Here is a 144,179-nt window from a genome sequence, read left to right on the forward strand (position 1 = left end):
ATTTTGGTTGCACCCAGAAAGGAAGGGACACGACAGCTTTAAGGGGCTGCATTTGCAGGCACATCCTCCTCAGGTCTCTCTGCTCCACCTCAGTGCACCCTTGGGACCCCAGGCTGCTGAGGTTGCAGGGATGTGACACCAGCGCACATCACCGAGGCCGGAGGCGAAAAGCAAACCCATTTCTTTCCTTTTACTTTCTTTTTCAGCTTAATTCTGATGGTATGTTGCACTAGAGTTGATTTCCAAAGTGGGGTTTGGTATAGGTGTACAGCAAGCTGATTCAACTACACATAGAATACATCTAGTGGTTTTCGGATTCCTTTTCCATATAGGTTATTTGCGAACGTTGAGTAGAAGTCCTGGTGTTGTACAGTAGTCCTTGTCGAGTGCGTGTTTTGTATATATGTTTATAGGTATTTTACTGTGTATGTGTTCATGTGAACCGCTTAACTTATGTCTCATCGCCACCTATGTTTTCTAGTAACCCTAGGTTTATTTTGAAAGTCGGTGAGTCTGTTTCTGTTTTGTAAACTAGTTCAGTGGTATGTGTGTTTCCATTCCTCCTATACGTGATATCATATGCTATGGGTCCTCCTCTGTCTGACTGAGTTCACTCAGTGTTTGGGCATCCCAGGTCCACCCACGTTGCTTCTAATGGCATTATTTCATTCTTTTTCCTGGCTGAGTAACAGCCCCTCCTATACACATAGGGCCTCCTCTTTATGTATTCATCACTCGCTGGACTCTTTGTTTCTGTGTCTTGGCGATTGTAAATAGTGCCGCAATGAACGTTGGGTGCTTGTGTCTTTTTGAATTATGCATTTTCCCGAATAACGCCCGGAAGTTGGACTGCCGAAGTATAGGTTCACTCTCTCTTTAGTTTTTCAGGAATTGGGATACAGTGCTTTTTTCTAGTGGCAGTTACCAGTGTACAGTTCCACTCACCGAGTGGGAAGGTTCCCTTTTCTCCACTATCAGTCCCCATCGATTGTTTGTAGAGTTTTTGATGCTGGCCATACCGCCTGCTGCGAGATGATACCACTTTATACTCTTGATATGCATTTCTAGAATAATCAGCGATATTCCACTTCCTGTCGTGGTCGGGTTTTTTTTTTTTTTTAAAACAGTGTGAGTAAGCTTTCCCTTTTGAAATTTGGCTTCCTGAAAGTCTGTGTGTTTCGAATTTTTTTCGGTTACCTATCCCAGGTCATTTCTGAGGACTCGTGTCATTAAAATCCCCACAGGCTTTGTGAATATTAGGTGCCCTGAAGCACCGGTTGTAAAGTTGTTGTTACGTTAAACGTCCACAAGGCGGCAGCATTTCTTCGTGCCCAACTCTGCTTCCTGGGCAACTAAAAGCTATAGGAAGAGTCATCTTACTGGGCTGTGAATTAGAGGGCAAGGTGCCAGGGGCAACACCCAAGGGCTTGTGTGTCACTACTTCTTCCCCCGTTCAGATTCAGGCCCCCGAATATTCCGAACCCTTGCCAAACCAACCTGCTGGTGGTGCTGGGATGTGTAGGTGGGGTGACTGCTGGCAAGGAGGCTGGATGTGGGGACCCCACCAACCAGCAGCCGTGGAGGCTCGGTCACTTTTTGAAGCTCCTGCAGCCCAGACGGTCCACCAGGGTTTGGGTGCACTTGGCTTCCTTTTAGCTGTATGAAGGCCCACCTAGATTCTGAAATTTTGGTTGCACCCAGAAAGGAAGGGACACGACAGCTTTAAGGGGCTGCATTTGCAGGCACACCCTCCTCAGGTGTCTCCGCTCCACCTCAGTGCACCCTTGGGACCCCAGGCTGCTGAGGCTGCGGGGATGTGACACCAGGGCATATCACCGAGGCAGGAGGCGAAAAGTGTACTCACTTCTGTCCTTCGGCGTTCATTTTTAGTTTAATTCTTATGGTATGTTGCGTTAGGGGTAAATTACAGTGTGGTGTTTGGTGTAGGTGTACAGCAAGCTGATTCAGTTACACATGTAATATAGCTGCTCTTTTCCAGATTCCTTTTCCGTATAGGTTATTGCAGAACGTTGAGTAGAGGTCCTGGTGTTGTACAGTAGTCCTTGTCGAGTGCGTGTTTTATATATATGTTTATAGGAATTTTACTGTGTATGTGTTCATGTGAACCGCCTAACTTATATCTCCTACCCCACTTTCTTTTTGGTAACCCTAGGTTTATTTTGAAAGTCGGTGAGTCTGTTTCTCTTTTGTAAACTAGTTCAGTTGTATGTACATTTCCATTCCTCCTATAAGTGATATTATATACTATGGGTCCTCCTCTATCTGGCTGGCTTCACTCAGTGTTTGGGCATCCCAGGTCAACCCATGTCCCTTCTAATGGCATTATTTCATTCGTTTTCCTGGCTGAGTAACAGTGCCTTGTATACACGTAGGACCTCCTGTTTATGTATTCATCACTCGCTGGACTATTTTGTAGTTTTTGTGCCTTTGCGATTGCAAATACTGCGGCAGTGAACGTTGGGGTGCATGTGTCTTGTTGAATTCAGGATTTTCCCGGGTAACGCACAGGAGTGGGACAGCAGAAGTATATGGTTGTATTCTCCTTTGTTTTCTAGCAACTGGGATACAGTGCTTTCTAGTGGCGGTTATCAATGTACGTTTCCACTCAACGAGTGGGAAGGTTCCCTTTTCTCCACACTCACTCCCCCATCGCTTGTTTGGAGACTTTTTCGTGCTGGCCATTTTGCATGCCGCGAGGCGATGCCTCGCTATACGGTGGGTTTGCATTTCTTCAATATTGAGCGATGTTCTGCATCGTGTCGTGGTGTGAATTTCTTTTTTAAACAGTGTGAGTAAACTTTCCCTCTTGAAATTCGGCTTCCTGAAAGTCTGTGTTTTTGGAATTATTTTTCGGTTACCTAAATCAGCTCACTTTTGAGAACACGTGTCATTAAAAGCCCCACAGGCTTTGTGAATATGAGGTGCCCTGAAGCACCGGGTGTAAAGTTGTTGTTACGGAAAACGTCCACAAGGCGGCAGCATTTCTTCGTGCCCAACTCTTTTTCCTGGGCAACCGAAAGCTTTAGGTAGAGTCATCTTACTGGGTGTGAATTAGAGGGAGAGGTGCCAGGGGGAACACCCAAGGGCTAGTGTGTCACTACCTCTTCCCCGTTAAGATTCTCGGCCTGGAAAATTCCGAACCCTGGCTAAACAACCCTGCTGGGGGTGAGCGGTGTGTAGGTGGGGTGACTCCTGGCAAGGAGGCTGGATGCGGGAACCTCACCACCAGCAGCCGTGGAGGCTCGGTCACTTTTTGAATCTCCTGCAGCCCAGATGATCCCCCATGGTTCTGGTGCACTTGGCTTTTTTTTATCTGTATGAAGGTGCACCTAGATTCTGAAATTTTGGTTGCACCCAGAAAGGAAGGGACACGACAGCTTTAAGGGGCTGCATTTGCAGGCACATCCTCCTCAGGTCTCTCCGCTCCACCTCAGTGCACCCTTGGGACCCCAGGCTGCTCAGGCTGCTGGGATGTGACACCAGTGCATATCACCGAGACAAGATGCGAAAAGTGTATCCATTCTTTTCCTTTTACTTTCTTTTTCAGCTTAATTCTTATGGTATGTTGCATTAGCCGTAATTTACGGTGTGGTGTTTGGTGTAGGTGTACAGCAAGCTGATTCACTTACACATGTAATATAGCTACTGTTTTTCGGAATCCTTTTCCATATAAGTTATTGCAGAACATTGAATAGAGGTCCTGGTGTTGTACAGTTAGTCCTTACGAGTGCTTGTTTTATATATATGATTATAGGTATTTTACTGTGTATGTGTTCATGTGAACCGCCTAACTTATATGTCCTCGCCACCTACGTTTTTAAGTAACTCTAGGTTTATTTTGAAAGTCGGTGAGTCACTTTCTGTTTTGTAAACTAGTTCAGTTGTATGTATGTTTCCATTCCTCCTATAAGTGATAGTATATGCTATGGGTCCTCCTCTGTCTGACTGACTTCACTCAGTGTTTGGGCATCCCAGGCCCATCCATGTTGCTTCTAATGGCATTGTTTCATTCCTTTCCTGGCAGAGTAACAGTTCCTTCTATACACGTAGAACCTCCTCTTTATGTATTCATCAGTTGCTGGACTATTGGTTTCTGTGTCTTGGCGAGTGTACATTTTCAGCAATGAACGCTGGGGTGCATGTGTCTTGTTGAATTATGGATTATGCCGAATAACGCCCGGAATTGGGACTGCAGAAGTATAGGTTCACTGTCTCTTTAGTTTTCTAGGAACTCGGATACGGTGCTTTCGGGTGGCGATTATCAATGTACATTTCCACTCACCGAATGGGAAGGTACGCTTTTCTCCACACTCACTCCCCCATCGATTGTGTGGAGACTTTTTCGTGCTGGCCATTTTGCATGCCGTGAGGCAATGCCTCGCTATACGTTGGGTTTGCATTGCTCCAATATTGAGCGATGTTCTGCATCGTGTCGTGGTGTGAATTTTTTTTTTAAACAGTGTTAGTAAACTTTCCCTCTTGACATTTGGCTTCTTGATAGTCTGTGTTTTGGGAAATATTTTTCGGTTACCTACGTCAGATCACTTTTGAGAACACGTGTCATTAAAAGCCCCTCAGGCTTTGTGAATATGAGGTGCCCTGAAGCACAAGTTGTAAAGTTGTTGTTACGGAAAACGTCCACAAGGCGGCAGCATTTCTTCGTGCCCAACACTTTTTCCTCTGCAAACAAAAGCTTTAGGTAGTGTCATCTTACTCGGTGTGAATTAGAGGGGAAGGTGCCAGAGGGAACACCCAAGGGCTAGTGTGTCACTACCTCTTCCCCGTTAATCTCGCCCCGGAAAATTCCGAAGCCTGGCTAAACCACCCTGCTGCCGTGTGTAGGTGGGGTGACTCCTGGCAAGGAGGCTGGATGTGGGAACCCCACCACCAGCAGCCTTGGAGGCTCGGTCACTTTTTGAATCTCCTGCAGCCCAGATGATCCCCCATGGTTCGGGTGCACTTGGCTTCCTTTTAGGTCTAGGAAGGCCCACCCAGCTTCTGAAGTTTTGGTTCCACCCATAAAGGAAGAGACACGACAGCTCTAAGGGGCTGCATTTGCAGGCACATGGTTCTCAGGTCTCTCTGCTCCACCTCAGTGCACCCTTGGGACCGCAGGCTGCTCAGGCTGCGGGGATGTGACACCAGCGCATATCACCGAGGCCGGAGGTGAAAAGCGTGCCCATTTCTGGCCTTTTGTATTCATTTTTAGTTTAATTCTTATGCTATGTTGCGTTAGGGGTAATTTACAGTGTGGTGATTGGTGTAGGTGTACTGCAATCTGATTCATTTAAACATATAATATATCTAGTGTTTTTTGGATTCCTTTTCCATATAGGTTATTGCAGAACGTTGAGTAGAGGTCCTGGTGTTGTACAGTAGTCCTTGTCGAGTGTGTGTTTTATGCATATGTTTATAGGTATTTTACTGTGTATGTGTTCATGGGAAACGCCTAACTTATATCTCCTCGCCACCTATGTTTTTTGGTAACCCTAGGTTTATTTTGAAAGTCGGTGAGTCTGTTTCTGTTTTGTAAACTAGTTCAGTTGTATGTATGTTTCCATTCCTCCTATAAGTGATATATATGCTATGGGTCCTCCTCTGTCTGACTGTGTTCACTCAGTGTTTTGGAATCCCAGGTCCATCCATGTTCTTTCCAGTGGCATTATTTCTTTCTTTTTCCTGGCTGAGTAACAGTCCCTTGTATACACGTAGGACCTCCCCTTTCTCTATTCATCACTCGCTGGACTATTTGTTTTTGTGTCTTGGCGATTGTAAATAGTGCCGCAATGAAAGTTGGGGTGCTTGTGTCTTTTTGAATTATGGATTTTCCCGAGTAACGCCCGGAATTGGGACTGCAGAAGGATAGGTTCACTCTCTCTTTAGTTTTCTAGGAACTCGGATACGGTGCTTTCTAGTGGCGGTTATCAATGTACGTTTCCACTCAACGAGTGGGAAGGTTCCCTTTTCTCCACACTCACTCCCCCATCGATTGTTTGGAGACTTTTTCGTGCTGGCCATTTTGCATGCCGTGAGGCGATGCCGCGCTCTACGTTGGGTTTGCATTTCTCCAATACGGAGCGATGTTCTCCATCGTGTCGTGGTGTGAATTTTTTTTTTAAACAGTGTGAGTAAACTTTCCCTCTTGAAATTTGGCTTCTTGATAGTCTGTGTTTTGGGAAATATTTTTCGGTTACCTAAATCAGCTCACTTTTGAGAACACGTGTCATTAAAAGCCCCACAGGCTTTGTGAATATGAGGTGCCCTGAAGCACCGGGTGTAAAGTTGTTGTTACGGAAAACGTCCACCAGGCGGTAGCATTTCTTCGTGCCCAACTCTTTTCCCTGGGCAACCGAAAGCTTTAGGTAGAGTCATCTTACTGGGTGTGAATTAGAGGGAGAGGTGCCCGGGGGAACACCCAAGGGCTAGTGTGTCACTACCTCTTCCCCGTTAAGATTCTCGGCCTGGAAAATTCCGAACCCTGGCTAAACAACCCTGCTGGGGGTGCTGCGGTGAGTAGGTGGGGTGACTCCTGGCAAGGAGGCTGGATGCGGGAACCTCACCACCAGCAGCCGTGGAGGCTCGGTCACTGTTTGAATCTCCTGCAGCCCAGATGATCCTCCATGGTTCTGGTGCACTTGGCTTCTTTTTATCTGTATGAAGGCGCACCTAGATTCTGAAATTTTGGTTGCACCCAGAAAGGAAGGGACACGACAGCTTTAAGGGGCTGCATTTGCAGGCACATCCTCCTCAGGTCTCTCTGCTCCACCTCAGTGCACCCTTGGGACCCCAGGCTGCTGAGGTTGCAGGGATGTGACACCAGCGCACATCACCGAGGCCGGAGGCGAAAAGCAAACCCATTTCTTTCCTTTTACTTTCTTTTTCAGCTTAATTCTGATGGTATGTTGCACTAGAGTTGATTTCCAAAGTGGGGTTTGGTATAGGTGTACAGCAAGCTGATTCAACTACACATAGAATACATCTAGTGGTTTTCGGATTCCTTTTCCATATAGGTTATTTGCGAACGTTGAGTAGAAGTCCTGGTGTTGTACAGTAGTCCTTGTCGAGTGCGTGTTTTGTATATATGTTTATAGGTATTTTACTGTGTATGTGTTCATGTGAACCGCTTAACTTATGTCTCATCGCCACCTATGTTTTCTAGTAACCCTAGGTTTATTTTGAAAGTCGGTGAGTCTGTTTCTGTTTTGTAAACTAGTTCAGTGGTATGTGTGTTTCCATTCCTCCTATACGTGATATCATATGCTATGGGTCCTCCTCTGTCTGACTGAGTTCACTCAGTGTTTGGGCATCCCAGGTCCACCCACGTTGCTTCTAATGGCATTATTTCATTCTTTTTCCTGGCTGAGTAACAGCCCCTCCTATACACATAGGGCCTCCTCTTTATGTATTCATCACTCGCTGGACTCTTTGTTTCTGTGTCTTGGCGATTGTAAATAGTGCCGCAATGAACGTTGGGTGCTTGTGTCTTTTTGAATTATGCATTTTCCCGAATAACGCCCGGAAGTTGGACTGCCGAAGTATAGGTTCACTCTCTCTTTAGTTTTTCAGGAATTGGGATACAGTGCTTTTTTCTAGTGGCAGTTACCAGTGTACAGTTCCACTCACCGAGTGGGAAGGTTCCCTTTTCTCCACTATCAGTCCCCATCGATTGTTTGTAGAGTTTTTGATGCTGGCCATACCGCCTGCTGCGAGATGATACCACTTTATACTCTTGATATGCATTTCTAGAATAATCAGCGATATTCCACTTCCTGTCGTGGTCGGGTTTTTTTTTTTTTTTAAAACAGTGTGAGTAAGCTTTCCCTTTTGAAATTTGGCTTCCTGAAAGTCTGTGTGTTTCGAATTTTTTTCGGTTACCTATCCCAGGTCATTTCTGAGGACTCGTGTCATTAAAATCCCCACAGGCTTTGTGAATATTAGGTGCCCTGAAGCACCGGTTGTAAAGTTGTTGTTACGTTAAACGTCCACAAGGCGGCAGCATTTCTTCGTGCCCAACTCTGCTTCCTGGGCAACTAAAAGCTATAGGAAGAGTCATCTTACTGGGCTGTGAATTAGAGGGCAAGGTGCCAGGGGCAACACCCAAGGGCTTGTGTGTCACTACTTCTTCCCCCGTTCAGATTCAGGCCCCCGAATATTCCGAACCCTTGCCAAACCAACCTGCTGGTGGTGCTGGGATGTGTAGGTGGGGTGACTGCTGGCAAGGAGGCTGGATGTGGGGACCCCACCAACCAGCATCCGTGGAGGCTCGGTCACTTTTTGAAGCTCCTGCAGCCCAGACGGTCCACCAGGGTTTGGGTGCACTTGGCTTCCTTTTAGCTGTATGAAGGCCCACCTAGATTCTGAAATTTTGGTTGCACCCAGAAAGGAAGGGACACGACAGCTTTAAGGGGCTGCATTTGCAGGCACACCCTCCTCAGGTGTCTCCGCTCCACCTCAGTGCACCCTTGGGACCCCAGGCTGCTGAGGCTGCGGGGATGTGACACCAGGGCATATCACCGAGGCAGGAGGCGAAAAGTGTACTCACTTCTGTCCTTCGGCGTTCATTTTTAGTTTAATTCTTATGGTATGTTGCGTTAGGGGTAAATTACAGTGTGGTGTTTGGTGTAGGTGTACAGCAAGCTGATTCAGTTACACATGTAATATAGCTGCTCTTTTCCAGATTCCTTTTCCGTATAGGTTATTGCAGAACGTTGAGTAGAGGTCCTGGTGTTGTACAGTAGTCCTTGTCGAGTGCGTGTTTTATATATATGTTTATAGGAATTTTACTGTGTATGTGTTCATGTGAACCGCCTAACTTATATCTCCTACCCCACTTTCTTTTTGGTAACCCTAGGTTTATTTTGAAAGTCGGTGAGTCTGTTTCTCTTTTGTAAACTAGTTCAGTTGTATGTACATTTCCATTCCTCCTATAAGTGATATTATATACTATGGGTCCTCCTCTATCTGGCTGGCTTCACTCAGTGTTTGGGCATCCCAGGTCAACCCATGTCCCTTCTAATGGCATTATTTCATTCGTTTTCCTGGCTGAGTAACAGTGCCTTGTATACACGTAGGACCTCCTGTTTATGTATTCATCACTCGCTGGACTATTTTGTAGTTTTTGTGCCTTTGCGATTGCAAATACTGCGGCAGTGAACGTTGGGGTGCATGTGTCTTGTTGAATTCAGGATTTTCCCGGGTAACGCACAGGAGTGGGACAGCAGAAGTATATGGTTGTATTCTCCTTTGTTTTCTAGCAACTGGGATACAGTGCTTTCTAGTGGCGGTTATCAATGTACGTTTCCACTCAACGAGTGGGAAGGTTCCCTTTTCTCCACACTCACTCCCCCATCGCTTGTTTGGAGACTTTTTCGTGCTGGCCATTTTGCATGCCGCGAGGCGATGCCTCGCTATACGGTGGGTTTGCATTTCTTCAATATTGAGCGATGTTCTGCATCGTGTCGTGGTGTGAATTTCTTTTTTAAACAGTGTGAGTAAACTTTCCCTCTTGAAATTTGGCTTCCTGAAAGTCTGTGTTTTTGGAATTATTTTTCGGTTACCTAAATCAGCTCACTTTTGAGAACACGTGTCATTAAAAGCCCCACAGGCTTTGTGAATATGAGGTGCCCTGAAGCACCGGGTGTAAAGTTGTTGTTACGGAAAACGTCCACAAGGCGGCAGCATTTCCTCGTGCCCAACTCTTTCCTCGGCAACCAACAGCTTCAGGTAGAGTAAACTTCCTGGGTGTGAATTAGAGGGGAAGGTGCCAGAGGGAACACCCAAGGACGTGTGTGTCACTACCTCTTCCCCCGTTGAGCTTCACGCCCCGGAAAATTCCGAAGCCTGGCTATAGCACCCTGCTGGGGCTGCTGCGCTGTGTAGGTGGGGTGACTCCTGGCAAGGAGGCTGGATGTGGGAACCCCACCACCAGCAGCCTTGGAGGCTCGGTCACTTTTTGAATCTCCTGCAGCCCAGATGATCCCCCGTGGTTCGGGTGCACTTGGCTTCCTTTTAGGTCTAGGAAGGCCCACCCAGCTTCTGAAGTTTTGGTTCCACCCATAAAGGAAGAGACACGACAGCTCTAAGGGGCTGCATTTGCAGGCACATGGTTCTCAGGTCTCTCTGCTCCACCTCAGTGCACCCTTGGGACCGCAGGCTGCTCAGGCTGCGGGGATGTGACACCAGCGCATATCACCGAGGCCGGAGGTGAAAAGCGTGCCCATTTCTGGCCTTTTGTATTCATTTTTAGTTTAATTCTTATGCTATGTTGCGTTAGGGGTAATTTACAGTGTGGTGATTGGTGTAGGTGTACTGCAATCTGATTCATTTAAACATATAATATATCTAGTGTTTTTTGGATTCCTTTTCCATATAGGTTATTGCAGAACGTTGAGTAGAGGTCCTGGTGTTGTACAGTAGTCCTTGTCGAGTGCGTGTTTTATGCATATGTTTATAGGTATTTTACTGTGTGTGTGTTCATGTGAACCGCCTAACTTATATCTCCTCGCCACCTATGTTTTTTGGTAACCCTAGGCTTATTTTGAAAGTCGGTGATTCTGTTTCTGTTTTGTAAACTAGTTCAGTTGTATGTGTGTTTCCATTCCTCCTATACGTGATATTATATGCTATGGGTCCTCCTCTGTCTGACTGTGTTCACTCAGTGTTTGGGCATCCCAGGTCCATCCATGTTCTTTCCAATGGCATTATTTCATTCTTTTTCCTGGCTGAGTAACAGCCCCTTCTATACCCGTAGGGCCTCCCCTGTCTCTATTCATCACTCGCTGGACTATTTGTTTTTGTGTCTTGGCGATTCTAAATAGTGCCACAAATGAAAGTTGGGGTGGTTGTGTCTTTTTGAATTATGGATTTTCCCGAGTAGTGCCCAGGAGTGGGCCTGCAGTAGTATAGGGTCGCTCTCTCCTTAGTTTTCTAGGAACTGGGATACAGTGCTTTCTAGTGGTGGTTACCAATGTACATTTTGACTCACCGAGTGGGAAGGTGCCTTTTACTCCACACTCATTCCCCATCGAATGTTTGTACACGTTTTGATGCTGGCCATACTGTCTGCTGCGGGGTGATGCCTCTTTATACTTCTGATTTGTATTTCTAGAATAATCAGCGATTTTCCACTTCCAGTCGTTGTCGGGGTTTTTTTTTTTTTAAACAGTGTGAGTAAACTTTCCCTTTTGAAATTTGGCTTTTTGAATGTCTGAGTGTTCCGAATTTTTTTTCGGTTACCTAACCCAGGTCATTTCTGAGGACACGTGTTTTTAGAAGCCCCACAGGCTTTGTGAGTATTAGGTGGCCTGCAGCACCGGTTGTAAGGTTGTTGCTACGGGACAAGTCCACAAGGCGGCAGCATTTCTAAGTGCCCACAACTGGTTCCTCGGCAACCAAAAGCTTTAGGAAGAGTCATCTTACTGGGCTGTGAATTAGAGGGGAAGGTGCCAGAGGGAACGCCCAAGGGCGTGTGTGTCACTACCTCTTCCCTGTTAAGCTTCACGCCCCGGAAAATTCCGAACCCTGGCTAAACCACCCTGCTGGGGGTGCTGCGGTGCATAGGTGGGGTGACTCCTGGCAAGGAGGATGGATATGGGAATCCCATCACCAGCAGCCGTGGAGTCTCGGTCGCTTTTTGAACCTCCTGCGGCCCAGACAGGCCACCAGGGTTTGGGAGCACGTGGCTTCCTTTTAGCTTTAGGAAGGCCCACCTAGATTCTGAAATTTTCGTTGCACCTAGAGAGGAAGGGACACGACAGCTTTAAGGGGCTGCATTTGCAGGCACATCCTCCTCAGGTGTCTCCGCTCCACCTCAGTGCACCCTTGGGACCCCAGGCTGCTGAGGCCGCGGGGATGTGACACCAGCGCATATCACCGAGGCCGGAGGTGAAAAGTGTACCCATTTCTGGCCTTTTGTATTCATTTTTAGTTTAATTCTTGTGCTATGTTGCATTAGGGGTAATTTACAGTGTGGTGATTGCTGTAGGTGTACTGCAATCTGATTCATTTAAACATATAATATATCTAGGGTTTTTTGGATTCCTTTTCCATATAGGTTATTGCAGAACGTTGAGTAGAGGTCCTGGTGTTGTACAGTAGTCCTTGTCGAGTGCGTGTTTTATGCATATGTTTATAGGTATTTTACTGTGTGTGTGTTCATGTGAACCGCCTAACTTATATCTCCTCGCCACCTATGTTTTTTGGTAACCCTAGGTTTATTTTGAAAGTCGGTGAGTCTGTTTCTGTTTTGTAAACTAGTTCAGTTGTATGTATGTTTCCATTCCTCCTATAAGTGATATATATGCTATGGGTCCTCCTCTGTCTGACTGTGTTCACTCAGTGTTTTGGAATCCCAGGTCCATCCATGTTCTTTCCAGTGGCATTATTTCTTTCTTTTTCCTGGCTGAGTAACAGTCCCTTGTATACACGTAGGACCTCCCCTTTCTCTATTCATCACTCGCTGGACTATTTGTTTTTGTGTCTTGGCGATTGTAAATAGTGCCGCAATGAAAGTTGGGGTGCTTGTGTCTTTTTGAATTATGGATTTTCCCGAGTAACGCCCGGAATTGGGACTGCAGAAGGATAGGTTCACTCTCTCTTTAGTTTTCTAGGAACTCGGATACGGTGCTTTCTAGTGGCGGTTACCAATGTACATTTCCACTCACTGAGTGGGAAGGTTCCCTCTTCTCCACACTCACAGCCCCATCGATTGTAGACTTTTTGATACTGGCAATTTTGCCTGCTGGGAGGCGATGCGTCGTTATACTTTGGATTTTTATTTCTCCAATAATGAGCGATGTTCTGCATCTTGTTGTGGTGTGTATTTTTTTTAAGTGTGAGTAAACTTTCCCTCTTGAAATTTGGGTTCGTGAAAGTCTGTGTATTTCGAATCCTTTTTCGGTTACCTACCCCAGGTCATTTTTGAGGACACGCGTCATTAAAAGCCTCATAGGCTTCGTGAATATGAGGTGCCCTGAAGCACAGGTTGTAAAGTTGTTGTTCCGGGAATCGTCCACAAGGTGGCAGCATTTCTTCGTGGCCAACTCTAGTTCGTTGGCAACCAAAAGCTTTAGGAAGAGTCATCTTACTGGGCTATGAATTAGAGGGGAAGGTGCCAGAGGCAACACCCAAGGACTTGTGTGTCTCTACCTCTTCTCCGTTAAGCTTCACGCCCCCGAAAATTCCGAACCCTGGCTAAACCACCCTGCTGCGGGTGCTGCGGTGTGTAGGTGGGGTGACTCCTGGCAAGGAGGCTGGATGTGGGAACCCCACCACCAGCAGCCGTGGAGGCTCGGTCACTTTTTGAAGCTCCTGCATCCCCGATGGTCCCCCATGGTTTGGCTTCACTCAGCTTCGTTTACCTGTCGGAGGGCCCACCTGCAGCTGGTGATTGTGGTTCCATGGAGAAGTGACAGAAAGTACAGCTCTTTGGGATTCTCCTTTGTGGGCACATCCTCTCCTGCTCTCCCACCTCCACTTCAGTCCAGCTTTGGGTCCGAAGGCTCCTCATGCTTAGGGTATATGATACCAGCCTAGATCACCCTGGCCGGAGGGGAATGTAGTAGGCATTTCTTTTCTTTTCTTTTTTAATTTAATATTTATGGTATATTGGTATACAGTTGATTTATAATGTGGTGTTTGTTGTAGGTGTACAGTAACCTGATTCATTTATATGTATAGTTATATCCTTTTTTGTTTTGTTTTCCATATAGGTTTTTGCAGAACGTTGAATAGACTTCCTTTTGCTGTACAGTAAGTCCTTGTTCATTATTTTTTGTATATTATTGTGTATATATTAATCTAAATGTCCTTATTTATTTCTGCCCCTGAGCTTTCCTGTTTGGGAATCCTAAGTTTGTTTTCTAAATCTGTGAGTCTGTTGTGTAAATAAGTTCATTTGTATCATTTTTTTAGGTTCCAGCTATAAGTGATATCATATGCTATTTGTCTTTCTCTGACTGACTTCACTTAGTCTATGATCATCCTTGTTCCATCCATGTTTCTTCCTTTGGCATTATTTAGTTCTTGTTTATGGCTAAGAGTCCATTGTACACAGGTACCATATCTTCTTTATCCATTCATCTATATGTAGGTATTTTGGTTGTTTTTGTGTCTGGGCTATTGTAAATAGTGCTGCAATCAACAGTGGGGTACATGTGTCTTCTTCAATCATGGATTTCTCCAGAAATACACCCCCATGTGGGACTGCTGGAACGTAGGGTAGCTCTCTTTTTAGTTTTATAGTAATTTCGATACTGCCCTTTATAGTGGCTGTTACCAATGTACATCCCCACGAACAGTTTAGGAGGATTCTCATTTCTCCACACCGTCTGCAGCATTTAGTATTTGTGGACTCTTTGATGATGGCCATTGTGACTGCAGTGAAGTGGTAGTTCCTTGTAGTTTTGACTTGCATTTCTCTAATAACTAGTGATGTTGAGCATCTTTTCTCGTGTCTGTGCACCATCTGTACGTGTTCTTTATGAAATGTTTATTCTTCCTATTTTTTATTGGTTTTTTTGGTTGTTGTTTTTTATAAGCTGTTTGTGTATTTTGGAAATTAAGCCTTTGTCATGAGATCACTTCCAAATATTTTCTCCCCATCTCAGGTTGTCTTTTCGTTTTGTGTATGTTTTCCTTTGCTGCACAAATGCTTTCAAGTTTTGTTTAGGTCCTATTTCTTTGCTCCTCCTTTTATTTCTATTGCTTTGGGAGACTGGCCTATGAAAACATTGTTATGTTGTATGTCAGACAATATTTTGCCTATGTTCTCTTCTAGGAGTTCCGTAGTGTCGTGTCTCATATTTAAGCCAATCTGAGTTTATTTTTGTGCATGGCATAAGGGAGTGTTCTAATGTCATTGATCGATCGATTTACATGCAGCTGTCCGACTTTCCCAGTACCACTTGCTGAATAGACTGTCTTTCTCCATCGTATATTCTTACCTCCTCTGTCGAAAATTAATTGACCATAAGTGAGTGGGTTTTTTTCTGAGTTTTCTATTTCTGTTCCATTGATCCATATGTCCATTTTGTGCCAATACCATGCTGCTTTGATTACTGTAACTTTGTAGTATTGTGTAAAGTTTGGGAGGATTACTCCTCCAGCTTTGTTCTTTTTCCTCAGAATTACTTTGGCAATTCTGGGTCTTTTGTGGTTCGATAGAAATTTTAGGATTATTTGTCCTAGTTTTGTGAAAACTGTCATGGGTAATTAGATAGGTATCACCAGCCTATGTTTTTTTGTTTTAAAAAGAAGACACACTAATCCAAGTGCTTTTAAATAATTTTATTTAAAAAGATCATCCCAACAGCACCCCCCGCCCCCCACTCCCACGTCACTGCAAGTCGGTAGGGCAAATGTACACGTGGGCCCCAAGGAGACTCCAAGTGGCCTTTACAGTGCCACCCCTTGGCATGTTGTGCTTCCCGAGAGCCCTAAGAAAACCCCATATAGAAAAATACAAGGAATATGCTCCAATCTCAGCCAGAGAAAAATACAGCTTTTAGGGGGTGGAAGGGGCATGTCCCAGGGGCTGTACCCAAAATGCATAGGCAGGCAGGACGCTCACTGGGGGACAGGTGTCAGGAGGTGTCAATTCTGGGGGGTGAACAATCCCCATGAGAAGACAGAGGAATATTGCATATGAGAAGGCCGGCGTGGCCAGGAGATCCACCCGCCGGGCCTGGTTGCATACGTCTGGGGGAACCGCAGAGGCCTCAGCCCGAGGAGGGCAGAAAACTGTTCAGGGTCGCTGCATCGTCCTCGGCTGCTGTCGAGCGTAGCTTTCCCAAGCGCAGCGGGCAGACATGGTTCTGCCCTGACAGGCAGGCCAGTACCTACTCAGAGACTGTCAACCCCTTAATTGTCCAGAGGGGGTCAGACCAGAGGGGTTCAGACAGCAACGAGAAGGGACCCAGGGTGAAAGGAAGAGATGTCTTGACTCCCTATCGAGTCCCTTGAGTGGAAGAGCCTTTTTCAGGCCTCCAGGGGATTCAGGGGTAGAGGAGGATGAAGGTGGGAGTGGGCACCCCGTTTTCCTGAGACACTGTTAAGAGCTGGGCAGGGGCAGAACAGGTCCCAAGACCTGGCTGAATCCTTTCTGCCCACCTCCATCTCAGGGGCCACAGCCCAGACCACCAGGTGGAGACCCCGGGCCCTTCTCAAAACCAGAAGGGTTTCTGGACTGCAGAAAATGAGGAAAGCGATGTTAAGGGATACTGGTGCTTCCAGATTTCAAGTGAGAATCAACTTCCTTGAATGACCACTTTGGACACTGTCACTGCTGGGTGTGAGAAAGGATGGCCTGTCTCCCCTGCCTGTCTGTCTGTCTGGCTCTGCTTCTCTCTCCTCCTTCACTGATTTATTAGGCTAGGAGCTCTATCATCTTACATATCCTACTTATTTCCATGGTTTTCCCATCTTCACTGTAATAGCAGCTGAATGGAACCCCCTGGGTCTTTTGTCCTGAAATGACTCCCACCCACCCTGAGGGGCCTGGGCTAAGACGGGTGTATTCATATGGTCCAGTGGCCACACGTCCTACTAAAGCAGCAGGAGGGGCTGACAGCCCAAAGCCTGACACCAAGCTCGCCCAATGGGCCCAGAACTGAGGTCTCAAACTACAGAGGCTTCGACCAGAGTCTCAGAAATGAAAGAACCCCTCAAAGGGCCAGTGCTTCCTGGGAATCCAGACACCCCAGTTCAGAGTCTCCTAAGTGGGGATGCTGGTGAGCCCTGAACACCAGACTCTGGAGAAGGGAAGTGGCTGGACTCTTCCGCTGAGCAGCCTCCTTCCTGGTGGGAGGCTGTCCAGATGAAGTAGCCCCCACCCTCCCACGACCGCACAGGTGGGATCAGGTCCCGCCTTGCTCACCTCCTGAGACAGGGCGCTCACTCCTCCCTCACAGCACTCAGGCTCCATGGCTCTTCTGGGAGAACACTCCTTACGTGGAGCTGAGCTGTCCCCACACTAGACGCTCTTCCCAGGGGTTCTGGAGGTACCTGGGGCAGCCCCTGTACGCCCAGCTGAGCAGCCTGCCTTGACCCCTACTGGGCAGGCCCCACACTGGGCATCTTGGAGGTCCAACTGGAGAAAGACCTCGATATCACCGCAACTGGGTGCCGCAGACATGGAGAAGAGTCTGGTCAGAGCCTGCCAGATGACAGATGGACGAGTGGGTGGCCACTTCTTCAGCCTGGCTGCATGTGTGGGCGCCAGGATCTTCCAACGTGTCCAGACCATGTGCTGACTTCAAAGCATCCGTGGGCCTCTGGGGCCTGGTGCTCGTGGGGCCCGGCTGCTCTGGGCCAGCGGGTTGCGGCTGATGACCAGCTCCACGACATCGCCCGCCTCGGCCAGGAGCGGCACCGTCAGGCAGCAGTCAAGGTCCCGCGTGTGAACGTGGTTGACCTGCACATGCACAGCCATGGGGCAGATGGCGTCAGCTCAGCATGCACTGAAGTAGGTGAGAATTTCCTCAAATACAGACCCTGCCCAGCCCAGACACAGGGTGAATCTTAACACTCACACAGAGGAAGGCACTCTCATTTCAAGTCTTTCAACCCTTCCATGCATCCTTCACCCTCCAGCACCTGCATGTCTCCATTTTTTTTTCTCATCTGAAAAATCTTATTTATTTTTTGTGGTACACGGGCCTCTCACTGTTGTGGCCTCTCCCGTTGCGGAGCACAGGCTCCGGATGCGCAGGCTCAGCAGCCATGGCTCACGGGCCCAGCCGCTCCGCGGCATGTGGGATCTTCCGGGACCGAGGCACGAACCCGTGTCCCCTGCATTGGCAGGCGGACTCTCAACCACTGCGCCGCCAGGGAAGCCCCTTATTTATTTATTTTTTAAATGTTTCTTTATTGTGGTAAAAGTCACATAAAACACTATTTTAACCATATTTAACTGTACAGTTCAGTGGCACTAAGTGCATTCACATTGTTATGCAACTCTCACCATCATCCATCTCCTGAATTTTTCACCTTCCTAAACTGAAACTCTGTCCCCATTAAATACTAACTCTGAAATCCGCCCCCAACCACTGGCCCCTGGCATCTACCAGTGTACTTTCTGACTATATGAATTTGGCTATTCTAGGTACCTCATATAAGTGGAGTCAAACAGTATTTGTCGGGGACTTCCGGGAAGATGGCGGAAGAGTAAGACGCGGAGATCACCTTCCTCCCCACAGATAGATACACCAGAAATACATCTATGCGTGGAACAACTCCTACGGTGCACCTACTGAACGCTGGCAGAAGACCTCAGACCTCCCAAAAGGCAAGGAACCCCCCACGTACCTGGTTAGGGCAAAAGAAAAAACTAAACAGAGACAAAAGGATAGGGACGGGTCCTGCACCAGCGGGAGAGAGCTGTGACGGAGGAAAAGTGTCCACACACTAGGCAGCCCCTTCGCGGGCGGAGACTTCGGGTGGCGGAGTGGGGGAGCTTGGGAGCCGCGGAGGAGAGCACAGCAACAGGGGTGTGGAGGGCAAAGCGGAGAGATTCCAGCGCAGAGGATCGGGCTGACCGGCACTCACCAGCCGAGAGGCTTGTCTGCTCGCCCCGCTGGGGCGGGCGGGGCTGGGAGCTGAGGCTCCGGCTTCGGTCGGAGCGCCGGGAGAGGACTGAGGTTGGCGGCGTGAACACAGCCTGCAGGGCGTTAGTGCACCGCGGCTAGCCGGGAGGGAGTCTGGGGAAAAGTCTGGACCTGCCGAAGAGGCAAGAGACTTTTTCTTCCCTCTTTGTTTCCTGGTGCACGAGGAGAGGGGATTAAGAACGCTGCTTAAGAGAGCTCCAGAGACGGGCGCGAGCCACGGCTAAAAGTGCGGAGCCCAGAGACAGACATGAGACGCTAAGGCCGCTGCTGCCGCCACCAAGAAGCCTGTGTGCGAACACAGGTCACTATCCACACCCCCTTCCGGGGAGCCTGTGCAGCCCGCCACCGCCACTGCCAGGGTCCCGGGATCCAGGGACAACTCCCCCGGGAGAACGCAGGGCGCGCCTCAGGCTAGCAATGTCATGCTGGCCTCTGCCACCGCAGGCCCGCCCCACACTCCGTGACCCTCCCTACCCCCCCCCCCCCGGCCTGAGTGAGCCAGAGCCTCCGAATCAGCGGCTCCTTTAACCCCGTCCTGTCTGAGCAAACAACAGACGCCCTCCGGTGACCTACACGCACAGGCGGGGCCAAATCCAAAGCTGAGCCCCTGGGAGCTGTGAGAACAAAGAAGAGAAAGGGAAATCTCTCCCAGCAGCCTCAGAAGCAGCGGATTAAAGCTCCACAGTCAACTTGATGTACCCTGCATCTGTGGAATACATGAATAGACAACGAATCATCCCAAATTAAGGAGCCCTGTGGATGAAAGGCTCTTGGTGCTGCAGCCAGGAGTCAGTGCTGTGCCTCTGAGGTGGGAGAGCCAACTTCAGGACACTGGTCCACAAGAGGCCTCCCAGCTGCACATAATATCAAACAGCGAAAATCTCCCAGAGATCTCCATCTCAACGCCAGCACCCAGCTTCACTCAACGACCAGCAAGCTACAGTGCTGGACATCCTATGCCAAACTAGCAACACAGGAACACAACCCCACCCATTAGCAGAGAGGCTGCCCAAAATCATAATAAGTCTACAGACACCCCAAAACACACCACCAGAAGTGGACCTGCCCACCAGAAAGACAAGATCCAGCCTCATCCACCAGAACACAGGCACTAGTACCTCCACCAGGAAGCCTACACAACCCACTGAACCAACCTTAGCCACTGGGGACAGACACAAAAAACAACAGGAACTACGAACCTTCAGCCTGCAAAAAGGAGACCCCAAACACAGTAAGATAAGCAAAATGAAAAGACAGAAAAACACACAGCAGATGAAGGAGCAAGATAAAAACCCACCAGACCTAACAAATGAAGAGGAAATAGGCAGTCTACCTGAAAAAGAATTCAGAATAATGATAGTAAAGATGATCCAAAATCTTGGAAATAGAATAGACAAAATACAAGAATCAGTTAACAAGGACCTAGAAGAACTAAAGATGAAACAAACAATGATGAACAACACAATAAATGAAATGAAAAATACTCTAGATGGGATCAATAGCAGAATAACTGAGGCAGAAGAACGGATAAGTGACCTGGAAGATAAAATAGTAGAAATAACTACTGCAGAGCAGGATAAAGAAAAAAGAATGAAAAGAACTGAGGACAGTCTCAGAGACCTCTGGGACAACATTAAACGCACCAACATTCGAATTATAGGGGTTCCAGAAGAAGAAGAGAAAAAGAAAGGGACTGAGAAAATATTTGAAGAGATTATAGTTGAAAACTTCCCTAATATGGGAAAGGAAATAGTTAATCAAGTCCAGGAAGCACAGAGAGTCCCATACAGGATAAATCCAAGGAGAAATACACCAAGACACATATTAATCAAACTTTCAAAAATTAAATACAAAGAAAATATATTAAAAGCGCAAGGGAAAAACAACAAATAACACACAAGGGAATCCCCATAAGGTTAACAGCTGATCTTTCAGCAGAAACTCTGCAAGCCAGAAGGGAGTGGCAGGACATATTGAAAGTGTTGAAGGAGAAAAACCTGCAACCAAGATTACTCTACCCAGCAAGGATCTCTTTCAGATATGATGGAGAAATTAAAACCTTTACAGACAAGCGAAAGCTGAGAGAGTTCAGCACCACCAAACCAGCTCTACAACAACTGCTAAAGGAACTTCTCTAGGCAAGAAACACAAAAGAAGGAAAAGACCTACAATCAATAATGAACCCAAAACAATTAAGAAAATGGGAATGGGAACACACATATCGATAATTACCTTAAATGTAAATGGACTAAATGCTCCCACCAAAAGACACAGATTGGCTGAATGGATACAAAAACAAGACGCATATATTTGCTGTCTACAAGAGACCCACTTCAGACCTAGAGACACATACAGACTGAAAGTAAGGGGATGGAGAAAGGTATTTCATACAAATGGAAACCAAAAGAAAGCTGGAGTAGCAATTCTCATATCAGACAAAATAGACTTTAAAACAAAGACTATTAGAAGAGACAAAGAAGGACACTACATAATGATCAAGGGATCGATCCAAGAAGAAGATATAACAATTGTAAATATTTATGCACCCAACATAGGAGCACCTCAATACATAAGGCAAATACTGACAGCCATAAAAGGGGAAATCGACAGTAACACATTCATAGTAGGGGACTTTAACACCCCACTTTCACCAATGGACAGATCATCCAAAATGAAAATAAATAAGGAAACACAAGCTTTAAATGATACATTAAACGAGATGGACTTAATTGATATTTATAGGACATTCCATCCAAAAACAACAGAATACACATTTTTCTCAAGTGCTCATGGAACATTCTCCAGGATAAATCATATCTTGGGTCACAAATCAAGCCTTGGTAAATTTAAGAAAATTGAAATTGTATCAAGTATCTTTTCCGACCACAACACTATGAGACTAGATATCAATTACAGGAAAAGATCTGTAAAAAATGCAAACACATGGAGGCTAAACAATACACTACTTAATAACAAAGTGATCACTGAAGAAATCAAAGAGGAAATCAAAAAATACCTAGAAATAAATGACAATGGAGACACGACGACTCAAAATCTATGGGATGCAGCAAAAGCAGTTCTAAGAGGGAAGTTTATAGCAATACAATCCTACCTTAAGAAACAGGAAACATCTCGAATAAACAACCTAACCTTGCACCTAAAGCAATTAGAGAAAGAAGAACAAAAAACCCCCAAAGTTAGCAGAAGGAAAGAAATCATAAAAATCAGATCAGAAATAAATGAAAAAGAAAGGAAGGAAACGATAGCAAAGATCAATAAAACTAAAAGCTGGTTCTTTGAAAGGATAAACAAAATTGATAAACCATTAGCCAGACTCATCAAGAAAAAAAGGGAGAAGACTCAAATTAATAGAATTAGAAATGAAAAAGGAGAAGTAACAACTGACACTGCAGAAATACAAAAGATCATGAGAGATTACTACAAGCAGCTCTATGCCAATAAAATGGACAACCTGGAAGAAATGGACAAATTCTTAGAAAGGCACAACCTGACAAGACTGAATCAGGAAGAAATAGAAAATATGAACAGACCAATCACAAGCACTGAAATTGAAACTGTGATTAAAAATCTTCCAACAAGCAAAAGCCCAGGACCAGATGGCTTCACAGGCGAATTCTATCAAACATTTAGAGAAGAGCTATCACCTATCCTTCTCAAACTCTTCCAAAATATAGCAGAGGGAGGAACACTCCCCAACTCATTCTACGAGGCCACCATCACCCTGATACCAAAACCAGACAAGGATGTCACAAAGAAAGAAAACTACAGGCCAATATCACTGATGAACATAGATGCAAAAATCCTCAACAAAATACTAGCAAACAGAATCCAACAGCACATTAAATGGATCATACACCGTGATCAAGTGGGGTTTATTCCAGGAATGCAAGGATTCTTCAATATACGCAAATCAATCAACGTGATACACCATATTAACAAATTGAAGGAGAAAAACCATATGATCATCTCAATAGATGCAGAGAAAGCTTTTGACCAAATTCAACACCCATTTATGATAAAAACCCTGCAAAAAGTAGGCATAGAGGGAACTTTCCTCAACATAATAAAGGCCATATATGACAAACCCACAGCCAACATCGTCCTCAATGGTGAAAAACTGAAAGCATTTCCACTAAGATCAGGAACAAGACAAGGTTGCCCACTCTCACCACTCTTATTCAACATAGTTTTGGAAGTTTTAGCCACGGCAATCAGAGAAGAAAAGGAAATAAAAGGAATCCAAATCGGAAAAGAAGAAGTAAAGCTGTCACTCTTTGCAGATGACATGATACTCTACATAGAGAATCCTAAAGATGCTACCAGAAAACTCCTAGAGCTAATCAATGAATTTGGTAAAGTAGCAGGATACAAAATTAATGCACAGAAATCTCTGGCATTCCTATACACTAAGGACGAAAAATCTGAAAGTGAAATCAAGAAAACACTCCCATTTACCATTGCAACAAAAAGAATAAAATATCTAGGAATAAACCTACCTAAGGAGACAAAAGACATGTATGCAGAAAATTATAAGACACTGATGAAAGAAATTAAACATGATACAAATAGATGGAGAGATATACCATGTTCTCGGATTGGAAGAATCAACATTGTGAAAATGATTCTACTACCCAAAGCAATCTACAGATTCAATGCAATCCCTATCAAACTACCACTGGCATTTTTCACAGAACTAGAACAAAAAATTTCACAGTTTGTATGGAAACACAAAAGACCCCGAATAGCCAAAGCAATCTTGAGAACGAAAAACGGAGCTGGAGGAATGAGGCTTCCTGACTTCAGACTGTACTACAAAGCTACAGTAATCAAGACAGTATGGTACTGGCACAAAAACAGAAATATAGATCAATGGAACAGGATAGAAAGCCCAGAGATAAATCCACGCACCTATGGTCACCTTACCTTTGATAAAGGAGGCAGGAATGTACAGTGGAGAAAGGACAGCCTATTCAATAAGTGGTGCTGGGAAAACTGGACAGGTACATGTAAAAGTATGAGATTAGATCACTCCCTGACACCATACACAAAAATAAGCTCAAAATGGATTAAAGACCTAAATATAAGGCCAGAAACTATCAAACTCTTAGAGGAAAACATAGGCAGGACACTCTATGACATAAATCACAGCAAGGTCCTTTTTGACCCACCTCCTAGAGAAATGGAAATAAAAACAAAAGTAAACAAATGGGACCTAATGAAACTTAAAAGCTTTTGCACAGCAAAGAAAACCATAAAGAAGACCAAAAGACAACCCTCAGTATGGGAGAAAATATTTGCAAATGAAGCAACTGACAAAGGATTAATCTCCAAAATTTATAAGCAGCTCATGCAGCTTAATAACAAAAAAACAAACAACCCAATCCAAAAATGGGCAGAAGACCTAAATAGACATTTCTCCAAAGAAGATATACAGAGTGCCAACAAACACATGAAAGAATGCTCAACATCACTAATCATTAGAGAAATGCAAATCAAAACTACAATGAGATATCATCTCACACCAGTCAGAATGGCCATCATCAAAAAATCTAGAAACAATAAATGCTGGAGAGGGTGTGGAGAAAAGGGAACCCTCTTGCACTGTTGGTGGGAATGTAAATTGATACAGCCACTGTGGAGAACAGTATGGAGGTTCCTTAAAAAACTACAAACAGAACTACCATATGACCCAGCAATCCCACTACTGGGCATATACCCTGAGAAAACCATAATTCAAAAAGAGTCATGTACCAAAATGTTCATTGCAGCTCTATTTACAATAGCCAGGAGATGGAAACAACCTAAGTGTCCATCATCGGATGAATGGATAAAGAAGATGTGGCACATATATACAATGGAATATTACTCAGCCATAAAAAGAAACGAAATTGAGCTATTTGTAATGAGGTGGATAGACCTAGAGTCTGTCATACAGAGCGAAGTAAGTCAGAAAGAGAGAGACAAATACCGTATGCTAACACATATATATGGAATTTAAGAAAAAAAATGTCATGAAAAACCTAGGAGTGAAACAGGAATAAAGACACAGACTTACTAGAGAATGGACTTGAGGCTATGGGGAGGGGGAAGGATAAACGGTGACAAAGCAAGAGAGAGGCATGGACATATATACACTACCAAACGTAAGGTAGATAGCTAGTGGGAAGCAGCCGCATAGCACAGGGAGATCAGCTCGGTGCTTTGTGACCGCCTGGAGGGGTGGGATAGGGAGGGTGGGAGGGAGGGAGACGCAAGCGGGAAGAGATATGGGAACATATGTATATATATAACTGATTCATTTTGTTGTGAAGCTGAAACTAACATACCATTGTAAAGTAATTATACTCCAATAAAGATGTTAAAATGAAAAAAAAACAACCCATCTTCCACATCCTTCAAGGACTAGAAGTGAATACAGACCAAAAAAAAACAAAACAAAACAAAAAAAAAAACGATATTTGTCTGCACATCATGTATATTGGAATGCATTTTTAAGGTTAACTTAATATATGTCCTGCAAACAGACTGGACCTTTTTTTCCCCCCGTGCTATACAGTAGGCCCTCACCAGCCATCTACTTCATATATAGTAGTGTACACACATCAATCCCAATCTCCCAATCCATCCCACCACCACCCCCACTTGGTGTCCATATGTTTGTTTTGTACATCTGTGTCTCTATTTCTGTTTTGCAAACAGGTTCATCTCTACCTTTTTTTCTAAATTCCACATATATGTGTTAATATATGATATTTGTTTTTTCCTTTCTGACTTACTTCACTCTATATGACAGTCTCTAGGAATAAACCTACTAAGGAGGCAAAAGACCTGTACTCACAAAACTATAAGACACTGATGAAAGAAAACAAAGACAACACAAACAGATGGAGAGATATACCATGTTTTGGATTGAAAGAATATTGTGAAAATGACTATACTACCCAAAGCAATCTACAGATTCAATGCAATTCCTGTCAAATTACCAATAGCATTTTTCACAGAATTAGAACAAAAAATTTTACAACTTGTATGGAAACACAAAAGACCACAAATAGCCAAAGCAATCTTGAGAAAGAAAATGGAGCTGAAGGAATCAGGCTCCCTGACTATACTACAAAGCTACAATAATCAAGACAGTCTGGTACTGGCACCAAAACAGAAATATAGACCAATGGAACAGGATAGAAAGCCCAGAGATAAACCCATGCACCTATGGTCAACTAATCTATGACAAAGGGGGCAAGAATATACAATGGAGAAAAGACAGCCTCTCCAGTAAGTGGTGCTGGGAAAACTGGACAGCTCCATGTAAAAGAATGAAATTAGAACACTCCCTAACACCATACACAAAAATAAACTCCAAATGGATTAAGGACCCAAATGTAAGGCTGGACACTATAAAACTCTTAGACGAAAGCATAGGCAGCACACTCTTTGACATAAATCACAGGAAGATCTTTTTTGATTCACCTCCTAGAGTAATGAAAATAAAAACAAAAATAAACAAATGGGACCTAATGAAACTTAAAAGCTTTTGCACAGCAAAGGAAACCATAAACAAGACGAAAAGACAACCCTCAGATTGGGAGAAAATATTTTCAAACGAATCAACAAAGGATTAATCTCCAAAATATATAAACAGCTCATGCAGCTCAGTATTAGAAAAACAAACAACCCAATCCAAAAATGGGCAGAACACCTAAATTGACATTTCTCCAAAGACAACATACAGATGGCCAAGAAGCACATGAAAAGCTGCTCAACATCACTAATTATTAGAGAAATGCAAATCAAAACTACAATGAGGTATCACCTCACCAGTTAGAATGGGCATCATCAGAAAATCTACAAACAACAAATGCTGGAGAGGGTGTGGAGAAAAGGGAACCCTCTTGCACTGTTGGTGGGAATGTAAATTGATACAGCTACTATGGAGAACAGTATGGAGGTTCCTTAAAAAACTACAAATAGAACTACCATATGACCCAGCAATTCCACTACTGAGCATATACCCAGAGAAAACCGTAATTCAAAAAGACACATGCACCCCAATGTTTATTGCAGCACTATTTACAATAGCCAGGTCATGGAAGCAACCTAAATGCCCATTGACAGACGAATGGATAAAGAAGATGTGGTACATATATACAATGGAATATTACTCAGCCAGAAAAGGAACGAAACTGGGTCATTTGTTGAGATGTGGATGAACCTAGAGACTGTCATACAGAGTGAAGTAAGTCAGAAAGAGAAAAATAAATATCTTATATTAACACATATATGTGGAACCTAGAAAAATGGTACAGATGAACTGGTTTGCAGGACAGAAATTGAGACAGAGACGTAGAGAACAAACATATGGACACCAAGGGGGGGAAAGCAGCAGGAGGGTGGTGGTGGTGGTGGGATGAATTGTGTGATTGGGATTGACACATATTCAGTGATGTGTGTAAAATTCATGACTAATAAGAACCTGCTCTATATATATATAAAAAAAAAACTACAATGAGGTACCACCTCACACCAGTCGGAATGGGCATCATCAGAAAATCTACAAACAACAAATGCTGGAGAGGGTGTGGAGAAAAGGGAACCCTCTTACACTGTTGGTTGGAATGTAAATTGATACAGCCAATATGGAGAACAGTACGGAGGTTCCTTAAAGAACTAAAAATAGAGTTACCATATGACCCAGCAATCCCACTCTTGCGCATATACCCAGAGAAGACCATGATTCCGAAAGACACATGCACCCCAATGTTCACTGCAGCACTGTTTACAATAGGCAGGTCATGGAAGCAACCTAAATGTCCACCAACAGAGGAATGGATAAAGAAGATGTAGTACATATATACAATGGAATATTACTCAGCCATAAAAAGGAAAGAAATTGTGCCATTTGCAGAGACGTGGATGGACCTAGAGACTGTCTCCATTTTTTAACATCACAAGCAGACCACACGCTGAGCCTCCTGCCTAGAATGTGGGGCATGGGAAAGGGTGTGCCAGGGATGCCCCACAGCTTCTATCTGCCCACTCACATTTCCCAGGCTCCCTTGCTGTTAGTGAGATCACATGACTTAGTTGCCATGAAGTCCGAGGCATTTACTAGAGGGTGGAGCCTCCACCAATCCAGGTGGAGCAAGGCCCACACTGGCCCACAGTGGACATATCATATAAGTGATAAATAAATGTTCATGTGTATTAAACCACTGAGATTTGGGATTGTTTGTTCCTGCAGCATAATTTAGCCTAACCTCACCAATACAACTGTGTTGTCATTCCCTTTTTTCAGATAAGAAACCTGGGGCTCAGAGCTTCCCTGGTGGTGCAGTGGTTAAGAATCTGCCTGCCAATGCAGGGGACACGGGTTTGAGCCCTGGTCCAGGAAGATCCCACATGCCATGGAGCAGCTAAGCCCGTGCGCCACAACTACTGAGCCTGCACTCTAGAGCCCGTGAGCCACAACTACTGAAGCCCACGCACCACAACGAAGAGTAGCCCCAGCTCACCACAACGGGAGAAGGCCCGTGCACAGCAACGAAGACTCAACACAGCCAAAAACAAACAAACTAATTAATTAATTAATTAAATCTATAAAAAATACAGGATTATTTTTTTTTAAAAAAAAGAAACCTGGGGCTCAGAGAGAGGAGGCAACCTGCTCAAGGCCACTCAGCCAACGTAGAAGTCAGGCTTTCTCCCCACTATGGGGCTAGGAACGGCCACTCCATCGATAGTGCCACCACCCAGCATTACCTGGAGGACCCTGTCAAAGGGCCGGAGACCCCCACGTTGAGCTGGCCCATCAGGGCGCACAGTGTGGACATAGACGCCCTTCTCCAGGAGGCCATCTGAGACACTAAAACCGAAGTCACTCCGTACAGGGTCCTTGTGCAGTGTCACCTGGGAACAGGAGGAGGAGACCTCTGGAGCCCCGATCTTTCCCCCTAGCCTCCCACAGCTGCCTAAGCCCCTTGGTCTGGCATCTGATGCCTCCGGGACCCAGCCCTAGCCCACCTGGCTGCTCTTCCACGTGTGTTACTGCCTCGGCATCGTGCCCAAGCCTTGGCTTCTGGAGCACCCCCTCCCCTCCACCTCCACTGACCCTCCATCTACAGCACTCAGTCACAGTGGAAGCTGTAGGAAAAGGAGTTCCTTTCAGTTCTTTTTCAATCTTCCTGCTTCCATTCCAGGAGAAAGTCTCAGTGGGGTGGACGTGTGTTTTCACCACCCTTTGACACGTCCCATCTCCCCGTCCACCAAAGAGCTGGCTTCAGGCTCAGAGCCTTCTGAAGGTTATTATGGGCTGAGAGGGCTTTTTTCTCTTCTGTGTTTTGTTTTCCTAGACAGTAGCCTATAGATGGCAAAAACACTGGCCTCTCATTTAAGGTACTGATATGCACGCACACACACATATATATATACACACACACACACATATATATATATACACACACATATAGAAGCCTTTATATTATACATGCACACGATAACTTAAGTGGGGAAAAAGTGAGTCTACTTAAAGTATCACAAGTGAGTGTGAGTGTGAGTGTGTGTGTGTGTGTGTGTGTGTGTGTGTGTGTGTGTATCGCCCAAATGGCAGGAGTTTTGGAAAACTCTACCTTCTATAAAATCTGTGTTTTATTGGTGGAGGAGAATGAAGCCCAGAGAGGGGCGGGGCCCATCTGGAGCTATGCGAATACCCACGGCATCAGGACATGCATCCAGGCCTCCTGTGCTCCCCCAGCACCCACCTTGTGCATCTCCAAGGGTGTCGGCAGCAGCACCTCCTGCATTTCTTCTGGGGAAGCTCGTATCTCCTGGTTCCTCCTCCAGGGCCGGTGGCCAGGCCTGCCCTCGAGGGCCACGTTCTGCACGGTGCCTGTCATGATGGATGCCTGTAGGGACACAGCTCTTCACTCAGATGCTTCCTGCTCTGTGTGCGGTCAACATCTATGGACACCTACTGTGTGCCAGCCTTCAAGGTCACAATGGTGAACAGAATAGATGAGGTCCCTGCCCTCCTAGGGCTCTCAGCCCAATGATGAGCAATCAGAATAATAATCATTGGCATTGAATTATTAGCACTTATACTGCGTTGGACTCAGTTCCAAGCACTTGACACACAGAACTCATTTTATGCTCTACAATATTATGAGCCAGGCAAATAACATCCCCCCCCCGCCCATTTTACAGAAGAGGAAACTGAGGCTTAGAAAGATTAACATTTGAACTCAGAGTCTGGCTCCAGGGTCGAGGGTCTTGACCACTCTGCTAACTTGCTAGTCACAAAAATAAAGAAGATGAAATTACACATGGCAGTAAATGTCACAGAGGCCAAGGTACACAGAATGTGAGAGGCTGGAACAGTGAAACTGGTCAGTATGAGGGATCGGGAAAGCTTCTAGAGCCGAGATCTGAACGATGAGCAAGAAATTGGGAGGAAGGAGAGTCCCCGGCAGGAAGAGTAAACAGCATGTGCAAAACCCCAGCAATGGACAGATGTGGACGGAGGCCCTGCATTTGAGAGAGTGCACAGGATGGGGCTGGGAGGGCAGAAGCTTAACCCTGCAGCACGTCCTCAGTGGCAGTGCTGGGGCCCCAGGGCAGTGGCTGGTGCCACGGAATGGGGGGAAGACGCAGTTAGGGGCAAGCGGGACTGTCAGTGGCCAGCTAGAACAGGGGCAGATGACATGGGGTGGAGAGTGGTGACACAGGACGCCTGGGAAGAGAGACAGATGGAGAGACAGGCGGGGGGGGGGGGGCGGGGGGGAGATCCATGGTGCAGCCCCAGAGGACAGTGTTAGGAATTGCATAGACCATAAAAGTACAACTTAATCCCTGTGGGAGGCAGGTAAGTGCTTACAGGTAAATTTCCTATCTTTAAATGCACGATGTTAGGGAGCAAGAAAGACTGAAGACTAAGGAGTTAAGAAACCAGGAAAAGTATCAAGATTTAAAGACAAAGTCGAAGGAAGGGACTCTCGAAGCTAGACATACAAAAGAGTAAGATAGGAAACAATGAAATATGAGACATAGTTAACAAAAACAAAACTTGGTTCCTTGATGAGCCTAGTAATTGGCAAGGCTGATAGAGGAAAAAAAAGGCTCAATCAATAATTTTAGGAACAAAAATAGGGCAAAAGCACAGATAAACAGAGTGTAGATTACTGCTCTCAGAATATGAAGGAGCTTCAGAATTGACCCAATGAGATCCTCCCTAGGTCTCCCCAGGCAGCCTTTTCCATCGTGGGCAAGGCTGACCTCACAGAAAGCCGCACGCACCTCTCGGCCTCTCACGTCCCATGCTGTTACTGATGTTGACATCCACAAGCTTCCACTGGGCATGCTAACGACATGCACACACAGACCCCAAAACTGCCCTTATGCATCCAAATGTGCACACTGACATACGTGTTCTGACAATACTCAGCACTGTGCATGCGTGAGCGTGCTCACCTGCATGCACACACACATGCTCCCAGTGCGCACACACACGTTTTATGCCAAACGTGCTCACATGTGCACACATCCCAATTAATGTGCCACACCACGGTGCTCAGTCACACTTGCACACGGGTCCATCCACAGTCTGTATGCACGTGAAGGCACCTTTACACAGAGGGTGCCAGGAGAGTACCCTTGTACGTGTTACACAAGAGCACAATGCCATCGACGTGCCACCTCCCACGGGGGCCTGGGGGGGGGCAGGGCGTACCTCCAGCTCCCTCAGCAGCTCCGACTGACCGCATGACTCCAGGTCTTCAAGGGCTTCCCCGAACATGCGCCAGAAGCCCTCCTCGCAGGTGGGGCCAGGGGCGGGGCTGTAACGTAGGAACCAGAGAGCGTCAGCTCCTGGCGGGTGGGCTGGGGCCTGAGGAGTCTTCCGGGCCCTGGGGCCCTGCGTTGGGCTCAAGGGGCCATTGGGTGGGCGGGCAGGAAGGCAGGCGTCCTCGGTGGCAGTGCCGGGGGCCCGGGGTGGTGGTTGGTGACACGGAATGGGGGGAAGACGCAGTTAGGGGCAACCAGGACTGTCGATGGCCAGCTAGAACAGGGGCAGATGAGACGGGGTGGAGAGCGGTGACACAGGACGCCTGGGAAGAGAGACAGACGGACAGACAGACAGACAGGAGATCCATGGTGCAGCCCCAGAGGACAACCCCAGGCCCCACCCAGACACAAGGCATTGCAGGACAGTGACAGGGACAGAGCTGGAGCTGGCAAGGACACAGATGGATGGAGACGATGGAGTATTAGGGCTGGGGAAAGGGCTGTGCCACCCTATAACTTCCATCACGGGAGGTATGGCCTGTTACCAGCTCTAAAATCGGGTCTCATCAGAATGGTAACAAGCCACGTTTTCACGTTCACCGTTTACAAAGCCCTTTGCCGTCTACAAAGCCCTGGACGTTATCAAGTGTGCTTTGGTGTGCAAAGCACTCTCTCTCACGAAGGCATGCAGGCTTTCCTCTCAAAGGGAGCGGCCAGGACAGTGACGCAAATTAGGTGCCTCCTTCCCTTCCCGTTTCAGAGATGAGAAGACAGACTGAAGGCCATCTGCTCCATTCAAGTCAGTTCTACAAACGTTTTGAGCCAGGCCCTCTCCTGGGCACAGGGCTATGGAGGGGAATAAGGTGAAGGCCCTGTTCTTAAGGATCTGAGGGTCCCTCATGGAGCGTGTGTGAGCAGCTACTGGATGCCTGGCTGAGCTCGGGATGCCAAGTAGAAGACACGACAGCCAGGTGATTAACAGGTAGACCACCAGTGCCACCAGGAGGCTCACGTGAGCAGCTGTGGGTACCAGCAGAGGGAGGGAGGATCAGGGAAGCCTCCCAGAGGCAGGTCTAAAGGATGAGTAGGCATCGGCCAGGAGAGGGGAGGGGACAGCATTCTAGGCAGAAGGAACTGCCCGACCAAAGCAGAGCCGTGGGAAGCTGGTGGCTGGGGCCGCACGAGGACCAGCATTTCTCCACCGGGTGTGCTCCCCGCAGGAGCATCGAATTCACCACAGAAACCACCACGTCCCCAGCCCAGGGCTGGCGCTCATAACCATGACCCGAGGGCCACTGCAGGAGGCCATGACCATCTGGGCCGAGTCGGGAGGGTGTGGGTCCGAGCCCTCAGTGTCTCTGGGAACAGCTGAACACCAGGTGTGGGGAGGGCCGGCCAGGCTGCCTCTCCAGCCTCACACCTTTGCCCCTGCTGTGCCCTCCGGCCAGCGTGCCCTTCCCCCGCCTCAGCCTTCTGAGATGGCTCTGCTCCACACTTCCTCTCCTCTCCCAGGAGGTGCCCTCCTGAGGCCAGACAAGACTTGCCCATCGCCCCCATCGCCTTGGCACAGGGACTGGCTCCCCGCGCCCGTCCTGGCCAAGAGGGTGAGCCGGTGTCCCCCGTGGAGTCCCCACCACAGACCTAGCTGGTGGCCCCCAGTCGTCTTCCTCTTCCTCCTCGGGGAAGCTCTCGTTGGCAGGGGCTGGTGTGTAGCTCGTCCTCCGGGGCTCGGTGGGTGGGGGACTGCTTCTCAGCCGGCTGCACCGCCACTCATGGGGGGTCACGCCCCGGGCTGCCGCCTGTGGAGTGTAGGAACCTGGCAGGTGGACAGAGCGGGCGCCTATATCCTCTCTGTGCCCTTAGCTTGCCCTCCTTCCTGCCCCATCTCTAGCTGTGCTGGGTGGCCCAGGAGAGGTCTTTGCCTTCTCTGGGCCTGCCTGACTACCCAGAGTCCCCTGAGGACCCCTGCCACCCGGACTCCTACCCCAGAACCCCCTTGATCTCCTGATCAACAGCAGACTTAATGCTGGGGCTCCAGGATCCTGTCCCAGCTCCACGGGGCTCGGCCTGGCCGATCCCTGCCTGAGAGGGAGGTCCACTGTGTTAACCATCCCCTTCTCCCTGCCAGCTCTGAAGGTCTTGCCCCAGGGGGTGATGCTGAGAGATGCTCACCCACTTCTGGAGATGGAGAAGCTGAGACTGAGATCGGGCAGATATCCAGTGAGTGAGGACCAGGGCCGAGGGCCACCTGAGGCTACCTAGAGGCCTTACTTCACTACTCCCTGAGCTGGGCCTTGGGGAGTCCCTGTGGTTCTGGGTCCCAGAGGCCAGAAGGCCAGCCACCAGATTCAGATGCCCCCCAAGGGCACCCATGGGTCTCAACACGCATGGGCAGGGGAGCTCCCCCAGGGGGAGCCCTGGGGGTGTCCACCCAAGAGGGTCTCATAGGATGGGGTGCGAGGGGCTTTCTGCCTTCCCGCCTTCAACGGGATGCAATCAACACTGAGCACTTGCTGTGTGCTGGCCATCGGGCTGGGAACGAAGGAGGCAGAAGTAAGACCACTTGGTCCCAGGCCTCGTGGGGGGATCTGAATGGGCAGCTGCAGTGCTGTGGCTGCCGATCAAAGCCCAGGAAGGCCTGCAGTCCACACTCTCAGGAGTGAGCGGCCCTCAGAATGGCTAATGGGGCCCAATCAGGTCTGCCTTCAGGAAGTGTCCCTAAAGGATGAGGCCAGCAGAAGGGGAGCAAGAAGGGTTAGGCGGAGGGAACAGCCCCTACAAGGGCCCACGGAGAACACGGTGCTTGTCCAGGGGCCCGAGGTGTTACCTGGGCCCCCAAAGCCACCCTCAGTGGCCAAGCTGCCCCAGGACTCCACTGCGCTGTCCACACTGGGCACAGTGGACGAGGATCGGGCTGCCAGCAGGCCGCCTTTCAGCGCCTCTGGCGGGTCCTCATCCGCATCGCTGGCTTCGCTGAGGCTGCCCGATTTGCGGGGTAGGAGGGGGCCTGGGAGGAAAAGCGGGTGTCACTGCCACTGGCTTCTGACCTTGGAGACAAAGGTGCTCAACCAGCCTCAGTTTCCCCACTTCGCCCTGGTTTGGGAACTCACAGGCCCTGGGCTCCCTGAGCCTCCTGCTGGGCAAGCTGACAGGTGAGATGGGAGGCACGCCAATAGGCAAACCCGTTTCAGAGATGTGAAAACTGAGGCTCAGAAAGGCTGCACAGCATGCCCAAGGTCACACGGTGAGCAACAGTGGAGCCCAGATTAGAAGGAAGGCTTTAAAGCTCAGGCTCCATCCACTCCCTACCAAAGCATGGGAGACAGATTCAGGGGAACCTGAGGAATGTATGAGTGATGGCCACAGGCAAAACAAGCAGGCACCTCAAGAGGCAGGAGGTGATGAAGAGCATGGTTCAGGCCCAGAGGGCCCCGCACTGGCTGGATGACCCCAGGCCCATTGCTCCCATCACTCTGAGCCTTGTCTCCTCTGTCTCCACTGCCCCAGGTACCCTCCCACCTCCACGGGGTGAGCAACAATTCAGTGAGGTTGGGCCTCACAAAGCTTGGCACAGAGGCTGAGGGATCTCTCTTCCTAAATGGGCTGGACGGCGCCCAGGTGTGGGGTGAGGCTCACGGTCTAGCTGCTTCTTGATCTTCAGGGTGACGGTCTCACCGGCCACCTGCAAGAGGTGGATGGCCTCACTCAGTGGCCGGCCCTTGAGGCTAACACTGTTGATGGCCAGGATACGGTCCCCAACGTGGATAGCGCCAGTCCTGGAGAGGGGGCACAGGGTAGAGGATGGGAGTTAGACAGGGCCTTGAAGTGGGGGTCTGCCCTGGGGGAACTCAGGAACCCCAAAGCACAAGCCTGGCTGACCCCAGTTAAACCCACCCTGGGTGGGGGGGAAAGCAAGTGTGATTGTATTAACAGAAGTATGAAGTCTAGCATCTGGGAGGGGATTTTCCTGCTCAAGTGTAAAAGTTAGGTTCTGGAACCAGTGTCCAGCATGAGTTTTGAGGATGGTTTGAATGCCACATACTAGCTGACAACTACTATGTGGTCTTAGGCCAGTTCTTTAACTTCCCTGAGTCTCAGTTCTTTCATCTGTAAAGTAAGGGTGATAATACGTATTTTATCAAATTATAATTGAAGGATGGATGGGTGGAATGAATTCACGTTTCCCTCCAGCTGAAATCCATGTGTAGCCTTTCCCTCTCCTTGGGTCTGTTTCCCCACCTAGAGAATAAGCCTAAGCCCCAGGGTCCAGCTGACTTCAGAGAGGGCTATGGGCGGGGGGATGAAAAGGCCAAGCAGTAGCAGTGTACTAGCCCAATGGTTTTCTACCTGGATACTATTAGAATTACCTAAGGAGCTTTTTAAAAAGTGCAGATGCCTGGCCCCTCCCCCTGACCAATGAAATCGTAACTCTGGGAGCAGGGCCAGGGAAGATAATTCTGAGAAGCAGCCAGGGCTGAGGGTGGGGAGGGGTGGTTGCAGCAGGTGCTGAGAATGCACCTGACCTGGGTGGGGGAGAAGGAAGCAGTGGACTGGAGTGGGGGGTCTTAAACTCTAAATGTAGATTTTGCCCCCAGGTGGGAGCTCACGGAGGGTCAAGCCCCTCCACGTCCAGCATTGCCCAGCAAGCTCCCTGAGGGCCTAGGGGAGTGACTGAGTCAGAATATGGTGGATTTGGGGGGAAGGCCAGAGCTGTGCCATCCAGTACGATGGCCACCAGCCACATGTGGCTATTGGGCTTCTGAATTGTGGCTGGCCTGAACGGAGACATGCTGGACGTGTAAAATACACACCAGATTCTGAAGACATAATATGAAAGAAGAATGTAAAATACTTTGTTAATTATTTTTATATTGATTACATGTTGAAATAAGTACATATTTAAGATCTAAAAAATTTCTTTTTACTTTTCTAATGTGGCTGCTAAAAAGTTTATAAATAAATTTGTGGCTCACATTATACTTCAGTTAGACAGCGCTGACCTGGATCGGCCAGGCAAAGGCAGACAGGTTGTCTACTGTGCCCTGTAGGGCTGGCGCACAGTAGGTACTCAGAAAATGCCAGAGTGGATGAAGACATTTGAGGTCAGAACCGGTCCCACTGGCCTCTGCAGTCTGCTGGACACCCAGCAGGGGGCGATCCAGGAGCACAGACGCCAACAGGTTGACGCCTCAGCCCCAGAATCCCTCCCATCCTCCTGCACCACCCCACCATGGTTTCGCCCCTTGTGCTGTGTCCTCCTCCAAGGGGCCATTCTGCCTGCCAGGCTGGGCGAGGCTTCCCTTTTACAGAAAGCTCTTCTCAGTGCCTGGAGCTCACTGCAAAGCTGTCCAGAGAAAGGCTGTCTCACCCACACTGGGGTTGCCTCCCTGTGACCCTCGTGGGGACCAGTTCCACTTCTGGGCCCAGATCCACCTGCTTCCCCCTCCAAACTGGACAGCCTGGACACCCCTCTTCTCACATCTCTCCCTTCTGCCACAATTTCAGGGAAACTTTGTAGGGGAGAGGATAGCAGGGACCCCTGCCCCAATGCCTCAAGAGAGGTGCCAGGCTGCGCTGGGACCCAGGTACCAGGGACATGGCCCCTGTACTATGAAGGCACATAGCAGGTGCTCCAGAAAGACTCACATGCTGACTTTCCAGAAATGGGGTGATCTCCAGGTTTGGGGGAGCAGAGGGATGAGCATACATTTATCCAGCAGTTACCTGAAGTCAGGAGGTCTGCCAGGGGCTGGCCCGCATCTGAGGAACTGAGGCGCAGAGAGGGATGGGACAGGCCCCAGGTCACCCAGGCCATCGATGTTGGAACAAAGGTAAGATCCAGTTTGGCTGATCCCAAAGCCCAGCTCCTGCCCCATGGGGTCCCTGGGCTCACCTGTGTGTCCCCACAGAGCCCCGGCTCACCTCTCAGCCAAGCCACGCTTGGTGAGTCCTGAGATGACAATGGGATCGAAAGGCTCCTCTGTGCCTGAGATGGTGATGCCCAGGGGGCCCCCGTAGCGTTTCAACTCCACCGTGTAGCTGATGGCACCTGTGGTCTCCTGTTCATCTGCAGGGGGGGTAAGCATCAGGGCTGGGGGACACCCATCAGGGGTAGGCCGTAGGAATGGGCACTCCCAGAGCCCCGCCAAGCTTTAATGCACTTACACTCATCATACTCATCCATTAATTCACCCACTCCCTCAGACATTAATTCACTGATTTACGCAGCCACTAATACACCGATTCCCTAGGCCACTAATACACCCATTCCCTCAGCCGTTAGTTCAACCATTCTCTCAGATTTAATTCAGCCATTCCCTCAGCCATTAATTCACCTATATCCCTCTGCCAGTAATACACCCATTGCCTGAGCTATTAGTTCACCCATTCCATTATGCCAATAATACACCCATTCCGTCACCCATTAATTCATTCATTTCCTAAGCCACTAACAAATCCATTCCCTCAGCCAATAGTTCACTCTTTCCTTCATGCCATTAACACACCCATTCCCTTAGCCTTAATACACACATTTTCTCAGCCATTACTTCACCTATTTCTTCACCATTAAGCCTCCATTTCCTCTTACATTAAATCACTGATTCCCTCATCCAACAATATGTGTTGGATACCCACATTCCCTCAGCCATTAATATACCCATTCCCTCATGCCATGAATACACCCATTCCCTTAGCCATTAATTCACCCATTCCCTCAGCCAATAATTCACCCATTTTATTAGCCATTAATACACCCATTCCCTCAGGCATTAATTTACCCATTCCCTCATCCAGTAATTGACCCATTCCCGCATGCCATTAATACATGCACTCCCTCAGCCATTAAATCACCTAATCCCTCAGCTATTAACACACTCATTCCCTCATGCCATTGATTCACTCATTCACTCACCTATTAATACACACATTTCCACATCCATTACTTCACACACTCTCTCCCATTAATTCACCTATTTCCTCAGCCATTAATACACCCAATTCCTCATACTGTTAATTCACCCATTTCCCTCAGCTCTAATACACATACTGCATAGCCATTAATTCACCCCTTCCCTCAGCCATTAATTCATCCATTCCTACAGGCATCAATACACCCATTCCATCAGGCCATTAATACAACCATTCCCTCGGCAACTAATACACCTGTTCCCTAAGCCATTAATTCACCCATTCCCTCAATCATTAGTTCACCCATTCACTCATGGTAGTAACGCATCCAATCCCAAAGGCACTGTCATACCCATTACCACAGCCATTAATTCACCCATTCCTTCATGGATTTAATACACCAATTCCCTCAGCCATTAATTCATCCATTCCCTCAGTTATTGATTCTCCATTCTCTCAGCCGTCAATTCACCCATTCCATCACCCATTAATTCCCCCATTCCCCCAGCCATTAATTTACTCATTTCGTCAGCCATTAATTCACCCATCAACCAGGCATAATACACTAATTCCCTCATGGCATTAATACACCCATTCCCTCAGCGGATTAGTTCACACATTCATTCATGCCATTAATAGTCCCATTCCCTCAGTCATAGTTCATCCATTCCCTCAGCCATTCATTCAGTCATTCACTCTGCAATTAATTCACCTCTTCCCTCAGCCACTAATTCCCTCAGCCATTAATACAACTCCCTCACGACATTAACACCCATTCCCTCACCAATTAGTTGACCCATTCATTCATTCATGCCATTAACAGACCATTCCCTCTGCCATTAACATACCCATTCCCTCAGCCGTAATTAATCCACTCCATTATTTCACCAGTTACTTCAGCCATTAATTCACCCATTTAATCAGGCATTAATTCACCTACTCCTGCAGCCATTAACACACCCATTCCCTTTTCCTTTAATATATCCATTCCCTCATGCCGTTAATACATCCATTTCCTCATGCCATTAATTCACACCTCTCCTAGCCATTAATTCACCTCTTCCCTCAGCCATTAATTCACCCATTCCCCAGCCATTAATTCACCCATTCCCTCAGTCATTAATACACACATTGCCTCATGCCATCATTTCACCCATTCCCTCGGCCTTTATTCAGCCATTCCCCCAGCCAACAATTCACCTATTTCCTCAGCCATTAATTCACCATTCCCTCAGCCTTTAGTTCACCCTTTCCTTCATGCCATTAATACACCCATTCACTCAGCATTTTTAATTCATCGATTCCCTCAGCTATTAATTCACCCTTTCCCCCAGCCATTAATTCACTCATTCCCTCAGCCAGTATTTCAAACATTCTGTCAGCCATTATTTCAGGCTTTCCCTCAGCCATTAAGTCACATTCCCTCAGCCACTAAAACACCCATTCTCTCAATGATTTTTTTCCAAAGCACTTTACTTTTATTAAACTCACATAACTCTCATAACAACTTTAGATACAGGTGTTATTTTAACCTTCATTTTGCAGATGAAGAAACTGAAACACTGAGGTAAGTTGTTCACAGTGACAACTTAGTAAATGGTGCAGTTACAAGCAATCTGGCTCTAGATTCTGTGCTCTGAAATAGAAGACTCTTGCCTTTCTAGAATATATGTAATCTGGGAGCTCTTACATTAGGTGAAAATGTCAAGTTATGTCATTATTGGGGTAAAATTGAGTTTTTTTGTTTTTAAAGTTTGTAAGGATCAGATTTATCAAAGCTGCATTGAATATCTACTGATATCCATTGTTCCTGCTCTTACAGAGACAAAAAAGCAACTGTCCCCTGGGATACAGAGCCAGGAACAGCAGTGAGAAGACACCTAACCAAACAAACACAAATCAGCAGAGTAACACAAGAAAACTGCTGGGTCCAGCCCTGCCTAACAGCCTCATTAGTGCCCCTACCTAAATATGTCTTATTTTCACTAATAACTTAGAAAATATCTGGTCAGACAGAATGGCTTGCCTTTCAGAGCAGTAAATAGGTATATCTACCAATTACATATACTGGGAGAAACAAGAACATTTCCAAACACATCACTTTTGAAAATCTCAACAGTAATATTCCCTTGTCAAATAGAAATAATCTAATATTCACTTCTATTTTTTTTCATGGAAAGGCACTTTTTAAAAATTTATTTAATTTATTTTTGGCTGCATTGGGTCTTCACTGCTGCGTGTGGGCTTTTTCTAGTTGTGGTGAGCGGGGGCTACTCTTTGTTGCAGTGCACGGGCTTCTCACTGCAGCGGCTTCTCTTGTTGCAGACCACAGACTCTAGGCGTGTGGGCTACAGTAGTTGTGGCACGCAGACTCAGTAGTTGTGGCTCGTGGGCTCTAGAGCTCAGGCTCAGTAGTTGTGGCACACAGGCTTAGTTGCTCTGCAGCATGTGGGATCTTCCCGGACCAGGGCTCGAACCCGTGTCCCCTGAATTGGCAGGCGGATTCTTAGCCACTGTGCCACCAGGGAAGCCAGGAAAGGCACTTTATTTTAAATATAGCAGTGTGTACATGTCAATCCCAAACTCCCAATCTATCCCTTCCTGCCCACCATCCCCCTTGGTAACCATAATTTCGTTCTCTTAAGTCTGTCAGTCCATTTCTGTTTTGTAAATAAGTTTATTTGTATCTTTTTTTGTATTCTGCATATAAGCAATATCATATGATATTTGTTTTTCTCTGCCTGACTTACTTCACTTAGTATAATACTCTCCAGGTCCATCCATGTTGCTGCAAGTGGCTTTATGTCATTCTTTTTAATAGCTGAGAAATATTCCATTGTATATATGTACATCTTCTTTAACCATTCTTCTGCTGATGGACATTTAGGTTGCTTCCATGTCTTGGCTATTGTAAACAGTGCTACAATGAACACTGGGGTGTATGTATCCTTTCGAACCATGTTTTTCACTGGATGTATGCCAAAGAGTGGAATTGCTGGATCAGATGGTAGCTCTATTTTTAGGGTTTTTTTTTTTTTTTTTTTTTTTTTTTGCGGTACGCGGGCCTCTCACTGTTGTGGCCTCTCCCGTTGCGGAGCACAGGCTCCGGACGCGCAGGCTCAGTGGCCATGGCTCACAGGCCTAGCCGCTCCGCGGCATGTGGGATCTTCCCTGACCGGGGCGCGAACCCATATCCCCTACATCGTCAGGCGTACTCTCAACCACTGCGCCACCAGGGAAGCCCTATTTTTAGTTTTTTTAAGGAACCTCCATACTGTTCTCCATAGTGGCTGCACCAATTTACATTCCCACCAACAGTGTAGCAGTGTTCCCTTTTCTCCACACCCTCTCCACCATTTACTGTTTGCAGATATTTTGGTGATGGCCATTCTGACTGGTCTGAGGTGATACCTCATTGTAGTTTTGATTTGCATTTCTCTAATAATTAGCGACCTCGAGCATCTTTTCATGTGCCTGTTGGCCATCTGTATGTCTTCTTTGGAGAAATGTCTCTTTAGGTCTTCCGCCCATTTTTTGATTGGGTTGCTTGTTTTTTTGATATTGAGCTACATGAGCTGTTTGTAAATTTTAGAGATTAATCCTTTGTCAGTCGCATCGTTAGCAAATATTTTCTCCCATTCTCTGGGTTGTCTTTTTGTTCTGTTTATGGTTTCCTTTGCTGTGCAAAAGCTTTTCAGTTTAAGTAGTCCCATTTGTTTTTGTTTTTACTTCCATTACTCTGGGAGATGGATCGAAAAAGATCTTGCTGCAATTTATGTCAGTGTTCCACCTATGTTTTCCTCGAAGAGTTTTATGGTATCTGGTCTTACATTTAGGTCTTTAATCCATTTTGAGTTATTCTTGTGTGTGGTGTTAAAGAATGTTCTAATTCCATTTTTGCACATGTAGCAGTCCAGTGTTTCCAGCACCATTTATTGAAGAGATTGTCTTTCCTCCATTTTATAGTCTTGCCTCTTTTGTTGTAGATAATTGACCATAGGTGCGTGGGTTTATTTCTGAGCTTTTTAACCTGTTCCCTAAACGATTAATTCACCTATTCCCTCAGCCATTAATACACCAAGTTCCTCATCCCAATACATCCATTGCCTCAGCCATTAGTTCACCCATTCTCTCGTGCCATTAATGAACCATTCCCTAATGGGTCACCAATTCCCCCATGCTATTAATGATTCCCTAAGCCATCAATTCATCTATTCCCTCAGCCATTAATACACCCATTAATTCACCCCTTCCCTCAGCCATTAATTCACTCATTCCCACAGCCACCAATATACCCATTTCCCCAGCCATTAATGATTCCATTTACTCCACCACTAAAACACCATTACCTCAGCCATTAATTCAGCCATTCCGCCAGCCATTAATTCAGCCATTCCCTCAGCCATTAACTCACCTATTCCCTCAGCCATTAACTCACCTATTCCCTCATGAAATTGTTATATCCAGCTGTCAGCCATTAGTTCACCCATTCATTCATGCCATTAATAGACCCATTCCCTCTGCCATTAATGCACCCATTCCCTTAGGCATTAATTCACCCATTCCCTCAGCCATATTTAAAACATTGGCTCAGGCATTAATATAGCCATTCCCTCTTCCTTTAATATATCCATTAGCTCATGCCATTAATACATCCATTTCCTCATGCCATTAATTCACCCATTATTACACACATTCCCTCAGCCATTAATTCACCCATGTCACCAACATTGAGTCACTATATCCCTAAGCCATTAATTCACCCATTCCCTTAGTCATTAATTCACCTATTCCGTCAGCCATTGGTTAACCTTTCCTTTGTTATTAAAACACCCGTTCCCTCAGCCATTAATTCAGCCATTCCAACAGCCATTGATTCACCTTTTCCCTAAGCTACTGATTGAGCCATTCCCTCAGTCATTATTTCAAACATTCCCTCAGGCATTAATTCAGCCATTCCCTCAAGTATTAACACACCTATTCCCTCAGTCATTAGTTCACCCATTCATTCAGGAAATTAAACCCATTCCCTCAGCCATAGTTCACCCATTCCCTTTGCCATTAGTTCACCCATTCCCTTAGCCATGAAAAACCCATCCCCTCAGCCATGAAAAACCCATTCCCTCAGCCATAGTTCACCCATTCCCTTTGCCATTAGTTCACCCATTCCCTTAGCCATGAAAAACCCATCCCCTCAGCCATGAAAAACCCATTCCCTCAGCCATAGTTCATCCATTCCCTTTGCCATTAGTTCACCCATTCCCTTAGCCAGGTAAACCCATCCCTTCAGCCATTAATACACCCATTCCTTCATCCATTAGTTCACCCTTTCCTTCATGGCATTAATACACCCACATCGTCAACCTTTAAGTCATCCAGTCAGGCATTAATTCACCCATTCCTTCAGCCATTATGCCATTAATTCACCCATTCCGTCAGCCATTAATTCACCCATTCCCTCATGACATTGATACACCTATTGCTCGGCCATCGTTCATTTATTCCCTCAAAAACTAATGCATGCATTTCCTCAGCCATTAATTCACCCATTGCCTCAGCCGTTAAACCGCACATTCCCTCAGCCCTTAATACACCCATTCTTCAGCCATTAATTCATCCTTTCCTTCAGCTAATACACCCATTCCCTCAGTGACTAATGTACCCATTTCTTCATGCCACTAATTTACCCATTCCCTCAGCCCTAATACACACATTCCCTCAGCCTTTAAATCATCCATTCCCTGTCCATTAATTCACCACACCTCTAAGCCATTAATTCATCCATTCCTTCACCCATTAATATATCCATTGCCTCATGCCATTGAAATACCCATTGCCTCAGCCATTAATTCATCTATTCCCTCACCCATTAATATACCCATTCCGCCATCCATTAATTCACCCATCCCAAAGCCATTAATTCAGGCAATCCCTCAGCCATGAATTCACCCACTCCTCTGTCATTAACTCACGCATTCCCACGGCCATTAAAACACCCATTCCCTCATGCCATTATAGTTCACCCGTTCATTCAGCGATTTTTTCACACATTCCCTCAGCTATTACTTCAACCATTCCCTCAGCCATTAATTCAGCCATTCCCTCATCCATTAATACACCCATTCCTTACGCATTTAAATCACCAATTCCCTCAGCCACTGATTGTCCCATTCTTTTAGCCATTACTCAACCATTCCCTCAGCCATTAATTCTGCCATTCCCTGAGGCTTTTTTTTTTTTTTTTTTTTTTTGCGGTTCGCGGGCCTCTCACTGTTGTGGCCTCTCCCGCTGCACAGGCTCCGGACGCGCAGGCTCAGCGGCCATGGCTCACGGGCCCAGCCGCTCCGCGGCATGTGGGATCTTCCTGGACCGGGGCACGAACCCGTGTCCCCTGCATTGGCAGGCGGACTCTCAACCACTGCGCCACCAGGGAAGCCCTCCCTGAGCCTTTGAAACACCAGTTGCTGCAACCATTAATACATACATTCCCCCTTGCATTAATTTACCCATTCCCTCAGCCATAATTCACTTATACCCTCAAACATTGATACACCTATACCTTCAGCCATTTTTACACTAATTTCCTCTATGCCTAATACACCCACCTCCTCAGCGATTTGTTCACCCACTCCCTCAACCACTAATTCACCACTCCTCTCAGCCATTAATTCACCCATTCCCTCATCATCAGTTTACACATTCTCTCAGCCATTACACACCCATTCTCTCTCTCATTAGTACACCTATTCCCTCCTCCATTAATTAACCCATTCTTTCCACCATTAGTTCACTCATTCTCTAATCTACTAATTCACCTAGTCCTTCAGGTATTAATTCATCCATTCCCTCAGCCATTAGTCACCCATTCCCTCAACCACCATAGAACCATTTACTAGGCCTCTAATGCACCCATCTCTCAGCCATTAATTCAACCATATTCTCAGCCATTAACTCAGTCATTCCTTCAGCCTGCCATACACCAATTCCCTCAGCCATTAATACACACATTTCTCCATCTGGTTTAATTCGCGCACTCCCGTATCTATTAATTCACCCATTCCCTCAGCTGTTAATTCAGGCATTCCCTCACACACGAATTCATCCAGTCCCTCCGCCATTAATTCACCCATTTCTTGAGTCATTAATTCACCTAAACCCACAGCCATTAATATACTAATTTGCCCGTGCCTAATACACCCATCCTGTTAGTGATTAGTTCACCCATTCCCTCAGCCATTAATTCAAGCACTTTCTCAGCCACTAATACCTCCATTCCCATAGCCATTAAATCACCCATTCCCTCAACATTAATTGATCCCTTCCCACAGCCATTAATTCAGCCATTCCCTCAGCCATTAATACACCCATTCCCTCATGACATTGATACACCCATGCCATTGATCAGTGATGATCAATGGCATGGGTGTATCATTGATCAATCAGCCATTGATCACTTAATCCCTCAACCACTGATACATGCATTCCCTCAGTAATTAATTCAACTATTCAGTCGACCACTAATTCACCCATTCCCTCATCCACTAACTTACCCATGCCTTCAGCCATTACTTCAACTATTCCCTCAGCCCCTAATTCAGCTTTCCCTCAGCCTTTGATACACCAATTCCCTCAGCTATTAATACACACATTCCCACATCCATTAATTCACCCATGCCTGGATTCACTAATTCACCCTTTCACTCAGCCATTAATTCAGCCAACCCCTCAGCCATTAATTCACCATTCCCTCACCTATTTCCTCAGCCATTATATACTCATTCCCTCCGCCATTAGTTAATACATTACTTCATCCATTACTTCACATATTCCCTCAGCCAATAATTCACCCATTTCCTAAGCCATTAACTCACCTATACCTTCAGCCATTAATAAACCAATTCCCACAGGTCTAATACATCCATTCCCTCAGCCATTAATTCACCCCTTCCCACAGCCATTAATACACCCATTCCCTCATGCCATTACTTCACCTGTTAATTCAGTGATTATTTCACCCATTTCTTCAGCTATTTATTCAACCATTCCCTCAGCCATTAATACACCCATTCCATCCGAATTTAAATCACCAATTCCTTTAGCTATCATTATACTCATTCCCTCAGCCACTGATTCTCCCTTCCCTTTAACCATTACTCAACCATTCCCTCAGCCTTTGAAACACCAGTTCCCACAACTGTTAATACACATATCCCCTCCAACCATTAATTTACCCATTCCCTCAGATATTAATTCAGACACTCCCAGAAGCCAATAATTCAGCCAGTCCTGAATCCATTAATTCAGCCATTCCCACAGCCACTAATCCACTTATACCCTCAATCATTAATTCACCTATACCCTCAGCTATTTTTCCACCGATTTCTCATGCCTAATACACACATCCCCTCATGATTATTTCACACATTCTCTCAGCCATTAATACACCCTTTCCTTCATCCATTAATATACCCATTCCCTCATGCCATTAATACACTCATTCCCTCAGTCATTAATTCATCTATTCCTCAGCCATTACACATTTCCTCATGCCATTAATTCGCCAGTCCTCTCAGCCATTAATTCACCCATTCCCTCAGCCACTAATACACCTATTCCCTCAGCAATTCCCCCATTCCATCAGCCATTGATACACCCATTCCTTCATCAATTAATACACCTATCCCTCATGCCATTAATACACCCATACCCTCAGGCATTAAATCGTCTATTCCCTCAGTCATTAATACACACATTTCCTCATGCCATTAATTTACCTATTCCCTCAGCCCTATACACACATTCCCTCACCCTTTAATTCACTCATTCCCTCTCCATTAATTCATCCATTCCATCACACATTAATATACCCATTGCCTCATGCCATTAATACACCCATCCTCTCAGCCATTAATTCACCCATCCTCTCAGCCATTAATTCACCCTTTCCCTTAGCCATTAATTCAGCCAGTCCCTCAGCCATTGATTCACTCTTTCCCTGCATCATTAACTCACCTATTACCTCAGCCATTAATACACTCATTCCCTTAGCCATTAATTCACCTATTCCATCAGCCATTAATACACCAATTCCCTCAGGCCTAATAAACCCATTCCTTTAGTGATTAGTTCACCCATTCCCTCATGACATTAATACTCCCATTCCCTCATGTCATTAATAAACCCAATCCTTAAGCCATTTGTTCACCATTCCCTCAATCATTAATTCACAGATTCCCTGAGCCATTAGTTTATCCATTGCCTCAGCCCTTACTACACACATTCCTTCACCATTAATTCATCCATTCCCTCACCTACAAATACACCCATTTCTTCAGGCCATTAATTTACCCATTTCTTCAGCCATAATACCCACATTCCCTTAGCCTTTAATTCATCCATTCAGTCCTTATTTCACTCATTCCCTCAGCCATTAATTCACCCATTCCCTAAGCCACTAATTCACCCATTCCATAAGTCATTAATTTACCCATTTTCGGCTGTTATTCAACTATTTCCTCAGCCACTTATTCAACCATTCCTTCAGACTTTGATACACCAGTACCTTCAGGCATTAATACACACAATGCCCACATCCATTAATTCACTCTTACCCTCAGCCATTAATTGTGGTATTCTCTCAGCCATTTATTCAGCCAACGCTTAAGCCATTAATTCACCCATTCCCTCAGTCATTAACTCACCTATTCCCTCAGTCATTAATACACTCATTCCCTCAGCCATTACTTCACACATTCCCTCAGCCATGAATTCACCCATTCTCTCAGCCATTAATATACCCATTTCCTCATGTCATTAATTCACACAAGCTGTCAATCCTAATACAAACTTTTCGTCAGCTATTAATACATCCATTCTCCCAGCCATTAGTTCTCCCATTCTCTCAGCCATCAATACACCATTTCCTGAAGTCATTAATTCACCCATTACTTCTGCCATTAATTCACCCATTCTTTCTGCCATTAGTTTACTTATTGTCCAAACCACTAATGCACCCAGTTCCTCAGGCATTAATTCATCTATTCCCTCAGCCATTAGTTCACCCATTCTGACAGCCATATTCACCCATTTCCTAAGGCATTAGTTCACCCATCCCTTAACCACTAATACACCAATTTTTCAGCCACTATGCAGCCATTCTCTCAGCCATTTATTCACCCATTCCCTCAGCCATCAATTCATCCATTCCCTAAGCGATTAATACATTCATTTCCTCAGCCATTACTTCACACATCCCCTCAGTCATGAAATCACTCATTTCTCAGCCATTAATATACCCATTTCCTCATGCCATTAATTCATGCAATCCATCAGTCCTAATGCCTTTTCGTCAGCTATTAATACATACAATCTCTCAGCCATTAGTTTACCCGGTTCTCTCAGCCACCAATATACCATTTGAGGAAGTCATTAATTCACCCATTACCCCTGACATTAATTCACACATTCTTTCTGCCATTAGTTCACTCACTGTCTAAGCCACTAATGCACCTAGTTCCTCAGGGATTGATTCACCCATTCTCTCAGCCATTAGTGCACCCATTCTGACAGCCATATTCACCCATTTCCTGACATTAGTTCACCCATTCCCTCAACCACTAATATACCAAATTTTCAGCCACTATTGCAACCGTTCTCTCAGTCACTTATTCACCCATTCCCTCAGTCATTAATTCAGCCAATCCCTCTGCCATTATTACACCCATTCCCTCAGTCATTAATACACCAATACTTTTATGCCTCATATACCTACCCATTCGGTCACTGATTAGTTCACCCATATCCTCAGCTATTAATTCAGCTAATCCCTCAGCCATTAATACACCCATTCCGTCTGCATTTACATCACCAATTCCTTCAGCTGTTAATTCACTCATTCCATCAGCCACTGATTCTCCCTTCCCTTTAACCATTACTCAACCACTCCCTCAGCCTTTGAAACACCAGTTCCCACAACCACTAATACACACATCCTCCATCCCTTAATTTACCCATTCCCTCAGACATTAATTCAGACATTCCCTCAGCCAATAATTTATCCAATCCCGAATTCATTAATTCAGCCATTCTCTCAGCCATTAATTCACTTAGAACCTCAGCCATTTTTACACCAATTTCCTTATGCCTAATACACCCATCCCCTCAGGAATTGATTCACACATTCTCTCAACCATTGATACACCCATTTCTTCATCCATTAATATACCCATCCCCTCATACCATTAATACAGCAATTCCCTCTGTCATTAATGCATCTATTGCCTCGGCCATTAATACACACATTTCCTCATGCCCTAATTCACCACTCCTCTCAGCCATTAATTCACCCATTCCTTAGTCATTAATACACCTATTCCCTCAGTGATTTGTTCACCCATTCCCTCATTAATAGTCATTAGCTCGGCCATTAATTCACCCATTTCCTCAGCCATTAATACACCCATTTCTGCATGCTATTAATTTACCCATTCCCTCAGCCCTATACACACATTCCCTCTGCCTTTAATTCACCCTTTCCCGTAGACATTAATTCAGCCCACCCCTCAGCCATTAATTCACCCATTACCTGAGTCATTAAATCACCTATTCCTTTAGCCATTAATACATATATCCCATCCATTATTTTACTCATTCTCTCAGACATTAATTTACTCGTTCCTTCAGACATTAATTCAGACATTCCCTCAGCCAATAATTCAGCCATACTCATCACCATTAAGTAAGCCATCTTCTCTTCCATTATTTCACCCATTCTTTCAGCCACTAATACACTTATTCTGCAGCTATTCATTTATCCATTCCTTCAGCCATTAATTCACTAATTCTGTTAGGAGTAGTTCACCCACTCCCTCAGCCAAAATTCACCCATTCCCTCAGCCTTTAGTTCATCCATTTCCTCAGCCATTAATTCTCCCATACCCTCAGGCAATAATTCACCCATTAACTCAACTATTAATTCACTTTATCCCTCAGCCATTAATACACCTATTGCCTTACCTATAATACACCCATTCCTTCAGTCATTATTCATCAATTCCCTCAGCCGTTAATACACCCATTTCCTCATGGAATTAATTAACAAATACCCTCAGCCCTAATACCAACTTTCTATCAGGCTATTTTTAAAAACTAATTAATTAATTAGTTTTATTTTTGGCTGCTTTGTGTCTTTGTTGCTGCACACAGGCTTTCTGTAGTTGCGGCGAGTGGGGGCCACTCTTCGCTGTGGTGAGTGGGCTTCTTATCGCCGTGGTTCCTCTTGTTGGGGAGCTCGGGCTCCAGGCGCACGGGCCTCAGTAGGTGTGGCGCTTAGGCCTCAGTAGTTGTGGCGTTTGGGCTCTAGAGTGCAGGCTCAGCAGCTGTGGTGCACGGGCATCGTAGCTCTGCGGCATGTGGGATCTTCCCGGACCAGGGCTCGAACCCACGTGTCCCACACTGGCAGGCGGATTCTTAACCACTGCGCCACCAGCGAAGTCCTAATTCACCCATTCTTTCTGCCGTTAGTTCAGTCATTCTCTAAGCCACTAATGCACCCAGTCCTTCTGGCATTAATTCACCTATTACCTCAGCCATTAGTTCACCCAGTCCATCAGCCACATTCACCCACTTCCTAAAAAATTAGTTCACCCATCCCCTCAAATTGTAATACACCCATTTTCTAGGCGACTAGTGCACCCATTCTCTCAATTGTTAATTCACCCATTCTGTCACCCACTAATTCAGCCAATGTCTGAGACATTCTCTTGGCCATTAATTATACTATTTCTTCAGCCTTTCCCCCATTCTCTCAGCCATTAATACACCCATCCCTTCAGCGATTAGTTCACTCATTAGCTCAGCCATTATTTTACCCCAACCTAATGCCGTGAGTTCACCCATTCCTTCAGTTATTATTTCAACCATTCCTTCAGCCATTCTTTCAGCCATTAATTGAGCCAATCCCTCGGCATTATTTCGGTCATTCACAAAGCATTTGATATACCAATTCCCTCAACCATTAATACCACACTCCCCCATCCATTACTTATCCATTTCCTTAGCCATTAATTCAGGCAATCCCTCAGCCATTAATTCACCCATTCCATCAGCCAATAATACACCAATTCTTTCTTTCCTAATACACCCATTCCCTCAGCAATTACTTCACCCAACCTCAGCCATTACTTCAGCCATTCCCCCCAACCTTCAATACACCAATTCCCTCAACCATTAAAACACACATTATTTCATCTGTTAATTCACCCATCCCTCAGCCATGAATTCAGGCAATCCCTTAGCTTTTCATTCACCCTTCCCTTCAGCCATGAATTCACCAAGTCTCTTTCCGCCATTAATTCACCTATACCTTCAGCCATTTATACACCAATTCCCACAGGTCTAATACATCCATCCCCTCAGCGATTAGTTCACCCATTCCTTCAGCCATTAACACATCCATTCCCTCATGCCATTACTTCATCTGTTAATTCAGCGATTATTTCACCCTTTGCCTCAGCTATTATTCAATCATTCCCTCAGCCATTAATACACCCATTCCATCCACATTTAAATCACCAATTCCTTCAGCTGTCATTACACTCATTGCCTCAGCCAGATTGCCCCTTTCCTTTAGCCATTACTCAACCATTCCCTCAGCCTTTGAAACACCAGTTACCGCAACCATTAATACACACATCCTCCCATCCATTAATTTACCCATTTCCTCAGTCATTAACTCACCTATTCCCTCAGGCATTATTTCACCCATTCCCTCAGTCATTTATACACCAATACTTTTAAGCCTAATATACCCATTCAGTCACTGATTAGTTCACCCATATCCTCAGCCAGTAATTCAGCTAATCCCTCAGTCATTAATACACCCATTCCATCTGCATTTAAATCACCAATCCCTTCAGTTGTCAAGTCACTCATTCCCTTAGCCACTGATTCTCCCTTCCCTTTAGCCAGTATTCAACCATTTCCTCAGCCTTTGAAACACCTGTTCCCGCAATCATTAATACACACATGCCCAACATCCATTAATTTACCCATTCCCTCAGCCATTATTTCACCCATTCCCTCAGCCATTAATACACCCATTTCCTCATGCCATTAATTCATGCAATCCTTCAGTCCTAATACAACCTTTCTGTCAGCTATCAATACTTCCATTCTCTCAGCCATTAGTTCACCATTCTCTCCATTATTACTTCACAGATTCCCTCAGACATTAGTTTATGGATACCCTCAGTGTTTAAAACACGCATTCCCCCAGCCATTAATTCATCCATATCCTCAGCTATTAATACACCCATTACCCCAGGGACTAATATACCCACTTCCTCAGTCATTATTTCTCCCTTTCCCTCAGCCATAGTTCACCTATTCCCTCAGCCATTAAGTCACCCAACCTCTTCACCATAAATTCACCTACTATCTCAGCTATTCCCTGAGCCATTAAAACACCCTTTCCCTCAGCCATGATTCCCCCATTTCTCAGCCATTAATATACCCATTTCATGCCATTAATTCACACAATCTGTCAGCCCTAATACAAATTTTCTGTCAGCTATTAATACATCCATCCACTCAGCCATTAGTTCACCCGTTCTCTCAGCCACCAATACACCATTTCTGGAAGTCATTAATTCACCCATTCTTTCCGTCATTAGTTTACTCATTGTCCAAGGCATTAATGCAACCAGATCCTTAGGCATTAATTCAGACATTCCCTCAGCCCATAATTCAGCCAATCCTGAAATCATTAATCCAGTCATTCTCTCAGCCATTAATTCACTTATACCCTCACCATTAATTCATCTATACCCTCAGCCATTTTTACACCAATTTCTCATGCCTAATACACCCCTCCCCTCACCGATGAGTTCACACATTCTATCAGCCATTGATACACCCTCTCCTTCATCCATTAATATACCCATTCCCACATGCCATTAATACACCCATTCCCTCAGTCGTTAATTCATCTATTGTCTCAGCCATTAATATACACATTTCCTCATGCCCTAATTCATCCCTCCTCTCAGCCATTAATTCACCCATTCCCACAGCCATTATATATCCATTCCCTCACGACAATAATACACCCATTCCTTCAACCATTAGTTTACCCCTTCCCTCATCCATTAGTACACCCATTCTCTCAGGCATTAATTCACCCACTCCCTCAGTCATTAATACACACATTGCCTCCTGCCATCCTTTCACCCATTCCCTCAACCATTAATACACCCTTGCACTCAGACGTTAATTCACCCATTCCTTAGCCACTAATACACCTATTCCCTCAGCAATTTGTTCTTCCATTCCCTCATGCCATTAATAGAGTCATTAGCTTGGCCATTAGTTTACCCATTTCCTATGTCATTATTTCACTCATTCCCTCAGCCACTAATTCACCCATTCCCTCAGCCAATAATTCACCCATTCCTTTAGTTGTTACTCAGTTATTCCCTCAGTCATTCCTTCAGCCTTGGATACACCAATTCCATCAGCCATTAACACACAACCCCCACATCCATTTATTCGCCCATTCCTGCATCCATTAATTCACTCTTTCCATCAGCCATTAATTCTGGTATTCTCTCAGACATTAAATCAGCCAATCTCTCAGCCATTAATTTGCCCATTCCCTCAGTCATTAACTCACCTATTCCCTCAGCCATTAATACACTCATTCCCTCAGCCATTACTTCACACATTCCCTCAGCCATTAATATACCCATTTCCTCATGTCATTAATTCACACAAGCCATCAGTCCTAATACAAACTTTTTGTCAGCTATTAATACATCCATTCTCTCAGCCATTAGTTCTCCCATTCTCTCAGCCATCAATACACCATTTCCTGAAGTCATTAATTCACCCATTACTTCTGCCATTAATTCACCCATTCTTTCTGCCATTAGTTTACTTATTGTCCAAACCACTAATGCACCCAGTTCCTCAGGCATTAATTCATCTATTCCCTCAGCCATTAGTTCACCCATTCTGACGGCCACATTCACCCATTTCCCAAGACATTAGTTCACCCATCCCTCAACCACTAATACACCAATTTTTCAGCCACTAATGCAACCATTCTCTCAGCCATTTATTCACCCATTCCCTAAGCCATCAATTCATCCATTCCCTCAGCCATTAATACACCATTCCCTCGTGATAATGATACACCCAACACTCAGCCATTGTTTATTTATTTCCTAAAAAAATAATACATGCCTTCACACAGCCATAAATTCACACGTTGCCTCAGCCATTAATTTATCTATTCCCACAGGCATTAAAACAGCCATTTCCTATTGCCGTTAATTCACCCATTCTCGAGTCCCTCCCATCAGGAAGGTTGCACGAGCTTCTTAGATAGCCTCATCCACCAGAGGGCAGACAGGAGAAGCAAGAACTACAATTCTGCAGCCTGTGGAACGAAAACCACATTCACAGAAAGATAGACATAAGGAAAAGGCAGAGGACTTTGTACCAGATGAAGGAACAAGATAAAACCCGCAGAAAAACAACTAAATGAAGTGGAGATAGGCAACCTTCCAGGAAAAGAATTCAGAATGATGATAGTGAAGATGATCCAGGACCTCAGAAAAGGAATGGAGCAAAGATTCAGAAGATGCAAGAAATGTTTAACAAAGACCTAGAAGAATTAAAGAACAAACACCTAGAAGAATTAAAGAACAAACAAACAGAGATGAACAATACAATAACTGAAATGAAAAATACACTAGAAGGAATCAATAACAGAATAATTGAGGCAGAACAGATAAGTGACCTGGAAGACAGAATGGTGAAATTCACTGCTGTGGAACAGAATAAAGAAAAAAGAATGAAAAGAAATGAAGACAGCCTAAGAGACTTCCGGGACAACATTAAACGCAACAACGTTCGCATTATAAGTGTCCCAGAAGGAGAAGAGAGAGAGAAAGGACCCGAGAAAACATTTGAAGAGATTATAGTTGAAAACTTCCCTAACATGGGAAAGGAAATAGCCACCCAAGTCCAGGAAATGCAGAGAATCCCAGGCAGGATAAACCCAAGGAGAAACATGCTGAGACACATAGTAATCAAATTGACAAAAATTAAAGACAAAGAAAAATTATTGAAAGAAACAAGGGAAAAATGACAAATAACATACAAGGGAACTCCCATAAGGTTAACAGCTGATTTCTCAGCAGAAACTCTAGAAGCCAGAAGGGAGTGGCATGATATATTTAAAGTGATGAAAGGGAAGAACCTACAACCAAGATTACTCTACCTGGCAAGGATTTCATTCAGATTCGATGGAGAAATCAAAAGTTTTACAGACAAGAAAAGCTAAGAGAATTCAGCACCATCAAACCACCTCTACAACAAATGCTAAAGGAACTTCTCTAAGTGGGAAACACAAGATAAGAAAAGGACCTACAAAAACAAACCCATAACAATTAAGAAAATGGTAATAGGAACATACATATCAATAATTACCTTAAACGTGAATGGATTAAATGCTCCAACCAAAAGACAAAGACTCGCTGAATGGATACAAAAACAAGACCCATATATATGCTGTCTACAAGAGACCCACTTCAGACCTAGGGACACATACAGACTGAAAGTGAGGGGATGGCAAAAGATACTCCATGCAAATGGAAGGCAAAAGAAAGCTGGAGTAGCAATACTCATTATCAGATAAAATAGACTTTAAAATAAAGAATGTTACAAGAGACAAGGAAAGACACTACATAATGATCAAGGGATCAATCCAAGAAGAAGATATAACAATTATAAATATATATGCACCCAACACAGGAGCACCTCAATACATAAGGCAACTGTTAACAGTTATAAAAGAGGAACGACAGTAACACAATAATAGTGGGAGACATTAACACCTCTCTTACACGAACGGACAGATCATCCAGACAAAAAATTAATAGGAAACACAAGCTTTAAATGACACAATAGACCAGATACATTTAACTGATATTTATAGAACATTCCATTCAAAAACAGCAGATTACACTTTCTTCTCAAGTGCACACAGAACATTCTCCAGGATAGATCACATCCTGGATCACAAATCAAACCTCAGTAAATTTAAGAAAATTGAAATCATATCAAGCATCTTTTCTGACCACAATGCTATGAGATTAGAAATCAATTACAGGGGAAAAAAGGTAAAAAACACAAACACAAGGAGGCTAAACAATACATTACTAAATAACCAAGAGATCACTGAAGAAATCAAAAAGGAAATCAAAAAATACCTAGAGACAAATTACAACGAAAACATGACAATCCAAAACCTATGGGATGCAGCAAAAGCAGTTCTAAGAGGGACGTTTAGAGCGATACAAGCCTACCTCAAGAAACAAGAAAAATCTCAAATAAACAATCTAACCTTACACCTAAAGGAACTAGAGAAAGAACAACAAACAAAACCCAAAGTTAGCAGAAGGAAAGAAATCATAAAGATCAGAGCAGAAATAAATGAAATAAAAACAAAGAAAACAATAGCAAAAATCAATAAAACTAAAAGCTGGATCTTTGAGAAGATAAACAAGATTGATAAACCATTAGCCAGACTCATCAAGAAAAAGAGGGAGAGGACTCATATCAATAAAAATAGAAAAGAAAAAGGAGAAGTTACAACAGACACTGCAGAAATACAAAGCATCCTAAGAGATTACTACAAGCAACTCTATGCCAATAAAATGGACAACCTGGAAGAAACGGACAAATTCTTAGAAAGGTATAACCTTCCAAGACTGAATCAGGAAGAAATAGAAAATATGAACAGACCAATCACAAGTTATGAAATTGAAACTGTGATTAAAAATCTTCCAACAAACAGAAGTCTAGGACCAGATGGCTTCACAGGTGAATTCTATCAAACATTTAGAGAAGAGCTAACACCCATCCTTCTCAAACTGTTCCAAAAAAGTGCAGAGGAAGGAACATTCCCAAACTCATTCCACAAGGCCACCATCACTCTGATACCAAAATCAGACAAAGGTACTGCAAAAAAGGAAAATTACAAACCAATATCACTAATGGATATAGATGCAAAAATCCTCAACAAAATACTAGCAAACAGAATCCAACAACACATTAAAAGGATCATACACCACGATCAAGTGGGATTTATCCCAGGGATGCAAGGATTCTTCAATATACACAAATCAATCAATGTGATACACCTTATTAACAAATTGAAGAATAAAATCCATATGATCATCTCAATACATGCAGAAAAAGTTTTGACAAAATTCAACACCCGTTTATGATAAAAACTCTCCAGAAACTGGGCATAGAAAGGCCATATACGACATAATAAAGGCCATATATGACAAACCCGTAGCAAACATCATTCTCAATGGTGAAAAACTGAAAGCATTTCCTCTAAGATCAGGAATAAGACAAGGATGTCCATTCTCACCACTATTATTCAACATAGTTTTGGAAGTCCTAGCCACGGCAATCAGAGAAGAAAAAGAAATAAAAGGAATACAAAGTGGAAAAGAAGAAGTAAAACTGTCACTGTTTTCAGATGACATGACATGATACTATACACAGAGAATCCTAAAGATGCCACCAGAAAACTACTAGAGCTAATCAATGAATTTGGTAAAGTTGCAGGATACAAAGTTAATGCACAGAAATCTCTTGCATTGCTATACACTAACAACGAAAGATCAGAAAGAGAAATTAAGGAAACACTCCCATTCACCACTGCAACAAAAAGAATAAAACACCTAGGCATAAACCTACCTAAGGAGGTAAAAGACCTGTTCTCAGAAAACTATAAGATACTAATGAAAGAAATCAAAGATGACACAAACAGATGGAGAGATATACCATGTTCTTGGATTGGAAGAATCAATATTATGGAAATGACTATACTACCCAAAGCAATCTACAGATTCAGTGCAACCCCTATCAAATTACCAACCTCATTTTTCACAGAAGAAGAACAAAAAATTTTACAACTTGTATGGAAACAAAAAAGACCCTGAATACCCAAAGCAATCTTGCAAAAGAAAAATAGAGCTGGAGGAATCAGGCTCCCTGACTTCAGACTATACTATAAAGCTACAGTAATCAAGACAATATAGTACTGGCACAAAAACAGAAATATAGATCAATGGAACAGGACAGAAAGCCCAGAGATAAACCCACACACCTAGGGTCAGCTAATCTATGACAAAGGAGGCAAGGATATACAATGGAGAAAAGACAGTCTCTTCAATAAGTGGTGCTGGGAAAACTGGACAGCTCCATATAAAAGAATGAAATTAGAACACTCCCTAACACCATACACAAAAATAAACTCAAAATGGATTCGAGACCTAAATGTAAGACCGGACACTATAAAACTCTTAGAGGAAAACATAGGAAGAACACTCTTTGACATAGATCACAGCAAGATCTTTTTTTTCCCCCAGTTTTAGCTGCTTTAATTGTTTAAACTCATTGTTTGGCATTCTTCCATGCTTTTTTTTTTTAACATCTTTATTGGAGTATAATTGCTTTACAATAGTGTGTTAGTTTCTGCTTTATAACAAAGTGAATCAGTTATATATATACATATGTTCCCATATCTCTTCCCTCTTGTGTCTCCCTCCCTCCCACCCTCCCTACCCCACCCTTCTAGGTGGTCACAAAGCACCGAGCTGATCTCCCTGTGCTATGCGGCTGCTTCCCACTAGCTATCTATTTTACATTTGGTAGTGTATATATGTCCATGCCTCTCTCTCACTTTATCACAGCTTACCCTTCCCCCTCCCCATATCCTCAAGTCCATTCTCTAGTAGGTCTGTGTCTTTATTCCTGTCTTACCTCTAGGTTCTTCATGACATTTTTTCCCCCTTAGATTCCATATATATGTGTTAGCATACGGTATTTGTCTTTCTCTTTCTGACTTACTTCACTCTGTATGACAGATTCTAGGTCCATCCACCTCACTACAAATAACTCAATTTCGTTTCTTTTTATGGCTGAGTAATATTCCATTGTATATATGTGCCACATCTTCTTTATCCATTCATCCGATGATGGACACTTAGGTTGTTTCCATCTCTTGGCTATTGTAAATAGAGCTGCAATGAACATTGGGATGCATATGTCTTTTTGAATTATGGTTTTCTCAGGGTATATGCCCAGTAGTGGGATTGCTGGGTCATATGGTAGCTCTATTTGTAGTTTTTTAAGGAACCTCCATACTGTTCTCCATAGTGGCTGTACCAATTCACATTCCCACCAGCAGTGCAAGAGGGTTCCCTTTTCTCCAACCCTCTCCAGCATTTATTGTTTCTAGATTTTTTGATGATGGCCATTCTGACTGGTGTGAGATGATACCTCATTATAGTTTTGATTTGCATTTCTCTAATGATTAATGATGTTGAGCATTCTTTCATGTGTTTGTTGGCAATCTGTATATCTTCTTTGGAGAAATGTCTATTTAGTTCTTCTGCCCATTTTTGGATTGGGTTGTTTGTTTTTTTGATACTGAGCTGCATGAGCTCCTTGTAAATTTTGGAGATTAGTCCTTTGTCAGTTTCTTCATTTGCAAATATTTTCTCCCATTCTGAGGTGAGGGTTGTCTTTTAGTCTTGTTTATGGTTTCCTTTGCTGTGCAAAAGCTTTGAAGTTTCATTAGGTCCCATTTGTTTATTTTTGTTTTTATTTCCATTTCTCTAGAAGGTGAGTCAAAAAGGATCTTGCTGTGATTTATGTCATAGAGTGTTCTGCCTATGTTTTCCTCTAAGAGTTTGATAGTTTCTGGCCTTACATTTAGGTCTTTAATCCATTTTGAGCTTATTTTTGTGTATGGTATTAGGGAGTGCTCTAATCTCATACTTTTACATGTACCTGTCCAGTTTTCCCAGCACCACTTATTGAAGAGGCTGTCCTTTCTCCACTGTACATTCCTGCCTCCTTTATCAAAGATAAGGTAACCATATGTGCATGGGTTTATCTCTGGGCTCTCTATCCTGTTCCATTGATCTATATTTCTGTTTTTGTGCCAGTACCATACCGTCTTGATTACTGTAGCTTTGTAGTATAGTCTGAAGTCAGGAAGCCTGATTCCTCCAGCTCCGTTTTTCGTTCTCAAGATCAGCAAGAACTTTTTTGATCCACCTCCTAGAGTAATGGAAATAGAAACAAAAATAAACAAATGGGACCTAATGAAACTTCAAAGCTTTTGCACAGCAAAGGAAACCATAAACAAGACCAAAAGACAACCCTCAGAATGGGAGAAAATATTTGCAAACGAATCAACAAAGGATTAATCTCCAAAATATATAAACAGCTCATGCAGCTCAATATTAGAAAAACAAACAACCCAATCCAAAAATGGGCCAGAAATCCTAACCAGACATTTCTCCAAAGAAGACATACAGATGGCCAAGAAGCACATGAAAAGCTGCTCAGCCTCACTAATTATTAGAGAAATGCAAATCAAAACTACAATGAGGTATCACCTCACACCAGTTAGAATAGGCATCATCAGAAAATCTACAAACAACAAATGCTGGAGAGGGTGTGGAGAAAAGGGAACCCTCTTGCACTGTTGGTGGGAATGTAAATTGATACAGCCACTATGGAGAACAGTATGGAGGTTCCTTAAAAAACTAAAAATAGAATTACCTTATGACCCAGCAAACCCACTACTGGGCATATACCCTGAGAAAACCATAATTCAAAAAGACACATGCATCCCAATGTTCACTGCAGCTCTATTTACAACAGCCAGGTCATGGAAGCAACATAAATGCCCATCGATATTTAGGATATTTAGACGAATGGATAAGGAAGATGTGGCACATATACACAATGGGATATTACTCAGCCATAAAACGGAACGAAACTGGGTCATTTGTAGAGATGTGGGTGGATCTAGAGACTGTCATACAGAGTGAAGTAAGTCAGAAAGAGAAAAACAAATATCGTATATTAACTCATATATGTGGAACCTAGAAAAATGGTACAGATGAACCGGTTTGCAAGGCAGAAATACAGACACAGATGTAGGGAACAAACGTATGGACACCAAGCAGGGGAAAGTGGCGGGTGGCGGTGGTATGAATTGGGAGATTGGGATTGACATATATACACTAATATGTATAAAATAGATAACTAATAAGAACCTGCTGTATAAAAAATTAAATTCGGAAATTCCAAGAAACAAATTCACCCATTCCCTAAACATTAATTGACCTCTTCCCACAGCCATTAATTCATCCATTCCCTCAGCCATTAATACACCTTTCCCTCATGATACTGATACACCCATCCCTCGGCCATTGTTCATTTATTTCCTCAAGAACGAATACATGCATTCACGTAGCCATAAATTCAACCATTGCCTCAGCTATTCATTTATCTATTCCCACAGGCATTAATATAGCCATTTCCTTATGCCATCATCCACCCATTCCCTTGCCATTAACTCACCGATTACTTCAGCCATTAATTTACCTATACCCTCAGCCAAAGTTCACCCAATCCCTAAGCCATTAATTCACCTATTCCTTCCACCATTAATACACCGATTCCCTCAGTCTAATACACCCATTCCCTTAGTCATTAGGTCACTCATTCCCTCATGACATTTACCCCTTCCTTCAGCTCTTATACACACATTCCCTCAGCCCTTAATTCATCCATTGCCTCTCCATTAATTCACCACTCCTCTCAGCCATTAATTCATCCATTCCATCTCCCATTAATATACCCGTGCTTCATGCCATTAATACACTCATTCTCCCAGCCATTAATTCATCTATTTCCTCAGCATTAATACAACCATTGTTTCCTGCCATTAATTTACCCGTTCCCTCAACCATTAATACACCCTTTCCTTCAGTCGTTATTACTCATTCCCTTAGCCACTAATACACCCATTCCATAGCCACTAATTCACTCATTCCCTTGGCCATTAATTCACCCATTTCCTCATGCCACTGATACATCCATTCCCTCATGACATTGATACACCCATCGCTCAGCCATTGTTCATTTATTCCCTCAAAAACTAATACATGCATTTCCTCAGCCTTTAATTCACCCACCACCTCAGCCCTTAATTCACTTATTCCTTCAGCCATTACTTGAACTATTCCCTCAGCCATTAATTCAGCCATCCTCTCAGCCTTTGATACACCAATTCCATCAGCCTTTAATACACACATTCCCACACCCATTAATTCACCCATTCTCTCAGCTATTAATTCAGCCAATCCCTCAGCCATTACTTCACACATTCCCTCAGCAATAATTCACCCATTCCTTCAGCTATTAATTCACCCATTCCCTCTGCTGTTGATAAACCTCAGCCACTGACATACCTATTCCTTCATGCCATTATTCACCATTCCCTTGTCCCTAATAATGATTCCCTCAGCCAGTAATTCACCCATTCCCTCAGCCCTAATATTGACTCCCTCAGCTATCCAGCCATTTCCTCAGCCATTAATATATCCACTCCCTCAGCCATTAATATACCCATTCTCTCAGCCATTAACTCACCCATTCCCTCGGCCCTCAAGCAAGCTTTCCGCTACCTATTAATTCATCCGTTCTCTCAGCCGTTACTTCACTCACGCCCTCAGCCACAAATACACGATTTCCGTAAATCATTAATTCACCTATTCCCTCTGCCATATTTCACTCATTCTATCCACCGTTTGTCTTTCCACTCATTCTCTAAGGCACTAATGCACCCAGTCCCTCAGGCATTAATTCACCTATTCCCCAGCCGTTAGTTCACCCATTCCATCAGCTACATTCACCCATTTCCTAAGACATTAATTCACCCATTCCCTCAGCCACTAATATACCCATTTCCTAGCCCACTAATACATCCATTCTCTCAGTCGTTAATTCAGTACTCCCTCAGGCTTTAATTAACCTATACCCTCAGGTGTTAATTCAACCATTCCCTCAGGCATTAATTCACCTATTCCCTCAGCTATTAGTTCAGCCATTTCATCAACCACATTCACCCATTTCCTGAGACATTGGTTCACCCATTCCATTAGACTCAAATACATCCATTCACTCAGCTATTAACTCACCCTTTCCCTCCGCTATTCCCTCATCCATTAATACACCTATTCTTCAATCCATTGATATACCCATTCCCTCATGCCACTAGTTCACCCATTCCCTCATCCACTAATACAGCCATTCCCTCCACATTAATTCACCCATTCCCTCAGCTGTTATGACTCATTCCGTCAGCCACTAATTCATCCATTCTGTCCACCATTAAGTCAGCCATTTTATCACCCATTATTTCACCCATTCTTTCAGCCACTAATACATCTCTTCCGGCAGCTATTCATTCATCCATCCCCTCATCCATTAGTTTACTGATTACCGTAGGAATTAGTTCACCCATTCCCTCAGGCAATAATTCACCCATTAACTCAACTACTAATTCACCTTATCCCTCAGCCCTTAATACACCCATTCCCTGAGCCATTGATACACCTATTCCTTCATCTATAATATACCCATTGTCTCATGCCATTAATACAACCATTCCCTCAACCACTAATACACCCATTTTCTAGGCCACTAATGCACCCATTCTTTCAACCATTAATTCACCCATTCCATCAGCCATTAATACACCAATTGTTTTATTCCTATACACCCATTCACTCAGCAGTTAGTTCACCCATATCCCCGCCATTAATTCAGCCAGTCCCTCAGCCATTATTTCATCCATTCTCAAAGCCTTTGATACACCAATTCCCTCAACCATTAATACACACATTCCCCCATCCACTAATTCACTCATTCACACCTCCATTAATTCACCCATTCCCTCAGCCATTTATTCAGTCTTCCCTCAGCCATTAAGTCAGCCAATCCTTCACCCACTAAATCACCCATTCCTCACCATTAATTCACCCATTCTCTCCAACATTAAGCCGGCCATATTCTCATCCAGTTTCACCCATTCTTGCAGCCACTAATACACCTCCTGCAGCCATTCATTCATTCATTCCCTCAGCCATTAATTCACTAGTTAACTTAGGAATTAGTTCACTTACTACCTCAGCCATTAGTTTATCCATTCTCTCAGCTATTAGTTTACCCATCCCCTCAACCATTAATTCACCTATTCCCTGAGCCTTTAATACACCCATTCCCTGAGCCATTAATACATCTATCCCCTTATCTATAATATACCCATTCCTTCATGCCATTAACACACCCATTCCTTCAGCCATTAATTCATCTATTCCCTCAGCCATTAATACACTCACTTCCTCTTGGCATTAATTAATGCATACCCTCAGGCCTAACACAAACTTTCCTTCAGCTATTAATTCATCCATCTACTCAGCCACTAACCCACCATTCCCGTAAGTCATTAATTCACCCATTTTTTTCTGCCACAAGTTCAGTCATTCTCTAAGCCACTCATGAACCTAGTTCCTCCAAGCATTAATTCACCTATTACATCAGCCATTAGTTCACCCATTCCATAAGCTACATTCGCCCATTTCTTAAGAAATTAGTTCATCCATTCCCTCAAACAGTAATACACCCATTATTCAGGCGAATAATGCACCCATTCTCTCACCCATTAATTCAGCCAATCCCTGAGACATTCTCTCGGCCATTAATTAAACTATTTCTTCAGCCATTCCCCCATTCTCTCAGCCACAAATACACCCACATCTTCGGCCATTAATGCACCCATTTTCTCAGGTATTAATTTACCCGCTGTGTCAGTCATTAATACAGCCAATGCCTCAGCCATTATTTCAGCCATTCCCATAGCCTCGATACAGCAATTCCCTTAACCATTAATACACACTCCTCCATCCATTAATTCACCCATAACCGTCTGTTAATTCACCCATCCCTAGCCATTAATTCATCCATTTCCTCAGCCATTAATTTACCCATTCCCTCTACCATTAATTCACCCATTCTTTCCACCTTAGTTCACCCATACTGTAATCCACTAATCCACCCAGTCCTTCAGGCATTAATTCACACATTCCCTCTGCCATTAGTTCACTCATTCCCTCAACCACTAATACACCCATTTACTAGGCCTTCAATGCACCCATTCTCTCGGCCATTAATTCATCCATTCCCTTAGCCATTAATACACACATTTCTCCATTTCATTTTTTTATTTTATTGTTTAAAAATTTTTTTTTGATGATGACCATTTTTAAGGTCTTTTTAAGTTGCTCCAATATTGCTTCTGTTTTATGTTTTGGTTTTTGGCCACGAGGCATGTGGGATCTTAGCTCCCCGACCAGGTTTCAAACCCGCACCCCCTGCATTGGAAGGCGAAGTCTTAAACACTGGACTGTCAGGCAAGTCCCTCTCCATTTCACTTAAATCATACACTCCGGCACCCATTCCCTCAGCCACTCATACACCCATAACCTAGGTCACTAATGCACCCATTCCTCCAGCCATTACTTCAGCTAGTCCCTCAGCCATTAATACAGCCATTCTCTCAGCCTTTGATACACCAATTCCCTCAGCTATTAATACTGTACACACATTCCCACGTCCATTAATTCACCCATTCCCGTATCCATTAATTCACCTTTTCTCTCAGCCATTAATTCACCCATCTCTAAGTCATTAACTCACCTATTCCCTCAGCCACTAATATACTCATTCCTTTAGTCATTACTTCACACATTCCCTCAGCCATAATTCACCTATTCCGGCAACCATTAATACACCGATTCCCTAATGCCTAATACACCCATTCTTTTGGCAATTAGTCCACCCATGCCCTCATGCCATTAATACACCCGTTCCCTGTCTCATTTATAAACCCATTTGCTCAACCATTAGTTCACTGTTACCTCAATCATTAGTTCACAGGTCCCTGAGCCATTAGTTTATCCATTGCCTCATCCCTTAATATACCCATTCCTTCAGGCACTCAATCACACTTTCCTTTAGCCACTAATCCTCAGCCATTATGTAAGCCATTCCCTCAGCCTTTGATACACCAGTTCCCTCAGGCACTAATACATACATTCCCACATCCATTAATTCACCCATTTCCTCAGCCATTAATTGAGACAATCCCTGAGACATTAATTCAGGCATTCTCTCCATCATTAATTCAGCCAATCCCTCAGCCATTAATTCACCCATACCCTGAGTCATTAACTCACTTATTCCTTCAGCCATGAATACACTCATTCCCTCAGTCATTACTTTACACATTCACTCAGCCATTAATTCACCTCTTCCCTCTGCCATTAATACACCAATTCCCTCATGCCTAAAAAACCCATTCTCCTAGCCATTAGTTCATCCATTCCCTCATGCCATTATGGAGCCACTGCCTTGACCATTATGTAACCCATTCCCTAAGCCATTAATTCATCTATTTCCTCATGCCATTCATTTACCCATTCCCTGAGCCATAATACACAGATTCCTGCAGCCTTTAATTCACCCATTCCGTCTCCATTAATTCACCACTCCCCTCAGCCATTAGCTCATCCATTCCTGAACTCATTAATATACCCAATGCCTCAACCAATAATATACCCATTCCGGGCTTCCCTGGTGGCACAGTGGTTAAGAGTCCACCTGCCAATGCAGGGGACACAGGTTGGAGCCCTGGTCCGGGAAGATCCCACATGCCGCGGAGCAACTTAGCCCGTGCGCCACAACTACTGAGCCTGTGCTCTAGAGCCTGTATGCCACAACTACTGAAGCCCATGTGCCTAGAGCCCATGCTCCACAACAAGAGAAGCCACCGCAATGAGAAGCCCGCGCACCGCAACAAAGAGTATCTCCCGCTCACCTCAACTAGAGAAAGCCTGCGTGCAGCAACGAAGACCCAACGCAGCCAAAAATAAATAAATTAAATAAATTTAAAAAATATATATATATATATATACCCATTCCATCATGCCATTAAAACACCTATTCCCTCAGCCTGTAGTTTACTCATTCCCTTAGCCCGGTAATCAACCATTCCCTCATGCCATTAATTCACCCTTTCCCTCAGCTCTAATCCAAAGATTCCCTCAGCCATTAATTCACCCATTCCCTCAGCCATTAATACACCCATTCCATCCTGCCATTTAAACACCTATTCTCTCCACCTTTAGTTCACCCCTTCCCTCAGCCTTCAATTCACCCATTCCCTCAGCCCTAATATAGATTCCCTCAGCCATTAATTCAGCCTTTCCCTAAGCCATTAACTCACCCATGCCTTCATGCCATTAATTCACCCATTCCTTCATGCCATTAATACACCCATTCCCTAAGCCATTAATTCACCCATTCCCTCTCCATTAATACACCACTCTGCTCAGCCATTATTTCATCCATTCCTTCAGCCATTAATACACCCATTGTCTCAGCCATTAATACACCCGTTGCCTCCTGCCATTAATTTACCCATTCCCTCAACCATTAATGCACCCATTTTATCTACCATTAGTTCAACCATTCCCTGATGCCATTAATACACCCTTTCCATCAGCCTAATTCATGTACTCTCTCAGCCACTAATACACACATTCCCTTAGCCACTCATACACCTATTCCTCCATCCATTAATACAGCTATTCCCTGTGCCATTAATTCACCCATTACCTCAGCCATTAATTCACCCATTCTCTCAGCCATTAATTCAGCCATTCCCTCATGCCCTTACTCCACCCTTTCCCTCAGCCATTATATCATCCATTCCTTTTGCCACTAATACACCCATTCTTTCATGCCATTAATACACCTATTTCCTCAGCCATTAGTTCAAACATTCCATCAGTCATTAATTCACCCATTCCTCCCACATTAACACATCCATTCCCCCATGCCAGGACTTCAGATAGCACCAACTGAGGCCATCTTATGCTTCCAGAAATGTCTCCTTCCACTCAAACAGCTATTCTAAAAAGGACAGAAATGTGGAAGCAGCATTTAATAATAAAGATTTCACACACCACACAAAATAACAAGGATATGGTGGTGATGATAATATCGACGGTAAGAAAACCCCAGATTTCCAGTTTTTCTTAAAAAAATTTGAAAGCTGCCCACAAGTGATCCTCTTTCCCAGGGTAGGAGCTGGCAGCAGCTGCCCGTCTGAACAAGAGATTCTCTCCCCTTCCTTCTGTCTACCCAAACTGTATTGTTTTTCTTACCTTCAGCCCAATTCACTCACTCCTGTCAGCTGTCCAGCCTCAGATGTGTCTGAGTTTGCAGCCTCGGCTTACTCACAGCCACCCATGGAGCGGTACATCTCCCACCCCCACCCATTCACCATCCCATCCAATCATTTGCCCACAGTGGCTTTGCGCAGGGCTTGTTGGATCCAAGCTGCCATCAAACTCCAGCCAACTTCGCAAGGGCCCTTGGAGAAGCCCAGACCCGGGGGTAGGGAGGAATCTGCCATCCACCCCACTGCATCCTCATTCAAGGGGTCTCCACCAGCAGCCCCTGGGTGGCACCCACCACGCTCCCTCCTTGGCCGCAGGGAACCCCGGACTGCCAGCTGGGCACTGTCTGGTCTGCGCGGGCAGGGTCGGGGGCTGGCGGTGGAGCGGTCAGGGCCCTCACCGGAGTTGTCCTCATCCTTGCGGATCTTCAGCTTCACCAGGTCCTCACACTGGCGCAGGATTTGTACAGCGTCCTCCATGGGGCAGTTGTCCAGGCGGATGTTGTCGATGGCCAGCAGCTTGTCACCCGGCTCAAGGGTGCCCGTCCTGCAGAAGCAGGGTGAGGACAGGAAGGAGCCTGGCACACGCAGGCCCCGAGCCCATCCTCGTGGGCCAGCCCCCCGCCCTGCCAGGGGCTCCCCTACCTGTGCGCCACGCTGCCTTTCTTGATGTCGGAGATGACCAGGGGCTCCCCTCGCTTCCTGCTGGCCGCTGGAGGGAAGGAGCCATGAAGCCCACCTTTGGTCACTTCAGCCTTGGGGGGCCCAGGAGCTGGGCGTAGACTTGGAGCCACGCGCCCTGCTCCCACAGCTCCCTGGCTGGCTGACTGTGGGCAAATCAGCTCCTCTCTCTGTGCCTCAATTTCCCCTCTGTAAAATGGGGATGAGGCCACAGAGTTCACGGGGACATCAGAGATTAACTAGACAAAGTGCGACAACACCTCCCACGCTCAGCCCATCTCCCAGCAAACAGAGCTCCCTGAGGGGCTGTGTCTAGCTGGTGTCTGTGTCCCCAGCACCTGGCACAGGGCCAGGTCCCAGAACTAGGTGACTTCAACAATTGAGTTCTTCCTTCCCCTGCTGCAGGGAATGCTGGCTGCCACAGCTCACAGCAGGATCCCGCTGGGGAATGGCTTTTGGCTGAGGGAGCAGCCTCACCCAATAAAATGCCTGCACCCAATGACTGGTTCACGTAGTGGTGCCAAGGCAAGGCTCCCAGCCTCGGCTCAGGACAACTCCCGTGGCCTCCCCAGCAAAGAGCTCCCCGTGGGATTGGCCGAGTCCTCTACTGGGACTACATCGCAGCACAGCTCCTCCCTTTGCCTGGTCCTGAGGCCTCCTCCACCCACAGGTGTTGACCCTGAGAGCCCTCCTCAATAAGGTCCCTGCAGGTAATTCCTAGCGTGAAAAGCTGTTTCCCAGGGAGCACGATCTAAGACAATGGGTGGCTGAGTTTTCCTGCAGAAAGAATCCATTTGGGCTAATGAGTTTTTCCATGAGTGACCAGGTGTAAGGCGGTCCTTCTAGCCCATGCAGCACCTTTGCAAATGAGACAAAGGTGCCCTTTCTAATTAGTCTGTTGAGAAAATGTTAGAAAACTGTAAGTGTACCTTGAATGGGCACCTTGTGTCCTGTACAACCTGGGCAACTGCACCTGGTTGCCCTGCCCAGCGGTTCCTGGGCTGGAAGAAGCTTCTCCCCCTCAATTGCTTAAACTCCCACCACCACTGACTGCAGGGTCCAGGGCAGGAAGGAGCTGCGGCAGCAGCCCTTCTGGACAGTTACCCCTCCGGGGCATGACGAGGAGATGGCAGGAGATGAAATCAGAGGACTTTGGCTTTTCCTGAGTGAGATGCAGGCTGGGGAGGGCTCTGACTGTTCCCATGCTTATGTATTCTACCTTTCTCTTTCCATTCTGCAGTCCCTCACTTTCATTCCTTTGACAAACATGAATTAAGCACCTACTGTGTTCTAGGCCTTTTCTGGGCCCTGGGAACACAGAGGCAAACAGAAAACTAAACCTGGCCTGTATGTCTGGCGCCTTACAAACCACTTCACTACCCCCGGAGACTAAAAAGGCCAGGAGATTCCCATTGTGCAGAATGGGAAACCGAGGCCTTGAGAAGCCTTGCCTAAGGACACACAACCGGGCACTGCGGTGGAGGGAAGCCACGTCAGACAGCCCTCCCTCCCACCCAGAGCCTTCCCGCCCGGCCAGGTGCTGGGCGTTTTCTCGGGGCAGGCGGAGAGCGTGCGGGGAGCGGACTCACAGCTGATGGTGATGCCCAGCTCCACGCCACGCCTCTTGGGCAGCTTCACGTGGAAGGTGCCGCTGCTCGGGATGACGGACTCTGCGTGCAAACAGACACACACCCACGTGAGACTCAAGGGAAGGGCCTCAGGGAGTCCCTGCCCCACATCCATTCTGGTCCAGTGGGGAGGGACCCCAAACAACCCCATCCTGCTTCTTGCACCCACAGATGAGGAAACTGAGACATGGTGCACTGACTTGTCGGAGACAAGCACCCATCAGGTCAGAGCAGAGTCAGGACTAGAACCCAAACCTTACGGCTGCCGCCTCTCCGGGGGCCCCATGGCCCAGCCCAGTCCGTTCGGATCCAGCAATGACTAACTGGACGCCTCTCATGGGCCGGGCCTCAGCTGGTGCTTTCACACGCTTTATCTCGTCTAGTCTGAACAACACCCCTTGTGATAGAGGATTCCATTCCCTATTTTACACTGGGGGGAACTAAGGGTGGGGGAGGAAGGGTCCTGTCCAAAGTCACACAGTGTCCAAATCACAGAACCAGAATTCTAACCGAGTTGTTTGGGGTTCTCTGCGTAAACCCTCATCCCACCCCACCCCCCAGCTCCTGTTCCACTGCAAAAACCCTCATCAACCCCCACACTGGCATGTGCAATTCCTTCCACCCCGGCGAGTGCCTTTCTCCCACCATTAGTGCTGGGGACACACTGCAAATGCGGGGAGAAGGATCAGGGCAGGGCGGGAGGTTGGGGGGAGCAGGGTAGTGAGAGGAGGGAGCACAGGGTCCCGAAGGAGAGCAGGAAGCTCGGGGCACCCACTCACCGGCAACGTCAAACTCCACCTCCAGCACGACCTTGTGGGCCAGCGCCGCGTCCCGCAGCAGCTGGTTGGCTTCCTCCATCGTCCCGTCCTCGGTGGCAACGCCATTGATGGCCAGGATGCGGTCCCCTACCTGCAGCAGCCCACACCTGAACCGGACAGCCCGGCAGAGAGAAGAGGCCCCGTTGGGAGACAGGAACATTGCGCAGGAGCAGGGCCAGGCTCCAACCTGGGCCCCGCCTCCCGGGCGGGGGTGGAAAGCTCAGCTCCACCCTGTGCCAGCTGTAGATCCTCAGGCAATTTACCACAGGACTCTGGCTAAAGTGTGACCTTGCTGGGCCTCAGTTTCTCTGTCTGTCCAATGCGGATGATGCCATGCCTTAGGAGATGTATATAGAGGACTCTGACTTCAGTCACACAGGGGTTCACGTCCTGGGTCACTCGAGTTGTGTGACCCTAGGCAGGTGAAATCAGCTTCTCTGAGCCTCAGATTCCTCATCTACAAAATGGGGCTGGTAACGGGGTTGACGTGATAGTTGATGAGATACAACTGTGCAGCCAGGCTTGGTGTATGACTTGGTTTCCCTGGCTGCCCGTAAGCCCCCCACCCCCGAATTGGAGAGTGGTAGGCCCAGTGGGTTGGGGGCAGTAGGCTCACCTCTCCGCCGGGCTGTCAGGCTCAATAAAACGCACGAGGGGTGGGGAGGACAGGGTCTCGGTGGCGAAGATGCCTCCCTGCAGCTGGAGACCGAAGCCGCTGAGGGGGTCTCCGCAGAGCACGACCTCGGTGGTCTCTGTGTGCACAATCTGGCCGCCTGGCCCCACGGTGCTGGAGGCCAGCGACACTGCGGGGCAGGCAGGCACGGCGCTCAAGGCACAGCCCCAGGGACGCCTTCCTGCCAAAGCCCATCCTCCCTCGGCCCAGACACCTGAAGTCAGAGAGGTGAGTGAGCGGGAGGCCTGACTGGCCCGGGGTGGGGCGGGGCAAAGTCGAGGCCCATTCTAAGCCTTGGTTTCCTCACCTGAGCAATGAGATCACGAGTCCCACCTGGCAGAGCTGTGGCAAGGATTAAGGAAGACAGCTCTCGGGACTGCCGTGTTGTAAAACAGAGGCTCTGAGGGTCGGTGATACTATGTCATGTCATGTTGTGTGATGTTATATTTCAATTTGTTTTATTATTATATCATATACCAAATATCACATTATATTACTGTTAGATACGATAGTATATATTATGCCATTTTTGGTAACAGCTTTATTGAGATACAATTTGGCTACCACAGTATACACCCACAGAGTGTACAATTCAACACTCTGTTTTTAGTATATTGAATACTTAGTACGTTCAAGTTGTACAGCCATCCTCTCACTCAATTTTGGGACATTTTCAATCCCTTAAAGAAACCCTGTTGCCTTTAGTTAATCACCCAAATCCTCCCATCTCTTCCAGCCCTAAGCAACCACTAATCTACTTTCAATGTCTTTAGAGTTGCCTATTCAGGACATTTCATATCAATGGAATCATACTATACACGGTCTTTTGTGTCTGGTTTCTTTCAATTAGCATAATGTTTTCAGGATTCATCCATGCAGCACATATCAAAACTCCCTTCCTTCTTGAAGCTGGCTAATATCTAACTGTATGATGATAGCACATTTTTAAAATCCATCCATTGATGGACATCTGGGTTGTTTCCACCTTTTGGGTATTATGAATAACACTGTATAAACATGTGTAAATATGTTTTTGGGTGAACATGACATATGTTTTCATTTTTCTTGGGCATTTACTTAAGAGTGGAATTTCTGGGTCATATGATAACTCTGTTTAACTATTTCATATGTTATTTAATATATTTTATTTTATATTCCATATATAAAATACATTTGTATTATTAATATGGATAAGGATATCGATAAGGATATCAATTATTAAATAAAACTTATTATATTTCTTTCTATTAATTATACTGTTGTGTCTTCATATATTATTTTCTTATATATTATATATACATTACAATACATGTAACACTTTATTGTTGGGTATATTGTGTTATTATATTTATATTCACTATTTTTTTCACTATTGATTTTTTCATTATTTCATTATTTTTTCACCTCAATGATAAGATTGTACCTGGAACACTGGAGGTGTTCAAAAAATTTTATTTAACTAATTAATTGTTATCATCAAGGAAGGAGACAGGTAAGGGGTCCCAAGAGTTCCCAGGCTCCATAAGCTCCTGCCTGTGAACGACACTTCTGAATCTTTTCACCTACACACCCCCTGCTTCAGTGGGTGACAAAGGTGCTGGTAAAGGGGTATTGTATCTCTCATCTGACTCTGAATTCTGTTTCCCTTTCCACCTTGGCTGCCAGGAAGCTCATATCCATATTTCGCTCCTTTCAGGTGCCAGATGACTTATATTTCTCTTTTCCCTCACCTGGTTCAATCCTAAATGGCCCAGTCTGACCTTCCGTTCTTTCTGGAGGCCTCCCCAACTCACATGGAAGGAGGCTGGGAACACTTTCAACATCAACAAAGGAAAGATTCTTCCCAGGAAAGATTTCAAAATTCTGGGCATTCTTGTGACTTTTGCTACTTCCACATGTTTCCTGCATTATCATTCATCACTATTTGTCTTTACATTTATTCATCTTTAAAAATACTTAAATACAGGCTTCGCTGGTGGCGCAGTGGTTGAGAGTCTGCCTGCCGATGCAGGGGACGCGGGTTTGTGCCCCGGTCCGGGAAGATCCCACATGCCGCGGAGCGGCTGGGCCTGTGAGCCATGGCTGCTGAGCCTGCGCGTCCGGAGCCTGTGCTCCGCAACGGGAGAGGCCGCAACAGTGAGAGGCCCGTGTACCACAAAAAAAAAAAAAAAACCTTAAATACCTTCATTTCAAAAGGAACTATATATAGTGATCATAAATAAAGAGAAATGTTTATAAGCAAAAGTTAAGTAGAAATATATATCTAATAAAACTAAAAATTACTATATTCTGGATGGCTAGTTTCAGGCCTGTGTGTCTCTGTCTTAGGGAAAATTAACAAATGTCAGAGAGGTGGTAAAGACAAAGTAACACCACACCCTGGAATGGATCAGAGGGCTGAAGGAGAGAAAAATGAAATGGAGTTACTGTGAGACCTTCGTGCAAATCTGAAAAGGCATCCTTTCCTCAAGACACTTTGCCACCACCTGCTGGGAATTTTTCATAATAAAAATACAAGACAAAGTGTACAAAGTAACTGTCACCCCTCAGGTGTGCCCTTGTGCAGTGCACAACCTGCCCAACCATCCGCAGCAGCCTGGTGTACCACGCATGCTATTTGATGCCCCCCACCCACCCCCAGCCCTGCCCCAAATACCCCATACCCTTTGGCAAATCTCTCTCTCAGGCACAGAGGCAGCCCAGAGGGGAGGGAAGAGACCATGGCTTACATGAGCTCTTGTGTTCTCTTCTTCGCTGCCTCCTCCGTCCCATTGTGGTCCGGGGGCTCATGGGCTGGGATCCGCGAGGAAGGGTGCTGGGATTGGTGCAGGGAAAGGCGTGGTTCATGGTCGGTGAGGAAAAGGGAGATGAGGACAAGGCTGGGGGAGATGAGAGCACAGAACAATGAGCCCCAGCAGAGCCCTTCACCCTGCCTCAGGGAGACACAGGGATGCCTTCCCCCCTCCACCGTGCTCGCTGTGTGACCTCTGCGAGCCAGTCTCTCCCACTCTGGGCCTCAAAGCTTGCAGGGTTTTCACAGACCTGTTGAAACCCAGCTTCCAGACAGGGGCCCATCTCGTCACTAATGTGTGAGGTGATGCTGTGAGGACCCCTGACTTCTCTGAGTCTTGGCTTCCTTCCCTATAAAGCAGGCTCCAGCCCCTCCCTAGGAATAGGGGAGAGTGACAGCGGGGAGGGCACTTTACATCGGCTCTGGTCCTGGCTGGCAGGGGTGGCCCAGGTGGGTGTCCTGCAGTGGCCAGGCCGGGGGCTGTGGCAGGAGGGCATGCAGGGGTCCCAGCGATGTGGCTGCTCGCTCCTCTGCACCTTCACTGTGGCGGAGAAAGAGGAGAGACAGACGTTGGGGGCTGAGCAGGTCTGGATCACCACACCCATGAAGGATGAGCTCCTGCCCGCACAATGAGGGGAGGAGAGCAGGAAGAGAAGATGCAGAGTTTCCCAAGCCAAGCCAGGCATTCGAGATTTTGCCGGCACGTCCTGGATGCCCACCGTGTGCCGGGCACTGTGCTCAGGGCTCAGCCCGAGAGGCAGGGACAGGAGAGGGAAAGCTGGCTCAGATCAAGGCCCACAGCTGGGAGGTGCTGGAGGAGCAGGATGTGAACCAGGCTGACTGGCTTTGGAGCTCAAGAACTGACCGGTCAGCTCCAAGGAGTGCAGTTTGCCGACGATGACCAGCTGCAGCACCTTCGGAGTCTGCCGCAGTGCTGCAGCCTGGGCCGGGGGCTGGGCACGCAGGGCACCAGGGCCTGGCATTTCTGCCCCGCGCTGGGCTCTCGGGGGCCACCTGGGTCCCTGTTGGGTTGGCCCAGGCCTGCCCGGACCTGCATCGCAGTCTGAGGCTGTTCCCGCTTCCTCCCCTCCACCTTCCACAGGCATCAACCCCAGCGAACTCTTTACTCCAGCTAAGCATCTGCTTCCCAGGGGACCCCGCAGACCCTCTACCAGATCCTGCCCCCCTCACATCCCCAGCATCCCCCTCCTACCCACTGCCCCAGGCCCTGTACTGGTTCTTCCTTCTGCTGCAGGACTTGTGGGGGGATGTCCAGCCTGGTGCAACATGTTCTTGGAGGGATGGGTGAGGTCTCCCGGTGATCTCAGCCCACTGACTCTGCCTCCCTGTTTGGTGACTCCAACCCCACCCGGGGGCTGGGCCACCTCTGGGGCTAGCAGCCGGGTCCAATCCTGGCTCCATCACTGACCAGCTGTGGGACTGGGATAAGTCACTTAGCCCCCCTGTGCCTCATTGTCACATCTGTAAAATGGGACAAATCCCTAGGGAAGCTGGGAGGATCAGAATGAGTTAGCACGTATGATGTGCTTACAGCAGTGCTGGGTGCTTAGCAGAGGCTTATTCAATGAGAGCCAGGGGCACTGTCAGCAGCTGTGTGCTCTTGGAAGGACCTGCCCTACTGGGCGCCTCGGCACCTCTGTACCAACCTTGTAGACTTGTCATGTGGGTGAACCCACATGACCCGTGGGAAGCCCAGGCACCACAGCAGGGGGTAGGGGAACAGAGGACGGGACTTCAAGCCCCAAAGCCTCCTCCATCAGCCCCTGCTGTGGCTTGTCGGGGTCCTTACCGACCCTGGCAGAGACCAGAGATGCCGGTCCTCACACATCTGATCTGCAGAATTTTTCTCTTCTGGAAGATTGGGGTTGCAAAGGGTGGGGCAGGCAGACTCCATCCTCGCCCCCCTCCCCCACTGTGCCCCAAGGGCTGGAATTCACAGCCTGACCCCCTTGACCAAGCCTGTGCACTCGGGGTCTTGACGCCTACTTACAGATGAGGCAGCTGAGGCTCAGAGAGGCAAAGCACCTGTCCAGCTGTTAGGGACGAAGCTGGGATGTGAACTCGAAACCCAAGGGTTAGGCTGCTGGAAGCACTTGCCTGCCCTGAGCAGGAGGCTGCCTTCCTCTGACCACCCTCCAGCCTGCCCCAGGCCCCCGCTCTGCCCTCTGGGACCCCAGACCATCTGCTCCCTCTGCTCTTAGAACTGCCCAGCGCCTAGGTCCCTGGTCCAAGCTGGGAGCCCCGACCCCTCACAGGGGTGGCTCTAGGCCCTCCGTGACTGCTTGGCTGCCTCCTCTGGACCTGCCGAGGGCCCTGAGCTGAGTCCAGGGTCCAAACTCTGAGTAGCACAGGGCACAGAAGACTGTCCCCTCCCTTGTTCTAGCCCTTATACTTCTATTAATATAACCAGTGATGGAACTAGCTTTTGGGCCAACCATGCCAGCAAGCTGTCAAATCAAACACCCAAGTTGTTTATCCGCCCCACCTCCCCACCCTTAGCTGCTGCACTTGACAGTTCGAGCTTCCCTGTGGGAATGGACATTTGTTCCAGTAAATTTTAGCCTGCCCAAGGCTTTGGTCCATTAGCCTTCAGGTTTGAGCTCTGAGGTCTGCCAAGGGGACCCACCTGCCTCTGAGGGCTTCAGGGGCCGCCGACTCTGGGGCGCAGGTAGGATCTCCAGCCGCACTTTCTCCGACACGCTAGCCAGGAGCTTGGTGGCTTCAAGCAGCGAGCAGTGTTCAGTGCTGGTGCCATCAATGGACAGGATGCGGTCTCCGGCATGCAGGGCCCCACTCCTGGCCAGGTCAGGGAGCAAAGGGGGAGGCTGGTCCAGCTGGACAGAGCTCTGGGCAGCTCTCCCCCTGCAGCCCCCACGCCGTGGCAGCTCTCAGTGGGTGCCCACCTGTCCACCACACTGGCCGGCTTGATGCGGTCGATGGTGATGACTGGATTGTTCCGGTGGGAGCCGGTGGTGAGCGAGATCCCCAAGGTGGACCCTGGTGTCTTGGTTATTTCCACTATCAAGGGCCCTGAAGCGTTGGCCACTGTGTCTGGTAAGTGGAAGGAAAGAAGAGTTTGAGATGCAAATATTGAGCACCTTTCTCCATCTCGACTTAACCCTCACTGCCAGGGAGGGATCACTGCACCCACTTTACAGACAAGAAAACTGAGGTGCGTGGAAGCAAAGACCTCGTCCAAGGTCACACAGCCACTCAGAAGCAGATGAGGGGTAGGAATTCAGGTCTCAGGGGCTCTGAGCCCAGGCCTTTGCTGGACAATACTAATTTGCTCGCATATATTCGAGAGCCGACTGAATACACGGAACTGTGGGTTTCACTACGAGCATTCCCCCTTTCAGAAAACGGCATCCCATTCACCCACCCAGTGGCTGGAAAACAAAACCCTGCTCCTCCTACTCTCACCCCCACCCCCATGTCCAAACATCAGCAAACCAGGCCAGTGGACCTTCATTGTACTTCCCGAATCTGACCCCGTCTATCCCCCAGCTCAGCCCCTGGCCCAGCCACCATCACCTTTCTCTCACCTGGACAGCTGCAGATTAGAGGGCATCACGCAGCCTTCCCATCTCTCTCCCTGATTTTTTTACACACTTATCATCATCTGACACACTCTATATGTGATTTATTCCATCTATTGTCCGTCTCTCTCCACCAGAATATCCCATGCGAATGGAGACCTCATCTGTGTTGTTCTCAGGTGGATCCCCAGTGCAACAAACAACACCTGGCAGAGTATTACTACCCAGAGAGGCTCAGAGAGGCTGTGACTGGGCCAAGGTCACACAGCCTTTGCAGTGGTGAGGATCTATACCTGCTACCCCCTTCCCTCTATCCCTGGGCCTCTTCCTGCTCCAACCCTAGCCCTTAGGCCCCCAACTCACCTGGAATGGCCACATCATACTCCACCTGGAAGAGTGCCTCGTGGCTGCACTGCCGCAGGGTGGCCAGAGCAGTGGCGTGGCTGGCCCCATGCAGCAGTATCCCGTCAACGCTGAGTAGCCTGTCCCCCACCTTCAAGGAGCCCTCCCTGTGGGGAAGGGCCCGGTCAGTCAGCCTCACCCAGCGCGAGCCAGAGAACAGAGGGAGGGCAGGGTGCGGGAGAAGGAGAAAGGGACAGAGCGGATGAGGGAAGGAATGCACATGTGGGTGAAAGAACCAGGGAGGTTATGTGGAAGCAGCTGAATAACTGAAGCGGGCACTGAAGACGGGGGTCGGGTCAGCTCCGACCCCTCCCAGAGGCGCTTAATAAATTCAGTCCCAGCTCAGCCCTCCAGCGTCTGAGCTGGAGATGCCCTTCGAGGTCACCACCAGGGCCCCGACAGGGTCCCAGCCCTGCCGGGCCACTCAGCATCAGGGGCGGGCAGTCTGGAGGCTTCGAGCTGCCAGCACAGCGGTCCCTGCCCAGGTCCCCACCCTGGTTCTCAGCAGTGATTCTGGGCTGGTGAGAAACATGCCTGGGAAGGAATTCCACTGGGCCCCAGGGGAGGGGCATGAGGTGTTCACCTTGGTTTGGGTCACATCCCAGCTCTGGAATGCCTGCCCAAACAGGTGGCCAAAGCTATTCTGGGAGGTTCTATGAATAACTCATCACAGACCCGTCCCAAGGTCAGGTTTAGATTTCTGACAAGGCCTTTCCAGGCATTTCTTAAAATGGCCAGGAATCTCCCGCTGGGAGGTCATGGGGTCAGGAGTTGGAAGCTGGGTGTGTTCCTACTCCACACTCTCTCCTCCTGGTGCTTCTGAGCTTCTGAGCGGGGCTCAGGCAGGGCCAGGCTGGCAGCGCAGCCAGGACTGGGGAAGCTGCATCACAGAGAACCACAGTGACGCTGGTCACCATGCCCCACACTTCCTTCACAGCAGCTCTTAGGGGCTGCACTATTGGACCCACTCCACAGACAGGAAAATGAAGGCCAGGGAAGGGGTAATATGACACTAAAGCTCACTCTCCATCCCCATCCCGCCCCCGCCCCCCCCCCCCACCGCCTCGAGATAGCAGGACCTTGGGGAAGAAAGGTTGGGGGAAGCTCTCATTTGGGGTTTAGTGCTGGCTCCACCAATAATCTGCTGAGCGACTCTGGGCAGGGGTGTCCCCTGTCTGGACCTCAGTTTGCTCATCTGGAGAATGTGTATGATGTCCCTTCTGCCTTCTTCCTAGGGGAGCTGGGGGAGGGCAGTGCAGGGTGAGGCTGTAAGCTGCATCCCGGCTAAGGCTCACCTGTCGGCAGGGCCGCCGGGCCGCACGTAGGTCAGGACGAGCGGCCGGGACTTGTGCCCGTCTTCATGAGCACCTCCTGGACAGAATTCGACAGTCATCTATCCACTCCCTCCCTGGCGCCCGGAGGCCCCAACCCAGACCTTAAGCAGGCTTCCTTAATTAAATCTGCTTGAGGACTCTGTGCTTGCTTTTCATAGTCCCTCCTATGAGATATCAACTGCAAATCCCACCCAGAGTTCGGACAAAAAGTAGGGAATAGGACCAAAGTCCTCTCTCTATTAAACAGCTTGCTTCCTTTCCTGTGACCTCATCCTATTTCCCTTTTTCCCCTCGTTGCTAGGCAGCTCCAAACTTCATTTTCTGTTACAACTTTTCCCTCTCACTCCCCCCAATCATTTGTTGCTTGGCCAATTTTTCCATTTAATACTTGATTTTAATGGTTGCTTGGCCACTTTGTTGCTTGGCCAATTTTTCCGTTTAATACTTGATTTTAATGGTTCTTAAAAGTCAGAAGGAAGATTATACATGTATGTAATTCATTAGAGCAAAATAGAACATACATAGAATTGGCATTAGCCTTCCCGTCCCTTGACCCCAAATGTGACTCTTACACTGACCTCTGAGGACAAAGCCAAAGCTATTGCCCTCCTTGTAGAGGGAGACATCCACTGTCTTTGAAACGATCCCTGGGTTGTTCTCAGGGGCTGGGGAGAAATGGAGGACTCCTTGAGTCCTTCAGTTGCATCACCAAGCTGGCAGATGTCCCCAAAGCTCATTCCAGGAGAGTTGGGTGACCAAAGACATTACAGGAAGGGTAAATTCCCCTTGCTCCATTTTACAGGTAGGACAAGTGAAGCTTAGAGGCACACTCTTCCCTAAAACCCACTCAGTCCACCACTTAGAGAGGGGAAAGGGCCAGCCCATGCTCCCACAGAGATAACAGTAGAACTCAGGCTTGAGTCCATGGCTCACAGTCTTAGGCCAGAGCTGAATTCCAGACAGTTACTCAAATTTCAAGACTTCAGACCAATTTTGAAAATTCAGAGCTAAGCTAAACCCTAGGCCACTGTACTCAGTGCAGCATGGGAGGGAGGGGAACAATTTATTCAGTGACATTCCTAAAACTTTCCCTCCTAAAGGAGAAGCATCTGGAAACTAAATATGCAGGATGACAAGGGGTTATAAGCAGGTCCCTACCACCTCCTGGTGACAGCGTACTGCAGCTGTAGGCAAGGCCCCAGGTGCAGCATGGGTGTTTGTGGCCAGTCCCCAGGACCAGTCCACCCCAGCTGGCATGATGCCCACCCACCACCCAGGTGCTGGCAAGGAGGCAGCTTTGTCCACCCATGACCAAGGCAGTGGAGAAAGTTCCCGGTCCAAGGGCACCCACCGGGCGGGGGCAGCTCATACTCCACCTCCAGCACCACACGCTCTCCCACATTCTTGAGCAGAGTGATGATCTCATCGTGGCGGAGCCTGGTCAAATGGATCCCGTTTACTGACCGAATGTAGTCGCCCACATTCAGCAGGTCACTCCTGGGAGAAAGGAGGCCAGAGCACACGCGTGGTGACAGGTGCTGGCATTTCATGTCCCCCCTCCCACTGAATCCTTATGGTCTCTGGATCCCCATTTTACAGATGGGCAAGCTGAGGCTCAGAGAGGTCAGACATATCCAGGGTCAGACAGCAAGTGAGTTAGAAGAGTGGGGATTCTAACCTAGACCTGCCCGACACCCAGGCCAGCTTTTCCCCTGATGCTGGTCTGCCCGCTTTCCCTCCTGCTGAGGTGTCACCCTCATAGTCATAGCTCTAACCGGCCCCAGACAGCCCACAGAGTGGCCAGATCATCACCCCCTTTGCTATTCCTTAATGCTCTTCCTGGGCCCAGAGGGGCAGTGATAGAGAGGCTAACTCCTAGGTTTCATGGAACTCATGGTCCAAGGGACCCCAGAGGTAAAATAATAGGTGCAGGCAGTGTGTGCAGAAGTGGCACACAGGGCTGTGCCAGCAGAGCCGATCGCCTGCCTCAGCCTGGGGTGCTGGGGGCTTCCCAGAGGCAGTGTGGGGGGATGAACAGGATGCAAAGGCCTGGAGGGCCCAAGAGCGGCGAGCATGGGATGCTGTGGCCGAGCTGAGTCAGCTCTGGTGCAAAGGGAAAGAAGCAGCCGGGGCCTAGAATCCCAGCCTCCACTGGGGGCCTTCCCTCCACAGACACCAAGCTCTTAGGTGCTCCAGGAAACAGCTGTCTGATTGCTCTGCGGAAAGCCCTAGTACCCTCCTCCACTGCCGCCTGGCCCCCTTCCTGCTGCCCCCACTGAGCCCACTTCTCACCTGGCTGCGAGCCCCCCAGGCCTCAGGTTGGAGACCCTGGGCTTCCCATCCTTGTCGGTGCCACCCGAGATGGTCAGGCCCAGCGTGCTGCCTTCCTTCTTCGTCAGCTCCACCATGGTGACCCCTCGGAACTCCTCTGCTGACAGATAGGGGGTGAGTGGGCAGCGTGGGGCAATTCTAGGCCCCCAGCTCCAGGACAAGTGAGGCCAATACTTGGTAAGTCCCCTCAGTACCCTTGGCTGCATGACACTGGGTGAAATCCTCCTTACAAAGGAGGATCAGAGAGGTTAAGTGACTAGTCTAAGGTCACAAAGTGATTTAGCTGCAGAGACAATGCTGTCTGACCCCCACCTGGAGCTCTCTGTGCTCCAGGACAGAGAAGGGGAAGGAGAGGAGGCTGGTTACCTGGAATGCTCTGCCTGCGGCACGCCAGAGCCACATCAGCCCCTCCTGCGTCCTTGCCTCCTTTGGAGTAAGGCCCATCGTCTGCAGGAGAGAAAGAAAGGCCCTGAGTTCCGCTGTCATTTCCATCAGGCAAAGCGCTCCTGCCTTGGGAATCTTCTGCTTCGTGGATGTGGCCTGTTAGAGGGGTTCCTTCCTGCCACCAGCTCCACCTGAGTCTCCGCTGGAGGAGCCTCATGGCTTCTCCCCGCAAGGGCAACTCTGTCTGTGCTCTTGAGTAACGCTCTTTGGAGCACCCACCAGACTGGGCTCTGCACGACGGTCCAGTGATTAACCATCTCCACCACTATCATTCCACATATACAGAAAGAAGCTGAGGCTCAGAGAGGGACAACTTGTGCCCACGGTCACACAACCCTTGGCCACGAGAGCCTCTGCTAATAGCCAGGACCAGACCCCAGGCACCTCTGCCCACCCTGCCCCATGCTCCAGGCTCCCTTGACCAGGTTCTTTTTGTCACATTCCTTCTACAAGTCTCTTCTCAGCCCTGGACTGAGATGGGTAAGGTCAACTGGCAAACCGTCAAGCGGGCCACCCCTGCCCCTCCAGGCACTGTACACCCCCCCAGGCTTCTGCTGCTGTCTCAGGCCTCACCCAAGCCTACACCCCGCCCCCCTCCCTGCTCTGCCCCCACGCCCATTCACCAGCTGTGGGCAGGCCACTCCCTCCCCAGCCCCCTGGCCACAGCAAGGCCTCTCACAGGACTGTCCCCCTCCTCACTCTTCAGAGGAGGGGGAGAGAGGGGGCTAGGGAGGAAATCAGCCCCAGTTGGGGGCAGAAGCCTCTTACCCCATCCCAGCCACATCCTTTTCACGAGTTGGGGAGGGGCTCAGATTAGCGTTCAGCCAGAGGTGGTGTCAACCTGGGTCAAGATCAGGCCACACCCCGGCCAAAGTCCGGGCTCAGTCAGAACCAGAAATCTACAATCTACAGCACGTTTCTCAACCTCAGCACTATTGACATTTCTTTTTTGCTGGATTGCTGTACGATGTTTAGCAGCATCCCTGCCCTCTAACCACTAGATGACAGTAGCATCCCACCCCAGTCACCACACCAAAAATGACTCTAGACAACCCACACTGTCGCCCCCAACCCCGCCCTGCCCCTCACTGAGAATCACTGCTTTAGAGTCAGGGGTGGGGCTCAGGCTGGGTCGGGGTCAGGTTCAGCTTGGGGTCAAGGCTGTAGCTCAACCTGGGTCCAAGGAAGCCTGAGAACCTTCACCACCTGCAGCTCTAACCATTGAGAAATGGCTTCTCCGGACCAGGGATAGGTTCCCTTAGCTTTGCCAGAAGGTGGGAAATAACGAATCATTTCCAGGGCCCCGGGAATTGGCCCCCAGCAGCTTTGCTCACCTCCCCCACCCCTAGGCCCTGTGTTCACATCCGCAGCCACGGATTCAGGCAACACCCCATTAAGTATAAAGCCTCCTATTACGGTTCCCTAATTTGCACTTAATTTAGATTCAACAAGACGTTTCTGAGCTAATAAAATTAAAAAGACTGGGTTCTATCAACTGTGTGACAGTGAACATCTCTGGTATTTCATGTGGGCAATTCTGGAATTAAAATCTGTCTTATCCCATGCAAATTAGACTCTGCCACTGGAAAATCCTTCTCTCCCCGGGCTGTCCTGGGAAGACCAGAGATAAGCTTGCTGGCTCCAAGTTTAGGAGTCTGGAGGTGGGGGAGGGGGAAGATTATCTCCTACGGACAAGAAAGCAGAGAATCAAGTTTGCCAAATTCAGAGCCGTAGAATCCCAAAGAATGGAGCGGAACAGCGGTGGGTTAACGCTGATTCTGAAGCAGAGGGTGTGGGATGTTGGCTGCTGAAGCAGAACACCCATTTCCTGCGGTGTCTCTGTGGTGTGTCTTCAACACTACCTCTCTGCCCTTTCCTCATCCCAATATTCAAATTTTGATCCAGTGAATGACACGGTGCCAAACTGGGCTGCGATGGCACACTTGGCACAGCTGAGATGTGGGGGTCTGCTGCCTTTGGGCTCAGCTGTCAGACAGGCCTGACTGTGTGATGATGCAAACCAAGACTCATACAACTGTGTGCAGAGTCAGTGGGCAATAAGTGAGGACTTGAGAGACTCTTCTGTAGAGAACGCACGTGCATTTTAGGGTGTGGCCTTGATGACCTCTCTCGGCGGTGGAGGCCACTCAGGATAGCTGATGGCCAGATACGGGGCTTCTGGATATCTAAGACCCCTGCCACATTCAGAAAGGCACCCATAAGGAATGCTACAATGTCTGCTGATGCTTGTTCAGAGGGGACAGTGCCCCACTCTCACAAACATCCTCAGGTCAGGGGGAAACAGGCAGCATTCAAACCAAGAACCAAGGCAAGGACAGAATTGCTAGTTAACCGTGTGACTTGAGTCTCTATTTCTTTATCTGTAAAACGGGGGTGTCTCCCCCTATCGCTGGCTCCAACCAGCCCAGGCATGAGAATTTGAGGGAATTATTTTATTTATAGAAAACCCCAGGAGGGTTCGGACCCCAGTCCTCCTCCCTCGGAGAACATGCCTGCTCTCTCCCGCTCTCTCTCTATTTTTTGTTCTGGGACCTGGTAATTATATGCTTATAGATGAAGGCTTTTCAAAAACATCTTTCCCACCAATTTTCAGCTGGAAAAGTGCACAAAAAACAGAGATATTTTTATCCGAGTGTTTTTCCTGTCTCCTCCTTCCAGCAATGGGCAATTATGAGCTTTTTCCTTCAGTCAATCTGTCCTGTAAGAACTCGCTTCAGAGGGAAATTCATTTCGCAGCAATGCCAGACCATCCGGCCGACTCAGGCTGGGCAGGTCAGGGGAGCAGGAGGGAGAGACACCGTGCTGAGCACAGACCGCACACCTGGTCCCCGGCCCCCAAGCTGCAGCCCGGGTGGATGGGTTTCTTTTTTATTTTATTTCTCCTGAAAGCATTGCTAATTTGCCTTCATTACCTCCGTTTCTCTGGAGCCCCAGGGAGCCACTGAGCTCTGAGAAAGGGAACAAGGAAGTCAGCCCTTGGCCAGGCTGCCTTTGTCAGGGTCCCGCCTAAGCAGGACAGGGCCTTGGGAAGCGGGGGCTGGGGAGGGCTGTCGATGGGGGCGTGACTGATGCCTGGCTCTGCGGGACTCCAGGAGGGAGCGTTCACCATCAGAGAGGGGCCACTGGGAAAACCAATGCCCGGAGGCTCAACTTGGGCTGAAGAGAAAATAACCGCTTGACAGAAAGCCAGCAGCAGGGCCAGCCGGCCCAAGTGCCACTGAGGAGAAGGGGGCCCCCAGTCGCCCCTGGGTCCAACCACAACTGCACACAGCGGCCCATTGCTGATTGCACTCCGACAAGTGATCGGCCAATCCTGGATGGGTCGGCCCCACCTCCGAAGGCATCGCTGGCTCGATGGAAAGGGTAGGATGGGCTTTGGATCCTAAATCTGCTGCCGACTGGCTAAGGGATCTGGGACAAGTCGCTTCTCCTCTCTGAGTCTCGGCACAGTGGAGGAGCCAGTGCCCACCTCGTGGGTTGGTGGGAGGCATCAGCGAGGTTATGTGGTACACAGAGCCAGGACACATGGAAGTTCTCTCCCCGGCCCTTTTACTCACTTCGTTAGAAAGATTTTCCCATTAGTAATGGTATCAACTCCTCCTGATCAAGTGCCAGGTGCTGTGCTAGGTGCTTCGCAAGCTTTGCCTCACGTATCCCCATCACCTTCTGAGGTGGGATGATCGTTATTTCCATTTCACAGATGGTGGAGCTGAGGCACGGGCAGGTTAGGCGACTTCCCATTGTAAGGGGCAGGGGCAGGATTTGAACCCAGGCCATATTCTAAGAAATTTTAAATTATTACCACTTTATCCTCATGATAATCTTATGTGGTGGGTGTCACGATCATCCCCACATTATACATGAGGAAACTGAGGCACAGAGAGGTGATTAAGGGAACTGCCTGGGGTCACACAGCTCCTAAGCGGCAGAGCCATGGGCCCCCTCCTGCCTTCTCCCCTCACCCCATGACAGTCCTGGGGTGACTGAGGACTGACATGTTGACCGGCACTGACATGTTTAACTCTTCTGCGAGCTCACTAACAATCCCATTTTACAGACAAGGAGACTGAAGCCCAGACAGGCCACTCAGCTGGGGAGCTGCAGAAGACAGACTGGAATTGGTCTGTCTGGCCCCCAGCAGACCACATCCTTAATCCTCAGCTCTGCTCTCTCCCTCCAAACACAAGGGCAAAAGACCCCAAAAGAGGGGCGCCCAGGGAGGCAGCACCGGCGCCCAGGAGGCCCACGTTAGCGCTCGGGCACCCACAGGCTGGACACGACCAGAGAGGTTGCCAGCCCTGCAATCCCTCTTCCACAAGGTGTGTGGGGCCCCTGGCACTGGGCCTTGAGCCCACGCTTGGGCTGACACCCCCCTCCATGGGACCACGATGGCCCCAACGTCATGTGGGGCAGGGATGCAGGCTCCAGAGGGGCCGTGGCCTTCTGGGTCTGTGCTCTCCCACGTCCCTCTCAAACCCACAAAACTGGGTCACCAGCGGAGCAGTGAGGACTCAGTCCACCCGGCGGAGAATGAAAGCAAACGTTCTCCCCACAACTGACAGTCCCCAGGCCTCCCTGACCTCACCTCCTAATGCTCTCTCCTGGGTTGCCTCCACTCCAGTGCGCTGGTCTCCTCACCATTCCACACACCAGACTCAGGCTCACCTCAGGGCCTTTGAACTGGCTGTTCCCTCTGCCAAGAATGCTCCTTTCCAGACACCCACAAAACCCCCTTCCTCACCTCCTTCAGGAACCTGTGGAATCTTCACCTTCTCATCTTTCCCAAGCGGCCTGTTTGAACTTACACCTACACTCCCAACACCTCCAGCACTTCCCATCGCCTTCCTTACCTAGCAGACCTCACTTTTTTTTTCTTTTAACTTAGTGATCTCATTTCCTATCTGCCCCTTCCCACTATGATGTCAGCCCTGGGGGGCTGGTTTTTTGCCTGTTTTTTGCCTCTCTGTTCACTGCTGTTTTTGGCATAGAGAGTCTGGCACACAGTAAATTCTCGGTAAATCATGTGAAATTCAATTCCCACTTACAGATTAGGAGAATGGGGATCAAAGAGGTGGAATGAGTTGTTTAAGGTCGTAGAATCAGGAAGAGGCAGAGATAGGATGCAAACCCAGGCCTCCCTGGGTCTGGAGACCTTGGCCTCCGTGGTCTGGGAACTGGGGTTTTTCCCACAGCCATGGCCCTGAGGAGGTCAGGCCTGACAGAAGATCCAGGTGGTTCTGGTGAGGGCCCCCCAGAGGAGTGGGCAGCTCAGGCCATGGCAGAAGTACCCTCCCACCCACCCCGACACACACACACCCTGTCTGAGCCTTCCCAGGAGCTGGGAACAAAGACCACTTGGTGGCCAGGAGTCAGAGGAGGGTGGACACTGTGGGGCATGGGAGTTTCCTGCCCGAATCTGCTTTCAAGCCTACTGTGTGCCCCAGGCCCAGTCACATCCCTTCCTGCAGGGGCTCAGGGTTAGTGGGGTGAACAAGCCTCCCAGGACCAAGACAGCATGGCCAGGGCATGGGCCTGAGAAAGGACTCGTGCTGGCAGAGTCCATCGGGGAGGAGAAAGGGCCCTGGGCACTGCGTCCCACTGGCCCCAAACCCCAGCCTGGCTCTCCCTGAGGAGCACTGCATGTGGCCTGACTGCTCAGGGTCTCAGCCTGCTCTGTGAAATGTGGAGGGTGCAGGGAGTGGCCACCTGTTGGGGACGTTTGCTGAAACTATTGGAAACAGGTTCTCTTTCCTTGAGGAGGATCAAGCTGTCTGACCATAAGCTCTAAGGTACTAGGGGCCCTCTGGGAGCCTCAAGGAGAGGAGTCTGTGTGGAAATAAAGCTCACCTAAAAAGAAGCAGAGACCTGGAGTCCTAATCATGTTAACTGAGCACCTGGATCCCACTGTGCCTGAAGCTCCCTCTTTAGACTTTTCTTTAAAAAAGCCTCAGTGTTGACACCAAGTGAGACACGTGTGATCATGAAGCTCTGTGACCTGGGGAGGAGACTAGGGTGGGGGCTGCAGGGGTGAGGGTGGGGGTCAAGGAAGTCATCAGAGAGAGAAAAAGCCAGGGAGATCATGAGGGGCCTTGAATGCCAGGATAAGAAGCTGTGATCAAACCTGAGTTTTAGCAAACTCCCTCCTACAGCAGCATGGAGGGGGTGGGGTGCGGTGGGGGATGAGGGCCAGGAAGCCAGGGAGGAGACTGGGGCTAAGGTCTAGGCAGGCGATGCTGAGGCCTGAGCCTGGGTAGAGGGGGCAGCTCCATGAGGAAGAGGAAGACACCTCCTTGGCGGTGCCCCAGATGAGGTCTCCAGGGCACTGCTGCCCTTGTGGCTCTGACCACTGCAGGACCAGGTGACCCCACTTCCTGGGCCTGATGTTGAGAGGACAGATGTGCCCAAGCCAGGAGGGCAGTGGAGTCGCCAGGAGGGGGCAGGGGCAGACCGCATGGGGTCGAATCCCAGCTGTGCTACTTCTAGCTTTAGCCTTGGACAAGTCACTTAATACCTCTGTGCCTCAGTTTCCCCAACTGTAAAATGGGGAGAATAACAGTGCTGAATACACAGTGGTGTGAGGATTAAATGAGAAAATGCACAGAGAGAGCTCCGAACAGAGCCTGGCACGGAGTAAGGTCTCAACAGCTGTAAGCTACTATTATTAACCACATTATTATGATCTGGGGACCTAGGGGTAACCCTGTCTCTGCCCTCTGCGACAGGCGGGGAGGTGGGAGCCTAAGTTCACGGGCCCTCGGAAGCATGGTTGGGGGAGCTCTGCTATGAAAGTCATCAGGGGGCCAATCCCGGCTCAGCCACTATGGGCCTTGGTCAGCCACTGGCCCCTCCGAGCCTCAGCTTCCCCATCTGTCTGTCCACTGGGACCACAGTCCCTACCCTTGGAGCTGCTGCAAGGACGTAACACCAGGAGTACATCGACTATGGGAAGGCATTGACAGGACGGCCAGGACATGGAGTGAAGGGTGACCTAGCCAGCCCCAGAGCCCCTCCCAGGGTCCCAGCCCCGGGCCCACCCAGGAATGTGGCAGCTGAGCAACACCTGTCCCCTCTGCATTCCCAGAGCCTGAGGCTCACCGACCAGACAGCACCACGCCGGGGCCTCTGCCTCTTGCCATGAGCCCATGTAGAAGCTCCCCCCAAAGCACCCTGACCAGGGAGCCGGCGCCCACAGCTCACGCAGGGGCAGGATGCGTCTCCCTGGGGCACGCCTGAGGCAGGAGCACTGCCCTCCGGCCGTGCCATGCAGGACAGCCCAGCGGACTCAGTCCCGCAGCCACGGTCAGACAGACAGCCCTTTCCCCTGCCCACCGGCCAGGTGTCCCATGCCTGCCCTCCCTCCAAGCTCTGGGTCTGGGAGTGGCTGTCCCAGGCTTTGCCATCCCAGGCCCCTCTCTGGGTGGCAGTTCCAGAGGGATCAGAGGGTTCGGCCCCGCCACTCTGCCTACTGGTCCCCGTTACTCACCCGCCTCTCCAGGGGTCTCCCGGCTGAGCCCACACAGCATGTCTGCTCGTCTCCCCGGTGCCACTGACTCCCTTGGGAGCCAGGGAGGGGCTATGGGAGGGGAGCTCAGAGCTCCCACTGGCTGGGCAAGAGTCCACCCACTGCAGCGGGCGGCTCTCTGCTTAAAGGGGACACGGCCCTTGTCACGGCTGATCCTTGGATGGGGTTCAACACCCCCCCCTCCAGCCTGAGTCTGGGCAGGGGTCTTTGAAGATGGCAGGCCTCCCCCAGGGTCCCCAGGCAGACAGACCCCTGAGGCCAGCTCTGCCCCTGACTCGCCCTGAGTCTTTGGTAAACGATTGCCTCCCAGCCCAGACTCAGTTTTTCTACCTGGAAAAGAGGAACAGGGCCTTCCAAACTTTTTTTTTTCTTTTTTTTAAGTAGCAGATTCCAACAGAGTCTTGCACAGAATTCCCAGGACATAAGCCGGATAAAACGCAGCCGTGGAACGACGCCAGGTTGTGTCTCAGTTTAGAAATCCTTGCACTCGCAGTCCCCTGGGCCCTTCCACTGAAGTTCCAGCTACCTCTCCCAGGCCTCGGTTTCCTTCCCTGTAAGGTGGGACTTGGGGAAGACCAGCCCAGCAGCCTGTTATCCAGAGCATCCCCCAGCTCTGTGGGAAGACAGAGCGAGCTGTGCATCCCGGGTTGATGGGCAGGGGCAGCTGGTCACAACTCCAGCCCCGGCTGGGCCTCAGCCCGGCACACTCCTAGCTTCCTCCGCACCAGCTCAGGATGACCCTGACGGACACCCAGGGCCCCTCCTCCAGCTCTCTAGCTGCTCCTGCTCTCCACCCACCAGTGCGTGTTGCTACCACCTGAGAGCCAGACACCGCAGAGGTGCTGGGGAGAAGGATGGGCGATAGTGACTCGGGGTGTCAACAGCCTGTACAACTAACGACTTATTGCATCCAGCTGAACGCAGCAGAGAACGAGACAGATAAGGTCCCGGCTCCCATGGAAGCTCTCAGATGCATGGGAACAAGGGGGCTCAAAATCACCTCTGTCCTGCAGCAAATGGGAGGGTGCAGCCCCGTGGTTAAGGACCAGGGACTGCATCTGAGTTTCTTCCTCAGCGGGGATGCCCACCGCAGAGTCCAGCCCACAGTTCCTGGGCTGCCCATGCTGGCTCCTGCCAGCCCCACTAATGGCACATTCAGAACAATCCAGGCTCTGAGTATGGGGTGGGGTCACTTGTATGCCTGTATCCACAGGTCATATTCCTTGCCCCCCTCCCAAGGGTGCTGTCCTCTTTGGATGACTTTAGGTATGTCTCAGGGGCAGGGACCCTTGGGCCAGTAGTGAGGCCAAAGGTCAAAGAGAGATGCAAAGGTCCCAGCCATGGGAGGGATGGTGAGCACTGGGTCAGACTGGGGGGACCTGAACTGGGAGGCGTTTGCTGGGAGAATCGGACCAGGCAGGAAGGGAATGTAGACTCTCAGTGTGGTCCACGGTGCCCTGCAACGGTCACAACAAGGCTGTTGATGAAGACCCTGACAATCCCCAGGGCACTGAGAGCCACCCTGGAGCAGTCCCAGCTCCATACCAGGCAGAAAGGGACACGGCTCTTAACAGACCCTCGCCCTCTTTCCCCCCATTTACAGCCGCTTCAGGGAGGAGGGCTGTGTGGTGCACAGACCTTTGGAGTTCCGTCCACCCCCTCTCGTAGAAAATATTTGCTCTCTGTACAGACGCATTTAAATGAGCAATTAAGACGGAAGATCCAAAACCTTGCCGTGGTTCTGTCTCTCTCGCTGCTCCTTTGGAATTTACTTTTGTGGACGAGAAGCTCCTGGAAAGGTCATGCCATGGATTATGGGAGAGCTTCCACGCAGCATTTCTCTGCGCACCTGCTGTGCCAGGCAGTGGGGACTCAGACACCAGGAGACAGGCAAGGATCAGCATCTTCCCTCTGTCCTCTGTTCCTGTCAGCCCGCCAAGCACATTTTCACTTCATTCATTTTATCCAAAGGTGGGTTTGGAAGCAACTGTTGCTCCATTCTGGAACAAGGTAGGGTTTAAATAAATATTCGGCACAGAAAGGTTAACTGACTTGCCCAAGGTCACCCAGCTGTAAGTGTGGAGCCAGGTTCACACCTAAGAGGTCTGTTCTTAAAGGCGCTGCTATGTGCCTCTCAAGATAAAGGGGTCTGGGAGTGCAGATGAGGGGCAATCAGCTCTGTCAGGGGTCCACCGAGGAGGTGTTTTTGAGACTGACTTTGAAGGATGGGAAGGAAGGTGCCATGAACACAGTCCCAAGTGACAAGTGAGGAAGAGACCAGGCAGGAGGTGCAGCTGGAGCCAGGCCACAGGCGGCCTGGCCACACTCGCTCCTCCAGGTGTGGTCTGACAACCAGCAGCAGCAGCAGCATCACCGGCACTGCCAGGGGCTCCTCAGCAATTCCGGCTCCCAGGCCCCACCCGGACCTGCTGAACCAGAAGCTGCATTTTCACCAGCTCCCCAGAGGATGCATACGAAGTTTAAGAAATGCTGTGTTATGGGTTTGGCTTCTATCCTGCAGGCAACGGGAACCACAGATGGTTGCAGAGCAAGGGTGTGAGAGGCTCTGCAAGGACCTCAGACACAGAGCGTCTCTGAGAGAGAAGGGAGGAGGGCCTGAGATGAGCAGCAAGAGTCCCTTCTGGGAGCCGAGAGTGGGTGAAGCTGCTGCTGGGCCTTGCTCCAAACACGACCCCTCTCTCCCAATGCGGCCAAACCCTGGGGAAGCAGAGGGAAAGGGAGACAGACTGCTGGGCCTGCACTGTGGCTAGAAGCCAGGTTTGCTAGGGGCCCGGCCTACCAGCAGCTCCTGGTCACAGAGTGTGAGTGTTCTACATTTCCAACACTGTGGATGACAGTGATGGGGGCTGGGCCGCCTGGGGAAGGTGGCAGGGCCACTGAGCTGATAGGCAGCCCCTCCATGGTCAGGAGAGGCCCTGACACCACGTCCTCAGGTTTTATGAGACAACTGAAAGATGGATTGCTGTATGACCTGGGGCATGTGTCCAAACCTCTCTGGGCCTCAGCTTCCTTAGCTGCACAATGGGAATAACAAAAGCACCAACTTCTAGGGTTAGGGAGTCTACATATTGGGTCAGGAAGCATTTATCCATCCACTTTCCTGCCAAGAGTCTCACACCAATGCCTTGCATGGATCCAGGCCAGAAAGGCAGAACTTCAAGGTAGACGAGCGCACTGGCCAGATGCACCCAGGTTCAAACCCCAGCCCTGCCACCCAAGAACCTTGTCATTCCGGGCAACTCACTTCTTTCTGCCTGAGCCTCTGCTTCCCAACCCGTGAGGAGTGAGGGCGAACAGACCTCGGAAGGTCTGCCCAGCACACACTCTTGCCCTCTTCCCCACGTGCGGCCAGGCCTGCAGGGCCTTCTCAGAGTCTCCTAATGGGGAGCCACTGGCACCACTGCTGAGCGGGCTGTCCTCACACTGCAGGACACCGGCATCCCTGGCCCCCGGCCACCCAGGGGTAGTGACCCCCACAAGTGGGAACCACCCCCATGCTGCACAGATGGGAAAACCGAGACTCAGAGAGGACGGTGTCTGAGGCCCCCCAGAGCAGAGAGGGGCCTGGACCCTGGCCTCTTTCCTTCCTCTCAGGCCCCAGGGCTGGTTAGTCATAAGCACAGCAGACTGCCAGGGACCCTGAGTGACAGCCGGAAATGAAGTCTGGGTGGGAAGGACGCAGAGATGGCGATTCAATAACAAGATATAAACCCTTTGTTGTTGTTCTGCTGCTTCTCCCTTCGTCCCTTTCTCCCTCCCTCCCGCCTCACACCACCCCGAGGGCCAGGCCAGGACAATCCCTCCCCTCTCCTGGTTGTAAGACGTTCCCATAAGGTGGGCACTGTTGCCCCCATTTTACAGACGGGGACACTGAAACCCAGTCTGTGATGCCACCAGCCACAGGTGAGGGCCACGAGGTGACCCCGCCTTAGGGGGTGCTGTCTGGCTGTGGCGCCCCACTCCGCCAAGCTGCCCCATAGCCCCAGCCCCATGGGCCGTCACCTGACTTCAGGGGTAATGCCACACCAGTGGGCTGCACCCAGGCTAGGCCCCCAGGCCCACACCTGCCAGTTCCCAGCACCCTTCACCGCGGCTTTCCTCTGGCCCTGGAGGGCACAGGGGCAGGCAGGGCCACGGGGTAGCAGGGGGCTGCAAGAGCAAAGAACAACAGGCTGTATGCAGAGACCAGGGAAGGGCAAGGCTCGGGGGGGAGGTGAGAGGACCCACAGCTGGTTCTTTGCACAGAACCTCTGTATCAGGCCGTGTTCTCAGCATTTTACACGTATCTTCTCATTGCATCCCCACCTCAGAGACGAGGAAACAGGGGCCCAGAGAGGTGAAGCCACTTGCTCTTAGTCACACAGAGTGTGAGGCATGAGCAGGGATTTAAGCCCAGGCCCTGCTGACACCACCTACACAAGCACCCCATCCACAGCCCCCTGAGAAATGCACACTCACAGATACAGGAAGAAAGAGAGGGACTGTTGGGCGGCGGGGTCCCCAAGCTGCTGCTCTTGGGGAGTCTCTCTAAATCCTCTGACTAGGGAGGGCCAAGAGGCCACAGGCCCAGGCCTGGCCACAGATGGGGCAGCTCCTTGGGGCTCCCTCTTGGCCTCCACGCTTGACACTTGCAATGGCTTCCCTCCTGGAGGAGAAACATGGGGCCATAACCGTGCAGGGGGCCTCTCTGAGCCTCAGCTCCCTCCTCTTAATGATGAAGATGTCTGTGTTCACAGGGTTTTGTTGAGAAACTCTGTGAATAAACAAAACGCCTGAAAAACTGTAGAGTGCAGGGCCCGTGGAGGTGGTCAGTGTGAACACGGCCTGGCCCTACCTCTCTGGTCACTCAGTCACACAAAAGCACCCACTACCTGCCAGAAACTCAGCTGGGCGCGAGGTTTCCAAGCGGGCAAAGCAGATGTAGAGCCTGCCTCTCAGGCTGCTGGTCTAGCAGAGGGACAGAGATCAAAGGAGAAAACCCTGCAAATACAGGTAAGTCATCGAGATGGTGAGGAGGGCGAGGGGGGCCAGGACAACATGAGGTGGGGGGTCGGGGAGCCTCTCAGAGGAGGTGCCTCTAGGCTGAGACAGGATGGGAAGGAGCCTAGGGCGGCTGCAGGGAGAAGTCTCCAGGCGAGCGTGGGCTGTCTGGGGAGCAGGCAGGAGGAGGAGAGAAGTCGGGATTCTGCTCCAGATGCAGCACCAGGGGAGACACTGCAGGGTTTTAAACTGGGTCCTGTGTGATCTGACTTGTTTCCAAATGGCAGCAGAAGGGATGGGCTGCAAGGGTCCAGACGGCATGGGGGGGACCAGGGGCAGGGGGAAGCGCAAGGCACTTCAGGGGCAGGAGACCTGGAAGCCAATTTTCTCTGTGCCTCAGGCCTGTCCCTTCCTGCTCTGAGCCTGTTTCCCTTCTGATGACGAGGGCCAGCAGTGCGAGTTTGGGGACCTGCCAGGGTTAGAGGTCAAAAGCATGGAGTCAGGATGCATCGCGATGCAAAACAAGAAGAAAAGGGAAAACGGGGATGATGATGAACAGGCAGGGCACCAGGCGTGAAGGAAACGGCCCCAAATTCATGCAGAGCCGCTCCACTCACTGGTAAGCAGAGAAGTGAAGGGGAAATGATGCTTCTCCCACTTGACTCTTCAGGGTGGCAAACATGAGAAATGCAGGCGAGACCAGGCGCTGGTGAGCATCGCGGAGATGGAGAGGCAGAGGCACTGCTGGGGGGCAGAAAACTGAGGCAGGCATGAGAGAGCCAGCGCCCTCCCTCCTGGTAGTTATCCTTGGGTGACCCCCCCCCCCCCACGGATCCCTAAGCGGGAATAGGAATGTCATTGGTGAAGATGACCTGCATCTCCATCCTGCGGGAGGGGACAGGTAATGCGATGGCCACACCCCATGGAGGTGTGGAGGACAACCCAGCTGAGAAACACAGCTGTGTGAATAGGTTTAGAGACACAGTGTGAGTTAAAGGGAGAAAGGAAGGGGGGAGGAGGAAGGTGAAGGGGTGGGGAGAAGGGAGGGAGGACAGAGCAGGGAAGACAGGAGGCAGGGAGAGGGCAGGAAAGAGAATGATATTTCCCTGTACTATCACTTATGTAAACTAAAAACATACATAAAGCACTACATGTGCTATAAGGGCACATACATGTGTAAAGATCTGTTTCACAGAGTGAAGGTTTCGAGGGAGGTAACTGGGAGTGGGGGTAGGGCATGAAGGAGACAAAGTAAGATAAAACAGCCAGAGCAGGTGCCAGCTGGCTCAGGACCAGGTGTGCCACACACTGAGGAATTCAGCTCACCCCCCAGAGCCTGGGATTCAAAATAAAAAATAAATAATTGCCTTGAATGGCATGTTAAGAAGTCGAAGCTCTCTCCTGAGGATACTGGAGAGCCATGGAAGGGTTTAGAGGGAGGGAGGAATGAGGACAAGCTAGGTTTAGAGGGAGGGAGGAATGAGGACAAGCTACGTTCCTTAGAAAAATAACTGAACTGGGTGCTGAGAGAGCCCCTGGGTGGGGGTGGGGGCCTTGGCTGACCCTCCTCCCCACGGGGACCACTCAGACTCTGCCCACCTGCCCTCTTGGTGCCTGAGCAAAACGGGAAAATAAGTGGGCAGGCTGTCAGGGCTCAGCCCCGTCACGCGTCCTCATCTCAGGGTGCCAAGGACACCATGGCAGTGCCCTCCCCAACCCCCCCACACGTCCAGCCCTAGAGAGAACCCTGGGCTGGGGGTCAAGAGACCCAGGTTCAAGGCCCAGCTACTGCCCACACAGGACCAACTCTGTGCCAAGAACATTACACATGATGCAGAATGTAAGTGTCTCTTGTGGAAAGGACTACACTCAACAAGGATTCACTACGAACCCAAACAAAACAAAGGGGGCCAAACAGTCAGGCCACTCAGGGGCATCAGGGAAAGCTGCCCGGAGGAGGCGGTATCTAAGCTAAGTCTTGATGGACATAGGAACCAAACCCTCCAAGACGATGCAGGGAGGGAATTCCAGGCAGAGGGGCAGCCTGGACAAAGGGTGACAGGGGGAAGGTGCGAAGTATAGTAGGGAGAGGCACCAGCCCGCATGGCTGGGGTCGGAGGTCCCGCAGGAGCAGGTGGGCTGGGCAGGCAAAGGGGTGGGTCCTGACAGATGGAGACCTGCTTCGGGGGAGAGAATGCACTGAATGGGGCGTCCCGGCACTGTGGCCGCCTCATGGATGACATTTAAGGAGGGGCGGGCTCTCCTGAGCCCCCTCGATAAGATGCTGGCAGGGTGACACATGGAGGGCCTGGGCAGCCACACGACTGAGCTGTCGGGAACGGGGCAGGAGTGGAGCACACAGGAGCCTGAGGACAGCAACGTCCCTCGCGGCTGGTGATCGATGAGGCTTTAGGAGCAGCAGGTGCAGCCCCTCATCCTGTACCCTCGGCAACCAAGTGGTGCAGGAGGTTGGACTCAGGTTCAGCCTGTGGCCAATACTGTCCCTGGACTCCCATCACCCACCCTCTTGATCAAGCATTACCCTTTGAGGCTTCCCTGGTGGCGCAGTGGTTAAGAATCCACCTGCCGATGCAGGGGAAAAGGGTTCTATCCCTGATCTGGGAAGATCCCACATGCTGCTTAGCAACTAAGCCCATGCTCCACAGCTACTGAGCCTGGAGCCTGCAGGCCACAACCACTGAGCCCACACGCCTAGAGCCCGTGCTCCGCAACGAGAGAAGCCACCACAATAAGAAGCCCGCACACAGCAACGAAGACCCAATGCAGCCAAAACAATAATAATAATAAATAATTTTTTTTTTTTTTTTTTTTTGCGGTACGCGGGCCTCTCACTGTTGTGGCCTCTCCCGTTGCAGAGCGCAGGCTCAGCGGCCATGGCTCAGGGGCCCAGCCGCTCCATGGCACGTGGGATGTGGGATCTTCCCGGACCAGGGCATGAACCCGTGACCCCTGCATCGGCAGGCGGACTCTCAAACACTGCGCCACCAGGGAAGCCCAATAAATAAATTTTTTAAAAAAAGCATTACCCTCTATGTGTAAATGCCCTAGAAAAAGGGTATTTACACAAGGTTTTACCACTTTATTGAGTACAGTGTCTCATGGAATCTTTCAAGAGCCCTTTGAGGTAGGCATTGCTGCTCCTGTCTTACAGAGGGAAAACTGAGGCCCAGAGAGGGGAAGGGACTTGGCCAAGGCCCCCAGCTAAGATGGGCTGAGGGTCAGAGCGTCAGACTCAGATGCTCCCTCCTTGGGTCCTTTACATGGGCTCCTCCTTCTTCCTGGAACCCCCTTCCCCCTCCATCCTTAGAGCCTGACCGAAATGCCACCTCCACCAAGAAGCCTGCCCTGACCACACCAGGTGGGTCCCCTTTACCCTCTCCCAGCCTTTCCTCCAATGCATTTGCTCACTGTTCTTTTCCACCAAAGAGGGGACCCTCAACTGTCTTGCTCATTGATTTTGACCCTATGCCCAGGGCTGGGCCTCACACCCAGTAAGCGCTAAATAAGTGTTTGCCAAATGAATGAATGAGAAATAAATGATGACTATACATCACCTCTGGATTGCTATACTGGAAAGAAACCAATAATTCATCCCTCTACAATCTGATGCAGGAATCCTTTCTGCTGTCTGGTAGAGCTTGCATACCTCCACAAACAGGGAGCTCACCACCTCCTGAGCAGCCCACCCTATTCCTGAACAGTCATGAGGATGGGAGTCACTCCATTATCCTAAGCTAGAGCCTGTCTCCCTGTGGCTCCTCCAGGCCGCTGCCCCAGGACCAGCCTGCAGAGACCCAGCGGCCATGCCTGGACCCAGGTCATGGCATCTGAGCCCTGTAGGGAGAGGCCACAGTTTAGAGTCTGGATGTGGCTCCAGTGGGGTCCCATCAGCTCCCCTCCTACCTTGAGGCCCTCTCCTGGGTGTGTGGCTGGAAAGAGCAGGTGGCCATCCAAACCATCCCCCACCCCAAGTCTGGGGCCAGGCTCTTTAATCCACACTGGACATCAGTGTGTTTTTAACTTCCAGTGGCCTTTGCTTCAGGCCCATGAGGTTGGCACAATCACCTCTTTTTACAGACGAGGAAACTGGAGTCCAGAGGGGCAGGAGACAAGAACCGGGGTGTCTGGCTCCAAAGCCTTAATCCCAGCCCAACAGACACACATTCTCAAAAGGGCTTTGTGTGATAGTCTTACTTTTTGTCCTCCTGGTGGACTACTTGAAAGAGAACCCTGCAGTTGTGGACTCATTAGTGGTAGAAGCTCAAGCAGGGAGAGAATTTGCGAAGGCCCATCCAAGGAGCCCGTACAGCCCAGCTGAGACTATACCAATGAGATCCAGGCAGAAGGACCCCACTGGTGGAGGTGGGGGGCAGGGGCTGCAGGGCTGGGGTGGGCCCTGGCAGAGGCCACTTATTTGAGGACAAGGCTTGACACTGAGATTTCTGGGCCAGCGCCTGCTACCTGAGGTACCCCACATTCCACGGCCCCCTCAGCACCATTTAGGAAGAATCCTTGGGAGGTCGCCAACCGGTGTCCAAAACTGGCCATCCTCCTGTGCAGCCTCGTCTCCCACCATTCCCAGCACCCTGAGCCCATTCCCACCTCCAAGCCTTCACACTCTCAGTAACCCAAGAATGCGCTGGCCCTAATCCCTCCTCTGCCTGGCCAAATCCTGCAAGTCCCCCAGGGTTGCCCACTGTCACCTCCTGGGGGATACTCCAGCTGGTTGGTGTCCCATCTGCGTTTCCAAAGCCCTCGGGCATCCCTCAGTCCCACTTTCAACTCCCCGGACATCCCCCTCTGCCTTGCCCTTCCATCCCCGGATAAGCCTGACTCCTAAGAGGTGATGAACATTCCACGTTGCCAGCACCGCCCCCTCCAGCAATGGCAGCATGGGGGCCTGAGAGGGGACCCTGGGTTCAGGTCCTATCTCACCCCTGACCGGCTGGGTGACCTTGAACAAAACTGGCCTCAACCTTCTCATGTATAAAATGGGGGTACATGCGTGGGCTGGGGCAGGAGCAGGACCTGTAGTCTCTGGGGGCTGCTTCAGCTCCAACCTTGCCAGCCTGGGACACCCTCACCTCCGTCCCCAGCTTGGGCTCCAAACGACCCAAACCTCAAACAAACTTTCCTCAACAGACTATTTTGCAAATGGGGTACCAAGACTTAGTGAGGGGCAGGGACTGTCCTTAAGGTTAGCTGCAGGGACCCCAGCTGCCCCAGTTGTGTGGCTGTAAGAGGTTGCTGGGTAGATGCCTGCTCCCCTTGTCCGCTCACCTGCCCACACATCTGCTTATGAGTCGCTGTCACCTCGGCCAAGATGGCGAAATGCAGGGGCTGGAGAGACAAGGTTAGCCTAAGGAGAGCGATGGGCGGATGGCGGGGAGGGTGAGCAGGGTTCCAGCTACGGGACAGCAGGGTGGGGGCACACAAGGGAGACTGAGGGGCAATTCCCAGGAGGAGCAGGGAACTGCTCCAGGACCACGGAGAGGGCGGTTATCCAGCCAGCCCTGCCTGACAGATGTTCTTTCTGCTCCATCAGCCCATCTCCCCAGGGAGGAGACAGGACCGGCAGCCTTCACAATTATCTGGGCAATTAAGACAGGCAGATGGTCCTGCTGGACTGAACATTCAAGCCAACGAACGGACACAATGCTGGGACATTGGCTAACAAGATCAGCACTGGTGCTGGTGGATGACACGGCTGCTCAGCTTGGAGGGGGAACCCTGGGGGACCCCATCACTGTTTCTGCAGGGCTGTCCTGGGGCGGGGGGAGCAGAGGGAGGGCGGATAACCTTGGGGGAGTCTGGGGAAGACAGACCAGTAGCTACATGCTGGGAACGCAACAGAGGGGTCCCCTGCTCCTGGTGGGGAGGCCAGATAACTGACCACTGAGAAATATGCCCATAGTGAGATGTTTGGACTTCGAAGTCAGAAGGCCTGGGTGGGTGGGTGGGTGGGGTGGGGCCGGTGCACAGACTCCACCATTTCCTTCCTGGCTGTGTGACCTTGGAAAGTTGGAAAGTCACTTCCTCTTTAAGCCTCAGTTTCCTCACCTGTAAAATGGGGCGATTTAGTTCATAGCTCACAGGACTGTTGTGAGGATGAGAAAGTACACATGAAGTACTTAGCACAGCACCTGGCAAACAACAAGTGCTTAATAAATGCTTGGGAAACAAAGAACAGGTCCAGAGGTTCACTCCAGGCTGCTGGGATTCCAGGAATTATTCCAGGGATGAGAGTTTACCCTTGGCTTCTTGATAAAGGGAGAAGCCCCGAGGTCTCTAGACACCATAGGTGATCTGAAATTCTGGTGCTCCCAGCATCAAGGAGGGCAGAGGCCGGGGAAGTGGTTGCTGTCTAGGCACTGGTGGGAGGAGGCTCGTTTCCACATCGAGAGTCAGATTTGAGACCCCAGCGCAGCTGCCGCAGTGTGAGAAATGCCGGGAGCCGGATGTGGAGGAGAGAGGCAGACAGAGGAGAGTCTCATTATGGAGGGGAAGGAAGGAGTGAATAATTCATCACAGAGGTGCGCCACAGAGTGGGGGCAGAAGGAGAAAGCTTGGGAGGGCCCGCGCAGGAGGCCGCACTCAGCCGGCGGGGGGATTACTATCCTGAATAACCTCATCACTGGGCTTCCCTGGTGGTGCAGTGGTTAAGAATCCGTCTGCCAATGCAGGGGACACGGGTTTGATCCCTGGTCCGGGAAGATCTCACATGCCGCGGAGCAACTAAGCCCGTGCGCCACAGCTACTGAGCCCGTGTGCCACAACTACTGAAGCCTGCACGCCTAGAGCCCGTGCTCCACAGCAAAAGAAGCCACCACAATGAGAAGCCCGCACACCGCAACAAAGAGCAGCCCCCGCTCGCCGCAACTACAGAAAGCCCGCGCGCAGCAACGAGGACACAACGCAGCCAAAAATAAATTAATTAATTAAAAAAGAAAAAAAAAAAAGCTCGTCATCCCTAGACTGCCCGTGGCTCCTCCAGAAGCACAGGGGCCAGACCAGAGGCCCCTCACCCATCCTGCTCCAGCCTTGCCGGCCTGGGGACACCCAACACGTCCACCGTCCCAGGGCCTTTGCACTGGCTGTAGCCTCTGCCAGCCGCATTCTTCCCCTGGATAGCCACCTGCCTCCCTCTCCCACCTCCGTCAGGGCTTTGCACTAATGTCACCTTCTCAGTGTGGCTTTCCCTCAACACCCCATTTGAAACTGTACCCCACTACTCACACACCCCATGCCCTCTCCCTGCCTCATCTTTCTTCACAGCATGTGTCACTACCAAATAAGGGAAATATATTACCCTTATTCGTCTTGTCCCTTGGCTGTCACTCCTCCTAGAAGGTCAGCTCCATGAGGGCAGGGATTTTTGTCCATCTTGTTCCCTGTTGTACCCTCACGGTCTAGAACAGTACCTGACACGTAACAGGTGCTCAGTAGGTATCCTTTAAATGAGTGGATGGCACAGGGTATTCTCCTGCCTCAACAAACATCGACTGAGCCCCAGCTCCTCACCTCTCACCTGGACTCCAGCCCAGTCTCTCCCCGTATCCCTGCCTGTGGTCAGCACAGGAGCCAGAGCCCATTCTAACATTCAGAACTGTCCTCCACTCCCTGCTGCTCACAGGCCTTCCATGGCTCCCACTGCCCCCAGGACAAAGTGCAAGCTCCACAGTCTCCCACCTCCTCTGCCCTGGTTCCCTTCTGTGCCAAACCCTTCATGCTGGCCAAAGTCAGCTGACCGCTTCTCTAAGGCAGCTCTTTTAAATCTCCAGGCATTGGTACAAGCTGTTCCCTTTGCCTAAAAGCTCTCTTCCTCCCTTAGCTGCCTGGAAAACTCCTACTCATCCTTAAAGACCCTGCTCTGGGAGCTTCCCCTGACCTCTTGCAAGCAAAATCATTGCTTCCTTCTCCAGGCGCCAATGGGACTCTGTCCGCCCACCTCCCTGATGCCCTGACATCATCTACAAGTCGTTTCTCCCCGGGTCTGAGCCCTTTGGGTCAGGAACTGCAGGTGGTCCCCTTCTGGTGCTCTGACACCTAGCACTTTGAAAGTATCATCTCAGTGGTCCTCGCAGCCACTCAGTATTAATCCCATTTCACAGATGGGAAACCAGAGATCCAGAGAGGTGAAGGCACTTGCCCTGGTGGCACAGCTGGGACTTACACTTGGCCACTGGCTCCAGGACCTGTGTATCCTGCCTTGGCACATCAGCACGCATCAAATTAAATCTCTCACTCTTTGAATTGAATGTAACCATTTCATGCCTCCAGAGGCCCAAGCCTGGCTCAGGGGTGCAGCACTTGGGTGTTAGAGTCGGTCCAGCTCTGCAGGCCCCTCCCCTCCTCAAGCCTCTGCTTCCCTACTGTCCAGATGTGGAAAAAAAGGCCACTGTCAGGACTGAAGTGGGCAAGGGGTAGACACTGAGTGTCCAGCACGGTAGAAGTGCTCCCACTGCCGTGTGCACACAGCAGGGGCTCCCTCGGCCTCTTGGGCTGTGGCAGAAATTGGCAGGCCAGCCGGTCTGCACCCCTTTCTCCAGTTCCAGCCCCGGGCAGGAAGCACTGCTCCTCAATTTAAGCAAAGCCTCAAATCCCAGTCTGGGGGACACGGGAGAGGTTGCAGATAGCTATGGGGCCCAGGGACCCCCCACTTAAGCAGTCACAGGGTGAGGAACTTGGGGGTCTTACCCAGAAAAGATGGAAAACAGGAAGGTTTGTCTATTAAAAAATATGGGCTGGAAGTGGGAAGATGTGTCCTCACGCATTAAAAAAAATACTTTGGCAAAGAAGAAGAAACACCTCCCCTTCCCCCAGCCTCTTGAATCCCTCTCCCCTGAGAATTCCCATTTTATTTATTTATTTTTTCATTTTTTTGGCCGCTGTGCAGCATGCAGGATCTTAGTTCCCCGACCAGGAACTGAACCTGTGCCCCCTGCAATGGACGCACAGAGTCTTAACCACTGGACCAGCAGGGAAGTCCCGATAAATCCCATTTTAAATGGATGTGCAGGCTCACTATATGGGCGAACAAGGTCCCTGTGCTTCCCTTAGAGCCCCCCTGAAGGAGTGGAGATGCCATGGTACCTGGCAGCCACCAGCACACAGTGTGCCCTCACAGTCAGGCCGTGCTCCCGTCTGCTTTCTTTGTTTCTTTCCTGTTAGAGGCTTGCTGGTCCCAGACACAAGCAGCCTGGGGTCCGTGTGTTTGTGGGGTGGGGGCGGAGGGTTGAGGGGGAAGAGGAAGCTCAGCTGCCGATGGGAAGATGAAAATCAAGATTACCAGGAGTCCACTGTGTGCCAGTCCCTCCCCCAATCTTTCCTAACCGTCACTGCAATCTTGGGAGGGTGGCTTGTCTTGGGTACATTTTACCAATGAGGAAACTGAGGTTCTGAGTGAGCCACACAGGAAGAAAGAGCCAGGGGCACGATTTGAATCCAGGTCTGTCGGGGAAAATACAGGCACTTCCTGAATCTCCAAGACCCAGAAACTGATTCATGGCATGTAGTTGGCTGTTCTCCATATCCTGGGGAACACTCAAATCAGAAGCAGGTCAGACTATCCCTGCATGTATCTGTCTACCCCTCCAGCATGGGAGGATTCCACTGGGTTCTCTGGGGCTGTGGACCTGAACAGGAGGATAACAGTCTTGATGGCTGAGGGGAATTCTCCCTTGGGGACAGTCCCAGCACAGGGGTCCCTGGGAAGCCCCAAGGGAAATACTGTTCTTAATGCTACTCTGTCCCCAGGGAAGGGGCTTCCAGGGACCTCTGGGATGTCAGACCACCAGTTGTCCGTGGCCAGTGCAGGGTCTAGAGCCCTTTGTCATCCCACAGACCCTGCTACCTCTTGACCGCTCCTGAAGCAGCACTTCCCCCCATGTAGGTCCCTCAGTGTCTAGAAAATGCTCATGGCAGTTATAAGAATTGGCTTGAGAAAACCCCTGGATGTCAGCTGTGTGGCCATGGGCAAGTTACTTAACCTCTCTGTGCCTCAGTTTCCCCCATGTACATTCAGGATAAGGACAGGGCCAACCTTGCAGGGCTGTTGTGAGGAATCAGTGAGTTAGCAGAACGTCTGGCACACAGTAGCACTGAATTAATGTCAGTTACTCTTGTTCTTATGAACAGTACAATTATTCTTAGTTCTGAGGCCTGAAGCATAGAGGCTGCGAATCCACCATCACCTGCCACCCCATGCTGCAGATGAGACCACAACACAGGGAGGCCACAGCTGAGACCTGGGGTCACAGGGCCTGGAGGCCTGGACTCCCTGCTCTAGACACTCCTCCCTCCCCCGACTCCCACCACAGCCTCGCCTCCTTCAGGAGCCCCCTTCTGGGGCTCAGGCACCCAGGTCCAAGTCCTGCATTTGCCCACGGCCCCCTGCCCCAGCTCCCCACCTCGCCCTACACACACACACACAAACACACACACACACACTAGCTCCACCCGGACAGCCCCATGCCCTGAATCAGGAGAAAAGGAAAGGCCGCCAGGGACATGCCATGTGAGGGGGCGATGAAGGAGACGGTGGCAAAGAAAAGTAGAGAGCAAGGGAGACAGTCACAGAGAGAGCAGGAGAGGACACAGACAGGGACAAAAAGAGCAAGAGAGAGCAGGAGAGAAGACAAGGAGCAGAGAGGTCGGCTCAGAGGCAGAGAGGTGGAGGGAGGAGAGAGGGAACCAGACAAAGAGAGACAGAAAGAGACAGAGGTGGAGGGAAAGATGAAGAGACGGAGTTAGAGAGACTCAGACAGACAAAGAGATGGAGACATGGGGAAACGGCCAGGGCAGAGAAAGGAGTCACGCGCACAGATTCAGGGACAGAGACCCAGAACCCAGCGGCACACAGGCAGATAGGGTCGAGGCGGAGCAAGGGGTAACAGGGTGGGGAGGGGAAGCCGGGACTCTCCAAGGCCCCTCGGCCACCGCCCTCCATCCAGACCCGGGTCCAGCCCCAGTCCCCGGGGCCCCGTACCTTTGGGCCGCCGCCTCACCACGCCCAGACGCCACTTGAGTGACACAGCCAGCATCACGCTGCCTGCCCTTGGGGCCCAGGGCCCGGCTGCCTGAGCCGCCCGGTGCTGCGCCGCGTTCCTCGGAGCTGCCTGCGCTACTGGCAGAGGCTGGGCACTCCCTGCTCCGCCCTCCCCAGTTGCTAAAATAGATAATCCTCCCCGGAGCCAGCAGCGGTGGCATCAGTAGGGCCCTTCCTCCCCCACAGCCCCGGCCTGGGGAGTGCGGTTCCCGGCTCCCGGCTGTACCAGACCCGGTGGTAAGCCTCCACCGCCGGACCTGGTCCTCTTCCTCCCAGAGTGCTCGCCTCGCCCACCCCTTCTTTTGCCAAAAATCTGCCAATCCCCCTCCCTCCTCCCTAGGCTGGGCTGTTCGATGCCCCCAGGCCTTTGCACTGCAGGCCCTCCCCCAGGAATGCTCCTCCTCTCCGGCTTGACGCCTCGAATTTCTCTGCACAAGGAGGCTTGCTCAGCCTTCAGACATCCCTGCCTGCTGGAGTCCTCGCCTGCTGGGTCTCAGTAATGCTTTTCATACTAGGTTGAGATTGACCCCCTCCAAGCCTGGAAGCCACTGCAGACAAGGACAGGGTCCCCTGAGGTCAGCACAGGCATCTCAGGGGCCATCAGTGTAGAATGCTGAGTCCGAGGCCCTCCCGCTTCAACACCAATTGCCACACTTACCCCGGTTTGTAAAACAGGATAATGAGAGAATCCCCACCCAAGTGGCTGGGTGGGTGGAGTCGATGGATACCTATGAGTGCTCCAGGCATCCAGCAAGTGCTCAATAAATGTATCTGGCGTCCCTTCCTGTCTCACACACAGCTAGCCTCCTTTCTGATCCCCCCCTACCCCCCACCCCCCCGCCTAGCCCCTGAGGTGGGCAGGACAAGCAGCATTACACTCAGAGACACGCAGGGGCGGCAGGGGGCTCAGGGTCACGGAGCAGGTGCGTGGCAGAGGTGGACTGGATGCTAGGCTCTGGTCCCTCCCCACCAGGGCAGCTCATGCTTCCTCGTCCTTTCTCCAAACCACTGAGGCCCCAACAATGGATCAGGCCACAGAACACCTTCACGGGGAGGGCCAGATACCCTCTCGGGAATCACAGCACCACACAAATCAGAGTTCGTGCTTGAACCAGCAGCTGGGCCTCCATTCAGAAAGTCGGAGGTTTCTCCCGCACGCAGACTTCCTGCCAATCCCTGTCACTCTGCAATAATCCCACCTCCAGGCCTTGGCCCCGTGTTCACCAAGGTGCAGGCTCCCCACTATGGATGGAGTGCAGGGCAATTTCAAGTAAACAGATCCAGCAGTTACTAGAAATGAATTACACAGTGAGACACTGATTCCCTCCTCACTGATCTCCCAGTCCTTCTGAGTCCACCCAGGAGTCTCCATTTGGTTCTGTCACATCATAATGCCGCCCTGAAGTTTGCAGATCAACCTGTTTTAACAAAGAGAGCAGGCCCTAGGCTCAGAGGGCCTCCCCGGCGTGGATTCCAGCCATATGTGTCGGGAGACTCTTGCTGGCAGAGGTCGGGCTTGGGAAAGCCCTCCTGGGGCGACTCAGTGAGGCCAGCATTCCTGGGTCCTTTCTACTGACTCCAGTGAGGAATTCTGTCCCTTCATCCTTACGGCGAGGGTGGCAGAGGCCACTAGGGGGCAGCCCAGAAAGATGGAAGCGGGCACCGGAGAGAGATCACACAGCTCCTTCCGGAGACACGAGACAGGGTGTGGGCCACCCCCATCCCAAACCCACCCACTCCACTGCAAGCCCTCCCGAGGGAAGGGAGGCCCGGCGTCTCGCTGAACAGTAAATCTCCAAGAGAGCTGTGCAGAGTGAGGGGAGAAATCAGAGAACACAAGCCTTCGAGGATGGGCAGGCCTGAGTTTGAATCCTGACTCAGTGTGCCCCACTGAGCTTCAGTTGACGTGTTTCCCAACTCTTCCCAAGTTCAAAGTGACGTGGGTTGTCTCCATCTAAAGGGGCACAGGATCCACTCAGAAGTCACTCAAGTCCAGCCACTCGGAACTGATTTGGGAGGTGGCTCCCTGGGTGCCAGAAGACCCAGGTCTTACCAAGAAGCTCCCTGGCACTGTGTCAGGTGCTACCCAAGGAGCAGAGCGGGGAGGACGTGGTCCCTGTCCTCTAAGAGCTCCCAGCTCAGGAAGTTTCCCCATCTGCACCCTGGGGACAAGAATCTGCACTGCGTGATGATTTTACATATTGGAGCATCTGTATACAGTAGGTGCTCAACGCTCACCTCCTCTCCCCACGCGCAGTCCAGCTTCTCCTCTAGACCATGAGCTCTCCGAGAACTGGCACCTGCACGGACCCCTGCTCTTTCTGCCTCCTGTTCCCTCTTCTTCTGGCAGCATCATCCCACTTTCCTGGAGGAGCTGCTCCTCCCCTGCACTCAGGCTGGATGGAGCTCAGCCCCCCAGCTCCGGGAGGGCCCTTGACCCAGAGCCTGCAAACCAGCACACTCCCAGCCTGGCCACGGTGATGGGACAAGCACACAACCCAAGTCAACCCAGTGAGAGACGATCCCGGGACTCAACCAAACGCCTGGGAAGGGGAATCCTGTCCACTGCGGGGTGCAGGGAAGTGGCGTCATGCTGGAGCTGCTAGTGGCCACTGTGACACCAAAACAGAAGGGGGGTGGTGAGAATGATCACATCCTGATGATGAGGTCACCTCAGCACCTGGAGCCCACTGTGCCTGATGTCAGTAATATCCCTTTTCTGTTACTGTAGCCAATAAATTCCCTTCTTTGCTTAAGCCAGTTGGGTTGGGGTTTTGGTAACGTGGACCCCCAAAGAGTCTTCCTCATCTCAGGTTCCAGTGCAGAACAGGGGCTCAGCAAATGCAGAATGAATGAATGAATGAACGAACAAGCAAACAGAACATAGATTGATATGCTCCTCAAACTCTGCCTTTAGTGGTGGTCCCAAAGCCTGGACTTGAGTTGAAGGAGGCCACAGCTGGATGATGGGTTCCTTGCTGGCACAGGAGTCCTGATTGTCAGGACTTGAGAAGGGAGATTGGGGATTCTGGTTTCCAGCCGTCGAGAGCTTGCCTGTTATCTGAGCTGCAGCTGCCAGGTGCTCCACTCCATGGTCCCCAGATTTTCACAGGACTCCTTCTGCAGAAATGGTGGCTTCAGGGAGAGTGTGGGAGAGCACATGACCCCGTCAAGGAGATGAGACCAGGGATGAAAGAGCAGATCAGCCCAGGCAGGGAGTCAGGAGGCCTGAGTCCAGGTCCCAGCCAGCCCTGGGCTACAGGGTAGCCCCAAGCAAGTCTCTGCTGTTCTCTGGCCTCATGGGCTATAGTCCATGGCCTTCCCTGGGTTCACCCTCCCTGTGAGTCTCACTTCCTCTGCCCCAAGGCCCGGAGATGTTCCTCCCATCACCTAAGGTCACACAGCCACTGAGGCAGCCAGGTCAGGATTCAAACACAGGGCCAACTGACTTCCCTCCAAAATGAGGTGACAGAGCCCAGGAGATGGGCTAAGAGAAGGAAACCAATCACAGAGGGATCCAGGCCAGGCTCCACCCTGGATTCTGCTTTTCCATCCCTGCCTCAGCCTCACAAAGCCCCAGAGGCCACGGGTTGTTGCCACCCCCACCTGCTTCCTGAAACAAATTTGCATCTCATCAGACATATCTTTCATCTTCTCAGCCTGGCCCTTTCTTCCCCAGGGGCCAAGTGGTGTGACATTTCTGCCGCCCAGCTCTGCTGATCTGAATAAGACAGAGGCCCCAGGCTCTACAGGTGGAGGAGAGGGGGTGGGGGCAGACCTCTCTTAACCACTTCTCCAGGCTTCGGGAGGGAGAGGACAATGGCCATCCATCCATCCATCCATTCACTCTTTCAACAAATGTTTTTTTTGCTTGGTTGGTTTTTTAAAAAATTATTTTATTTATTTTTGGCTGCGTTGGGTCTTCGTTGCTGCCCGCAGGTTTCTCTAGCTGCGTCGAGCGGGGGCTGCTCTTCGTTGTGGTGTGCAGGCTCCTCACTGTGGGGGCTTCTCTTCTTGCACAGGCTCTAGGGCCGCGGGCTTCAGTAGTTGTGGCGCATGGTCTTAGTTGCTCTGCGGCATGTGGGATCTTCCTGGACCAGGGCTCGAACCCATGTCCCCTGCATTAGCAGGTGGATTCCTAACCACTGCACCACCAGGGAAGCCCCTCAACAAATGTTTTATTAAGTGCCTTCTGTATGCCAGGCTGGAAGGTACAGCCACAAACAGAACCAAGCCTTCACAGTGCTGATATTCTAGTAGGAAGACAGAGAGTAGATGACCAATGTAAGAATCAAGAAAATGTCACAGGATGTTAGAAGGTGAAATATGCTAGAAATAAATGGAGCGGAGTGAGGGGTATCTGAGCACAGAGGGAGATGTTGCCAATTCTAAAGGGGGTGGTCTCCTCAGAACCCAGACTGGTCTCTAAATACCTTTTCCCACTAAAAGGGTCCCCAGGGCTCCTCCGAGAAGAGGCTGATTACAGGACTGGTGCAGGGAACGTACAAGACGAGCCTGGCACAACTTGTGTTCCCATAAAGTAAGGACATGCTTGAAGGCTGACGGGGAGGATTGAAAGGACACAGAAGCCAGCTTGAAGGGCTCCCACTGGCCACATGTGGGCCAAGTTGAGCATCAGAAAGAATAATGACTGCAAAACTGTAAAAATCCATGTGTTCAAAATTCTCAAAAGAAAGAAAAACCTCCTTGGTTCCTTTGGAGGTAGTCCAGGCACCAACTGAGTATTCTATAAGCAGAAAATGCAGGTAAAGAATGAAGCATTTATCCTGTCATCCTGTATGAACAGTATTTTAGGGGAACCTAATAAGGGAAAGTCATTCTTTATAGAAGAACGACTGCAACTAGGCGCAGAAGAAATAACAGAATGGAAATCCTAATGAAATAAAGGATCCAGCATTGGACATCAATGGAATGTTGAACAGAACTATATGACACAGGGACCAGGCAGACAGCACTTGAACCCCTGGACTGATCTTAGCATCACCAAAAGTGGAACATTGTGGCACATGTGCGTCTTGATAGGATGTGGAAGGAAGCCCAGAGCACCACCTGTGACATAGCCTTGCCTGCAAAATCGGACCTGAATTAAATCCAGCTCTAGATCCAAATCCTAGTGGACAGAAAGTACAGGGGACAGAAGAATGTATTAATGACACCGTGAGGCCATTCCACAGGACAAATGACGGGTTTTGCCAACAAATAATTAGAGTGGAAAAAAAGAAAAAAAGAGGGAGAAGGCACTGTTATAGGTTAAGACAGATTTGAGAGACCGATCAACCAAATGCAGTTCTAGGACCTTGGCTGGATCCTGATTTGACAAAACCAAGTGTGAAAAGACATTTTGGGAGACAACAGGGGAAACTGCACAAGGACTGAATAGGAGGCAAGATTAAAAAATATGGTGAATTCTGTTGGGTTGATGCTGTTATTTTAATTATATATAAAAAAAAGTCTTTATCTGTTGGAGATACAGATGAAAGAAAAAAGTTCACGATTTGCCCTTAAAATGCCTCAGGGGTATTCCTGGGTTACATGTGCCATTCAGAAGTAAATGAAACATTGAAATATAAAATAAAAAGAAATAGGGGGGTCCTAAAAGGCCTCACTAAGTGGGGGGCATTTGAAGAAAGGCTGAAAAGGAGGGGATCATGGGGGGCTCTCCAGCAGGGAGGGGCCAGAGACAGCCTGCAGTAACCAAGGAGGAGGGGGTGCACCGGGGGGTAGAGGGGGTGTAAAGCTGGGCCTCCTAAGGACTCTGGCTTTTCCTCTGGGGAAGGCAGGAGCCACTGTAGTGCACGGAGCAGAGGAGGGATGTGGCCTGACCTGTGATTTAACAGCATCCTCTAGCTGCTGGAGGGAGAAGGGACACCAGGTGGCGAGGGTGTAGGTAGGGAGGGCAGGGAGGGGGTCCCTGCACACGTTGGGGGAGGGCCAAGGGTCCCTGGCCCCAGGTGGGGACAGAGGAAGTAAAGAGACGGGTGGAATCTGGTATCTTTTGAAAGTCAAAAAGCCTTTGTCTGCCAGGGTTAAACATTTGCAGAATGGGAAACAGTCTTAGGAGTGTGAGCTCTGGGGTCCAAAAGGCCTGGCTCAGAGGCCAGCTCTCCCCCTACTCTCGCGTGGTTGCTTCCCCACTCTGGGCCTCAGTTTCCCCATCAGTATAATGAGGAGGATGATTAAGAACTCAGACAATCATTAAGCTGCTCTGTGGAGACAAACGAGGTGAAAATGTCCTGCAAGCTGGTAAGGGCTGGGCATGCGTTGCCAAGAGGGAAACAGCCTTTACTGAGCACCTACAAGGTGCCCGGCACAGAGTTCAGGGCTCCGAAGGCATCAAGCCTCACCTTATGACAAGTGATATCACCTGGGGAGCTTAAAACAACTATGGCTGAATCAGAGACATTTCGGGTGCCAGGATGGAGAATCGCTGTCTCATTGCCACCCTGTAACAAAGTCAGGGCACGGGTTTTCAGATAGGGAAAGTGACTGCTCCAGCATCACACAGCTTCCAAGTGGCAGAGGAGGAATTTCCAACACAACCCAGCCTACTACCCTCTCTGCCCATCCCCTGCCGTCCACCCTCATCAGAGCCGTTCTGAGCAGAAGCAGCCCCATGGGAGGCTCAAAGGCCACCAGGCGAGCAGCTTGTCCGTCTGATGGTTCTGAAACTTTCCTGAGCCAGAAACAAAATGCCACCAAGCATTTTCCGAGTGGGCCAGGATGGCTGTCCGACAGGTGCACCCACAGGGCCACCTGCCAGGAAACAGGGGGCATATGCCTGCTAATAGTCCTGGCACTGCCTTCATGGCGCAATAATTAGGAGCAAACGCCTGGGCAGGCACACGGAGTATGCAGATTAAGTCGTGGGGCCCTTGGGTGGAGGTGACGGAAATGCTGCAATTATAGTAGGGCCCATGTGCCACAGGGGCTCCCCACTAGGCACGCCTGCACCCACGCCTTCCCCACTCTGACCCCCAGACCTCTTGCCCACTGAGTCCCCAGGAGGGGACGGCCTGGAGCAGGGAGGTTTAGAGTCCAACAGCACTGGGTTCAAATCCTGCACTTCCCTCATCCGTGAAGTGGGTATGACATCGCCCAAGCATCCCATGGTTGTAACAGCTTCACGAAATAACGCAGGTCTGGGGCTGGCCAGGGCTCTGTGAAAGGGACCTGCCTTATTATTACATGCCAGGCGTTTGCTCTCATACTACAGTTTCCTTGTCTGAAAAATTGGGATAAAAATAACTAAAGTTTGAGTTTTCCTCTGCGGTAGACACTCCCCAGCTTTTGCATACAGCAACCCCCGCCCCATAACCCCATGACGTGGGGCTATGATTAATCCCATGTACCTGGTATAGACCTAGGCACGTGGAGCAGGGCGGAGGGCCAGGGGTGCATGGCTCTGAGCCTGAAGCCCACAGCTAGGCTCCAGGCCCACCCTCACACCCACTCCGCTGTTCCTTCCAAACACAGATGCCTCTGTTGTGGTCCCTGTGAGAGTGTGTGGGTGCGTGTGATTAAATACAGCAAATGTGGGAAAATGAGGATCAGGGGCACAGCCCACACCAGGGCCTGGGAGAGCTTCCAGCCTCTGTGCCCTTCCTACCTTGTTTTCTACCATGTGGTCATCCCTGCAGGCGGGCAGCTCCGGGGCCTGCGCTTAGAGGCAGACCAGGGCCGGGCCGTCCAGGGCTCTGACCAGCCGTGTGACCCTCAGCTCCACCTCCCCTCGGCCATCGTGGGGCTATCACCCGGCATTTCGGGAGGTTCGGAAAGCTCGCCTGGGTCTGCCCGTTTTCCTTAAGTGGACACAAGGCTGCAGGGTAGACAACACCACAGCCTGGGGGAGCCAGTGGGAGGCCCCCGGAGGGAGCCATGTCTGAGCATCACCCTTCCTGGGGTGGCCTGCAGGCCTGTGTCCCCCAGCCGGGCACACAGAAGACCAGGAGCCCTCACAACACTGCTGGGTACAAGCACAGGGGCTTGTACCCACCCACCTCATCACCGGCACAGTCCCCGTCCTGCTGTGCATTCACCCCAAATCCCCAACGTCAAGCACAGGAAAAGGAGGAGGCCCAAGGCTGCATAGCTCGTTAGTGGCAGCTACAGACTGAATGCTTGTGTCCCCCCAAATTCTTATCAGGAGGTGGGGCCTTCAGGAGATGACTGTCACGAATGGGATTAGTGCTCTTATAAAAGAGACCCCAGAGAGGTCCCTTATCGCTCCCCCTGCGTGAGGACACAGCAAGACGGCGCCAGCTATGGAAGTGGGCCCTCACCAGAACCTGACCACAATGGTGCCTTGATCTTGGACCTCCAGCCTCTAGAACTGTGAGAAATACATTTCTGGTGTTCATAAGCTACCCAGTCCGGGTATTTTGTTAACAGCAGTCGGAATGAACTAAGGCAGCGGCACAAGTGGGGCCAGAAATACCAATGCCTGTTACCCCGCCCCAACCCCTGCAGGCAGCACCCACATGCTCCAGCACCCAGAGGTGGCCCTGCCGGGGGCCCCAGATAAAGAAAGGGAGAATGTGTCCCAAGGGAGCCCTCTGGGCTCTCCTCAGAGAGACTGGCCCAGCTGTAGGATGGCCTCTACCTGTCCACTTGTCCTCAGGGCAGCAGTGTCAGCGATCTAGACTAAGTCTTGGGATGCTGGCCATTCAAACAAGCCACCACAGTGTGGGAATCAGAGCCCAGGCCAGTAGGAAACTGGGTGATAGCCCACGAGGGCACAGAGCTCCCAAGGATGGGGACACAAAGCCACACAACCACAGGAGACTGGATAATCGTCCATGAAGGCACACTACATTGAAACCCTGGAGCCCCAGAATGTTAGTCTCACGGAGCTCCAGGATGGTGGGTCCAGAGCCACAGAGCACTTATCATGGGACCACACCACACTGGGACCTGACCACAGGCCCCTGGAACAGCAGCAGACAGTGTCAGAGTTACAGACACAGAAGCCACGGTGGTGAGTGAACCCAAGCTACAAGTCATCAGATTTAGGGTGGGGACAGGGTAGAGGATGGCATCGTGGGACCCCAGGCCATGTCCAAAGGGACAGCATGAGTTATTGGTTTCTTGCCAAGCAGACTATAATCTCCCAAAAGTTCCTTTCCACAGCCCCTGACCCCTCCAACCTTGCCCTCAGTCCCACCAAACTCCTCTTCCCAGGGCTTTGGGTGAGAGAGGCAGTCACATGGCCACTGTGTGACCTGGGACAAGTTCCTGTCTGCTCTGGGCCATTTCCCCCACTGTAAAATTAGGGAGTTGGTCCTCTCTGAGGGTCAGTTCACCACCGGTAATCTATGAAATGATCATCACTCTTCTCTCCCTTTGGATAAGCTTCTGTGGTTCCCAAAGGACCTCATTTGAATGAATGAATGAGTGAATGAATGAATGGACAAGGCACCCTCCTGAAGTCTGACCACTGTGCTTATCTGGGCTCACCTCCTGTGCCCCTGGATCTCAGCCTCTACTGTCTGTCCCCTACATAAACCACGTCCTTCTGCTTTTCTCCTTCGTTTACTGCACAGCCACCTCCTTGGAAGGCCTCCTCTCCACCTTCCTAAATCCTCTAGACTCTGCCGGCCTATTCATGGGTCACCTCCCCCAGGAAGCCCTCCCTGACTCCTCTGGCCCTGGCTAACTTCTCTACCCGCACTGCTGGAACAATTGAACACTCCTCGGGACCCCACAGTTCCCTCCCTCACCGGTGTCCAGCCGTCAGCTTCACTCTCCTGGAGAGCAACAGCAGCCTCCTCAAAGATCTCCCTGCCTCCACCCCCACCTTCCCTAACCCACACTCCTCATGGCAGTCAGAAATCAGATCTCATCTTTCCCCTGCTTATACCCTCCCATGGCTCCCAGGACACTAGATGAAACCCAAATTCCTCAAAAGGCCTACAGGGTCCCATGTGATTGGTCCCCCGTGACCTCTGGCCTCATCTCTTGCCACTCCCTTCACACTGGCCTCCCCCCCCAACCCTGTTTTTCAACCACAGGGCCTTTGCACCTGCTGTGCCCTCTGCCTGGAACACACCCCATCCCTACCCTCCACTCCTGCTGTCTGCACAGCTCCCTCCCTCCCTCTTCCCTTTAGGTCCTCATTCAAAAATCACCTCCCTGTGATTCAGTGATTCAGCTGGGTTCCATCTGGGAGGCAGTCAGCCACAGTGAGGCTATTAAGCGCCAGACCCTTCCCTGGGGACAGGCGAGCCTCTGGGCTGAGGTGTCACATGTGTCCTGGGAACCAGGAGAGACAGCAAGAGGTTAGGGATGACATAAGGAACACCTGGAGTCAGAGTGAAGTCACCATACTCCTGGAGCTGCCCGGAGCCTCTTCTCTGCCTGAGGCTTGGGCAGCAGAGGCAACGAGAGAAAAAATAATGAGGACAACAACAGTGATAACCCAGTACCATTTATGCCCAGACCCCATGCGTTCGGTCATACTCCAGCAGTCATTCATTCACTGAAGAGATGCTGAGCAGCTCTTATGCGCCAGCAAGGAATAAAACTTGTAGCCCTTATATTCCACTAGGAGACAAAGACAATAAGCAGAACAGGGCTTCCCTGGTGGCGCAGTGGTGGCCAATGCCGGGGACACGGGTTCGATCCCTGTTCCGGGAAGATCCCACATGCCGCGGAGCAACTAAGCCCGTGCACCACAACTACTGAGCCTGCGCTCTAGAGCCCGCAAGCCACAACTACTGAGCCTGAGCGCCACAACTACTGAAGCCCACGTACCTAGAGCCCGTGCTCCACAACAAGAGAAGCCACCGCAGTGTGAAGCCTGCGCACCTCAATGAAGAGCAGCCCCCACTCTTTGCAATTAGAGAAATTCGCACACAGCAACGAAGACCCAACACAGCCAAAAGATAAATAAATAAAATAAATAAATTTATTAAAACAATAAAAGCAGAACAAAGAAACAATATAATGTAGGTGGAAATAAGCACTGAAGAAAAAAAAGAGTAGCATGAGAGGATTGTGTGGGGGAGGAGGCTTCTCTGAGCAAATCTTCACACAAATGAAGGAAGTGGGGGACCCAGCCATGCAGATCTCTGAGTGAGGCAGAGGCTGCAGCCAGTGCAAAGGCCCTGAGGCAGGACTGCATCTGGTGTGTCTGAGGATCAGGAAGGAAGCCAATGTGGCTGGAAGATGAGTGAGCAAGGGAGTAGATGTCTCAGGACATCAGAGGTTATACAGCAGACTGCAGAAGGCTGGGGTGGCTGCAGGGAGGACTGTGGCTTTCCCTCTGAGGGAGGTGTGGGCCACGGGAGGGCGCTGAGCAGAGGAACAGGGGCTGTGGCAATGGGGTGAAGGTGGGGAGAAGACTTTAAGGACAAAGGTGTCTGACATTCAATTAGAAGATATGTGAGTTTGTGCAGTGAAACCCCCTCCATTGCTTCCTCCTGGCCAGCATCTTAGTCAAGTCTGCTGTTCCATGTCACTCTCTAAGGCTGTGTCTCAGCCTGAACCCAGATGGGCATTGTGTGGGCAGAGACCAACCAAGTGGGCAGGGATGTGACTCTTACACTAACGCAGCAATAGCACGAGGACAGAGCCAGGGGCTGTGGAGGGAGGCTGCCCTGGGTGCACAGAAATCTTGGAGGGTATTTGGACCACATGGGGCTGGGATTGGAGATGTTGAGGCAATTACAGCCTCAGCCACATCGAGAGTGGAGCTATGCAAAGTGCAGCCTGAGGACACAGGCCTGCCCTTGCACTATCTCTTGCTGGACAGCAACAGAAAAGTTCAGAAACAATAAACGGTTAGCAATTCGACATTGCCACGATACCCAAGCTCCTGATCAGTGGCTTGTATTCTTCATGTCTTCTTGTTTTACTTCGTTTTTCAAGAATTCATTGCTAGTGTACTTTTCAAGTGTATCAGTCTCCAGTAGATAAAAAAGAAAAATAAAATACTGGCCCTTCAACAGACAGTCCGAGAAGCAGCGCTTTGGAGGAATTAACCAGTGACAAGAAGCTGGCACCTAGCCCGATGTGTAATTCAACATAAAGTCAAGTTGCAAAATAAAAGTTTAGGTTTTGAAATGACACAAAACTTTTATGTGTGCTGAAACGGAAGTAGCTTTGTCAGATCAGGGTTTCTCAACCTGTGGCACTACTGATGTTTTGGACTGGATAAATCTTTGTGGTGGGGCTGTCCTATGCATCCTAGGACGTTTAGCAGCATCCATGGCCTCTACCCACTGGACGTCAGCACACCCCTCCCCGGTTATGACAACCAAAAATGTCTCCAGCCATCACCAAATGTCCCCAAGGAGGCAAAATCGTCCCCAGTTGAGAAATGCTGGCTTAGATGTTCTGATTCTGTGTGTGTGTGTGTGCACACGCACGCATCTAGGTGAATGTTTGTATGTGTAGCTGTGCTTCTGCGTACACATGTATGCATGTGTGTGTGTGTGTGTATGTGTTTACCCCTGGCACCCCTTCCTCACTCACAGGGCCAGCCTGCCTGGCCCCTATAGCCTGCAACTCCTAGTGTCACCCATTATTCTAAGGGCTGCCTGTCGGATCTCCCCTCCCTAAAGTTGGCCCATGGATGAGGCATGGCTACCACTGAGGACCAGTCTGAGAAGGTTGCCATGGGAACCTCAGAGATGCAGTCCACACAGGAGTAAAGCTGCCTTTAATGCTTCCTATACCACCTCAGCTCCCAGAGCCCAGGGGCAATAGAGCAGCAGCTGGACAGAAACCATCGCCTTCAGTCAGAGATTGAGACCGAGAGAAGTGGTCTTTGGGAACCATTGGTCAAGCTGGATGGCAGCCTGGCAAGGGGGCTGGTGGAGTAGAAACTCCTAAGGACACATCGGGGAACACAGCTTTCAAACCACAGGTGTCTGTGCTCCAGCCTGGGGTCTCTGATTCAGAGTGACCTGGGTGTGTGTGCTCTAACCTGGGGGTCTCTGATTCACAGTGACCTGGCAGGGCCTCAGGGTCTGCATTTTTAAAGCCCACCAGGTGATTTAGATGCACAGCAAGAGTTGAGACCTCCCTCTGAGGGCATCAGAATCCCTTGGGAAGGTTGATAAAAATGAAAGAAAGGAAGAAAGGAAGGGAGGGAAAGAGGGATGGAGGGAAGGGAGGGGTAGAGGGAGGGAAGGGAGGGGTAGAGGGAGGGAAGGGAGGAAAGGAGGGAGGAAGGAAGAAAGAAAGGAAGGAAGGAAGGAGGAAGGAGGGAAGGAAGGAAGGAGGGAAAGAAAAAGCAGGTAGAGAGGGAGGGAAGGAGAAGAAAGAAAAAGTCTAACAAGTATTGGTGAGGATGTGGAGCAACTGGAACCGATACACAGCTTGGGGCAATATAAAATGGTACAGCAACTTTAGAAAGAAGTTTGGCAGCATCTCTCCAAATATGCATATCCTAAAACATAATTCAATAAAGCTGTTAAGAATATGCTAACCCTGGACTTCCCTGGTGGCAGAGTGATTAAGAATCTACCTGCCATGACATGATATTATACATAGAGAATCCTAAAGATGCCACCAGAAAACTACTAGAGCTAATCAATGAATTTGGTAAAGTTGCAGGATACAAAGTTAATGCACAGAAATCTCTTGCACTGCTATACACTAAAAACGAAAGATCAGAAAGAGAAACTAAGGAAACAATCCCACTCACCATTGCAGCAAAAAGAATAAAATACCTAGGAATAAACCTACGTAAGGAGACAAAAGACCTGTACTCAGAAAACTATAAGACACTGATGAAAGAAATCAAAGATGACACAAACAGATGGAGAGATATACCATGTCCTTGGATTGGAAGAATCAATATTGTGAAAATGACTATACTACCCAAAGCAATCTACAGATTCAATGCAACCCCTATCAAATTACCAACCTCATTTTTCACAGAATGAGAACAAAAAATTTTACAACTTGTATGGAAACACAAAAGACCCTGAATATGCAAAGCAATCTTGAGAAAGAAAAATGGAGCTGAAGGAATCAGGCTGCCTGACTTCAGACTATACTACAAAGCTACAATAATCAGGACGGCATGGTACTGGCACAAAAACAGAAATACAGATCAATGGAACAGGACAGAAAGCCCAGAGATAAACCCACACACCTGTGGTCACCTAATCTACAACAAAGGAGGCAAAAATATATAATGGAGAAAAGACAGTCTCTTCAATAAGTAGTGCTGGGAAAACTGGACAGCTCCATGTAAAAGAATGAAATTAGGACACTCCCTAACACCATACACAAAAATAAAACTCAAAATGGATTAGAGACCTAAATGTAAGACCGGACACTATAAAACTCTTAAAGGAAAACATAGGAAGAACACTCTTTGACATAAATCACAGCAAGACCTTTTTGATCCACCTCCTAGAGTAACGGAAATAGAAACAAAAATAAACAAATGGGACCTAATGAAACTTCAAAGCTTTTGCACAGCAAAGGAAACTATAAACAAGAAGAAAAGACAACCCTCAGAATGGGAGAATATTTTCAAATGAATCAACAGACAAAGGATTAATCTCCAAAATATATAAACAGCTCATACAGCTCAATATTAGAAAAACAAACAACCCAATGCAAAAATGGGCAGAACACCTAAATTGACATTTCTCCAAAGACAACATACAGATGGCCAAGAAGCACATGAAAAGCTGCTCAACATCACTAATTATTAGAGAAATGCCAATCAAAACTACATTGAGGTATCACCTCACACCAGTTAGAATGGGCATCATCAGAAAATCTACAAACAACAAATGCTGGAGAGGGTGTGGAGAACAGGGAACCCTCTTGCACTGTTGGTGGGAATGTAAATTGATACAGCCACTATGGAGAACAGTACGGAGGTTCCTTAAAAAACTAAAAATAGAATTACCATATAACACAGCAATCCCACTACTGGGCATATACCCAGAGAAAACCATAACTCAAAAAGACACATGCAAAAAAAAAAAAAAAAGACACATGCACCCCAATGTTCATTGCAGCACTATTTACAATAGCCAGGACATGGAAGCAACCTAAATGCCCATCGACATTTAGGATATTTAGACGAATGGATAAAGAAGATATAGTACATGTATACAATGGAATATTATCCATAAAAAGGAACGAAATTGGGTCATTTGTAGAGACGTGGATGGATCTAGAGACTGTCATACGGAGTGAAGTAAGTCAGAAAGAGAAAAACAAATATCGTATATTAACTCATATATGTGGAACCTAGAAAAATGGTACAGATGAACTGGTCTGCAGGGCAGAAATAGAGACACAGATGTAGGGAACAAACGTATGGACACCAAGGGAGAAAGTGGCAGGGGGCTGGTGGTAGTGGTGGGATGAATTGGGAGATTGGGATTGACATTTATTCACTAATATGTATAAAAAAGATAACTAATAAGAACCTGCTGTATAAAAAAATAAATAAAATAAAATTCAAAAAAAATTAATTAATTAAAAAAAAAGAATCCACCTGCCAATGCAGGGGATACGGGTTCGAGCCCTGGTCCGGGAAGGTCCCACATGCTGCGGAGCAACTAAACCCATGCACCACAACTACTGAGCCTGTGCTCTAGAGCCGGCGAGTCACAGCTACTGAAGCCCACGTGCCTAGAGCCTGTGCTCTGCAACAAAAGCAGCCACCGCAATGAGAAGCCCTCCCACCACAATGAAAAGTAGCCCCTGCTCGCCGCAACTAGAGAAAGCCCACATGCAGCAACAAAGACCCAACACAGCCAAAAATAAATAAAATAAAATAAATAAATTTATTTTAAAAAAATGCTTACCCTACGGGCTGGCAACTGCACTTGAAGGTATGCACACAACAGGAATGTGTGCATCTGGCTACCAGGAGGCAGCAGGTTCAAGAATATTCAGAGCAGCATTTTTCATAAAAGTCAAAAATTGGAAACAATCTTGAAGTCCATCAATAGTAGAATAGATGAATAAAAATGGTGGTGCAGGCACTTCCGTGGCGGTGCAGTGGTTAAGAATCTGCCTGCCAATGCAGGGGACATGGGTTCGAGCCCTGATCTGGGAAGATCCCACATGCCGCAGAGCAATTAAGCCCGTGCACCACAACTACTGAGCCTGCGCGCTAGAGCCTGTCAGCCACAACTGCTGAGCCCATGTGCCACAACTACTGAAGCCCGCGTGCCTGGAGTCTGTGCTCTGCAGCAAGAGAAGCCACCGCATTGAGAAGCCCGTGCACCACAACGAAGAGTAGCCCCGCTCACCACAACTAGAGAAAGCCCGAGCGCAGCAACGAAGACCCAGCGCAGCCAAAAATAAAATAAATAAATAAATTTATTTTTAAAAAAAGAAATGGTGGTGCATTCGTGCAATGGAATACTACTGAGCGGTGAAAAAGAACACGTTGCTGTTACACACAACACAATGGATGGAGCTCAAAAACATGGTGGTGAGGGGAAAGAGCGGGACAGAGAAGACTACACACTATGAGATTCCATTTATGTGAAGTTCAAGAACAGGCAAAAACAAACTTTGTCGTGTAGTGATATATGTTGATACAAGGGGGTAACACCATAAAGAAAACGGAGAGAATGATCATCCAAAAAGTCAGGACTGTGGGTACCTCTGGGTGGAGGAGTAAGGGAGACGCCGTTTGAGATGAACCCCAGGGAACTTCTAAGGGGCTGGCAGTGTTCTATTTCTTAACCTGGGTAGCTACAAGGGTGTTCACTTTTCTTTATCTTTATACTCCTCCTCTGTGTTATAACCAGATGTTTATTTTACAATTTTATTTATTTATTTATGGCTGCGTTGGGTCTAAGTTGCTGCGCGCAGGCTTTCTCTCGTTGCGGCCAGTGGGGGCTACTCTTCGTTGCGGTGTGCAGGTTTCTCATTGTGTTGGCTTCTCTTGTTGTGGAGCATGGACTCTAGGTGCATGGGCTTCAGTAGTTGTGGCTCACAGGCTCTAAAGTGCAGGCTCAGTAGTTGTGACACACGGGCTTAGTTGCTCCGCGGCATGTGGCATCTTCCCGGACCAGGGCTCGAACCCATATCCCCTGCACTGGCAGGCAGATACTTAACCACTGCGCCACCAGGGAAGTACCTATTTTACAATTTTAAGTTGAAGGGAAACTAAAGTGTTGCCATACCACTCCCAGCAATGCTGATTCCTGAGGCTTGGGTTGGGGCCTGGGGACGAGCATTTTAAACATCTCCCCACCCCCACCCCCCACCCCCTGGAGATTCTGATTCTCAAGGCCCTGTGGCTACACCAGGGTCTAAAACATCCACTGAGCATGTGTTGGGATGAGGAGTCCAGAAAGCCAGCCTCCAGTTGGCAAGCTGGACCATTGCTGGTAAGAACCCAGAGAACCGCCAGCACCATGGCCGGCCCACAGCAGGTCCATTTCATGCCGGTGCCCTAAAGAATGGCCTTGTGGGCTTAACGAAGGAATTCCTACTTGTGGGTGCCACTCTGGATGCGGGTGATACTGGAAGGGAGGGCGGGACACAGCTGATGAGTCACTGAGGGGCTGGCAGAAGGGCTAGCTGCCTACTGTGTCCACTGTGGGGGCCGCGCTGGGCGACAGCCCTTTAAGGAAAACAAAAAGGATGGGGTGGAAGCAATTAAGAGGCTGTCATCAGGGAGGCAGCTGGCATCTGCTCAGGCATCTGCCGAGACTCATTCTGTCTCTTCAGAGCCCAGGTGGCAGGGGGGCGGGGTGGGGGGACGGTACCGGGGAAGCTTCAGGCCCACCCTCTGTGAGAGAGGCCGCGGAAGACAGAGCTGCATGGATGCTATGAATCCTATCAGCCACGGGTGGCGCTGGTGAGTCTCAAACCCACCCCCATCACCACCAGAGGGAGTGGGCTACCGCCCAGCAGGCCCTGAATTGCTGATCGCCTGCTAAGTGCCAGGCTCTGGGGCAATGCTGGGGATAGAAGGATGGCAGAACCAGCCAGCAGCTGTAGGGCTCAGGGCGTGAGAGGGTGTAACAGGGAGCAATGGGAGGCTTTCCTACAGAGAGGATGCTGGGCTGAGGTCCACAGGATTAGTGGGGAGTAACCAGAGAAGCCCCCACCAGCCCCCGATGCAGAGAGAACAGCGTGCACAAAGTCCTGGGATGGGAGTAAGAATGAACACCCTTGAGTGCTCCCCTGAGGCAGGCTCGGCTCTGTGGCTTTCCTGCATTAACGCAGCTTATCGCGTGATGACACTCTCAGGCAAGCGCTACTATTCCCATTTTACAGATGAAGAAGCACAGAGAGGTTAGGTAACCTGCACAAGGTCACACAGCTCATAAGGAGCAGAGAATGAATTTGAACCCCCCGTGCTACGCTGCCTCTCATTTGGCTGTTTTCCTGCAAGAATGGACAGGAGGCCAGTGTGGCTGGAGCCCAGAGATGGCAGAGGGAAGCAGTGAGAGGGAGGGTGGAGAGGGTAGTAAGGGTGGGCCGCATGGGAGGATGCTGACCTTGATCCTGGCAGCAGTGAGGAGTCACTGAAGACAGGAGGAAGTGAGGGTATCAGACACAGGTTTTAAAGGTGGTGTCTGGCCAGGGTACAGCCAAAGTCGAGCAACGTTGGACCGTTCACAAACACCTCCTCTCTCGTTCTGCATTAACTGAGCACTTGAAGGCACCATGGTCTTTCCTACAGATGTCATGGTCTATATTGACCCCTGTTAGGTGGCAAGGACATCTTGAATACAAATGCACAAATTTTACAACTTGATGAACGCGAGGAAGCGCTTTCTGGCACGAGCCCCAAAGACCCCATTTAAGCCATTGTTTAATCCTCTACAAAGTGCAGTTAAGCCACTTCCACGGTTTCCGCTGCCGTTTTTGTTTTATTGAGGTCGATTTCACTGAAATGGAGTCTTTCCTAATTAAAATTTGCAGTGAAGATTTGACTCATCAATCAGTTCCTTTGCCCACAGCACACACACCACCAATTGCAGCAACTTCTGCCACCATGGATTCCCTGTTCCAGTCGTGATTTCTGTCAATTTCAATTCTCTCGGATCAGATTTTTGCAGATCTTAATGTTGGCATGGAGATTTAAATCTTCTGTTAATTTCTAGGTCAATAACTATTTTTACTGTGCACGGTTTTAGCCAATGTCAGTTTTATTTTGTGTTGGTTATTTCTACTGGTGATGTTCATGACAGATTGGATTGGAGACAAATGGTCCGTGATTCCTTCTTAGGGAATCTGTGACAAGTGGAAACATGCTTGCAAACCAGAAAAAGAAAAGGACTCTGAAGACAGAGCGAGAGGTCCAGACCCAGACAGAGACCACAGGTAGAGGCTGCCAGGAAGAGACAGAAAGACACAGAGACAGAGACAGAGACAAAGAGGGGAAGGGAGACCCGTGAAATGACAGTTTAGCCCCTGACAGCTCAGCAGAGTCCAAACCAGCAGCCCACACTGCCCTGCTTCCTCTCTAGCCCCAGTCTGAACAGCCCCACCTCCAGGCTGTGGTCCTGCCTGGGAGGCCCTTCCCTTCTTGACACTCAGCTCAGGGTTTGCTCATCCCACTTCTCAGTAAAGTTTTATCAAAGTAAGAATCAAGGTCACTCGGATTGTATCCCAGCAGGGAGGACCTCTGGGCAGATACTGACCAGCTAACAACATCCCAGGTCCAAGTAAAACCAGGTCCACGGCTTCCCTGGTGGCGCAGTGGTTAAGAACCTGCCTGCCATGCAGGGGACATGGGTTCGAGCCCTGGTCCGGGAAGATCCCACACGCCGCAGAGCAACTAAGCCCGGGCACCACAACTACTGAGCCTGCGCTCTGGAGCCCGCGAACCACAACTGCTGAAGCGTGCGCACCTGGAGCCCATGCTCTGCAACGGGAGAAGCCACCGCAATGAGAAGCCCACGCACGACGACAAAGAGTAGCCCTCACTCACCGGAACTGGAGAGAGCCCGCGTGCAGCAGCGAGGCCCCGACGCAGCCAAAAATAAAATTAATTAATAATAAAAAAATTAAAAAATAATAAATAAATAAATAAAACCAGGTCCAGCCCTTGGCCTGGAGCCAAGGAAGTCCCAGCAAAAGGAGGACTGTGGATGTGGCAGAGGGAGCTTGGGCGCTGGGCCAGGCAGGCCTGGCTTTGAGTCTGTCTCTTCTCGGTTTCTAGGCCTCAGATCTCAGCTGCCTCATCTGAGAATGGGAGATAAACATCCAGCTTGCAGGGCGCATGTCAGACCTGGGTCTCATGTGAAGCACGTAACAGGCCCCTCTGCCTGGACGCTCTCTCCAGCCCCCACCCAGTTGGACTGGCTGGGAAGGTGCAGACCCGCACAGCTCTGGCTTCAGAGCAACAGCCCCCTCCTCGCCCCAGGCTGTGGGGCGAAGAGGTTCTGAGCTTGGAGTCCTTTCTGGCTCAGCCTTTGGCTGGGGAGGGCCCTTGTGCCGGGCAGACCTGGACTCTGAGATGGGCCAGGGCCAGGGCTGGTTGTGGTAGCTCTTCTCTTGCCTGCCTTCCCGATCCAGCATGAGTGGCTGTGTGGAGCTGTGTTAAAAAAGCCTCCGAGGCTGAGTCAGCAGGAAAGACTGCAGTGATCAACTGGCAATGGGCTGGGCAGTGGGGTCTTGTGTTCTCTGCTTCTCTAGTTGGTGCAATGAAAGACCAAGGGCCTAGAGATCTGAGTTTGAGTCTCAGCCACACCGTCACCTCTCTGGGCCTCCATTCTTCATCTGGGAAATGGGCATAATACTATGATTGGTCTCATGGGAACTGTTGTGAGCATTAAGTGAAATAAATGGTGTATACATAGGTGCTAATGAACATTATGAATGAAAGGGTTTTTTTCTTTCTTATTTATTGGGTGAGTCAATGATGAGGTAAGAGAGCCCTGGGCTGGACTGTCTCGCATTGGGTGAGCCACGTCAGCTGCTTTCTCTCTCTGACCCTCGATTTCTTCATCCATAAAATGCGTCTGCTTCTTATAAGTTAAACATACACTTGGCCTGCAACCCCATAATCCCACTCCTGCATATTTAGCCAACAGAGATGGAAACATGTGTTCACACAAACCCTTTTCTATAAGGGCACCTGGCAGCTTAAGTCACAGCAACCCAAGACCAGGAACCACCCAAATGCCCACGAAAAAGAGACTGAATAAAGACAGTCCTTGGATACACTCGGCAAGAAAAAGAACGAGATACTGAGACAAAGCAGCATGTGGGGATCTCAAGACATGCTGAATGTGCAAAAACTATACACGTATGATCCCATTTCTATGAAACTCTAAAAAAGACAAATCGGGACTTCCCTGGTGGTCCAGTGGATAAGACTCCGTGCTCCCAATGCAGGGGGCCGGGGTTCGATCCCTGATTGGGGAACTAGAGCCCACATGCATGCCGCAACTAGAAGTCCGCATACACAACTAAGAGTCCATGTGCTGCAACTAAGACCCGGTGCAGCCTAAATAAATAAATATATTTTTTTAAAGACAAATCAAATTTATACTGATGAACAGCAAATGGGTGCTTGCCAGGGAGAGGCAGGAAAAGGAGGGGCACAAGATAGCTTTGGTGGGTGATGGGAACACTAATTATGCATGGATTGGGGCAGTGGTTATGCAGGTGTATACAACTGTCAAAACTTTCAAACTGTACACTGAAAATGAGGACATTTTACTGTATGTAAGTTATACCTCAATACAGTTAATTTTAAGAAGGTTCCCGAGACAACCTTCTTGCAAACTTTCCTGGGCCGGTCTGTGATCGGATATCACGTGACAGTGGACAGGCTGCACTTTGTCACCCTGCAAACAACTCTACAGGTGGGAAGGACTGGGGGCATTTCTTTGGGTGGTACCAGAAAAGAAGCCCAGGGTGGCGGCTGCGTTGGGATTCCCCCATGAAGGTGACAATGTCACAGCTCTGGGATCAGGCTGACATGGACTGGAATCCAGCCTCCCGCCTTCACCAATCTGCTATGCCACCTGGGGCAAAGCAGTTTCTCTTCCTGAGTCTCAGTTTCTGGAACATTCCTCTGGGTCAAGGTGAACAGAGCTCCTGGCTCTGGGCTGAACACCAGGCATGCAGTCAGCCCTCATCTAAACCGGGAGACCAGCACAGAGAGGGAGCACCTCCCCAGAGGCTCCCAGCTCCACAGTGGCACAGGTGGCCAGAAGCTCTTCCACACCATTCCTCTGGGCAGTGAGGCAGGCCTGTCCATCGCATGCATAATGGTCTCCTCTGCCACTAATTACCGTAATTCTCCTGTCAGTGTCACAGCATCCCCCTCTCCTCCAGCATAGCGGCTGATGGCTAAACCACCTCACGTCAGGGCACTCAGAGAGCTGCTGACCCCACCATGGGACTTCATGCCGATGCAGGAGCTGCTTCCCGAGCAGCCTGGGGGACTTCATAGGGTGAACTGCGTCCCCTGCCAGCTGGAGGACCCTGCAGGACAGAGCTGGCCTGGCCACCCCTGCACCCCAGAACCCAGAGCAGATGTGAACCAACACCTGTTAATGAGTAGGGAATGAAAACGACACGCAATTCCCAGTGGCCCCAAAAGGTTCTCCTCCCTTCTCCTTCTGCTGAGGTCATGTGGCCTCTCCTGACCTTCCCTCAGTGGTTTCTCCCAGCCTCAGGTGAGAAGGGGACAAATACATCTTTACATTGCCACATGGTGCTTATTTAAATAAGCACCTTTGTTGCTCTGTGATGGTTCACTTTATGTGTCAACTTGACTGGGCTATGGTACCCAGCCGTTTGGTCAAACCCCAGTCTAGACATTGCTGTCAAGATATTTTGTAGATGTGATTGACATTTACAATCACCTGACTCTGAGTGAAGCAGATGACCCTCCGTTATGTGGGTGGGCCTCACCCCATCAATTGAACATCTTCATCTTAAAATCAAAGACCGAGGTTCCCCCCAGAAGAATTCTGCCTAAAGAGTACAGCGTAGAAACCCTGCCTGAGTCTCCAGCCTGCCTGAGCTGCCCTATGGATTTCTGTATGCCAACTCCACCATCATGTCAGCCAATTCTTTACAATAAATCGCTTTTCTGATAAATATATAAATAGATAGATCTCTTATCCATTCTGTTTCTCTGGAACTAATACACTCCGAGCCCACTCTCCTCATCCAAATGAACTGAGGCCTCCACCGTGGATGTCAGTTGTTTCTGTTCATCCAACATCTAGACTCTGGTCTTCTGGTAACAACACTCTAATTTTGCTCTGGGGAGATGCCCTCCCCCACCCTCTGTCCATGCAGTTCATGGGGCTGACCTTGCCTCCAAGGCGGGCATAGCCAGGTGTAGCCGGTCAGAGCAGTTCATTCTCCAGGCCACAGTGACTGGCTGAGGAAAAGACATGTGACCCAACACTGTCCAGTGGGGGACGGCCCCAGAACTTTTGCTGGAGCCATCTGTGCATTCTTTTTCCACCGGACTGGAGAATGGTATGAGTCTGGAGCAAAGCCACCAGCACAGAGAAAGAAAGACAGGGAGTAGAGAGACAGAGCTCTGATGTCATCCTTTGAGCCCCTGGATTCAGCCCCTCCTGAAGCTGTTATGAGCATGTAAGTTCTCTTTCTTGCTTGTGCCAGTTGGGGTTGGGTTTCTGTCACTTATAACCCAAAGCTTCCTGCCTGATACTGCCTCCTCTGCAGGCTTGAGAGTGAGCAGGTAGCCATGGCTCAGCTGAGAGGGCCTGGTTTGTTTTCGACCCTGGTGTGTGCAAGCCTGAAGCAGAGCTGATGAGCAGAGCGGCCAAGGGAAGGCTGAGGAGGGAGGAGTGGGAAAAGAGACCCAGCACCGGGCTGCCAGGGGGACAGGCTGGGAGACAGGAGACAGCAGTTGGTGAATTTATCCCGTGTTGCTGTGGGTGTGATATACCTGCACTTCCTCTCTCCAGGGAACCTGCAGTAAAGTGACGTTTCCACTCCCAGCCTCAGTGCATGATGGTCCCACTGCTCCACCTCCACACAGACACTCAGCAGTTTCAGCCTTTTCAACATGGGCCCTCTGATGGGTACCTCTCTGTGGTTTAATTCCCATTTCCCTCTGTGAGATGCTGCTGAGCACCTTTTCACACATTTACTGATCATTTGGATCTCCTTTGTGAAGTGCCTGTTCAGGTCTCTTGGCCAATTTGCTATTAGGTTGTCTGTCCTTTTCTTGTTGATTTATAAGAGCTCTTTATATATTCTGGATGAGTCCTTTGTCTGCTGGCAATACATGATACATATGACTGCAAGGTGGGCACAGAGAGAGACCACAGGCCATTCAAGAGACTCAGGCTTATTCAGGATGAGTCTAAAAGAGGTCAAGTTGCAAAGCTTAGATATTTTAGGAATCTCTGACCCTCACACCTTGATTACATGAAGGACTCAAGCACAGGCCAGGGAGAGCAAGAAAGCAGGAGGGCCGGGGAAGGAGGAAGAGGACCAACAAGTATTTGCCCTGTGCCAGGCCCTATGCCAGAGGTGTCACTTGCTTTGCCTCATGTGCCTGTGCAGCCCTGGCCTTCCCAGAACATGCAGACCTGTCCGCACCTCAGGGCCACTGCACTGGCTATTCCCTCTGCCTGTGCAATTCCCTGCAGAGTGGGCTCCTTCTCATCATCCAAGTGTGTGCTTGACCATCACCTCCTCAGAGCAGCCTTCCTGAGGACCACAGCTGAGGGGGGTCTCCACTCCCTGAACACCCTGCCTTGGCTACATTCTCATTTCACGGCCTGTCACTAGAGTGGACATCCATTTGTTGACAAGGCACTTGGCTGGCTCGCACACTAGGACGTGAGATCCATTGGGCAAGGTCCTGTCTGTCTTATTCACACTGTACCCGCAGGGCCTGAGGCAGTGTCTTCACATATCAGTTGCTCAGCAAACATTTGTCGAACAAACAAATGAACAAGTCTCATGACAAACCTGTCAGGTAAATACCAACACTGCCCATTTCACAGGTGAAGACACTGAGACTCAGAGGAGTCGGGTAATTTGTCCAAGGTCTCAGAAGGAGTGAGGGGAATCCCAGTCCTTCTGAGTCTGCAGGCTGCCCCTGCCCCCTGCCCCTCTCCACGTTTCTTTCAGCTCTGGGGGTGGCAGTTCCCTGAATTGTTATCCTGTCTTATAACTGGACTTCCTGGCTCCCAGATGAGCTGGGTGAGGGGAACAGAAGAACTGAATGCAGCGGGGAGAGCGTGAGGCTGGGGCCCCTGTCAAGACGCCAGTGCACGAACCAGAAACAGGTCAAGTATGCAAAAACTCGGCCCACCAGAGTGGCCAAAGCATCTCCAGAGATGCCCCGGGAGTCCCCCAGCCCAAACCCCACCAGCCTTGACGGGGAGCTCACCCCCTCCCAGGTCAGTCTGGCCCAGTTCAGAGGGGAGCAAGAGGTGTTGGGGCCTTCCTTAACCTGAGCTTAGCTGGGAAGCCTGGAGGGGATGCCCAGCACTTCCTGAACTGGGAATTCTGAGCGCTGCTGGATACATGGCAAGAAATTAGGTTAAAGCAGGAACAATCAGCTCATTAGCCCCCTTGCTAGACTCCACACACACACAGAGCCTGCCTCAGAGCGACGCTGCCTACTGTCGCTGTCTGCCAGGATCTGGGTGGAACGGTACAAGTGAGATATTTTATGTATGTGTCGTGCATATTTATTAGGAAGAAGTAAATAAATTAGCTGCTTGCCATCTGCAACCACCAGCCCACATTAAGTTCCCTCCCTCCTCCTCCGCCTCGGGAGGGGCCACACCAGCAAAGCCCAGGTCCTGTAAAGAAGGGGCTCCTTTCTAGTAAGATTTTTCTCCAGAGTTTGAACAGCCCTAGAATTACAATTTTTCTGAAAAGAAATTGATATCGGGTACTATTCTAGGCCATTTGCCAACAGCTGATCCTCCCATCAAGCCTGGAGGTGGGCATACTGTAATCCTCATTTTAAAGATGAAGACATGGAGGCTCAGAGAGGTCAGGTCACTTGCCCAGGGTGACACAGCAAATGAGTGGAGGAGCTGAGCTCAAGACAGGGGAGGCTGAAAGACTTCTGCATTGTACTGGGGAGAAAGGCTGGACCAGGAGGCAATTATATTCTAGTTCTGTTGCTAGTTGCTGTGGGGTCCAGCCTGAGCCCTTAACTCTCCTGGCCCTTCTCTGTTGAATGGGAAGATGAAACACAATAGGACAGACTTCACATGGGGGAAAGGCAAATCGCCCCCCCCCCCCGTTGAAAACCTGAGTGGCCTTCAAGCACACCACGGAGGTTCCTGACTTCCCACACTTAAAGGGGCCAGACAACCCCCCACACCTGCCCCAGACTTGCTGTACAGCTCTGGGCACATCAGTGAACCTCTCAGAGCCTCAGTGTTCTCCTCTGTAAAATGGAAAAACAACTGGGTTGGGGAGGGCACAGGCTGTGGGGAAGAGGATCTCATGGATATGGAAAGCCTCGTAGGCCTGGTGGAGGCAGGCAGCAGGCTGGGGCCAAGGACAGAGGGGCAGGAGGGAACCCAGAATGCCTGATGGTGCTCCAGAGCCCAGAGACGGGCTGTGACTTGCCCAGGGCCACACAGCAATCACAGCCATGGGGAGTCTCAGACCATCTGCCTCCCAGGCTGCGGAGACAGCCCAGGGCACTGAGCCCAGCACCATCCAAGCTCAGCCTGGATCTGAATGTTTTATGAAGCGCCATAAATCTCTCCAGAATCACTCCTGCCCGCAACCCGCAAGCTCTGCCTCACTGCCTCTGCCTCTGCCTGCCTGCAGGCCCTTTTCATTAAATTAAGTGCAGAATCCAATGCAATTGCTTTTTATTTTCCCCAAGTGGCCACCTGCCACCTCCCTCCAGGGTGCCCGCAGGGCCAGGGCTGCTGCAGGCCTCTCACTGCTGTGGCCTCTCCCGTTGCGGAGCACAGGCTCCGGACGCGCAGGCTCAGCGGCCATGGCTCACGGGCCCAGCCGCTCCGTGGCATGTGGGATCTTCCCGGACCGGGGCTTGAACCCGTGTCCCCTGCATCAGCAGGCGGACTCTCAACCACTGCGCCACCAGGGAAGCCCTAAAAAATAATTTTTTAAGATGTTTGATTTAGTATCTTCACAGCTGACGTTAGTGAGCCCCCACTAGGTGCCAGCACAGCCCCCTGAAAGCCCCAGGAGGCAGAATCGGCCCAGTTCACACAGAGGGACAGTTCAGAGCAAACACAGGCCCACAGGGTCCCCAGTTCCTGGGCCGAGGGAGTTAGGGGGTGGGGAGCTGCAGAGGCGCAGAGCCAGCTTGTCCTAGGGCCACTGTCAGAGAGAACAGGTGTGAGATGCAGCAGGAAGGAAACAGGTCAGACTCGAAGGAGGCCAGACGGCAACCCTGGTGCACTGTGCATTGAGCAAGTCTCAGCCCTCCGACTCCTTCACGAGGAGGGAACAACAGTAACAGCAGTTGTTCAACTGGGCACATAATGTGGGCCAGGCCCTGCAAAGGCTTCCCAGGACTCTCTGAAGAAATCCAGACTCCTCCCCTCGGCCTGCGGGGCCCTTCTGAGCCCTCTGGCCTCACCCCGCTCCACTCTCCTGCACGCTGGCCTCCATTCCTCAAACACACCAGGCACATTCCTGCCTCAGGGCCTCTCCCTGCTCTTCCCTCTGCCTGCAGAGCTTCTCTCCCAGGTCTTCCCTTGGCTGGTCCCAGCACAAATGTCATCTCCTCCAGAAGGCCCTCCTTGACCACCTCGTCACCCTTTATCATCTCATCCCATTTCCTTGTCTTCCTTTGCTTCTGTGAACTCTTATTTACTTGCTCACCTATTCATGGCCCAGCGCCCCTGCTCCGTAAGGACGAAGACTGTCTCGTTCGCTGCTGTAGCCCCAGCACCTAGAGCAGTGACTAGCACCTAACAGGTTGTGGTTAAACAACTGAAGAATGAATGAAAGCAGGGAAGGAAGGAATCAGCCCACATCTGGTGCGGGGCCAGGACACAGGCAGGAGGGAGGCAGCAAATGCCTGGGGTCCTGAAAGATGACGACAGCCCCTTCCCTGCCCCCACCCCGCCAAGGTTACTTCCCTGAATCCAAGGTGCTCAGGGGAGGGGGTGGCTTCCCAGAGGGAGCAGGGAGACCTCATGGGATACAGAGAGGGAGAAATGGTCTAGAACATGAGGAATAGCAACACTCCAGGAGATTATGTAGCCATTAAAAGTGACAAGCGTGAGAAATAACATCTGCAGAGGAAAAAGCCCAAGTGGAACTGCCTTACAGGCTGACGACAACCACAAGTAAGCTGAGTCTCACTGCGCCTCAGCAAAATGCTGGAAACAACTTTGTTATCCAACTTGAAGGGGAGAGGAGCAGGTAAATAAACTACGCCCCATACAGCCACTTGATGGGCATTCTGCAGCTAGAATAATCCAGGGAGATGGTGACCCTACAAAGCTAAGTGAAGAAAAAGCAAAACATAAAATGGTATATGTCATATGATCTAAACAAAAATAGACAGTGGAAGAAAGACTGGAAGGAAATGCACCAAAGCGTCCCTGGATAATGAGTTAGCGGAGGATGATTTTAGTTTTCTTCTTGGTCTTTATCCTTCTTTTCAAAATGGTCTACATTTAACAATAATTGCATGCTTAATCAGGGAGAAAGTAACTTAATTTAAAATGATACTCTTATTATTATTTTTTTAATGATAGCAAGAGGGCAGAGGAGTGTGCACTTACCAGTGCTGCACGGGGTGGGGGGCTCTGCAATATCTTTTTTTAAATTGATATCGCTGTGTTTAATTATTTTAAATAGTTTGAATGCCCAAACACATTTTACAAGATTTCTTTTTTGGAAATATAGACAAAGGAAGAACCAGGAAACTGGTCAACAGGAGGCCAGTCCCAGCTCAGGGACCAAGTGGGGCCTTCTCCCTTCTGGGCCTCAGTCTCCTGGTCTGTAGAATGGGGTTAACCATCTTTGCCTCCCACTGTTGCTATAGGATCCAGGCCTCTAGAGAAATGGTGTGCCCATGTCCAGTACTTAGCAGATGCTCAGTAAATGCTGGTGCCCTCTGCCCTCCAAGAAAAGGAGACCCCAGCCAGGGCCCTCCCTACTGCTACACTCCCATCAGGTAGGCAGGGAGTGGTCTCCAAACCCTTTTGATCTTGCACTCCCATCTACAGAAAATGTACATTCCTCTGCAGTAACATATGCATATTATGTATGTAATACCCATGTTTCACTATATCTGTGTATCACATCATACGATACACACAGACATAGAAAAAATTAAATTGTGATAAAACATAAATGTAAAGCAAAACTCTTAATATTTTCTCCATCTTCCTCCTCAAGAAATGTCCCGGGTGTGGCAGCCACACCCCGCGATGGGGACCACTAGCTGAACCTGTGAGCTCCTGCAGGGCAGAGGTCACCGAGAGCTCAGGCAGCAAATCGTCCCAGCAAACTGTTGATGCTCACTCCAGAGCAGTTTGGAGGGGGGTTCTGGCTGGTTTACATTTGAAAGAAACAAAACAACCGCAAAAAGTAAATCACTCAAACCAGAATCTGACCCCTCCACTAAGAACCGGAGAGAGCTGGACCAGGTAATCTCTGAGGGGGGTCCTTCCTGCTGTCCCCAGGTATCACCCCTCCCCCAGCCCCTCCCCACCCACTTGAAGGAGGTGGCCTCTCTTGGGAGGCCGGGCGGCCACAGTGATTTACACCCTCATAGGGCCCAGCCTCACTATAAAATACAGCTGCCCTCCAGGACTCCTGCCAACCCAGAGCCAGCTGCCCATAAACCCCAGACGTAAATCTCGAGACCCAGTTCCATCAGGACAGAAGGCAGACAGTAAATTCATGGCTCCAGGGCCTCTGGCAGCAGACCCTCCTGGGAGAATTCATTTTTCACCCTAGGATAAATTACCCTTGCTGGAGGGGAGAGGTGAAGAATTTGTTTATTCGGTTGAAAAAAATGGTTGTTTGAAGGGCACCCCCATGGGGCTCCCCAACGGGGCTGCCAGCTCCCAGGGCTACGCAGCCAGATGCCTCCAGGACTGGGGTCTCTCGGCAGGCCCCTCTCACTCAGCGCCCTAAAACGCATTCCTGCACATCCCCCAGCGCAGTGAAAGATACCGGCGTAACCCCCCAGGCCCTGAGGAATCCCTGTCAGGAAACCCTGAGTGTCACCAGGTCGGCCAGGTCCCCCGCACGGTCCTCTGCCATGTCTGGCCTATTCCGCTGCCTGCTTCCCTCTGCTTGGGGCTTCAGCCTCCACCCTGCTGGACAGGCCTGAGGCCAAACCAAAGCCACTACCTATCTAGCTTGGGGGACCTTGAACAAGTAAAACCACCTCAAATCTTTATCCTTTTTGTAAAATCACACAAATTCCCTAAAGGAGCGTAAGTCAGAACAGCCATTTTGGAAAGCCTCGTGGCCTCGGGGCTGGGAGTGATCTATTTCTCATCCCCAGTCGGATATATCAGTGATCGCTTTATGTTGATCTTTTAAAAGTACCAATGTTTGAGTCACTCTTCTTTGTGTCCAATATATCTCCTAATAAAAGAGCAAAGTGCAGAAACGCATGGTAGCAGGCCACCACTTGTGTAAAACAAGGGGAAAGAATAGGAATGTACAGTTGCTTATTATGCACAGAAGAAACTTCTAGAGGAACACGCTAGAAACAGATGATGGTGGTTACCTCCTGTGAGAGAGGCGGGGACTTGGCAAACAGAAGACAGACGCTGGAGAATGACTCTTGGCTGATGTTTCGAGGTGTTTTTTGTTTTTTTTTATCTGAACCATGTGACCCTTGAGTTCTCACGCCAGTCCCTTGTTGATGGACAGCTGGTTTATGCCCTTTGGTTTTCTTCATTAACACTGCAATGAACATCCTTATCCACTTTGCTTTATGCATCTGTTAGATTTGTCTCGAGAATACTTAGAAAAAGGATGGCTGGCTCAAAGGATATGAGCACTTTCCATATTGACAGGTAACTGTCAAACTGGCCCCCAAATGACCCTACCCGCTTGTTGCATACGTCAGTCTCTGCTCCCCCATGGTCTCACCAACAGTAGACGCTACTCATTTTTTCATTTCCCCTCAACATTGATATTGTGCTGTGGTTTCTATGAGCATTTTCCTAATGCTGACAGAATCATCCCCTGAGGTGGTGAGGTTGACCATCTTTTCATTCACTTTCTGGCCATTTGTGTTTCTTCATCTAGTAACTTCCTGCTTGCATCCATTACATCCTCCTAGACTGCTTATCTTTTCTTACTGATTTGCAGACCTCCTTGCACTCTGGATACTATTCTTTATCAGGGGTGTATGTTTTAAAGACTTTTCCTCCTGGTCTGTGGCTTGTCTTTGAACCTTGTGAATGGTTTCCCTGGTCATATAAAAGTTTTACATTTTTATGTGGTCCAATCTCTCCATTCTTCCTTTCATGGCATCTGCTTTTCGAGCTTCTATCTCCTCATCTGCTAACCTGGCCTTGCAGGGTTGATACAAGGAGTGAATAAGGCATCCAGCAATGCTGAGCAAATGACAAGGATAGTCATTTGGGGGGGGTCTCCCTGCCTCACCCTGCCTCCCAGCCCCCTCACAGCCAGCAGGAGCTTTTTGAAGATAATCACTCTCCTGTTTGAAACCTTTCAGCTACCTAAAGAAATGATGCTTAAACTCCTTTAGTGGGTGAGTTCAAGGTCTCATGCACTGGGCAAGTGCGTGAATGTGTCATCGGTGGGATGGGGGCTGTGGTGACCATGCTCCACAAGGAACAGCAGAAACGCAAGTCCAGGGTTGCCAGATCCTCTGAAGAAAGCTGCACATCTGTTTTTCCTATGTGAAATCTCCCCCTGCCTTCTCCCACACACACTTAAAATTTAATGGCAACTAATTTTTTTAAGCCACTGCCAGCGTCAAGCGAGGTCTATTTACGAGTTGGATGTGGCCATCTCTACCCTCACAATCTAGCCCCAACCCACCGTTCCCGAATTGTGCCCCACTCCCCGCACGTACACATACCTCATGCAGCTGACATGCAAGCCACACTGCACAGCTGTGGACACAGCATGTGTTTCTGAACTCTGTTTTGCACATGCTGATCTCTTGGCCTGAAATGCCCTTCCCTGCTCCTTTCCTTCCTGGACAACTCATCATTGCTCTTTGAAACACTGCTCTTTGAAACTCAAGTCAGGTGTCAACTTCAATTCCCCAACCCAGACAGAATTCCATGCTCCTTCCTTGAGCACCCCATCACTCATGACTCTTGGGACTGGAATTCCAAAGGGAGCAACCTGGGGTCACAGAAAGAGCCCTGGCTCGGGAGAAAGACATTCCTGGCATGAAATTCCTGCTCTGCCACGTCCCAGCAGTGCATTCTTGGGCAAGTGACTTAACCTCTCTGTGCTTCAGGCGCCCAACTGTGAGACAGAGATAATGAGCCCTATACGTGGTTGGGTTTCTGGGAAGAGAAAATGAAACGGTATAAGAGAATGACACGGCACATAGTAGGGACTTAATAATAGTTTGCGGAATGAAAGAATAAACTTTAAAAACGAACAAACAGTGCTCGCTTCGGCAGCACGTACACTAAAATTGGAACGATACAGAGAAGATTAGCATGGCCCCTGCACAAGGATGACACACAAATTCGTGAAGCGTTCCATATTAAAAAAAAAAAAAAGGAACAAATATTTCCTCAGAATGCTCTGAACTCAGCACATGGAAAAGTTAGCTAATTTTCCGGAATGGAGCCTGGGGTTTATCTAAACTCCTGTGCCTGCCCTTTATTGCCATCTCCTGATTTCAGAGAAGGCCGTGGACCACCTAGCCCTCAGTGGCATGCACTCTGAGGAGCCATTCAAGCCAAGGACTGCAGAGGACTGAGTCCCTGGAGTGTAAACTGAGGCAGACCAGCCAAAGGAAGAAGAGTGGGCACATCCAAGCCGCTGGTGTTTGGGAAGCACAGCAAGAGGCAGCAGCCCACAGGGCTCAGCCCCACATCTGTAGGCTCCGTGAGATGAGAGGCCTTCTTGGCCTTCAGTATACTGTGTGCTCATGTCTGGCATACAACAGGTGCTCAAAAAGTGTCTGCCAACTGAATGGATTATTACTTAAATAATACAAATAAGGATGCTTTGCAAAGCATAAACTGCCGTACAAATGCAGCTCCCCATGAGCGGGGTCGCTGCCGCCTCCACACTCAGGCCTGTGCTGGCCTGCTCCCAGGTTGGCGTCCCTGGGCTGGATACTGCAGACCCACAGATGGATGGGATGGGGTTTCTGCCCCGTGGAGCTCTGAATCTAGCGGAGGAGACAGATGAACAAACACACAGTTATCCTCCAACAGGAGAGGGGCCAGGACAAAAACATGGTGGGAGACAGGGGGAGGGGGCAACAGGAAGCTGCACCTTGGCCTGGTCTCAGATCGGAACTAGAGGAAACGATAATTTGCTGGGTGAAGGAGATGGTAGGGGAGAGGCACTCCAGGCAGAGGCAGCAGCCTGAGCAAAGGCTCAGAGGTCCGGGGCAGAGCAAGGTCTGTGCACAATTAAGGAGGAAAGAAAGGTTACTGCAGCCAGATCCCAGAGGGCTTTGAATATCAGAGGTCTCCAGCTTCAAAGCGAGTGTCGTTGGACCCCTCAGAGTGCGTTTGCATTGGTGTTCAGCATTTTAAAGTTGGGAGGTAGCACGTCAAACTCTGGTTTTTTAGCTTCTCTAGAAAAAAATTAGAAGATCTGGTGGGCTGAGCCAGGGCTCCTATAAAGTCTAACTCTCTGGTTCAACTTTGTCCCTCAGGCCCATTTCACTCCCTTTGCCCACAAATATTTATTCAGCAACTACTACGTGTCAGGCAATGTGCTAGTTCCTGAGGATACAATGAAGAATAAGACAGGCATAGTCATAGCCCTCATGGTACTTACATATTGGTGGGAGAGAAAGGCAACAAACAAGAACATGACATAAGGTCAGGCAGTACAAAGAGCTGGGAAGGAAAAGAAAGTTACAGGACTAAAGGGTGCAATTTTAGATGGGATGGCTGGGAAGGCCTCTGTGAGGAGGAGACAGTTGTGCAGATCTAAATGTAGTGAGTGAACCATGCCCATATAAGATGAAAGATTAACCCAGAAAAAGGAACATCGAGTACAAAGGCCCTGCGGCCTCCTTCATCTTTTGGGTCACTTGCCTTGCCCCTTTAAGCACTTAAGTGTGAGACCCCTACTCTAGGTAATGGAGCATAATGGGTAATGGGTAAGCAGGTGTAAACCACCCCCAGATGCATGTTTCAGATAAAAACACTTCTGGGGCTTCCCTGGTGGCGCAGTGGTTGAGAGTCCGCCTGCCGATGCAGGGGACGCGGGTTCGTGCCCCGGTCCGGGAGGATCCCACGTGCCGCAGAGCAGCTGGGCCCGTGAGCCATGGCCGCTGAGCCTGCACGTCCGGAGCCTGTGCTCTGCAACGGGAGAGGCCACAACAGTGAGAGGCCCGCGTACCGCAAAAAAAAAAAAAACACTTCTGACCAGTAGTGAGGGAGGCATGGGAAATAGGGATATGCGTGGAAGGCATTGCATGGTTTTTTCCCGTTGGAAAAAAGTAATAGGATGACAAGGAAAAGGCAGAGAAGGTTCATCGTACGTGGCACATTCAAACTTGAGCCCAGGACAGAGAAGCCAAGAGTGAGAGCAGGGAAATCCCCATTTCCTTCCTCACAAGCTGCATCACCTGCCAAGCCCTGCAAAGTGGGAAGCAGGGGTGGGAGGAGAGAGACAGATAATGATAAATCTCCTGCAGCCCTGGAGCTGTTTGCTGTTGTTGTTGTGTTTTTTCCCCCAAGCCTACCTGGGCTGTTGCTTTAGAAAGTCAACTGCAAAGTAAACACTTTGATGGGGTTTTGGTTTTTTGGCTCCCCATCCCCTTTCTAAGCAAAATTAAAGGGTAGATTCCTTGTCCTTTTGCTCACAAAGTAAAAGAAAAAGAGATACTATTGTTTTAAAAGAGGAGAGGAGAGAAACCCTACAATCTTATACCATTCTTCTTGGCTGCGCCAGGGGAAGGAGGCGATTCTGCACACTGACATCATAGTCTGTGTCAGGGGACATAACTTCCGCCACTCAAAGCTTTACGTGCATTTTTGAAGGTACAGGGAAATGTTTAAAATCGGCTTCAGTGTTGACACTGCAGTTGTTAAAACCAAACAAAAGATCCTTTCCCAAGTCTGGCTGGTTCTTCTTAAATTTATCTGGGCCCCCACTACCTGATTTAAGGCAATGAGCAGATGTTTCACAGCAGGAAGCGCATTAGCTCCAGATGCCGCCGCTTTGTTTTAGACGTGCACATATATATACTGGCAGACACACACACCACACACAGACACACACACACACACGCGGAGGACTTGGGGCAGCAAACGTTCGCAGCTCCCCTGCCAGCACTTGGCATGCCAGCATGGACCATGTGTAACCTCTGCCTGCAGTTCTGACACAGAGATGAGCAGCGGGAGTAAATAGCCAATCAGATCCCACCCCATCATCTTCCCGTTGTCTCCTAGGTAACAGGCAAAGGGCCACATCAGCTAGCTGGATACCACAGGGACTGGGACACGGACACACACACACACACACACACACACACACAAGATCCCCTAAAAGTCCCTAATTGCAGAGCCGCTGAATGTGCCTGTCAGAACCCTGGACAGTTCCCCAAAGGTATTCAATGCCTTTGGTTCCTGCGCACCAGGCAGCCACAGCTCCTACAGCTTTCCCACCTCCGCCCCTTTACGCATGCATGCCATTCCTCTGCCGGGCATGCCTCTCCCCACTGCCATCTCCATCACTCAAAACCTTGCTCATCTTCGGATCCAGCCCAAGTCCTTGGTCAAGACTTCCGATGGCTCCCATCACAGAATAAAATCCACGCTCCTCCCCTGTGGTGAGCTGGCCTTTCATGATCTGGCTCTTCCAGCCTCCTCGCTCATCACTCTCCTCCCTCACTCCTTCTTTCTCTTCCTCCAACAGGTCACACCGGCCCTCCCCACATTATCCCCTGCAGACCAGGGCTCTTCGTGGTACTTGCTGTTCCCTCTGCCTACACAGCTCTTCCTTCTGCTCTTGGCATGGCTGAGCTTTCTTGTTCTTTAGTCTTGGCTCAAAAGTTACCTTCTCAGAGAGGCCTCCCCTGACCCCCTTGGCCACCCTACCTGAAGAATTCCCCTCCCCTGGGACTCTCCACCACATCACCTTATGTTCCTGTGTCGTCTTCATTACAATGCTGACTCTGAAACGATCCCATTCCTATTTACTTGTTTACTTGTGCTGTCTCCACCATTAAAATGTACAATCTGTTACGGCAGGGTCTTTGTTTTGTTCATGGCTGTATCCCCAGCCCCCAGAACAGGACCCAATAAATATTTGTTGAATGAATAAAAAGTCATTTCTTCCTGACTGCTTCTATATTTCCCCCTCTCTCTAATAAGAGAGCTGGACGTGATGACTTCTATTAAGCCTCCTGGCTAACATTCCAAGAGTCCATTAGAGAGCAGAAAGGACTGGCATAAGGAGGAAAATTAATCAGGCCACACCACGGGAAGAACCTGCCGGTGGAGAGCTGACCTTCTCCACTGGGTCACGGCGCTCTCCTCCCCTGAGTGGCCTCCCTGACAGGAACTGGCTGCTGCTTTCAACTTCACGTTCCCCAGGCACTGGGCACCTTGAACTTTTGTTTTCTGAGGGACTGGGAGCAACTTGAAGCTGAGGACTGGGTTTTATTTTTCTGATCCCACAAAGAGACCAGGAAGAGCCTGGGGGAGGGGGAGGGAGCCCTCTAGAAGCATTTACTGTAGTGAATAGAAGAGAAGGTGTCACTGTCTACAGGGCCACAAGCCTCAAGGTGGAGGTTCATTAGAACACAAGTCTCTCTCTCTCTCTCTCTCTCTCTCTCTCTCTCTCTCACACACACACACACACACACACACACACACACTCAAAAGCATCATGAAGCTAGAATCACAGAGTTCCGCAATCCCCGTGGCTGCACGTGTTTCTCTTCAAGGGACGTGACTACTACGTAAGGTCCTAAAAACTGTGCAGTGATCCAAACACATATGCTGTGTAAGTGTGTGCTGAGCACAACCACACTTTTGGCCAACCTCACTGGGCAAGGCTGGGAGATGGATTCAAGTAGCCACATGATAGACACAACCCAGATTGGACCCCCCAAACCCCAGGAGTGGGGAGCCTCAAGCTGATCATTCAGAATCCAGAAACGCACCGAGTCCTGAGTTCTCCAATGACCAGTACACCAGACCACTTCTGAAGTGGATGTAAAGACCCAGAAAGGAAGAGCAGGATTAGTATTTCTTGAGCACCTACTACGTGCTAGGCCCTGTTAACACTGACTCTTCAAGACCACCTGCAAGGTTACCTTTCCCACTTTATGGATGAAAAAACCT

At 49.3% G+C, this 144,179-nt stretch overlaps 1 protein-coding gene and 1 non-coding gene across 4 annotated transcripts; one reads left to right on the forward strand and one right to left on the reverse strand.

The window, feature by feature from the left end:
* Positions 1-15,344: 15,344 nt before the first annotated feature.
* GRIP2 (glutamate receptor interacting protein 2) lies at positions 15,345-106,925 on the reverse strand. Of its 3 annotated transcripts, none has more exons than XM_060307722.1 (24): positions 106,735-106,921; positions 83,105-83,185; positions 82,700-82,835; positions 81,759-81,904; positions 80,986-81,072; positions 80,369-80,444; positions 79,035-79,180; positions 78,036-78,183; positions 77,759-77,928; positions 75,527-75,652; positions 75,050-75,199; positions 72,264-72,450; positions 71,609-71,754; positions 70,791-70,871; positions 69,166-69,232; positions 68,922-69,067; positions 37,341-37,485; positions 35,055-35,194; positions 34,246-34,425; positions 33,060-33,234; positions 31,366-31,471; positions 29,402-29,545; positions 28,404-28,550; positions 15,345-17,431 (listed from the first exon to the last, which is right to left on the reverse strand). In XM_060307722.1, exons 1-24 carry the CDS (start codon positions 106,787-106,789, stop codon positions 17,273-17,275), a joined length of 3,144 nt encoding a protein of 1,047 aa, XP_060163705.1. In that variant the 5' UTR covers positions 106,790-106,921; the 3' UTR covers positions 15,345-17,272. The 3 variants fall into 3 exon arrangements, with proteins under 3 accessions (XP_060163705.1, XP_060163706.1, XP_060163707.1); XM_060307723.1 differs by lacking the exon at positions 106,735-106,921 and adding an exon at positions 90,687-90,755; XM_060307724.1 differs by lacking the exons at positions 15,345-17,431; positions 28,404-28,550; positions 29,402-29,545 and having other exon boundaries at positions 31,430-31,741; positions 82,700-82,838; positions 106,735-106,925.
* A 32,372-nt stretch (positions 106,926-139,297) lies between these two features.
* LOC115844136 (U6 spliceosomal RNA) lies at positions 139,298-139,404 on the forward strand. Its single transcript, XR_004035999.1, has one exon. It is a non-coding gene; the product is annotated as a U6 spliceosomal RNA (small nuclear RNA).
* Positions 139,405-144,179: the final 4,775 nt, after the last annotated feature.

The sequence above is a fragment of the Globicephala melas genome, chromosome 11, assembly GCF_963455315.2.
Source record: "Globicephala melas chromosome 11, mGloMel1.2, whole genome shotgun sequence".
Classification (NCBI taxonomy): domain Eukaryota; kingdom Metazoa; phylum Chordata; class Mammalia; order Artiodactyla; family Delphinidae; genus Globicephala; species Globicephala melas.

Bases quoted from the DNA above. Each gene is read 5' to 3' on its own strand.
- GRIP2 (XM_060307722.1), bottom strand. From the start codon at position 106,789: ATGCTGGCTGTGTCACTCAAGTGGCGTCTGGGCGTGGTGAGGCGGCGG. The intron at 79,181-80,368 runs GTGAGCCTTAGC...CCTTCCCCACAG, and splicing joins CCCGGCGGCCCTGCCGACAG to GGAGGGCTCCTTGAAGGTGG. The intron at 31,472-33,059 runs GTCTGTGGTGGG...CCTACGTTACAG, and splicing joins GACTGGGGGCCACCAGCTAG to CCCCGCCCCTGGCCCCACCT.